This window comes from Balaenoptera acutorostrata, chromosome 1 (assembly GCF_949987535.1).
Source record: "Balaenoptera acutorostrata chromosome 1, mBalAcu1.1, whole genome shotgun sequence".
Taxonomy (NCBI): Eukaryota; Metazoa; Chordata; class Mammalia; order Artiodactyla; family Balaenopteridae; genus Balaenoptera; species Balaenoptera acutorostrata.
Window position 1 is genome coordinate 185,520,841 of NC_080064.1, and position 144,179 is coordinate 185,665,019.

At 36.6% G+C, this 144,179-nt stretch overlaps 1 protein-coding gene across 1 annotated transcript; it reads right to left on the reverse strand.

Moving 5' to 3' along the window:
• Positions 1–134,947: 134,947 nt before the first annotated feature.
• Positions 134,948–141,283, reverse strand: LOC130705081 (sesquipedalian-1-like). The gene is given in 4 exon segments (XM_057531614.1): positions 134,948–135,292; positions 135,294–135,560; positions 139,715–139,826; positions 141,006–141,283. Coding segments are annotated over 4 exon segments (1,002 nt in total).
• Between the last annotated feature and the right edge of the window lie 2,896 nt (positions 141,284–144,179).

The following is a 144,179-nucleotide window of genomic DNA, read 5'->3' on the forward strand; positions in this document are numbered from 1 at the left end:
TCCAAATGCTGTCCACTGTAAACAAGTGGGTAGACTATAATGAAGCTAAGTTTTAATTTTTAATACATTATCAGTATCAAGATTTATTTATGAGTGAACTTTATCTAAAGAAATGAAGACACAGAGTAACTTACATATTTTTCCTCAGTGCATGGTAGAATCAAAACTTACTTTAAAATATTTTTAAATATATATAAATATTCATATATATAAATATTCAAATATAATTGTCATATGTCTATAGTTATAGATAATATAGTGTATTTTAAGAGTTGAAGAAACAATAAAGGACAAAGGTAGGAATTAGAAATACTAACAAGTTAAGAACAATGATTGTCAGGTAACATTCATTTATTGAGCACCACATACAAGGTTTCTGAGCAATACAAAATTATGTTACATCTCTCCTTAAGGATCTGATAACCTAGCCAGGTAAACACACATGTGTGTAACTTACAACGTAAAGCAGTCTTTCCTACCAGCTAGAGTAACAGGGACAAAGATTGCTCTGGAAACACAGAATTAACATGACTAATTCCACTTGGGGAAAACACTCCACGTATGTACACATTAAGGCTCTTGATTCATCCTGTAGATGTTGAAGACCAGGGCAGCAGAGACACAGGTGATGGCATAGAGGTAGAGATAAGAGCATGAATGAATAGTTAATGGTAATTGTGAATATGGAAGTGCCACACAGCCTCACTGAAAGGCATGTGCTGTAGAGATTTAGGGATTTATGCTGGGGAAGAGACGCAGCTGAAAAAATTAATCAGGTTAGTGCCTGCTAGGTCTTGATTTAATTCTGAAATTATGGACATGGCATGATTATGTCTTTATTTTAGGCAGTGAACCAAAGACTAGCAATATTGATATCACTTAGGTGACTGCTGCTATAGATACAGTAAGAATTAACAACAGCCTAATCCAGCCTGCTACAGAGGAGAACAACTTGTTTGTTATAATGTTCTTATATTCTGTACCATGTAACCATTTTGTAATTATTTTCTATGTTCTTATATTACATAAAAAAGATATAAAATAATTGTATTGCTTTTTAGAAACCTAAAATATAATTGATCCTCATTATTTGTAGATTTGTGAATTTGCCTACTCACTGAAATGTATCTGTAACCCCTAAATCAACACTTGTGATGCTTTCCTCGTCATTTGCGGACACGTGCAGAGCAGCACAAAATTGGAGTGGCCCAATGCACGTTCCTAAAATATAATTGATCCTCATTATTTGTAGATTTGTGAATTTACCTACTCACTGAAATGTATCTGTAACCCCTAAATCAACACTTGTGATGCTTTCCTTGTCATTTGCGGACACGTGCAGAGGAGCACAAAATTGGAGTGGCCCAATACACACGTTCCCAGCTGAGGTTGAACAAGGTGGCTCTCAGCCTTCTTGTTTCAGTCCTCGTACTGTAAACAAGTGACTTCATGATTTACTTAGTGCCATGTTTTCCACATTTTTGTGCTTCTTCTTGGTTATTTTGCTGTTTAAAATGGCCTCCAAGCATAGTGCTGAAGTGCTGCATAGTGTTCCTAACTATAAGAAGGCTGTGATGTACATTACAGAGAAAAACCATGCATTAGGTAAACCTCTTTCCCTTATGAGTTGTGGTGTTGCTGACCATGAGTTCAATGTTAATAACTCAACATTATATATTATATCAGGTGTCTTTAAACAGACACACATAAGACAAGGCTATGTATTGACTAGTTGTCCACAAGGTGACCAGAGGCTTGCAGGAACCTAACCCTGTTTTTCCCCCATAAGCAATGGTTCAGTATTTGCTAATTCAGTGTTTGTGATGAATTTATAGAACATAGATACCCAGAAAAATGAGAATTGACTGTATTTACTGATGAAGTGATGGAGCGATCTGGAGTTTGCTTAAAAATAAGTCACAGAAGCACAGGGAATTGGGTTGGGGCATAGATGAAATACACTGATGAGTTGAAAATTGCTGAAGCTGCAACTAGCTGCTCGCTAAACTATTTTCTCTATTTTTGTAAATGTTTGGCGCTTCCATAATAAAAAGTTGTTTTCAAAATCCAAAAAAAAAAAGAAACCTATACAATATAATTAAACCTGAAGCAAGTAGCATTCAACATTATATGTAATTACCATTTTTTCCAGTGTATTTAGGGATTAACAATCTAACTCCCCAATTAGTACTCATTATAAGATAATTAGAAACATTTGGAGTTTTGATAGTCAAACATATGTTGTCAATCATGGTTGTCTAAAAATAATAGAAAAATAAATATCAAATTAAAAAACTATAGATCGTAAGCATTGTATCTGGTTTGAGGAATAATTACCGTGTTCTGTCATTTAAAAAAAGGAGCTCCAAAAAGTATTATTACTTGTTTTTCAAAGCAGCATCAAAACATTTCTGCCAAAATAAAGCATAGTACCCATTTAACTAATTTAAGTGACTAAAGCAAGTTAACAGGCTGATACTAAAGCAAAACTAATTAACTAATTTCCCTAAAAATATCAAGTTATAATTGCAGTATGCTACTAAGCTCAATATAACCTTTGTCTTTTTTCATAAAAATATTTTTGTGACAAAAATATATTCAATGATAAATCTTACACTCTCTCTTCTTACCAAAAGAGATCAGCTGCTTTCCACCCTCATTCCTTGCTCTTGGCCTTGATCTGATCTAAGAACTGTACTTCAGAATTTGGTAATGGGAAGAGAAGAGTACTTGAGGAGACGCAGAGTGTTAAAACACAGAGATAGGGAAGACAATCAAGAGATTAAATAGTCATACATAATAAAATGTTTAAATTATGCTTTGGGGCATTAGCTAAGAATGTTTTTTATTACGTATTATATAGGTAGATATTATATGTTTCTACATATACATTGTAATAAAAACTTTTCTTTAAAGTTTAAATAACATATGCATTATAAAGAGCCTCCCTGGATTGAATAGAATCAACGCAGTTTGGATAAAAAAAGAATTCAAAAGTGAAACAATGAAAACAATATTTTCTCTCTCTTATTTTCTTCATTTATGTAAAGCATGTTCCAAACTAGAGTTAATAATATTTACATAGAATTATATGATTATAGCATTGTATGAGAGAATCTAAAACATTCTATTGAAGAAAAGAATGTGAAAAAATATTATTGGCTTTTTGAATATTGCCAATTTTTCTTCTCTGTCCATACCTATTATATGAATGTTATCAATCTCCCCACACTGACTCTACTTTTTTTTTTTTTTTTTTTAACTTTATTTACCTTACTCTATTTTTTTTTTTTTACAAATACATTTATTTTATAGCTACTTTATTTATTTATTTTTGGCTGTGTTGGGTCTTCGGTTCATGCGAGGGCTTTCTCTAGTTGCGGCAAGCGGGGGCCACTCTTCATCGCGGTGCGGGGACCGCTCTTCATCGCGGTGCGCGGGCCTTTCACTATCGCGGCCCCTCCCGTTGCGGGGCACAGGCTCCAGACACGCAGGCTCAGTAGTTGTGGCTCACGGGCCCAGCTGCTCCGTGGCATGTGGGATCTTCCCAGACCAGGGCTCGAACCCGTGTCCCCTGCATTAGCAGGCAGATTCTCAACCACTGCGCCACCAGGGAAGCCCCTGACTCTACTTTTAATCTTCATATAAATGAAGATTATTTTAAAAGTGAAATAAGAATCGAGTATATTGAAATCCAATGGAGAAGCTTTTTTCTAAGAAATTATTCCAAATATGTAGGTATATATAAGAACAAAAGGCAGAACCAATAGCTTGTTAAGATACTCATGTCCACATTGAAGATTTGCTTGTGGAAGTATTTACTAAACTTTTTATTGACAAACTCATCACATTATTAAAAATTACTGCAAACAATTGTCATATGGATATAGATAAGCCTAGTCTAGATAAGCTACTGGTAACACCAAGGTAGTTAATTGTCTTGGTGCTTGAATTAATATGACATGTAGCCAATCTGATGGGCTGCAAAAGATGTAGTCGTTACAATGCACAGCTCCCCTCCCCAAGGGGTTACCACTGGGAAGTCAGTTCACCAGTTCTGTGTACATTCAGCCTGTGTCTCTTTACTTTCTATATAAAACATGACTTAATTAAAAAGCTGCATTTGAAAAAGTAATCTTCAGAGTATCTGGTGACATTTAAAGTAGAAGTTATGGCTCAAAATACTGCTGGACGGCAGTTTCAATAATGCATGCAGAAAAGCTGCCAAGATGGCGGAGTAGAAGGACGTGCTCTCACTCCCTCTTGCGAGAGCACCAGAATCACAACTGGCTGCTGGACAATCATTGACAGGAAGACCCTGGACTTCACCAAGGAGGATACCCCACGTCTAAGGACAGAGGAGAAGCCACAGTGAGACGGTAGGAGGGGCGCAATCAGAGTAAAATCAAATCCCATAACTGCTGGGTGGGTGACTCACAGACTGGCGAACACTTATACCACAGAAGTCCACCCACTGGAGTGAAGGTTCTGAGCCCCACCTCAGGCTTCCCAACCTGGGGGTCCGGCAAAGGGAGGAGGAATTCCTAGAGAATCAGACTTTGAAGTCTAGTGGGAATTGATTGCAGGACTGTGACAGGACTGGGGGAAACAGAGACCCCACTCTTGGAGGGCACACACAAAGTAACATGTGCATTGGGACCCAGGGGAAGGAGCAGTGACCCTGGGGGAGACTGAAGCAGACGTACTTGCTGGTGTTGGGGGGTCTCCTGCAGAGGCGAGTGGTGGCTCTGTTTCACCGTGGGGATAAGGACACTGGCAGCAGAGGTCCTGGGAAGTTCTCCTTGGCGTGAGCCCTCCCAGAGTCTGCCATTAACCCCACCAAAGAGCACCGGTAGGCTCCAGTGTTGGGTTGCCTCAGGCAAAACAACCAACAGGGAGGGAACCCAGCCCCACCCATCAACAGTCAAGTGGATTAAGGTTTTACTGAGCTCTGATCGCCACAGCAACAGGGAGGGAACCCAGCCCCACCCATCAACAGTCAAGTGGATTAAGGTTTTACTGAGCTCTGACCGCCACAGCAACAGTCAGCTCTACCCACCACCAGAGCCTCCCATCAAGCCTCTTAGATAGCCTCAACCACCAGAGGGCAGACAACAGAAGCAAGAAAAACTACAATCCTGCAGCCTGTGGACCAAAAACCACAGTTACAGAAAGAGAAGATGAAAAGGCAGAGGGCTATGTACCAGATGAAGGAACAAGAAAAAACCCCAGAAAAACAACTAAATGAAGTGGAGATAGGCAACCTTCCAGAAAAAGAATTCAGAATAATGATAGTGAAGATGATCCAGGACCTCGGAATAAGAATGGAGGCAAAGATTGAGAAGATGCAAGAAATGATTAACAAAGACCTAGAAGAATTAAAGAACAAACAAACAGAGATGACCAATACAATAACTGAAATGAAAACTACACTAGAAGGAATCAATAGCAGAATAACTGAGGCAGAAGAACGGATAAGTGACCTGGAAGACAGAATGGTGGAATTCACTGCTGCGGAACAGACTAAAGAAAAAAGAATGAAAAGAAATGAAGACAGCATAAGAGACCTCTGGGACAACATTAAATGCAACAACATTCGCATTATAGGGGTCCCAGAAGGAGAAGAGAGAAAGAAAGGACCAGAGAAAATATTTGAAGAGATTATAGTCGAAAACTTCCCTAACATGGGAAAGGAAATAGCCACCCAAGTCCAGGAAGCGCAGAGAGTCCCATACAGAATAAACCCAAGGAGAAACACGCCGAGACACATAGTAATCAAAGTGGCAAAAATTAAAGACAAAGAAAAATTACTGAAAGCAGCAAGGGAAAAACGACAAATAACATACAAGGGAACTCCCATAAGGTTAACAGCTGATTTCTCAGCAGAAACTCTGCAAGCCAGAAGGGAGTGGCATGAAATACTTAAAGTGATGAAAGGGAAGAACCTACAACCAAGATTACTCTACCCAGCAAGGATCTCATTTAGATTTGATGGAGAAATCAAAAGCTTTACAGACAAGCAAAAGCTAAGAGAATTCAGCACCACCAAACCAGCTCTACAACAAATGCTAAAGGAACTTCTCTAAGTGGGAAACACAAGAGAAGAAAAGGACCTACAAAAACAAACCCAAGACAATTAAGAAAATGGTCATAGGAACATATATAGCGATAATTACCTTAAACATGAATGGATTAAATGCCCCAACCAAAAGACATAGACTGGCTGAATGGATACAAAAACAAGACCCATATATATGCTGTCTACAAGAGACCCACTTCAGACCTAGGGACACATACAGACTGAAAGTGAGGGGATGGAAAAAGATATTCCATGCAAATGGAAATCAAAAGAAAGCTGGAGTAGCTATACTCATATCAGATAAAATAGACTTTAAAATAAAGAATGTTACAAGAGACAAGGAAGGACACTACATAATGATCCAGGGATCAATCCAAGAAGAAGATATAACAATTATAAATATATATGCACCCAACATAGGAGCACCTCAATACATAAGGCAACTGCTAACAGCTATAAAAGAGGAAATCGACAGTAACACAATAATAGTGGGGGACTTTAACACCTCACTTACACCAATGGACAGATCATCCAAAATGAAAATAAATAAGGAAACACAAGCTTTAAATGACACAATAGACCAGATAGATTTAATTGATATATATAGGACATTCCATCCAAAAACGGCAGATTACACGTTCTTCTCAAGTGCGCACGGAACATTCTCCAGGATAGATCACATCTTGGGTCACAAATCAAGCCTCAGTAAATTTAAGAAAATTGAAATCATATCAAGCATCTTTTCTGACCACAACGCTATGAGATTAGAAATGAATTACAGGGAAAAAAACGTAAAAAAGACAAACACATGGAGGCTAAACAATACGTTATTAAATAACCAAGAGATCACTGAAGAAATCAAACAGGAAATAAAAAAATACCTAGAGACAAATGACAATGAAAACACGACGACCCAAAACCTATGGGATGCAGCAAAAGCGGTTCTAAGAGGGAAGTTTATAGCTATACAAGCCTACCTAAAGAAACAAGAAAAATCTCAAGTAAACAATCTAACATTACACCTAAAGAAACTAGAGAAAGAAGAACAAACAAAACCCAAAGTTAGCAGAAGGAAAGAAATCATAAAGATCAGAGCAGAAATAAATGAAATAGAAACAAAGAAAACAATAGCAAAGATCAATAAAACTAAAAGTTGGTTCTTTGAGAAGATAAACAAAATTGATAAGCCATTAGCCAGACTCATCAAGAAAAAGAGGGAGAGGACTCAAATCAATAAAATCAGAAATGAAAAAGGAGAAGTTACAACAGACACCGCAGAAATACAAAACATCCTAAGAGACTACTACAAGCAACTTTATGCCAATAAAATGGACAACCTGGAAGAAATGGACAAATTCTTAGAAAGGTATAACCTTCCAAGACTGAATCAGGAAGAAACAGAAAATATCAACAGACCAATCACAAGTAATGAAATTGAAACTGTGATTAAAAATCTTCCAACAAACAAAAGTCCAGGACCAGATGGCTTCACAGGTGAATTCTATCAAACATTTAGAGAAGAGCTAACACCCATCCTTCTCAAACTCTTCCAAAAAATTGCAGAGGAAGGAACTCTCCCAAACTCATTCTATGAGGCCACCATCACCCTGATACCAAAACCAGACAAAGACACTACACAAAAAGAAAATTACAGACCAATATCACTGATGAATATAGATGCAAAAATCCTCAACAAAATACTAGCAAACAGAATCCAACAACACATTAAAAGGATCATACACCACGATCAAGTGGGATTTATCCCAGGGATGCAAGGATTCTTCAATATACGCAAATCAATCAATGTGATACACCATATTAACAAATTGAAGAAGAAAAACCATATGATCATCTCAATAGATGCAGAAAAAGCTTTTGACAAAATTCAACACCCATTTCTGATAAAAACTCTCCAGAAAGTGGGCATAGAGGGAACCTACCTCAACATAATAAAGGCCATATATGACAAACCCACAGCAAACATCATTCTCAATGGTGAAAAACTGAAAGCATTTCCTCTAAGATCAGGAACGAGACAAGGATGTCCACTCTCACCACTATTATTCAACATAGTTCTGGAAGTCCTAGCCACGGCAATCAGAGAAGAAAAAGAAATAAAAGGAATACAAATTGGAAAAGAAGAAGTAAAACTGTCACTGTTTGCGGATGACATGATACTATACATAGAGAATCCTAAAACTGCCACCAGAAAACTGCTAGAGCTGATTAATGAATATGGTAAAGTTGCAGGTTACAAAATTAATGCACAGAAATCTCTTGCATTCCTATACACTAATGATGAAAAATCTGAAAGAGAAATTATGGAAACACTCCCATTTACCATTGCAACAAAAAGAATAAAATACCTAGGAATAAACCTACCTAGGGAGACAAAAGACCTGTATGCAGAAAACTATAAGACACTGATGAAAGAAATTAAAGATGATACCAACAGATGGAGAGATATACCATGTTCTTGGATTGGAAGAATCAACATTGTGAAAATGAGTATACTACCCAAAGCAATCTACAGATTCAATGCAATCCCTATCAAATTACCAATGGCATTTTTTACGGAGCTAGAACAAATCATCTTAAAATTTGTATGGAGACACAAAAGACCCCGAATAGCCAAAGCAGTCTTGAGGCAAAAAAATGGAGCTGGAGGAATCAGACTCCCTGACTTCAGACTATACTACAAAGCTACAGTAATCAAGACAATATGGTACTGGCACAAAAACAGAAACATAGATCAATGGAACAAGATAGAAAGCCCAGAGATTAACCCACGCACCTATGGTCAACTAATCTATGACAAAGGAGGCAAAGATATACAATGGAGAAAAGACAGTCTCTTCAATAAGTGGTGCTGGGAAAACTGGACAGCCACATGTAAAAGAATGAAATTAGAATACTCCCTAACACCATACACAAAAATAAACTCAAAATGGATTAGAGACCTAAATATAAGACTGGCCACTATAAAACTCTTAGAGGAAAACATAGGAAGAACACTCTTTGACATAAATCACAGCAAGATCTTTTTCGATTCACCTCCTAGAGTAATGGAAATAAAAACAAAAATAAACAAGTGGGACCTAATGAAACTTCAAAGCTTTTGCACAGCAAAGGAAACCATAAACAAGACGAAAAGACAACCCTCAGAATGGGAGAAAATATTTGCAAATGAATCAACGGACAAAGGATTAATCTCCAAAATATATAAACAGCTCATTCAGCTCAATATCAAAGAAACAAACACCCCAATCCAAAAATGGGCAGAAGACCTAAATAGACATTTCTCCAAAGAAGACATACAGACGGCCACGAAGCACATGAAAAGATGCTCAACATCACTAATTATTAGAGAAATGCAAATCAAAACTACAATGAGGTATCACCTCACTCCTGTTAGAATGGGCATCATCAGAAAATCTACAAACAACAAATGCTGGAGAGGGTGTGGAGAAAAGGGAACCCTCTTGCACTGTTGGTGGGAATGTAAATTGATACAGCCACTATGGAGAACAATATGGAGGTTCCTTAAAAAACTAAAAATAGAATTACCATATGACCCAGCAATCCCACTACTGGGCATATACCCAGAGAAAACCGTAATTCAAAAAGACACGTGCACCCGAATGTTCATTGCAGCACTATTTACAATAGCCAGGTCATGGAAGCAACCTAAATGCCCATCAACAGACGAATGGATAAAGAAGTTGTGGTACATATATACGATGGAATATTACTCAGCCATAAAAAGGAACGAAATTGAGTCATTTGTTGAGAAGTGGATGGATCTAGAGACTGTCATACAGAGTGAAGTAAGTCAGAAAGAGAAAAACAAATATCGTATATTAATGCATGTATGTGGAACCTAGAAAAATGGTATAGATGAGCCAGTTTGCAGGGCAGAAGTTGAGACACAGATGTAGAGAATGGACATATGGACACCAAGGGGGGAAAACTGCGATGAGGTGGGGATGGTGGTGTGCTGATTTGGGCGATTGGGATTGACATGTATACACTGATGTGTATAAAACTGATGCCTAATAAGAACCTGCAGTATAAAAAAACAAACAAAACAACTAATACTAAACTTTCATTGGGTTATTTGTATGGAAATATATTAATATAAATGTTTCAGACATTACATGAAATTTCTAAAAATCTTATATTTGTATTTGTATGGAAATATGTATGGAAATATGTTAATATAAATGTTTCAGACATTACATGAAATTTCTAAAAATCTTATATTTGTATTTGTATGGAAATATGTATGGAAATATGTTAATATAAATGTTTCAGACATTACATGAAATTTCTAAAAATCTTATATTTGTAGTTGTATGGAAATATGTATGGAAATATGTTAATATAAATGTTTCAGACATTACATGAAATTTCTAAAAATCTTATATTTGTATTTGTATGGAAATATGTATGGAAATATGTTAATATAAATGTTTCAGACATTACATGAATTTTCTAAAAATCTTATATTTGTATTTGTATGGAAATATGTATGGAAATATGTTAATATAAATGTTTCAGACATTACAGGAAACGTCTAAAAATCTTATATGTTCTGGTATAATGTTATAAGTAATAATCCTAGTTATTACTTTAAAATGTATATCTCAGAAATAACTAATTTTCTTGTCAACTGCGTTATTATGAACTTTCATCAAATCTTTAACCATGGTCATTTTTAAGTCTTTTGTCATTTACAGACAGTTCTGGGTGTACTCTGATGATTTTGCAAATATGTTCCTATAAAAGGGTTTCATCTTCAAGAAATTCATGGAAAAGACTCTGACAAGTACAGGTTTCTGGTAACTGACTGTACTGCTGAACTGAATGAACAAGCATTTTCAGAACTCTAATGAAAAACTGATGAACTCATAAAAGTGCTAACAAAAGATCAAGATGAAAAAAAAGAAATTAATTACATGGGACTGAGTGAACTGATGAGGATGAGTATAATTTTTGTGACTTTCTGTCTGAATTAAAAAAAAAAAAATCCCACAAGGACTCAGAGGAAAAGAATATACAAATCAATTTTCACTGCAAAGTAAAGGAGCTGTTACAGTGGAGGATTACTGGACTGAATGTCAATATTATGACATAGTATAAGTGTGTTTCATGTTTGGTAATTGCAATCATTGTTGCTTTTGTTGTGGTCATCCATGTACAATGCTTGGTGTCAGTCTATTTATCTCTTGTAAAAATAAAATACACTGTGTGTGTGTGGAAAAAAAAAAAAAATAATAATGCATGCAATATTCCTATGGTTTGTGATGATTTTTACCATGCTGTAATAGGAAAGCTCTAGTTCGGTTAGCACTTATAAATCTGTTGGTTATTTTTATCAATCTTGGGCCTACAATTAACAAAGAGTGCAATGTGTTTGGTGATATAACCTTAACAGTAGAATATATAATTCCATGCAGACAGTCAGATATATCTTGAAGTAGAAAATTAAAGTTTGGAAGCAACATATTTATTTATGGAAAGGAAATTTGGTAAATACATGGCCCATCTTTCTGTATTCAGGTTTTATCAGACAGTTTGAGCTTAGGAAAACCTCCATCTGTTTTGTTATTTTTGTTGCTGTTTCCATTCTTTGTACAAGGAATAAATATAGTCCTGAAGTATACTGGGAAAAAGCTTCAGTAATGGGAAATAATCTCTAGTTACTGCTTCGTTGTTAATTAGCATGTGACCTTGGGCAATCACTTCATCTATTTATACTTCAGTTTCCATACCTTTCTTAACAGGAGGTGATATTACATAATTTATAAAGTTTTCTCCAGTTTTGAATTGCTAGGAATGTATTTTTACACTGATTCTATGATTCTATTTGATACCCTAAACTTTGGGCTGGAAAACAGATTATCATAGACCTGTGAAGGGCAAATAGAAGAGACACGTCAAATTGATTCCTATTTTACCTACTAATGGAAAATTTACTGATTTTGAGTTAATGGGTCCAATCATTAAAATACAGCATAACGCTGTCTCTCAAATGCTAATAGTTAGAAGGATTTTCCATGAGTCCTTTATGATCTCAAATATCTATTGTCTAATGACCCTGTCAAAGCTGTGTAGCAAATACATTAACCAGTAGAGGTGATAATTAGTGATTCAGGACTCCAGAGGAGAGGACCCAAAAGGGTCTTTGATTCCTCCTGAATGTTATGATTCAGTACTGCATTTGCCAATTGTGGGACATAAATTCTGTGAATTCTGGATGGTCTTAGGTAACACATGGATAGATCATTAAAAATTATTGAAAAAAGAGAAAGACATAAGAAAGAGACCTAAGGAGAAAGATACTCCTTTATCAATTCCATTAATTCTTTTCTGATGAACTCAAATATAAAAGTCCCATCTGGAGCTGATACGTTTTTAACATTTCTCTATCACTTGTTAATCTCTATTTTTAACAAAGATTCTCTTGGGCTCCAAACATTTGGCAGCCAGCATTATTTTCTTGTCATTAAATTTATTGTTACAATTACAGTCTATTTATATAAGAGGATATTTTTTCAGTTTATGAGAATGATAACATTTCATTTCAAAATAAATTGATTTAATTAAAATACTAAAATACAGTAGTAAATAGAACAAGGTATGTACAGAAATAGTAAATAATATAGTTCATAAGTGGATAAGACAAAAACAATTTGGATGGCATTATATAAAAGATGTAACTTTATGAACCACAAATTTTATGGAAAAACCACAAACTTTGAAATGAAAGAGACTAAAGGTAAATCACCCCTTCTCCTCCTAATGCAGATAACTTTGAACACTTTGTTGAAACTTTCTAAGCCTCAGTTTCCTCACTTATTTAAAGACAATGTTATCAGTTTTTGAGTTGTTGTGAGGATAAAAGTAGATGTAAGGTAAAGCATCTGCATATTGAAGGTGCTGAAATACGTCAGTTTTCTCTCCCATATTAGACAGGAATGGATGTGCTTTCCTTGGTTCACTAAGATGAACCAATACAGAGTTAAACAATTTAAATAGCAGGAGAACTAGATAAAGCCCAAAGAAATTAAAACATTAATTTATCCTTCCTTTGACTTCTTGATTATTTAGTAGTAAGTAAGAAAATAAGTATACGGATGAAGAAGAAAGGGTAAACATAAGAAAGCAGTGCATATTTAATAAGAATATATTAGCAGATTCCTACCTCATAAGGCATTTGAACAGCAGAGAAAATCAAGAATATTTGTGCATAGAACTTAAATTTCACACTGACATCTTATTGTCAGTGACAAATGTAAGTGTAAAAATGCCAAAGTAAAAATGAACATAACAAACACACTGCTGTAGTATAAAGTTAATACTGTAAGGAGAACAATGAAAATAACAGGTTATATGACTAGGGGAGAGAGGGAAGATTAGGCATATATAGCAAAACATTAAATAAGAGAGTTTTGACTTTTGGTCAACAAATTTAAAATATTTACCTGGATTACTAAACACGGAAATCTGTCTTCCAAATGTTCAGTCTTAGAATAGTAGGTGGTAGATAATCTAAATGGTTGATCACCGTTGACCACCACATTTTCCCCTGATACTAATATTTTAGTGATTTCATTTGTCCTCAACATTTCTATTAAAGACAGACAAGAGGAAGACAAGAGGATGAGCTTTCATGAGGTTTGCAGATAACCTTTGGATTGCCTTCATTCATCCTACTGGCTGCATATTATTAGAGCTAACATGTTAAATATATTGTTTTCTCTGTGAGAATGGATTTTTCATAATTTTGTCTTCATAATTATTCTTCTTTGAATATATTTTTATTGTAAATTTTTTTTAATTAATTTATTTATTTTTGGCTGTGTTGGGTCTTCGTTTCTGTGCGAGGGCTTTCTCTAGTTGTGGCAAGCGGGGACCACTCTTCATCGCGGTGCGCGGGCCTCTCACTGTTGCGGCCTCTCTTATTGCGGAGCACAGGCTCCAGATGCGCAGGCTCAGTAGTTATGGCTCACGGGCCTAGTTGCTCCGCGGCATGTGGGATCTTCCCAGACCAGGGCTTGAACCAGTGTCCCCTGCATTAGTAGGCAGATTCTCAACCACTGCGCCACCGTTGTAAATTTTTTTTAATCTAAGTTTAAAAGTCTCAATTAGTTTTCTATTTTCTTCTCTGTTGTTAATACAGATGTTCAAAAATAAAAACAATAAATTGGTCCCGTAATGGGCAACTAGGGTGTGCTGCTCACCTTTGTATATTCAGAAGCTCATTTCTATCAGTTTTTATAATGTTGATCAGTCTCTGGGGGACTGAGAAACACTAGTCAAATCCATAAGAGTGTGATTGACAAACCAGAAGCCAACTCACTAACTTTATTTTTTTAATTGAAGTATAGTTGATTTACAGTGTTGTGTTAATTTCTCCTGTACAACAAAGTGATTCAGTTATATATATATATGTGTGTGTGTGTGTGTGCGTGTGTATATATTATATATATACATTCATTTTTATATTATTTTCCATTATATATTCCAGTATTCCAAGGATACTGAATATAGTTCCCTGTGCTATACAGTAGGGCCTTGTTGTTTATCCTTTCTATATATACTAGTTTGCATCTGCTAATCCCAAACTCCAACTCCATCCCTTCCCCACCCCCTCACCCTTGGCAACCACAAGTCTGTTCTCTATGTCTGTGAGTCTGTTTTGGTTTTGTAGATAACCAACTTATTAACTTTAAATAAAAGCTACCTTTACATCAATCTACCCCTGGGAATTGTTAAGGACACTCCTTTTAATTATCAGCGTACCAGTACCTCAGAGTACATTAGAATTCACCAGTTGCTTTAGTAAGTAAAAAATGTAGCAAAGGATATTTAATGTATCAAAGAATACTTTACCCAAGGTATGAAAATGTCTGATTAGCTCATTGCTTCCTCAGAGAAGGGACTACAACTCTAGCAGCCAAAATGATATAAAATCCATCAAATATAGTCTCCTTTTTCCTCTTTGACTGTGTTACAAAAACTTGCCAAATTCTCCTAATGATATTCTTTTACAATTCACAAAATTGAATTTATCACTCATGCCCAAATTATTACAAAAATATCTGAAGTTACGGCACACCCTACAATATTGATTTGAAATAATATAATGCTCCCAAGAGCAATATATTTTTTAATTATTTCAAAAATAAACCACTTATACATATAGCTCACCTCAAGCATTGTGAACCAATATTTACCTTTTCTTTAAGTTTTTAAAAGACTTTATTATTTTCAGAGCAGTTTTAGGTTTACAATAGAAAGTTGAGAGGAATGTACAGAGATTTCTTATATATCCCTTACTCCCAAGTCTTCTTCATCATCAACATCACTCACCAGAACTCTACATTTTTACCAAGGATGAACCTACACTAACACATCATAGTCACCCAAAGTCCATAGTTTACCTAAGGCTTCTTTGCGTTGCACATTCAATGGGTTTGAACAAATGTAGAATGACGTATATACCATTATAGTATCACATAGACTATTTTTACTGCCCTAAAAATCCTCTGCATTCTGCCTATTCATCTCCCCCACCACCTCTGGCAATCCCTGATCTTTTTACTCTCTCCATAGTTTTGCCTTTTCCAGAATGTCGTATAGTTGGAATTGTACAGTATGTAGCCTTCTCAGATTAGCCTCTTTCACTTAGTAATATGTATTTAAGATTCGGCCATAACTTTTCTTTTTTTAGCTCTGACTAATACCCCATTGTCTGAATGTACCACAGTTTATCTGTTCACCTACTGAAGAACATCTTAGTTGCTTCCAAGTTTTCATAATTATGAATAAAGTTGTTAATAATATGTGTGCAGGTTTTCAAGTGGACATGTTTTCATTTCCTTTGGGTAAATACCAAGGAGCACAATGTCTGGAACATATGGTAGGAGTATGTTTAGTTTTATAAGAAGCCTCCAAATTTTCTTCCAAAGTGTTTGTACCATTCTGTACCCACCCACAATGAATGAGAGTTCCTGTTGCTCCACATCCTCACCAGCATTTGATGCTGTCAGTGTTCTGGATTTTGGTCATTCTAATAGGTGTGTAGTGGTATCTCTTTGTAGTTTTAATTTGCCTGTCTCTGATGACATATGATGTGGAACATATTTTCATATATGCTTTAATTTTTTAAAATGATCTTATCGCAATCTTATTCTTATTGGAGGAGGTCATCAAGAGGACATAACTGCCGGTTGACCTGATGACTGTACCTGGGTGATGAGAGGATCCTCATCTCTTCCCGTGTCCTTGGTATGTACAGTCCGTTTACAGTTCCCACAGTGGGAGCTGTTCCAAGGACACAGCCTTGAGAGAGGAATGTGTTGGTGAGACCACCTGGATGGTATATGTTACTAAACCCAGTTAAGGTCACTACATAAACTTTTAAGATTTGGTGGGCAGGTGTGAAGACCTACTTGTCTTGCAGTGCCCAAGACAAGCCTTCTAAGTAAGTCCCCTTGCTTATTAAACCTGCCACCTACCAATCTGGAGTGGTCTACCTCTTTCTTCAGTCTCTCCCTGTTCTTCATGTAGGAGGGGTGGTTTCATATTACACCCTGGAAGCTCCGGAGCTTGATTGATGAGCCAGCCAGGAGACCAAAGAAATGGACCTTGGGAAAGAGGCATCCCTGGGAGAAATCTCAAGCTGGCCATGGACTTCTGTGTAAGGAGAGATGGCCCATAGGTTAGATGCTTGAGTACAGGGATGCCCCGAAAGTGCTGGCTGCTTTGATGCCTTTGTTTGAGCACCTCCACATAGTGCACTGCAGCAAAGAAGGAAAACGCATGGCCATGAAGTGGGCGGGCCTCTACTGTGGGCATTTCGCTGGACACTGAGGCCCAACTAGGCTGAAGCTCTGGTTAGAGAGTTGGAAGAAAAGCTGAGGTTAAAGAAGGACATGCAGTTGTCCACTACTCTGCTAGCTGTGGGGTCAGCAGACAAGGTGGGAGAGCAGGACGATAAGTTGGTGACCTTAGCGTGCCATTTTGCAAAGCTAGGAGGGCACAAGCTGCCATGAATTAAGGTCCGAGCATTTATGACAAAGCCTGATTGGGACCGTAAGAGGCAGATTCCCTGGGAAAGTCAGGAGAGTGAAGAGGTGGATGCTGTGATTGATGAGGAAGCAAACTAAATGTCCTATGCCTAGTAAGAAGAAAAGGAAAAGCACGGCAACAGCAACCCCAGCCAGTGGGGCAGCCCATTCAGGAAATGTTCATGATGAGAGAATACACTCCCAATGAGGTTATTGGTATTGGTGCCGAGGTCCAACAAAAGGCCAGGTAAAGTATCGAGGAATGGTTAGTGTGGCTACAGGATGTGGGAGGTGATGGCATTTCTCTGACTGGGGAGGAGAGAATGTGCAACATCATCACACACTCTGCCCTCTGGCAGCACTGCTTGGCGCTCCAGGGGTTCAAGGTACTCACTCCCTTAGACACTGGATTATTCTAGCCTGCAGGGAGGATTGACCCAATGAGGGGGACCTCCCTGGGCATATGGGACCCTGGAAGTCTATAGAGGAGGTACAACAAATTCTTTGGGATCAATCTATACCCCTGTTTGTGAAGGCCCTGATTGGGCCACGTCCACTGCAGGAATGAAAGTCACTCCCAGCACCTGGTATGGGCCACTGATATCCATGCTAAGTCCAGTTGTGGAACAAGACATTTATGATGTTGGGCAATTCATTGCTGATGGGAAAACTGACAAATCCTGGGAATGGGTACAGTCTCTGGGAAAGACCCAAGATAGAGGGAGAGCTCAGAAGGACTGCAAGTTGACCTGAGAACCAGACCTGGGTAATGGAAGGCTCCTCACCCCTCCCCATCCTTGGAATGTACACTCTGCCCACCGTTCACACAGTGGGAGCTGTTCCAAGAACACAGCCTTCAGAGAGTAAGGTGTTGCTAAGACCATCTGGATAATGTACATGATTGAACCCAGTTAAGGCCTTTTAAGATTCTAGTGGACAGATACAGAGATTTATTAGACTTGTGGCCACTCAAGACAAGCCTTGTAAGTAAGTTCCCTTGCTTATTAAACCTGTCACCTAGAGTCTGGAGTTACCACCTCTGTCCTCCATCTTTTCCTGCCTTCCATGTATGGGGACTAGTTTGGAACCAACAATTCTTTTTTTTCTTTGAAGTATAGTTCAATTGAAGTAGAGTTGATTAACAATGTTGTGTTAATTACTGCTGTACAGCAAAGTGATTCAGTTATACATATATATATATACACACATATATTCTTTTTAAAATATTCTTTTCCATTATGGTTTATCACAGGATATTGAATATAGTTCTCTGTGCTATGCAGTAGGACCTTGTTGTTTATCCATCCTATAGATAATAGCTTACATCTGCTAACCCCAACCTCCCACTTCCACTCCCTCTCCCAGCCCCCTCCCCCTTGGCAGCCACCAGTCTGTTCTCTATTTCTGTAATTCTGTTTCGTTTCATAAATAGGTTCATTTGTGTCATATTTTCGATTCCACATATAAGTGATATCATATGGTATTTGTCTTTCCCTTTCTGACTAAATTCACTTGGTATGATGATCTCTAGGTCCATCCATGTTGCTGCAAATGGCATTATTTCGTTCTTTTTTATGGCTGAGTAGTATTCCATTGTATATAGGCACCACATCTTCTTTATCCATTCATCTGTCAATGGACATTTAAGTTGTTTCCATGTCTTGGCTATTGTGAATAGTGCTGCTATGAACATAGGGGTGCATGTATTTTTTGAATTATAGTTTTGTCTGGATATATGCCCAGGAGTGGGATTGCTGGATCATATGGTAATTCTGTTTTTAGTTTTCTGAGGAAGCTGCATACTGTTTTCCACAGTGGCTGCACCAACTTACATTCCCACCAACAGTGTAGGAGGATTCCCTTTTCTCTGTACCCTCTCCAGCATTTATTGTTTGTAGACATTTTAATGATGGCCATTCTGACTGGTGTGAGGTGATACCTCATTTAGTTTTGATTTGCATTTCTCTAATAATTAGTGATGTTGAGCATCTTTTCATGTACCTATTGGCTCTCTATATTTCTTCTTTGGAGAAATGCCTATTTAGGTCTTCTGCCCTTTTTTGGATTGGTTTGTTTGTTTTTGTTGTTGAGTTGTATGAGCTTTTTGTATATTTTGGAAATTAAGCCCTTGTCAGTCATATCGTTTGAAAATATTTTCTCCCACTCTGTAGGTTGTCTTTTCATTTTGTTTATGATTTTCTTTGCTGTGCAAAAACTTATAAGTTTGATAAGGTCCCATTTGTTTATTTATTTATTTTTATTTCTATTTCCTTGGGAGACTGACCTAAGAAAACATTGGTATGATTTATGTCAGAGAATGTTTTGCCTACATTCTCTTCTAGGAGTTTTATGGTGTCATGTCTTATGTTTTAGTCTTGAAACCATTTTGAGTTTATTTTTGTGTATGGTGAGAGGGTGTGTTCTAACTTCATTGATTTACATTTGGCTGTCCAACTTTCCCAGTGCCACTTGCTGAAGAGACTATCTTTTCCCCATTGTATAGTCTTGCCTCCTTTGTTGAAGATTAATTGACTGTAGGTGTGTGGGTTTATTTCTGGACTCTCTATTCTGTTCCATTGATCCATATGTCTATTTTTGTGCCAATACCATGCTGTTTTGATTACTGTAGCTTTGTAGTATTGTCTGAAGCCTAGCAGGTTATGCTTCCTGCTTTGTTCTTTTTCCTCAGGATTGCTTTGGCAATTCTGGGTCTTTTATGGTTACATATAAATTTTAGGATTATTTGTTCTAGTTCTGTGAAAAATGTGGGTAATTTGATAGTGATCACATTAAACCTGTAGATTGCTTTGGGTAGTATGGCCATTTTAAAAATATTAATTTTTCCAATCCAATAGCATGGGATATCTTTCCATTTCTTTGAATCATCTTCAGTTTCCTTTATTAAAGTTTTATAGTTATCAGCGTGTAAGCCTTTCACCTCCTTGGTGAGGTTTATTCCTAAGTATTTTATTTTGGGGGTTGTGATTTTAAAAGGTATTGTTTTATTACATTCCATTTCTGATATTTCATTATTAGTATAAAGAAATACAACTGATTTCTGTTTGTTAATCTTGTATCCTGCTGCCTTGCTGAATTCACTTATCATGGAACCAACAATTCTTGAAACCTGGAGAAATAACCTATGTGGAAACTACGCAAACCTAAATATGACCTATATTTAATAAGTGTGCAGATGACTATTTCAAATTGAATTTTATTATTGATTATGCTTTTGGAGTATTACAGATTCAGAGTATTTATGTCTATTCAGTAAAATGATAGATGAGTAACACCATGTGAAACCTAAATCTTATAAAAATAAATAAAAAGCCTACAATATATGTCTGTGGTATTAAAACCAAAGCCCATGTGAAACTATGTTACCTAAGTGCAATGATTTTTATTGTAAACAATGTTCCATATTCAGAGTTCTTGAATTCTCCAATGTCTGGTCAGTTATAAACTGGAGCTCCTATTGACAGAGAGTTTCTATACAGGTATTGGGTTGTAACTTCCAAAATCCTAGATATCTAATAAACACAATTGAAAGTCCAAATACCAATTGTCCACAAGTAAATGAATGTCACTGTTGCTCCATCTACAAAGCCTGTTTGTGACAGAACCAGTTATGCACGTGGACTGGGGAAAGAAATCATGGGAGAGAGAGAGAGAGAGGGAGAGAGGAAAGATTAAAAAAGTCTACAGCATAATTAGGATACCATATGTTTTCTTGCTGCCCTATTTTTTCTTGCACTTTAAAATATTCTCCTGAGTTCAATTATCCTAACCTACGCTCACAGCAGGTTGAATTTGAAGAACATTTATAAAAAGAGAATGAGCTTCATCCAATCTCATAGCACAGAAAGGTGAAAAAAAGTTAGCCAAGAAATATTGATATCATTGGGGAAATATCAAAACAGAAATATGATTTTGTTTTATTAAATAAATACATTATTTGTAAATTTTATTATAATGCAGATTCAAGGCATTATTTTTATAAGAATAAACATTAATATACAGTTTTTCAGCACTAATTTTTATCCATAAACTCTAATAGCTTCACTACATGTAAAATGTTGGAGTTACGGTAACTACAATTTGATAAAATGTGTAGGTTTTCTCTATACAAGGGAGGTCATATAAAGTTAACACTACAGTGAAACCTCCAGAACACTGCTAACAACAAAAATAACTTGACATGAAACAAATATATTTGGAACCATTCCAAAACTGATTTGTAATTTAAACAAATATAAATACTATTCACTTTGAGAGATGATTCTTTATTTTTCCAATATCCATCTTTGCTAATTACTGTAAATTTAATAGCTTCAAATATCATCTTTCAATAGAATGCCAGTCCTGTATTTCCAATTACCTATTAATATTTCCACTCAAATGCTTGGTTGAGTCCTCAGACTTCAGACATTCAATACTAATGTGATCTTTCATTTCAACAAGTTCTCTTATCACACAACACCGTAATTTTCATTAATATTATCCACATTTCCCGGTGCTGGAGATTTCTTCTCCTTATTCCACATATCTAATTGTCATGAAGTCTTATTAAATAAATATCCATTAGGGTCCCTCAAAAATCATATTTCTTCAACTTTAATTACACTCGTGTAAGCTATTACAATGTCTTACCTACAAGACCAACTTCATAGTACTTCCATTTTCTTCAGTGTTCCTCACGTTTGGGGGTATTTTTTGTTTTAGTAAGTTAAAAACTGTGTTATAATTCAATTCTCCAATCCATCATTTATAGACCTCTATAATGTACCTACATGCTAGCATAAAATATTTATCTCACTGTCTCATATGAGCCTTATACCTGAGCAAGTATTTTCTCTTTACTACCCCCCTGTCTTCCACCCTCAAGAGCACCCCTGCCCCATCTCCTTCACCCACTTTTCATTCTATCCCCACACTCATCATCATGAAAGCCATCGCCCATGCTACTCCTCTCCCTTTTTTCATACTCTTCAGCTACAAAAATTACATCCATTCTCCAAAGCCAGATCAGATTCCATTTCTTTTTAAAGAGTTTCCTATTCCATTCATTCACTCATACATTCGTTTGTTTAGGCAGTCAGCACATACTAATTGAGCGCCAAACTCTGGTGACTCAGACTGATCTGCTGCTGTCATGAGTGTGCTGACCATTGAAGATTAAAATCTTCCCTTTCCAACTTCCTTTGCCCACACTGATTTCTCTCTGCTGCACACTATTCACTGTACATATTCATTGTACATATTCTATAGTTTAGGGTTAAAGCTCTTCTATAAGCTTGGAATCTAGGTGCTGGAAGAGGCCATGTGACTTACATCTTCTGTATGCACCAAATTGCCCAGAGCCTAGTATACTGCTAATACACGGTAGTGTCACAAATACTTCCTAATTAATTACTGGATTAGAGTGCAAAAAAAAATGTTTAATAACTTTGCCTGTATGTTTTAATGAATCATAAGGACAGCAGTCTAGTGTATCTTTGATGTGTTAGTTCAAATATTAGTACCTCTACTTTTTATGAGTTTAATATATCAGAGAAAAACAATGACCATCATTTAAAACAGCAATGCAATATAGCTATGACAGTAAAATTCCAACTCTGGCAAGATAATTTTCTTCTCCAGTTTTCTTTAATGCCCACCTCCTCCAGTTTTAAATTCAAAAAGCCAAAAGCATTATTAGAGTAAATTTCCTTAAGTATCAAGTAATATGTATTTTGCAAAAGTGATTATTGCAGAGAGGGAAAGGGAAAAAAAAAATATTTCAGCCATCAAAGTCTCTCCAGGGACAGGTTAGAGAAACTGAAGATCATAACAGATGTTTTCAGCTATCTAGTTAGCTAGGGCTATGATGCAAATAATTGTTACTGCCATTATCTTTGAAACCAGATGTCTGATGTCCCTATGAGAGACAACAAAATAATAATAATAATGGTATAGATAATTTTCAAGCCTTTTGCTGAGTTACAACTTAATATTGATTTTTGCCTGTATAACTGCTGACAGGCACATGAAAATGTTAACACCAGAAACTCTTTTTTTCTAATTTTCACGACAACATCATTTACAATTAAGACCTAATTTATTATTAGTAATGACTTTTACTGTCACAATATGCTAATAAGATTACAGAAACAGGAATAGGGAAACAAAGATCTCTCCAGTAATTCTCTGTCAACTGATTTGAGCTTGAGAAACTGTTAAATTAATTGCATGGCATGTTTATCCAGAATTTCCTCTGTGGAGGCAGCTTAGTGCCTGGCAGCATTTTAGTTACCCTGATTTTGCTGCTGGGCTCAGAAGAAGAATAAGGCATTTTAGTGGGGTTTCTTCCAGGGCTCAATTCATTTTGAACTTGGCACACTGCCTTCTAACCAGCAAGTTAACTGGCCAGAATTGAACAGAGCAGGGTTACCTGCCAAAGGACAAAGGGTTCCAATAGCATAAAGGCATTTGGAAATGCTTGACCCAAAATATTATCAAATGAAGTCAATCCAGAAGACAAATCTGAATGTCAAAGTTTGCAAGCAATATGTTGGTTTGCTTTACATGACATATTTAATTATAATCTACATATGCAGATTAGTTCTTGTTTGTTTTAAAAGTTGATTCTATTTTAAATACAGTAACCCTTAAAGGAAAACAATAAAGTGAAACAGTCACCAATCTCTATATGTAAGACTACATTTTTGTGTTGCTTTTGTTTATTTTACGCATGCTTGTAAAGGCACAGAATTTCCAAAATTATTTTTAAATTCATTAAGCATAAAGGATATATGAAAACAAAATTGGTACAATATCAAAAGTGGTATAGCAAATGAGGTATGACTTATGTAGGTTTTATTTGTTAGACATGGGAAGTGCAACCTGGGAAAACTCAGATATATGTCAAGATAGAAATTCAGAATTTGAAGGAAATCTATAAATCATCTAATGCAAACTTCAGATAATTTATGACTTTAAAAGACAAGGTATTGGCAAGCAGTATTTCTGTCGCTACTTGAACTCCTTCACTGATAGGGAACTCATTGCCTTAGTGAACCCACTCTATCTTCAGACTTCAATTTTTGGAAAAGCTTTTTTAATGTGTATTATTTATCACTTTCCCCCCCCATTTCTCAGACAATTTCTCTACCTGAAAAACAGTAACTCTTCTTATAGTCATTCTTGTGTACCAATTTTCAGATTTCATCTAGTGAGTATTAAAAATATCAGAATAAGAGTAAAATAAGTCCCTGAAAGAATGGATGGTTTAAAAAAAATTGAATTAGTTTACCAAAAGCTTATGAGTCTCACTTAGAACCTGGGATGCTTTACCACATTTTGCAGATGAGAATGGGCTCCATCACTAAGTATGTGTGCAAATAAGTAAGCATCCGTCCCTGCAGTGTTCTAGAGTGGCTACAATGCAGCAGGAAAAGCATCACCTTGGTGCTCGAGAAACTGGGCTTTAGTTCTATTTCTGCCATTAGTTCTGTCATTAGTTCTAATATAAGTTATTAACTAATAATATGATTTTGGACAAATAACTTCATTTCTTTGAAACTTGGTTTTCTTACTTGAAAAGACTTCATAACCAATAAGATTTTTTTATGGCAGCAATATTATGCTATTCAGAAAAAAACAATGCCTAATGATACTACCACAAAGCATTTGAAACTGGATATACCTGTTTTGCTAAATCACAGAATTCACTCTAAGGTGAAACTTTACAGCAAGCTTCATGAATACATTTTTTTTTTAATCTATCTGTATGCTGGTACCACACTATTGATCACTGTAGCTTTGTAATAGGCATGTCGTCATGACCTGAGTCCTCCAACTTTGTTCTGGCTTGTTTTGGCTGTATCTGTCTTTTTTTTTTTTTTTTTTTTAAATGAAAGCTTATTTATTTATTTATTTATTTATTTATTTATTTATTTATTTATTTTTGGCTGTGTTGGGTCTTCGTTTCTGTGCGTGGGCTTTCTCTAGTTGCGGCGAGCGGGGACCACTCTTCATCGCGGTGCACGGGCCTCTCACTGTTGTGGCCTCTCTTGTTGCGGAGCACAAGCTCCAGACGCGCAGGCTCCGTAGTTGTGGCTCACGGGCCTAGTTGCTCCGCGGCATGTGGGATCTTCCCAGACCAGGGCTCGAACCCGTGTGCCCTGCATTGGCAGGCAGATTCTCAACGACTGCGCCACCAGGGAAGCCCCATGAATACATTTTTTTAAAGGAGCCTCAGGTCAATATTATAATTAGGACCCAGTAATAGAAAAATATTCTCTAAATATTTTAGAAGCATATTTGATATTAGTATCTGCGTTCATAGTAAAGATTCACTAAGATTGAAGAACAAATATAACTGAGTATTCAGCACAATGCAGTAGTCAAAATACACTATGTGAAAGTCAGAAGATCTTCCCTCAGATTTTCCTGTTATCAGTGAAATACCCTGGGTCTATTAAACTTAGGTCCTATGAATGGAAGAGTTAGAAAATCTTGAAAGGAAAGTGTGGATATTCAGTTTATAATAAAGTGTTACATAATGGATTATTTCAAAGAATCCAAGGGAATTTCCTTTTATGAGAACTGCTTGAAATAACCTTACCTTCCAGTTTATAGTAGCAAACATTCAATACCTGATTTTAATGTATATATAAAATGTGTATGTGTATATATATATATATATACACACACACACACACACTCCCATACCTTATATATGTGTGTGTCTATATGTATATGTATATATATACATAATTACTCAAATGTATATGTCTCGCTTTACATATTACATTGTTGTAATACATATACATGTAACTTTCTCCATTAATATATTCAAATTAAATAATCTAAATAATGAAAGATATATAATTATGAAACAATTCACTTTACTAATACTATTTTAATGAAAGTGTATGGAATAATTATCATAGATGATGAAAGTTAGGCTCAATGCAAGAAAATCCTGGAAGGATGGAAAGTGAAAACAATTAGTTACATACCTGGCTGGATGAGGAGGCATCTGTGTATTTAGAATGAGGCATTAGTTGGATCTATATCTGATGCTTATTGCTCAGTCATGCTATCACTTCTCCAAAACATGCACACATTGCCCCAAGCTACATAAAGTATTATGATTACTTGTCTTTAATGTATTTAAGACAAAAAAACCCACAAACTTGTGGCAGCTGTTGTCATGCTGGTGTGAAATTCCTCAGGAGTCTTCAAGAAATTAAGTAGTTAATTTGATAAAAATCTGTTCAGAGGGTATCTGTATAAATATATTTATACAGCCTAATTTAATTCCCAGACCACACACAATGAAACCCCAGTACTTTTTCCCATAGGACAAGAACATAGAAGATTTTAAAAGATATAGTAATGTGATAGCTTCTTCTAATAAATGTTAGAAGAGAAAAGCTTCGCCGGTTGGATATTTTCCAAACTCATTTATACTCAATTAAGAACTTTATTTTTAATCTACAGAACCATTCAAATCAGTAATTAGAAAGCATGCTTGAACAAAAACAACAAAAGCCCACTTGCATATTGCTGTGAGACTAACAAGGAAGGAAGGAAGCATTCTTTTCTCTAGCTGGATACCATCTCTTTCTGCCTGCATTAGAACATGTTGAACAGAAATGCATCATAAGGATCTGCTAATACCTATCCCATCAAAACACTTCCAGTAAGAAAAAACACTGTGGTTGTTTAGCACTGTGAAGCAATAAGGAAAATGTGTTATACAAAGAAGGATATACAAATGTTGCTTCTTAGGAAGACTCTTTTCTTTTTTTGTGTGTGTGTGTTTTTATTTATTTATATATTTATTTATTTTAACATTTTTATTGGAGTATAATTGCTTTACAATGGTGTGTTAGTTTCTGCTTTATAACAAAGTGAATCAGTTATACATATACATATATCCCCGTATCTCTTCCCTGTTACATCTCCCTCCCTCCCACCCTCCCTATCCCACCCCTCTAGGTGGTCACAAAGCACAGAGCTTATCTCCCTGTGCTATGCAGCTGCTTCCCACTAGCTATCTATTTTACATTTGGTAGTGTATATATGTCCATGCCACTCTCTCACTTTGTGCCAGTTTACCCTTCCCCCTCCCCATATCCTTAAGTCCATTCTCTAGTAGGTCTGCATCTTTATTCCCATCTTGCTCCTAGGTTCTTCATGACAATTTTTTTTTTTTTTAGATTCCATATATATGTGTTAACATACGGTATTTGTTTTTCTCTTTCTGACTTACTTCACTCTGTATGACAGACTCTAGGTCCATCCACCTCACTACAAATAACTCAATTTCATTTCTTTTTTATGGCTGAGTAATATTCCATTGTGTATATGTGCCACATCTTCTTTATCCATTCATCTGTTGATGGACACTTAGGTTGCTTCCACGCCCTGGCTACTGTAAATAGAGCTGCAGTGAACACTGGGCTACATGACTCTTTTTGAATTATGGTTTTCTCAGGGTATATGCCCAGTAGTGGAATTGCTGGGTCATATGGTAGTTCTATTTTTAGTTTTTTAAGGAATCTGCATACTGTTCTCCATAGTGGCTGTATCAATTTACATTCCCACCAACAGTGCAAGAGGGTTCCCTTTTCTCCACACCCTCTCCAGCATTTATTGTTTGTAGATTTTTTGATGATGGCCATTCTGACCAGTGTGAGATGATATCTCATTGTAGTTTTGATTTGCATTTCTCTAATGATTAATGATATTGAGCATTCTTTCATGTGTTTGTTGGCAATCTGTATATCTTCTTTGGAGAAATGTCTATTTAGGTTTTCTGCCCATTTTTGGATTGGGTTGTTTGTTTTTTTTTCATATTGAGCTGCTTGTATGTTTTGGAGATTAATCCCTTCTCAGTTGCTTCATTTGTAAAATATTTTCTCCCATTCTGAGGGTTGTCTTTTTGTCTTATTTATGGTTTCCTTTGCTGTGCAAAAGCTTTTAAGTTTCATTAGGTCCCATTTGTTTATTTGTGTTTTTATTTCCATTTCTCTAGGAGCTGGGTCAAAAAGGATCTTGCTGTGATTTATGTCATAGAGTGTTCTGCCTATGTTTTCCTCTAAGAGTTTGATAGTGTCTGGCCTTACATTTAGGTCTTTAATCCATTTTGCGTTTATTTTTGTGTATGCTGTTAGGAATGTTCTAATTTCATTCTTTTACATGTAGCTGTCCAGTTTTCCCAGCACCACTTATTGAAGAGGCTGTCTTTTCTCCACTGTATATTCTTGACTCCTTTATCAAAGATAAGGTGACCATATGGGTGTGGGTTTATCTCTAGGCTTTCTATCCTGTTCCATTGATCTATATTTCTGTTTTTGTGCCAGTACCATACTGTCTTGATTACTGTAGCTTTGTAGCATAGTCTGAAGTCAGGGAGCCTGATTCCTCCAGCTCCGTTTTTCTTTCTCAAGATTGCTTTGACTATTCGGGGTCTTTTGTGTTTCCATACAAATTGTGAAATTTTTTGTTCTAGTTCTGTGAAAAATGCCAGTGGTAGTTTGATAGGGATTGCATTGAATCTGTAGGTTGCTTTGGGCAGTATAGTCATTTTCACAATGTTGATTCTTCCAATCCAAGAACATGGTATATCTCTCCATCTGTTGGTATCATCTTTAATTTCTTTCATCAGTGTCTTATAATATTCTTCATACAGGTCTTTTGTCTCCTTAGGTAGGTTTATTCCTAGATATTTTAATCTTTTTGTTGCAATGGTAAATGGGAGTGTTTTCTTAATTTCACTTTTAGATTTTTCATCATTAGTGTATATGAATGCAAGAGATTTCTGTGCATTAATTTTGTATCCTGCAACTTTACCAAATTCATTGATTAGCTCTAGTAGTTTTCTGGTAACATCTTTAGGATTCTCTATGTATAGTATCATCTCATCTGCAACAGTGACAGCTTTACTTCTTCTTTTCCAATTTGGATTCCTTTTATTTCTTTTTCTTCTCTGATTGCTGTGGCTAAAACTTCCAAAACTATGTTGAATAATAGTGATAAGAGTGGGCAACCTTGTCTTGTTCCTGATCTTAGTGGAAATGGTTTCAGTTTTTCACCATTGAGGACAATGTTAGCTGTGGGTTTGTCACCTATGGCCTTTATTATGTTGAGGTAAGTTCCCTCTATGCCTACTTTCTGGAGGGTTTTTATCGTAAATGGGTATTGAATTTTGTTGAAAGCTTTCTCTGCATCTATTGAGATGATCTTATGGTTTTTGTCCTTCAATTTGTTAATAAGGTGTATCACATTGATTTGCGTATATGGAAGAATCCTTGCATTCCTGGGATAACCCCACTTGAACATGGTGTATGATCCTTTTAATGTGCTGTTGGATTCTGTTTGCTAGTATTTTGTTGAGGATATTTCCATCTATGTTCATCAGTGATATTGGCCTGTAGTTTTCTTTCTTTGTGACATCTTTGTCTGGTTTTGGTGTCAGGGTGATGGTGGCCTCGTAGAATGAGTTTGGGAGTGTTCCTCCCTCTGCTATATTTTGGAAGAGTTTGAGAAGGATAGGTGTTAGCTCTTCTCTAAATGTTTGATAGAATTCGCCTGTGAAGCCATCTGTTCCTAGGCTTTTGTTTGTTGGAAGATTTTTAATCACAATTTCAATTTCAGTGCTTGTGATTGGTCTGTTCATACTTTCTATTTCTTCCTGGTTCAGTCTGAGAAGGTTGTGCATTTCTAATAATTTGTCCATTTCTTCCAGGTTGTCCATTTTATTGGCATAGAGTTGCTTGTGGTAATGTCTCATGATCCTTTGTATTTCTGCAGTGTCAGTTGTTACTTCTCCTTTTTCATTTCTAATTCTATTGATTTGAGTCTTCTCCTTTTTTTTCTTGATAAGTCTAGCTAATGTTTTATCAATTTTGTTTATCTTCTCAAAGAACCAGCTTTTAGTTTTATTGATCTTTGCTATTGTTTGCTTCATTTCTTTTTCATTTATTTCTGATATGAGCTTTATGATTTCTTTCCTTCTGCTAACTTTCAGGTTTTTTTGTTCTTCTTTCTCTAATTGCTTTAAGTGTAAGATTAGGTTGTTTATTTGAGATTTTTCTTGTTTCTTAAGGTAGGATTGTATTGCTATAAACTTCCCTCTTAGAACTGTTTTTGCTGCATCCCATAGGTTTTGGGTCGTCGTGATTTCATTGTCATTTGTTTCTAGGTATTTTTTGATTTCCTCTTTGATTTCTTCAGTGATCTCTTGGTTATTTAGTAGTGTATTGTTTAGCCTCCATGTGTTTGTATTTTTTACAGATTTTTTCCTATAATTGATATGTAGTCTCATAGCGTTGTGGTCGGAAAAGATACTTGATACGATTTCCATTTTCTTAAATTTACCAAGGCTTGATTTGTGACCCAGATATGATCTATCCTGGAGAATGTTCCATGAGCACTTGAGAAGAACGTGTATTTTGTTGTTTTAGGATGGAATGTCCTATACATATCAATGAAGTCCATCTTGTTTAATGTATCCTTAAAGCTTGTGTTTCCTTATTTATTTTCATTTTGGATGACCTGTCCATTGGTGAAAGTGGGGTGTTAAGGTCCTCTACTATGATTGTGTTACTGTCAATTTCGCCTTTATGGCTGTTAGTATTTGCCTTATGTGTTGAGGTGCTCCTATGTTAGGTGCATAAATATTTACAATTTTTATATCTTCTTCTTGGATTGATCCCTTAATCATTATGTAGTGCCCTTCTTTGTCTCTTTTAATAGTCTTTGTTTTAAAGTCTAGTTGTCTGATATGAGAATTGATACTCCAGCTTTCTTTTGATTTCCATTTGCATGGAATATCTTTTTCCATTCCCTCACTTTCGGTCTGTATGTGACCCTAGGTCTGAAGTGGGTCTCTTGTAGATAGCATATATATGGGTCTTGTTTTTGTATCCATTCATCCAGTCTGTCTTTTGGTTGGAGCATTTAATCCATTTACATTTAAGGTAGTTATCAATATGTATGTTCCTACTACCATTTTCTTAATTGTTTTGGGTTTGTTATTGTAGGTCTTTTCATTTTCTTGTGTTTCTTGCCTAGAGAAGTTCCTTTAGCATTTGTTGTAAAGGTGGTTTGGTGGTGCTGAATTCTCTTAGCTTTTGCTTGTCTGTAAAGTTTTTAATTTCTCTGTCAAATCTGAATGAGATCCTTGCTAGGTAGAGTAATCTTGGTTGTAGGTTTTTCCCCTTCATCACTTTAAATATGTCCTGCCACTCCCTTCTGGCTCACAGAGTTTCTGCTGAAAGATCAGCTGTTAACCTTATGGGGATTCCCTTGTGTGTTATTTGTTGTTTTTCTCTTGCTGCTTTTAATATCATTTCTTTGTATTTAAGTTTTGATAGTTTGATTAATATGTGTTTTGGCATGTTTCTCCTTGGATTTATCCTGTATGGGACTCCTTGTGCTTCCTGGACTTGATTAACTATTTCCTTTCCCATATTAGGGAAGTTTTCAACTATAATCTCTTCAAATATTTTCTCAGTCCCTTTCTTTTTCTCTTCGTCCTCTGGGACCCCTATTATTCGAATGTTGGTGCGTTTCATGTTGTCCCAGAGGTCTCTGAGACTGTCCTCAATTCTTTTCATTCTTTTTTATTCTGTTCTGCAGTAGTTATTTCCACTATTTTATCTTCCACGTCACTTATCCTTTCTTTTGCCTCAGTTATTCTGCTATTGATCCTTTCTAGAGAATTTTTAATTTCATTTTTTGTGTTGTTCACTGTTTGTTTGCTCTTTAGTTCTTATAGGTCCTTGTTAAACGTTTCTTGTATTTTCTCCATTCTATTTCCAAGATTTTGGATCATCTTTACTATCATTATTCTGAATTCTCTTTCAGGTAGACTGCGTATTTCCTCTTCATTTGTTAGGTCTGGTGGGTTTTTGCCTTGCTCCTTCATCTGCTGTGTGTTTCTCTGTCATCTCATTTTGCCTAACTTACTGTGTTTGGGGTCTCCTTTTCGCAGGCTGCATGTTCGTAGTTCCCGTTGTTTTTGGTGTCTGCCCCCAGTGGCTAAGGTTGGTTCAGTGGGTTGTGTAGGCTTCCTGGTGGAGGGGACTAGTGCCTGTGTTCTGGTGGATGAGGCTGGATCTTGTCTTTCTGGTGTGCAGGTCCACCTCTGGTGGTGTGTTTTGGGGTGTCTGTGGTCTTATTATGATTTTCGGCAGCCTGTCTGGTAATGTATGGGATTGTGTTCCTGCCTTGCTAGTTGTTTGGCATAGGGTGTCCAGCACTGTAGCTTGCTGGTCGTTGAGTGCAGCTGGGTCTTGGCGTTGAGATGGAGATCTCTGGGAGATTTTCGCCATTTGATATTACATGGAGCTGGGAGGTCTCTTGTGGACCAGTGTCCTGAACTTGGCTCTCCCACCTCAGAGGGACAGCTCTGATGCCTGGCTGGAGCACCAAGAGCCTGTCATCCACACAGCTCAGAATAAAAGGGAGAAAAAAAAAGAAAGAAAGAAGATAACACAACATAAAATAAAATAATTAAAATAAAAAATAAAAATAATTATTAAAAAAATTTTAAAAAGTAATAAAAAAAAAGAAGAGAGCAACGAAACCAAAAAACAAATCCACCAATGATAACAAGCACTAAAAAGTATACTAAAAAAAACCCAAAAACCAAAAAACAAACAAAAAAAACCAGACAGACAGAACCCTAGGTGAAATGGTAAAAGCAAAGCTATACAGACAAAATAACACAGAAGCATACGCATACACACTCACAAAAAGAGAAAAACAGAAAAATATATATATATTGTTGCTCCCAAAGTCCACCTCCTCAATTTGGGATGATTCGTTGTCTATTCAGGTATTCCACAGATGCAGGGTACATCAAGTTGATCATGGAGATTTAATCAGCTGCTCCTGAGGCTGCTGGGAGAGATTTCCCTTTCTCTTCTTTGTTCGCACAGCTCCTGGGATTCAGCTTTTGGGGTTGGACCCGCTTGTGCATGTAGGTCGCCTGAGGGCATCTGTTCTTCGCTCAGATGGGATGGGGTTAAAAGAGCAGCTGATTCGGGGGCTCTGGCTCACTCAGGCCGCAGGAAGAGAGGGGTACGGAGTTCGGGGCTAGCCTGCGGCGGCAGAGGCCGGTGTGACGTTGCACCAGCGTGAGGCGCGCCGTGCATTCTCCTGGGGAAGGTGTCCCTGGATCACAGGACCCTGGCAGTGGTGGGCTGCACAGGCTCCCAGGAAGGGAGGTGTGGATAGCGTCCTGTGCTTGCTTCTTGGTGGCTGCAGCAGCAGCCTTAGCGTTTCATGCCCGTCTCTGGGGTCTGCGCTGATAACTGTGGCTCGCGCCCGTCTCTGGAGCTCCTTTAAGCAGCGCTCTTAATCCCTTCTCCTCGCCCACCAGGAAACAAAAAGGCAAGAAAAAGTCTCTTGCCTCTTTGGCAGCTCCAGACTTTTTCCCGGACTCCCTCCTGGCTAGCCATGACACACTAGCCCCCTTCAAGCTGTGTTCACACAGCCAACCCCAGTCCTCTCCCTGGGATCTGACCTCCAAAGCCCGAGCCTCAGCTCCCAGCCCCCACCCGCCCCGGCGGGTGAGCAGACAAGCCTCTCGGGCTGGTGAGTGCTGGTCGGCACCGCTCCTCTGTGTGGGAATCTCTCCACTTTGCCGTCCGCACCCCTGTGGCTGCGCTCTCCTCCATGGCTCCGAAGCTTCCCCCTCCACCACCCACAGTCTCCACCCGCGAAGGGGCTTCCTAGTGTGTGGAAACCTTTCCTCCTTCCCAGCTCCCTCCCACTGGTGCAGGTCCCGTCCCTATTCTTTGTCTCTGTTTTTTCTTTTTTCTTTTGCCCTACCCAGGTACGTGGGGAGTTTCTTGCCTTTTGGGAGGTCTGAGGTCTTCTGCCAGCGTTCAGTAGGTGTTCTGTAGGAGTTGCTCCACACGTAGATGTATTTCCGATGTATTTGTGGGGAGGAAGGTGATCTCCATGCCCTACTCCTCCACAATCTTGAAGCTCCTCCCAGGAAGACTCTTTTCAATCACACTTTACGTATATGGAAAAGAAAGCAAATCTCATATTTAGGACATTTGTTCCCTCAAAAGAAGCCAAATCATTCTTTCACAGTAGAGTAAAAGAATCTCAGTCTTTCAGTTTAGAACTCTCTGAAAGCCATACATCAAGATAGAACTACTGTAATTATTGGAATTTAACTTCAGTGCTATATTCTGAATTTTTTATTCAAACTATCCACATTTTATAGTCTATTTCTCATTTTCTACTGGGATCTCACTATAGAACAGATGCATTAGTAAGAACTGTTGGGTTTTTTGTTTTTTCAAAGCAATAAAAGAGTTGGAAGAATCAAGTGATTGTAGTTGAGAATTCTCTGGTGTCAACCCCCTGATACTTGACTTGGTTTGCTAAGTTGTTAAACAGAGTCAGAAAAAAGTAAGTAGCTTCTCCTTCTGCTAAACATATTTATGTCCTTGTTTGGCTAAGACTCTTAAGAAAAAGAGTCACACAGCAATGGTGTGAAAATTTCATCTTCAATTCTTATCACAACAAATAAACTAGAAGCAAAATAGACCACAAGTACTCTGAAACCATGGATGACATGACAAAGAAGTGTGATCTGTATTCAACAGTGAATTGTGAAGACAAGCTATAAACAAGGTATTTGTGGCTGAGATGTTCAATGAAATAATAGATAAGAATTTTCTCTTTAAAGTCAACCTGTATTTACCAAATGTACTTCACTGCATTAAGCTAAAACTATAATAAATAAATATCAAGTGTGCTACCAACTATGGCACAAATATGCATGAATCTGTGATGGGCAAAAATGTCAAATATTAGGACCTAGTTTTATAAATGTGTGAAATCAATATGATTCTGAGTTTCTTCTGAGTACAAAATTTTTCAAATTTTCTATATAGTTCAGATTTATTATGCTTCTAAAACTTCGTATATAGCTCAGTGCAACATAATTAAGAAAAAAATTTTAATATGATCATGTCCAAAGCAGGTATGACCAGAAATTCTGATTATTCTGATTTACATAATATCCTAGGCCCATCTAAACAAATTATGAAAACAAAATAAAACTTCAGAAGTTTCACAACTGTCCTAGCTCCATCTACTAAAATCCTTTGGATTAAAAATATTTTATTTGATCCAAATGTGCTAATTAATCAAATACAGTTCTTAAATATAGTCTATAAGGCAGATGGCACTGTGGTCTAATCTTAACACTTTTTTTTCATACTCTCTTGATGTCTTCTAGTGTTGTACTGAAGTGATTAACTGGAGTGATCTACACAGATAAAGAGTGTGTGTGTTCTAATAAAAGGATTTTGATTAAAACTTGCTGGCTCCTTCTAATACAGGGAGGGGTTAAATGACAAAAACCTTTTGAACTTGAGAAACCATTTAGCATTTAGTCAACTAAATTATTTTTAGGCTTTGTGCTCCATTATACATTCATAGAATGGATTCCTTTTTTTCCTAGCTGTACTGCGTTGGTAATGACTAAGGAAACAGTAGAGGTGGTTTTTTTTCCTCTTCGATTGGGGTGATTCTGTTTTCATACAGATAAATCAAAACTGTCATCACCTCATCTTGATACCCCAAAGAGTACTGCTTTCAGGTCTATGGAAATGATTTGTTTTCTTGTGGAAAATCCAAATGACCAGAACATAGTAAAGAGGAGGAAATGTAAGAGTTCTATGTTGTGCAGTGAATTCCCTCATGTTTTATAATAATAATTGTAAATATTTATCAAGTGCTTACAATGTTTTAGGTACTAAGTCCTTTGGAATTATTCTATTGTTAAAACTCACAACAATCCTATGATATAAAAAATTATGATCATTTCAAGTTTACTTCAAGGAATTTGAGGCTTAGAGAGAATAAGCAAATTGCCTCTGGTCACGTAGCTAATAAGCACAGTTCCAAGATTCAGAAGCATGCAGTCAAACCTTGGCAGCTATGCTTTTAATCAATACACAGGCTGCCTTCACACTGAATCTGACAGAATGTTCAGCTGAATCCATATGTCCTCAGAGTTGTGTAAGTTAAAAGTAACTGAAAAACTTATATTCTTTTGTTTTCTTTTTCTTTCTTTCTTTCTTTCTTTCTCTTTCTTTCTTTTTTTCTTTCTTTCTTTCTTTCACAGCAGGTTCTTATTAGTTATCTGTTTTGTACATATTAGTGTTTGTATGTCAATCCCAATCTCCCAATTCATCCCACCACCACCCACCATCATCCCCCTTCCACACAGTTTCCCCCTTGGTGTCCATACGTTTGTTCTCTACATGTGTGTCTCTACTTCTACCTTGCAAATCAGTTCAACTGTACCATTTTTCTAGATCCCACATATATGTGTTAATATACGATATTTGGTTTTCTCTTTCTGACTTACTTCACTCTGTATGACAGTCTCTAGGTCCATCCACATCTCTACAAATGACCCAGTTTTGTTCATTTTTATGGCTGAGTAATATTCCATTGTATATATGTACCACATCTTCTTTATCCGTTCATCTGTCGATGGGCATTTAGGTTGCTTCCATGAACTGGCTATTGTAAATAGTGCTGCAATGAACATTGGGGTGCATGTGTCTTTTTGAATTATGGTTTTCTCTGGGTATATGCCCAGTAGTAGGATTGCTGGGTCTAGATTCTTTTAAATTGTAAGGAAAATAATTAAGAATTGAACAGCAGCAAGATTACATTATGGGTGAACTCTGTATAGGTTTATTGAATAATTAAGGCATATATAGCAGTACACAAAACCTTATCTTGCTTGTTCTGTTTCTGCCACATTAAAAGTCTTGTGTTATGAGAGTCCAAGTCTCAGGCTTGAATGAGGTTGTCATTCTTTTCGGTTTCAGGCTTGTGTCAGAGTCCTGTCTGCAGAAGGGTTGGCCTCTGGGGACTCCTTCCACATTTGCTTAAATTGAATCTCTGCCATGAAAAACATTCTGTCCTCTTCACAGATGCCACAGTTATTCTGTTGCCTTTACTTTATATTCTCCTATCTGTCTCTATCTCTTCGCATTTCCATTATATGGATGAATTGTGAAGACCAATTTCTGTTTAGGCAGAAGAACATACACTTTTTCTTTCTACGTATTTGTGTTTTACATAACGTATTGCAATCATCTGTTTGGGCTCAATTTCTCTGAGTTACCTGCCATGCTTTTTACTGTCCTTCCTCGACGCATCAAATTTTATATTGGTTTCTCGAATTGAACTTAGTGGCCTCTGCTTTGCTAAGAAGAGTTCACAGATGTCTTTGACACTGTCTGTTCACATTCCTGGAGGAGGTTTGCTACAAATGCTGGCCTGGTATGGGGGCAATTCACAGGGCCATCATGCTCACCCCTGGGGTTTTGTCCTTTGGGACTCACTCAACTCCAGCTGGCTGCCTGGCTGAGACAGGCCCTGGGCCAGTGTTGACCACACCAGCCTGAGAAGGTCAGAATGTAATACCTATATCTTCTCTCTCAGAAAGACTAAAGAGACCATACTGTTGATGTACATCTCGGTCTTTGGAGCAAGCTCTCTTTGTATTTTCACTTGCTCGAAGGTATCTAAAATTGCTTTTCCTTAGTATTGGAGTAGAAAAATGAAGGCATGTAGATGGATTTAGAAGGAATAGAGTCCAAGCCAACTGTTTATATTTTGAAGTTTGGCTATGCCTTCTTTGACAGAAAAAAAAAATCATTTATGGCTCATTATAGCTCACTCACATTCTACTTTGACAATTGAGAAAAAACTCTAATAATTAAAAAAAAAAAAAAACCTTCACCTTTTGCCCTCCATTTTCATCCCTGATATTTCTCTAAAGGATAACCTGTTTTAGGTGATCTTGCTTTTTTGCCACAATTATGTATGTCATGATATCTGCCATCTACTTGAAAACCCTTGAGCATCAGAACTGCAACATACATGTGTTAGTTAATTTAAACTATGTTAAACTAATTGGTTGCTCTACTAAGGAATGCATGCTCCAGGAATGATCAGAAAGGCTACATTCTGATCTTATCTAAATCTCTGAGTAATGTTACACTTTTGCAAACTATCCTATTGAAGGTCTGAAATGGGTTTCCACTGGTGAAATCTGGGTCTTCTGAACATGATCACTATTAGATTTAAGATATTGGTAGAACTGAGGATATTTAAGATTGTAATTTGGCAAAAACACTTCAGCTGTAATACATACCTGATCCTTAGGTGATCAAGGTAAGAACGGAGGGAACCCTGTAACCTTTATTTTTAAAGATGGCACCTGAGCCCTGATTCCTAAGCAGTCCTGAGTCCAGGCATGTAAGGTAGAATTTCTGGTTGCCAGATGCAGCTATAAGGATGAACAAATATTTTTTCTGGAATACCATGCCGACAGTCTTCAGCGAACCTTATATGCAAAAAAGTGGCTGGTTCATGGAAAAATGCGGAAAGCTGAGACACCACCAAATTTATAGAACCAGTTGAATAAAGTGTTTTAAATTTGCTAGGTAATAAATATTTATTTAATAGATGTTGTATACATGGTAGAATTTGGACTGAGACTTGGTTTTATGATAAGCTGGTAGTGAAGCTATGGAAAAATAGCTAAATCTCATTCCACTCTAAGATTTCAGAGTCTGTCATTATTACCAAAAAGAATCAGTTATGTGTAATCAAATTGGCATGGGTCAGATAGCAATTTTTGTCTATATTCCGTTTTATCCTAAGTTTTTCATCCACAAATTATCTTCAGCTCTCCTTATACTTTCTACTTCTCTCTTCACTGTTTTAATTCTGATTATTTTAAATGTATTTTTTCTAAGACATTAACAAAAAGAATTATTTCTCTAGTTACTGAAAAGCCTGCCTTCCCTTCCTTCCCAGCAGCAATTTGTAAGACTTTTCACTTAATCTTTGCACTTCCTTATCTCCATTTCACTTTGCATCTTAATGTCTCTGATACTTCCCAAATCAGATCGCCACATGCCTCTTTGTTAATTAAGCCAATGAGCACTTTTCACTTTGTCTCTCATTTGGCCTCCTGGCAGCATTTCACACAACTGGCCTCTCTCTAGACTTCAAGGCACTACTCTCGCCTCATTCAGTCTTTTCATTCTGACGATAATTCTGGGCTCATTTTCTTCTGTCCAGCCCTTAAATATTTATATCCCCGAGTAAACAATAAACCAAACATTGTGTTTACTGCAACATGTTCATGCTCTTCTCCAGCACTAATGAGATGCATGCTGTGTGGTGTTTGCCCACCTGCAGCCCTCTGTTGGCTGTGTATCTGCAGAGGAGTTTAAGTTCTGCACTGCCGGGGTCCTGTGAAGCCATCACTTCCTCTCATTTCAGTTGAAAACTAAAAGGTTTTTTTTTCCTCTGATTATTTCTAAACTGTTTAAAAAATAAGTACAGGGAAAGGGACTGTAGAAGTCTTAGCAATCACTGCAATCGAAGTCTATGACTGCTTTGAAGACAAGGCTGAAGCTGACCTTCCTCATCAAAACAACAGCAAAATCTTATAATTTAGCACTAGAGAGATTTAGGGGCTTCCCTCTCAGAAAGCTGAGGGTCACTCTGAGGAGTGGGTGGAAAGGAATATGAAAGGATTGACAAGTATTTTAACTTCTAATTTGAGAGACTACCAAATGATTCCTGTGAACTGCATGTCCTAGATGAAGTAGTAATGACATTGCAAGCATGATTCTCTGAGAGATAGGAACAGGGAAGGAGTAATTATAGTTTGCAAAACATCATCAGCTGATTCTAATTTACTGGTTTTCCATACTGTCTGTGAAACTGAGAAATCAAAGAGGGCATTTTGTTCAGTGACAAACTGATGACATATAGGTTTTGTTTTCACATTTGGAAAATGAAAACTGAGCTAACAAAGGCACAATAATAATATGTTATTTGAAATATTATAACATCTTGACTGCCAAAGGTAAAGCATTTTGAGTAAGGTTTTTTCCTAATCATGTGATTATATCTATAATTTGGATAATGTGTGTAGAATGTATTCCAAAATATTAAATATTATTAAAACATTTATTAAATTAATAATTATGTTTTATTAATTATTAAAACATAATTTTAAATGACAAAAATTTGTTATTAGATTTTGGCTATTTTTATTTAAACCTAATTTGGAAGTATTTTATAATTTCCCATACCTATTTCTATCATCATTATTAATGGAGAAATGATTACCTATACAGACAACTCAAAAATGTATCTTTCCAACTCAAATATCTCTATTAGTCAATCACCTAATAAAAATTTCCCCAAAGGTATCCTCCGCAATCAGAAAATCCCCATGAATAACACAAATTCATCCTCTTCCCTAACACACTGTTAACTTGTCTGTTTTCTACACTGAGGAAATGGCAAATTCCAAAGCTGGAAACTTGGAAGTCATATGTTATTTCCCTTCTTGGGAAGCAGTTAAGGGGACTAATAATGTGAAGTCTCTGGAATAAGAGCATCTGATCTTGGCTCTACCACTTATTAGCTCTGTGGCCTTGACAAGTTAACTACTTAACCTCTCCAAGTCTTGGCTCACTTCTTCATAAAATAAGAATCATCATAGTACCTACCTCATAAAATTAATGTGAGCATTAAATGAGGTAATGAATGAAAGACACTTAGCATAGTGTCATTCCCATAGTAAGGTCTCAATAACAGCTGGCTGTTATTATTATTATTACCCAATTCAAATCTGTATGGTTTCCCTGAGCTTTTAAGATAAACTACAATATCATTTCTAGGAAATATGATACATGCTCTCAGATTATATCTTCATCTTTATTTATTTGCCTTTTTTTTTTGCCAGAAATTCTCTAATTTTCCCTTGAGTGAGTCATACTGATCCGTTTGTAATTCTTTACATGCCCTAGCCTGACCTCTAGACTTCAGGACATAACCTTCCTCTGCATTAAGCACTCTTCCCTCCTTCTCCGGTAGGTGGCACCAGCTTAAACATCGTTCAAGATACAGGAGTTTTCCAAGTAACCTTTCAAGACTTCCCCTTCTTACTTAGGATAGGTTCTTTCCCCTCCCAAGACTCTGATAGCAGCCATGCTTATCTCTTACAGGGCATGAATTATATTACACGATAAGTTCCTCTTCTGACGTCTACTCTGTATGAACATAATGGCCATCCTGTATGGTTTTGTTTGTTTTTCTTTTCTTAGTTTTGTCTTTAAACATTGGGACTTAGAAAAATAATAGGTACTGTAAATAAATATTCCAAATGGACAAATTTGCCTCCCCCCTTTTAAAAATCTATATATTTCTTACCTTCATAAACAAATAGCCACACTAGCCTATTTAGCCTCCTATTAAATACAGAGCTGAACTTATATCTTTTTACCCTGCTCTGGATCCCATAACTAATAACATTATGAACATAAATTTGTTGTTGGTTTTGTCCCTTTCAATGCAAATCTAGGAGGTGGAGTTTTTAAAATCTCTTCTAATGAGCTAATGTAGATATTCAGAATAATTCTGTTGAAGCAGGAGAGTCCTTTTCAGCCCTTCAAAATATTTTAATTCTTTGCTGTCCCTCTAACCTATGTTACACTTATTTTATAGTAAACTACTAACTTTAATTGGGTTTTCTGACTATTATTTTACTACAAAGAGTGTGTGATTATACAAAAACAGACCTCTCATTTCTTCTACTTTTAAAAAATGAGGATCATAAAAATGATTTAAAGCTATGCAAATTTCAGAGTAGAAATTCGTTTTTACACCATCACGAACTTAGTAGTTTTTACTTTCCTGGGTACTCATATTTTTGCTTCCATTGAGTTGCTGATTGAGCTGCTGTTGTATTTTGTTATTCACAGGTAGATGTTAGGTGAAGCTATAGGTAAGATTGCAAGTCCCTATACATAGCCAGTATAAACTGAGTCAGCTAAAAATCACTGAACATTCTTAGTTAGGGAGTTCAATACAGGATCAAAGCATAGAGTGGAGAAAAGTGACCTCAAATCGAACCATCTTGCACTGCTGTTTGTCAACAGTAAATTACATCTGATTTTAAACAAGAGAAGGAAAAACTGCTGGCGACCTGTGATTGTGCTTCATATAAGGATCAATACAAAGGAGAACAGCCTTTTTAGCTTTTTCCAAGTTCTGTGACTTCCTGGAGCAAATTGGCAGTACCTTTTGATCATTCTCAATTAATAGCACTCTCTGCCTAAGCCAGGGAGCCTATAGTCCTGTGGGACAATGGGGCGCTGGGGGCTTCCCAAATAATGGGAGTGGTAGAGGCTGAAGATTGCTTTGAGTTAAAAAAAAAAAAAAAGAAAAAAGCAATTGATTTTTACCTTCTATAAATGGAATTAGGAACTCAGAACTATGTGCCAGGAAAAGGAGCCAGGTAGAATTTTGTGTATTTTGCAAGCCTTATTTTGAAGTGTACAAACCAGTGATTTCTGGAGCAATTTCATGTCAAAAAGACACTAAACTTGAACTCTTTTCACCAAATTGTTGAACATGTTTCATACAGATTTTTTTTTCTTTCCATGATGGTGAAAACAAACTATAATCCTACTCTATCCCTGAATGCAGATGTTTCATTTTTATAAATTTTTCAGCAAGTCTTCTGAATTATGAAGAAACACTGACACATGAATAACTTGAGCGTGTCTCAACATTTGATTTAGAGAATGGCTTAAAATTAATCCTTTTCAGCTTATCCTAAAACCCTTGGCAAAACAAAACAAACAAACAAAATGGGTGAAAGGTTCCAAATCACTTAAGTTATTACCATTCCTGCTGCCAAAGTGAAACACAGTTTATTGTGTTGAGAAGAGAAGGGAGGAAAAAACCAGGAAAAAGGAAATGGGAGGAAAAGTACAGCAGAATAGAAAGGCAAAAAGAAAAACGAAAGAAATGCATCTGTTAAGTAAAAGTAAAGTGTGGTTAGGAAGGTGGGCATTGGGACAAGATAGGCCTATGTTTTCATCCAAATTTTGATCACATTTATGTATGTAATTTTAGTTTCACCTTTTTGGAATAATAATAAAGGACATAGTAAAGCACTCAATAAATATTAGCTATTCATCATAAAATATCATTCAGAAGCCTGAATTCCAATAGGCTCCTAACCTTCTTTTTAGGTAACAGAAATTATATCCTATATTGATATGTTATAAATTTGCATGGTGACCATTCACAGAATAGTACTTGAGTGTAAATCAATTTGCAGAATTGTTTGTGGCAAATCGGTTGGGGAGGAAACGGCCATATTGAATCTTCCTTATGAAATTTAGTTGTATCTTGAAATTATTATATTGTTCCCTTTAATACATTGAATGGAATTAATGGCTACAAATAAGATTGAACAAATGCAGTGAAATAAAATGTATCAAATAAAAAAATAAAAATAAGATAATTTAAGAAAGTTGTGGGCTTCCCTGGTGGCGCAGTGGTTGAGAGTCTGCCTGCCAATGCAGGGGACACGGGTTCGCGCCCTGGTCTGGGAGGATCCCTCATGCCGTGGAGCGACTGGGCCCGTGAGCCACAATTACTGAGCCTGCGCATCTGGAGCCTGTGCTCCGCAACAAGAGAGGCCGCGATAGTGAGAGGCCCGCACACCGCGATGAAGAATGGCCCCCACTTGCCGCAACTGGAGAAAGCCCTCGCACAGAAACGAAAACCCAACACAGCTATAAATAAATAAATAAATAAAATATTTTTTTAAAAAAAGAAAAGAGCAACAGAAGAAACCATAGGGTAAATATTTAAAAAAAAAAAAAAAAAGAAAGTTGTGCTTATATTAATGGACAGATCATTAAAGAAAACCTAGAAAATCCTAATAGAAATACAATATTTATTTACTTAAAAAAGATTAAGTGCCTCTCTGTAACAGGTTTTGTGTGTGTGCCTATATATAACCTGGTCTATACACAGACACCATTACTATTCTTATGGAACTCATTACTTAGTGAGGGCTACAGTCAACAATCAAGTAAATAAGCAAGTACGTAATTACAAAATGAATTTATACTATGTTTATAAAATAAACACACATGAGAGAATAGTAGGAAGTAGCTACTTACATGAAGGTAGTCAGGGAAATCATATCTGAGTTAGTAAAATTTAAGCTGAAACTTGAAAGATAAGACATACCAGTTATCAATAGAGGTAGGGAGTAGGATGATCCAGACAGAGGGATGCCATGTATAACTGCTGAACAGCAGGAGAGGAGATGCAACTTGACTGAGGAGAGTGTGTGAGGGTAACTGACATAAAATGAAGTTCAAAGTGAATGATGCTTGGATTGGATTTATGTTAAAAAAAAAAAAAGACTCTTGGTAGATGCCTGGCTGTTGGACTATAAGAAGTTGGAGGAAGATGGAAATAGGCTATGTCCTTTGCTATTCAAAGTGTATGGTATGTGAACCAGCAGGGTCAACATTACTTGGGAGCTGCTTAAAAATGCAGAATCCCGGAGCCCACTCCAGGCTTAGGGAAATTTAATCTGCATTTTAACAAGATCTCAAAATGATTCATATGCACATTATTACGGTTTGAGAATCCCTGGTCTAGGTGATTACTGAAGGTGACTTGGATGTGATGGGGAATGGTTTGGATGGAAAGAATTGTATTGATTCAAGATATATTTTGTATATTATTTAACGAGGTAATGTAATGAAGTAAGTATTTTTTTAACTCTTCCATCAACCTACTCCTGAACGATTGGGAGAAATAAACATGTTCTGTGCTGCCAGGCTTGAGTTCTGTCACCCAAGCTGAAAAACACATTTAGTCTCTTGCTTTATTAAACAAACAACAACAACAACAAAAACATGTGTAACATGTCAATTTTACTCCATAGCATATTTTTATTGCATTATAAAATTATAGATCATTAATTAAAACTATGATTTAAAATTTGGTATATTTAGTATGTGGCTTTATGTAACTTTATGCACCTTGAATATACCAATAACAGATCTAAAAAGTTACTAAAGCATAGAATGTATTTAATACTATGACAAAGATTAAAACTTTGAAGGCATTGGGATTTGGACATCTATTAAAAATAAATATGCTAATATCTCTTCAGTTAACATTAAATAAACGTTTCTCTGTGCTGATTATGTGCCAGGCTATGCCCTGTGATGGTGTGAATTAGAGAAACTGTCATCTAGAGGAAAAAAAGCTTGCCCTGGAATTGAACAATGGGAGAAAAATAGGGTAAAGACTCTCATGTTTTCCTAATTTGAATTGTCCACCTTTTAGGTAAATGTGCATTCATTAAATATATTCAAACAGCTTAGTAATTCAGAATGTGATTAGCTCAAAAGCAACACTAATCTACTTGCAAATCCCATTCTCTGGGAAATGAGGAAAGATGGAAAGGCTATTTGAAATGGTAACATCTGACCTATTACAAGCCCTGGTGAAAAAAAGGAAATACTAAGACTGCTGCAACAAAACAAACCCATAAAAGCACAAAAGGGGAGTGCAAGCCATTTGCCTTTACAACAGCTGCATGATGCAGATGAATCAAAGCACTGCCAGCAATAAACGAATCTGGTCAATGTCAATTTTCCCCAGGCATCTGCTATTGTCGCTAGTGATTTTACTGAAGATTACCCATCAGTTAGTGCAGATTTGTTTTTTTAATTGGCCCTCACCACACCTGCCACGTTTTTCTTGTTCTCGGTCCCAGAAGCTTTTGCAGAGAAGAAGAAGGTGGCTACCTGGAGAATATATTCTTAAAGCACACCGTGAAGGACATTCATGAGAACAATTAAGTTTTTAATACCAGAGGGAAAAAAAGCATCCTAGTTTAATGTAAGAAAAAAGGAATATAGGGCAATCATTAGTAAATTAGGAAGAAGTAGCCAAGGCATCTTCATTATTATAATCTCAGCCTTGGAAGGTGATCATTTTCACAGTATTTTTTAAGCATTTCATATAATAGTCAAGTATGACATGCTGGAAGTAAATTATGAACAGGTGGGCAGGGTGTCTGGCGGGCAACACCACTCATCAGGTTGACAAAGCAGCAAGACAGATCACAGGATAATCAGCAGGTGGGTAGGGAAGCAGCAGGCAGAATGATTTGCTACATAATATTTGGCATTAATTACAACTGTTGAAATGCTGGGGCTGGTTTTATTTTAACGTAAAGAAAATGAATATGTTTTTCAATTTCATTTTACCTTAGTGGTTTCTATATTTTGGAATTATTGCATATTACAATTTTATTATGATCTACAGATATTGTACATTGGCATAATGTATTTCAGATCATATTTACAAATTCACAAGTATGTTTTTTTGAGTTTCTCCTAGCTATGCACTATATGTTCCAGAAATGAATATAGAATTATAGAATATAGAATTATGAAGATGTGAAAAATATCATAATTGTTTTTTACCTTATTGGTTCATATGAGTAAGTTAAAACATCACTAAGGGCTTCTCTGGTGGCACAGTGGTGGAGAGTCTGCCTGCCAATGCAGGGGACAGGGGTTCGCGCCCTGGTCTGGGAGGATCCCACATGCCGCGGAGCAACTAAGCCCGTGAGCCACAGCTACTGAGCCTGCGCGTCTGGAGCCTGTGCTCTGCAACGGGAGAGGCCGCAGCAGTGAGAGGCCCGTGCACCGCGATGAAGAGTGGCCCCTGCTCGCCGCAGCTGGAGAGAGCCCTCGCACAGAGGCGAAGACCCAACGCAGCCAAAAATAAATAAATAAATAAATAAATGTATATAAAAAAAAAAAATCACTAAAATGAAAACAGTGTATAAATGCCATTGGAAGTTTAAACTTTGGACCAATATACAATACTAAACAAGTATAATAATACTAAAAGTAGCAACAGATTCAAAGGTCAGTTTTTTTGAGAATCTGTACACTACTGTAAAGAAGAAATACATTATTACTAATGAGATTAACCCATTTTAGGACCTCAGCTCTTTTTAGGGTCTATTAAGCTTAAAAATATATTTTTGTGAAGGAATTTGGCTTTTTTTAGGGGCTAAATTCAGTAAGTAAATGATTAGATAAGAGTATTTTCCTGAAAAAAGATTGTAAAAAGGAAGAGAAGGGCTAGGGAAATAAAACATAAGAGCACTGGATTCTACATGAGAGTAGGAATAGGAGTGAGTTGAGAGACAATGCTGAAAAACCTCAAAATGTTGCCCCAAAGGAGTGTTGCCGTTGGGTTTTGGCTTGTTAATATAAGGGAATATAAAATACTTATACATGGATACTAACTGTTATGGACTGAATGCGTCTCCCCAAAGTTCATATTTTGAAATCTTAACCCACCATGTGACGTTATTAGGAGTCGGGGCTTTTGGGAAATAATTAGACCATGAGGGTGGAGCCCTCAAAATAGGATTAGTGCCCTTTTAATAAGAGACATGAGATCTTCCTATCTCACTGCTCTGCACCATGTGAGGATACCAAAAGAATTTATCCATCTGCAAACCAGGAAGCCAGCTCTCACCAGACACTGGATCTGCTGGCACCTTGATCTTAGACTTCCCAGCCTCCAGAACTGTGGGAAATAAATGTTAGTTGTTTAAGCCACTCAGTCTATGATAGCTTGTTATAACAGCCCAAACTAAGACACTATTTTAAGGGTTTTAAGAGAATAGAAGGAGAGAGATAAAGGAAATATAATAATTGGTTGTGAAATTTTACTATATTTCATTATGAATCATTGACCCATACAGAGAAGTTTTTCATGTTCTTCAAATGTCATTTAAGTCTCAGCAAGAAACACTCATTTAAAATTCATCCCTTTCTGGGGACTTCCCCAGCAGTCCAGTGGTTAAGACTCCATGCTTCCACTGCAGGGGCCGTGGGTTCGATCTCTGGTCAGGGAACTAAGATCCCACATGCCGTGTAGCGTGGCCAAAAAAATAAAAATAAAAAATAAAATAAGTAAAATTAAAATGTTTAAAATTCATCCATTTCCCATTAAGCTAGAGTTCAGCATACTTAATTGAAAGAAGGAAGTTTGCAAGTTTTACAAATATTAAAAATAAAAAGAAAGGATTAGTAACTCCCTCATTAACTGCTTTATAAAATGACTTATTTTCTTTCTATATTTAAGAATTTATTTTTTTGCTTTATGCCTAATTTAAATTAGTAAAATCATATGTATACCTTACATTCTTGAAGGTGACTCCACTGTCCATATCCCAGGCTACAGGTGCCTAATGGAAGTGTCATTGTTGATGAATAAAAGGGATGAATAACTATTCCTTTGTACAGTGGCTACTTTTCAGTCCCTCCAGAAGGAGCTTTTCCCACTGTACTTGAGAAGTAGATGGAAAATATCCATGATTGAATATGAGTTTATATACCTCCTATATCTAGGGGACAATGGGTTTAGTATAAAAGTGTGAACAACTCTGCACTGATAGAGGGAAATTGACCTCATCCTCACATTCAAAGGTAGTTTGGGAAGTATTTTTCCTATATAGTGAATTCATAAATGTAAAGCACTTAGAATGGAGCCTGGTTTGTATTCACTATATATGTGCTAATTGCAATTCTTATATCACTGATTGATTGATTGATGTAGTAATTGTGCTTTGATGACCATCTTAAAGGTGCCTAGGAGTCAACAGGACTTCTATTTTGGTATTATGCAACTCTTTTTAGCAGAAAATGTGGTTTCTCACTAAATATTTACCGTGGTAAACCAAAAAAAAATACCTCCCAAAAATATATCCATGTTTTAATCCCTAGAACCTGTGAATGTTACTTTATATGGCAAAAGAAAGAAAGGGAGAGAGAGAAAGAGAAAGAAAGAAAGAAAGAGAAAAGAGAGAGAGAGAGAAAGAAAGAAAGAAAGAAAGAAAGAAAGAAAGAAAGAAAGAAAGAAAGAAAGAAAAAGAAAGAAAGGAAGGAAGGAAGGAAGGAAGGAAGAAAGAAGGAAAGAAGGGAGGGAGGAAGGAAGAAAGAAAAACAGGCTCTTTGCACCTTTGATCGAATTATGGATTTTGAGATGAGGTGATTATCTTGAATTAGCTAAATGCAGTAACATGATAACATGTATCCTTATAAGAGAGAGGCAGAGGGAGATTCTATCCACACAGAGGAGGTGACATGAAGACTGAGTGGAGTTGTTTGAAGAGGTTGGTCTTTTTTTTTTTTTTTTTTTTAATTTATTTTTGGCTGTGTTGGGTCTTCGTTGCTGCACGCAGGCTCTCTAGTTGTGGTGAGCAGGGGCTATTCTTCGTTGTGGTGTGCAGGCTTCTCATTGTAGTGGCTTCTCTTGTTGTGGAGCATGGGCTCTAGACGTATGGGCTTCAGTAGTTGCAGCACATGGGCTCAGTAGTTGTGGCTCACGGGCTCTAGAGGGCAGACTCGGTAGTTGTGGCGCACGGGCTTAGTTGCACCGCGGCTTGTGGGATCTTCCTGGACCAGGGCTCGAACCCGTGTCCCCTGCATTGGCAGGTGGATTCTTAACCACTGCGCCACCAGGGGAGCCCGAGGAGGCTGGTCTTGATGACTGGAGTGACGTAGCCACAAACCAAGAGAAGTTGCCAGCCACCAAGAACTGGAAGAGGCGAGAAACAGATTCTCCCTTACAGACTCCAAAGGAGCCCTGCTGACACCTTGCTGTTGACCCTGTGATACTGATTTCAGGCTTCTAGCCTCAGGGGGAACAGTGAGAGAATACATTTCTGTTGTTTTAAGCCACTAGTTCTGTTATAATTTGTTATAGCAGCCACAGGAAGCTAATATGTTAACCAAAATAATCAAGTGCAGTCTGTCCACCTATAACCAGTGTTTATACTGACCACAATCTACCCTCCCCCCAAGTTCCTGTTTTAAATCACTGGATATAGTTGCCCTGAGGAAAGTGCTGGTCCTTTGATACCTACTGAGTTCATTTGTGCTAGAGTGCTGTTACATCAGTTTAGAAATACTGGTGTATCCAAACACAGATTCTGCTTCTTACACCCATGAATCCTGAGTTACTGGTAACTGCAAATTTACAACTGCTTTTCTCTCTTGGGAGGGAGAAAGAAACTAATATCTGTTGCTGCATTCCTACTATATTCTAGGAGTATCATAGATCTCCAATGCTGCTGTCCTCAATTCCCAGGTGACTCAAATATGAGCAAACAGCTATTAACATTACAAAAGAGATGCATCTAAGGTCAAAGACATAGTAGGAGATTATCCATACCTATATCTATGCAGACTCCTGGTAGATTGTACAGGAGATGTGTGCTATCTTAACTTTAGGAATTAAGAGGAAAGAACAGATTTTTCGTAGAATAATAGAATAATCATCTGATCTATTGATCAATACTGAGAGTTCCCTGAATTGGAATTGAGACAAGAATTCTAGCCTCCATATGCAAGTAGCTGGTGATGTGAGTTAAAACTCTTGTATTAAACAATGGTAAACCTCCTAACTGGGTTTCTTTATTTTAAAAGGTTTTATCATTCACCAAATCAATATGTAGAATGTATATATTTTCCAGCTATTTGTATGATCTCTTCATTTGGGACATTGGCAAACGGGTCAAAGGGAAATATAGCACAGGTCACAAGAGAGTGTGCACTCATGAAAAGATGTGAGGGAAGCTTCCATAAATATGTCTGAATTCTGATGAAAGGCTACAATGAAATCCTCATATTCTAGAATAGAATTTGATTTGCTGCTAGGAAAATACTAAAAGTGTGAAAAAATGGGGAATAGAAAAAAGTTTATTTTGTTGTTTATTTATTGTTTTAATTGCCTAGAATCCATTTCAAATGGAAATAGAATGTCCTTATGGAAGTAGGGTAGAAAACACTTGCCTTACTTCTATGTCCAATCAGATATCACAATATCAAAAACTCTATGAGCCAGTCAAATTTTTAACTTTTTTTTCTGTTTTTCTATTGTTATCTTTTTTCTTGTTTTTCTGTTGTTATCCTAAGACTTAAAGGGCCATGGCTCCAGAAAAGAGACCTAGGACAGAATTCATTTCTATGGAAGAATAATAATAATTACAATAATAATGACAGTACTTCATTAGGAGTTTATTATGTTTTAAATACATTATAAACATATTTTAATATACATGTGTAAAATGTGTATAAGTATATATATAGACATACACACATACATATATAAAATCTGAAGTGTGTAATACACATAACAAGCAGTGGTATTGGTGAGAATAGAGTATTTAAGAGACTGGATTTTAGAATCAGAATGCCTAGCTTGAAAAGCTGCTCTACAATTTATTGACTCTGTCACTTTTCAGAATCCCCTCAACTTCCCTGCATCCCGGTGTCCTTACCTGTAAAATGATAAGGTTAAGAGGATCCTCCTCGCTGCTTTGTTGGAAGAATTGATGAGATGTGCACACAGAGCAATTGGAACTGTTCTTGCTCATGTTAAGTTTTTAATAAATTATAATTAACTCCTACCAATCTTCATCACAACCTTCTGCAGTTCATATTTTTAATCCCATTTTATATGGCAGGAAACTGATGGTGTTTCCATAAATTTACCAAGTATGTATAACTAGGAAGTGCAGCTGCTGGTGTATGAGCCCAAATTTCTCTCTCTCTCTGTATCTCTGTCTCTCTCTCTAGCTTGAGATACAATTACATTTCCTCACTATTAGTACAGTTGGTAGTGCTTATCAGGTGTTACACATATCTGCTTTATTTATTTATTTATTTATTTTTAGTGCTATTTTTTATTAATCTCAATATTAGCTCAAACTTCAGTGTGACAGATTTGGGATTGAATTCTTTTTTTTTTTTTTTTAAACATCTTTATTGAAGTATAATTGCTTTACAATGGTGTGTTAGTTTCTGCTTTATAACAAAATGAATCAGTTATACATATGTTCCCATCTCTTCCCTCTTGCATCTCCCTCCCTCCCACCCTCCCTATCCCACCCCTCTAGGTGGTCACAAAGCACCGAGCTGATCTCCCTGTGCTATGCGGCTGCTTCCCACCAGCTATCTATTTTACATTTGGTAGTGTATATATGTCCATGACACTCTCTCACCCTGTCACATCTCACTCCTCCCCCTCCCCATATCCTCAAGTCCTATTTTTTCTAATTTAAAAAAATAAAGAAAATTATAGCACCTGGCATACAATAAGCACACAAGAAATATTAGCTCATTTTTTTTTTTTAGGATTGTTAAACTTGTTTGCCCTTCATTGTTAAAGACCTTATCTTCCTAGTCACTGTTTTCTCAGCATTTATTACCACAATTAAATCATAAAGAACTTCTACATGACAGTTTTGTAACAGAGAAATTTATACATAGTTTATGGGGGAAAACATGTTTAGTTATTAAATGGACTTAATAATAAACTTTTGGAACCCAGTCTCCATATGGCTTGGAATGTGAATATCATTGTGTACATCTTCCCAAATTGCAATAATTATCAATTGTTTTTGGTTTTGAACTCTTGGCCTTAATCCCAGACCTTAATTACTATTCTTTCTCAATCTACTCTGAATTTCACTGTAGAGACACTTCTGCTGGGTTTTTGCTGCAGCTACACACATCAGGCACCTTGACATAAGAAGTGTGTCTCTGTGTCTGTGGTATTCTCACATCGTCCACTTCTCTCATTGCCTTGTCTAACCATCAGGACAAGAGCAGCATTTTAAATTCTTTCTCTCCTAACTCTCCTTCTTTTACTTGATGTCAGGTTACCTAATTTCTCCACCCTGAAGAATTAACTTTTAAATTCCTCACAATAATGAAAAATCAACCTCTCCCATACATTTCTGTTGTAGCTAATGCTATCTAAAATCATTTCTAGAACATCATAAATTGCTTAAGCAACACGAGGATTTAATAAGTTACTTAAGAAAAACTGCTCTAGAAGTCTGTTTTTTAAAAAAGCCAGAATACCTTAGACAAATACGATTTTGCTCTTAAAAATTTTGTCTTTACAAATCTTAACAGTCTTATAAATATGCTCAGCTCAAGATCAGTAACTTGCATATTTGCAGCTATAGATACAAAATAAGTACATTTGACCCTTGAATGAGATGGGTTTGAACCACAGGTCCACTTACACATGAATTTTTTTCAATAAATAGGTATAACAGTATTACAAGATCCACGGTTCCAATCCATGGATGCAGAACTGTGTATAGGGATTCCTGACTATAAAGTTAAATGCAGATTTTTGACTTCAAGGAAGGTCAGTTTCCCTACCCCCCGAGTTATTCAAGGGTTACCTGTATTCTACCAAGCCTGGAAATCTGATGTTCTGATTGCTCAATATAAAATTTACCAAAGTCAAAGTGTTGATGCCAATCATTTCAAGACTCACGTCAAACCTAGAAAACCATGAATTACATTACTGGAAATTAGAAGAACTTTAACAATTAATACAACCATTAAGAATTATAATAACATTAATAATAGTTAAAATTTTTAAGTACGCATACTCCACATATTGTTCCATATTTTATGTAATAACTTATCTGTACATAAAGTATAACCTGTCCTTGAGATTAGTATTAATATGCCCCATTTTACACATACAACCTCATGTGTATAGAAGTTAACTGTTTTGCCTAAGGTCACATGAGTTGCATGCAGCTCAGCTGAGGTTTAAATTCAGATCTGTTGCATCCCAAGATCTGAGCTTGTGAGCGTCTATCTAGATCCTGTGTCTCCTTGAGCTAATGCCCCATTTTTTCCTTTCCTTCGTAAGCAATCACTTTTAAAGAATAGGAGTTGCTGTCTCTACTTCATCATCTGACAGTCTTGCAGTGAAGTGACCCCAATTCAGCCACAGCTGTCATGGGTATGTAAAACCTGTTCAGGACAAGACTTTGTCACTTGGAAGCATTTGCATAAAGAAAATACCCTATGAATTCCTGTCTCTCACCTCCTCACCCCTCCCTCACACCCATGCAATCTGATCTATGTCCATGGATTTATTTCTACTGCAGAACGTTTCAGGGGGCCTTTAAGAAATGGCTGACTGAGGTTGTGGTTTGGCCTGGGTCTTTAAAAATTTAATGAATTTCTGAATATGAAACCTACAAACTTGGCCTCATTTTGCACCATCCATTACCCAAAAGTGTTTCTAGCAGAAATTTGACTCCAAGTATCTAATACTGTAAATAGTGGAAAATGTCTAATTCAAAGTTCTTCCAGAAGGGTAATGGGTTTGCAATTTCTTCTCAGATATTTAAAAGTCTGCACTTTCATATTCTGAGCAGAGCACTAGACAAATCTGCAAAGCCCTTTTAATAATTTCTCCCTGTGGATTGCACACAGTGTTTGCATCAGGGGGTTGTGATTACACGAAACCACTGAGAATAAGATGGTTAATTCCTCAGACACATGAACAGAATGAAAGGGAAAATCTTCACTGAAAAGATGATTAAAGACTTAAAGGGAAATGTATTCAAAAGTGAAAATTAAAGGAAGTAAAATGCCAAGAAGCATGTGTAGTTGGATATGTTTTCATTTCCCCAAATACACAAGTAAAATTAATATTCACTCAATCTAATACAGCAATGACTCAGTGACCCTGTCCAGCCAGGGAATGGGGTAATCTTGAAAAACAAGGCATCTAACTAACTGATTACCTTAGATTTTATCTATTCACACTTAAAAAAAAAAAATCCTTTAAAATAGTTTATATTTTTTATTCCATTAATATGTAACACTAATATAAAACAAGCTTTTGTATGTGATTCAATTAGTGTTAAAAAATGAATAATGAGCATTCGATATCCCTATGTTTAAGTTGTAGCCAATACGTACTTCCATGCATTATATATTAACATTCTTTTTTTTTTTTTCCACACACACTATTAACGTTCTTAACACTGCCTTTTTTATGACTAAATGAGATTTCTGAATATAAACTTCCAAACAAGCATGTTGTTCCAAAGAATCCTTTCAATGCTCTCCAGACTGCAGTTCTGCAGTTTATTCTCCTCCCCACTCTTCCCAGCCCCTGGCAACCACCAATTTGTGTTTTTGTCTCTGTGGATTTATTTGGAATGTTTCACATAAATGGAATCATACAATAATGTGACCGTCTATGACTGGGTTCTTTCACTTACAGTGTTTTTGAGATTGATCTATATTGTAGCATGTCAGTACTTCATTCTCCTTTATGGCTACATAATATTCCATTGCCTGCATATATCACAATCTGGTTTACACATTCATTTGTTGATGGACGTTTGGGATGTTTCTAACATCCCACTACTGTGAATAGTGTTGCTAAGAATTGTATGTATTTGAATATCTGTTTTCAGTTCTTTGGGGCATACATCTAGGAATGGAATTGCAGGGTAATATGGTAATTCTATATTTAACTTTTTGAGGAGTCACTAAATTGTTTTCCACATCAGCTGAAACATTTTAGAATCCAAGTAGCAAGCGTTCCAATTTCTCTGTATCCTTTCCAACACTTAAAAAAAAAATTTGTAGCCATCCTAGTGGGTGTGGCCTGGTACTCATTATAGTTTTGATTTGCATTTTTCTAATGACTGGTGATGCTGAACATCTTTTCATGTGCTTGTTAGTCATTTGTATACAGTATTTGAAGAAATGTCTATTCAAGTCCTTCAGCCATATTTTATTGGATGGTTTGTCTTTTTGTTGTTGAGTTGTAAGAGTTGTTTACCAGTGCCTGATAAATATCTCCTGCTTAATAAATGTATTGATTCTGAATCTGAAACTATCCTAGATTCCTCTTCACCCTCATTGTGGTGGCTTCTCTTGTTGCAGAGCACAGACTCTAGGCTCACGGGCTTCAGTAGTTGTGGCACACCGGCTTCAGTAGTTGTGGCTCGTGGGCTCTAGAGCACAGGCTCAGTAGTTGTGGTGCACGGGCTTAGTTGCTCCACGGCATGTGGGATCTTCCCGGACCAGGCTCGAACCCGTGTCCCCTGCATTGGCAGGCGAATTCTTAACCACGGCGCCACCAGGGAAACCCTGTTTCTGATTTATACATTCAAGTACCATAATATTTTTTTTCCAGGACTGTGTATTTCTTCCCCTCTGAGGCCACACTACTCACCTTCAACTCAGGGGAAGAAGATATGAAACGTTCTTATGAGTGAGACACAGCCCCTGCCCCAGGCTATATAAATTGAAAGAAGTTATGCCTTTATCATAATCATTTTTATTATAATTTACAAAATCATGACAAGAGATGTTATTTTATTTGTTTAATATAAGTCAAATTTATTATCTCCTTCCTGTATTTTACTTCCAGAAACAAAGAATTTTAAAAATGACTTCAAATTTTCATTATTGAAAAAAAAGGGAAAAAAATGCATGTTCTCTAGTAAAGACAATAAACTCGATGCCTTAAAAAAAATCTTTTCAGTTCCTGATCTTTTTTCCTATGTGCAAATTCATCATACATGTTCATCATAAATATTTCCCTATTAGAAATTTTCTTTAGCTATATTCTCTCTGTTCCAGAGCTTTCTATTTTGGAATATAATTATGCCACTGACTAAGCAATGTGAGATTTTGCTTTTATTAAAAGGGATCGGGGCTTCCCTGGTGGCACAGTGGTTGAGAATCTGCCTGCCGATGCAGGGGACACAGTTTCGAGCCCTGGTCTGGGAAGATTCCACATGCCGCGAAGCAACTGGGCCCGTGAGCCACAACTACTGAGCCTGCGCGTCTGGAGCCTGTGCTCCGCAACAAGAGAGGCCGCGACAGTGAGAGGCCCGCACACCGCGATGAAGAGTGGCCCCCGCTTGCCGCAACTGGAGAAAGCCCTCGCACAGAAACGAAGACCCAACATAGCCAAAAATAAATAAATAAGTAAATAAATAATAATTAAAAATGAATATCTGCTTTAAAAAAAGGGGGGGATCTAACTACTTACTTTACATGTCAACAAAATCATTTTTGCACACAAAGAGGAGCTCAAGAAACTGTAGGAGCCACTTTCAAAAATGTCCCCTGAGAATGTGAGTGAATATTCTGATATTGGTTAATTCAATGTGAAGTACTGGATTTTAGGAAGATGATTATTCCTCATTACTTTATTACAATGAAAGCATGTATGAGGACCACATACAATTTAATATTCTTGGCTCCTATGGATGATTCTACATGGTTTTTATTTCCGTGATGAATTAACTTATGAAACTGCTAGTATTTTTCCTGTTGAAGCCAAGCCTATTATCCATGCCCATATGTCTGTAGTAAGAGCGATTGGGAATACAGAAACCATGCATCTGGAAGGAGTTAGCTTTGCTTCCTCTGTAATGGTTTCCAATCATTCTTTCTAAAAATCCCAGTCTTACAGAAAAAGACTAGACTTTCATGTAAAACTCTGTTAAATTAACAGTTCATCATTTTAGAGTACACTCTAATAGAACTTGTGTTCAGTCATGTGCTCTTGTTCACACTCCTGAAATCTCATTACAGAGCCAGTCTTAGACGTACGGCTGAGTCTATAGCTACTTAATTCTCAAAAGAGGACTGAAATTTGTCTCTCCTTACCTCATCTATCAAATATGCAAGCACAAGGTGGTCTTGTATGACAATTTCATTTTTCTCTCCCTTTCTTTCTTCCTTCCTTCCCTTTCTTCCTTCTTTTCCTTCTTCCTTTCTTTCTTCCTTCCTTCCTTCCTTCCTTCCTTTCTTTCTTTCTTTTTCTTTCTTTCTTTCTTTCTTTTTTTCTTTCTTTCTTTCTTTTTCTTTCTTTCTTTCTTTTTCTCTCTCTTTCTCCCTCCCTTCTTTCCTCTTTTTTTTTCTTTTCTGGTAGATTCCATTTCTTCCAAACATACCTGACTTCTTTCCTTCTTTCTTGGACATGAGTTCTCATATCCAGGAGCTGTAAATACCACATGAAAATTTCAAACAATAGACTTTACATCTTTCTACACATTTCCCAACACTCATATATACATATGTAGGTATTGTAAACATACAACAGCTTTGTGGAGTCTTGGATAGTCTCATTTGTAAATGAAACAAGTTTGCTATCCCATAATACATTGTATACAAATAGGGACAATGTGGTATTTGAAGTTCATAAACATTTTCATATGTATTGCTTCATTTGATCATCATCATAATTTGGGGACGGGATAGAGTAAAACTATTATATTTAAAAATAGAAAAAGAAATTCAGGTTATCTTTAAAAATGATAATACCAGGAAAATTTATCATGGTGATTGGCAAATATTAATTGTTCAACCACGAGAGCTGTTTTTATTAATGATAATGACAAATAACATGTCCAATCTTTCAAAACGGAGTAAGCTATGGATTTAGATCCTAACCCTATGACTTTGTTTTTTAAACTAGTATCTCCATGCAGGAAGAAGTTACAGCTCCCACAGGCAATGATTCCATTTTGCTTTTCTAGAAGATAGATTAGCTTTATTCAATTCAAAGATTCCTAATCTGTCTGGTTTGCAATTGAAGGGAGTTTGAGGAATTTTGAGGCTGATCAAGGAGAAAGATATGACCAAGACATGGCAGTAGTACACAGCCTTTACTTGGGCACCACTAGGACAGGTTTGCACGCAGGGTGGGGAAATGGGGGAAGGCAAATGATCTGAGATGGGACTTAGGTGGTTAGGTTATTCAGCAGCAAGGTGGGAATTCTCTGGGTCAGAGAGCTCCAAAGGGCAGCAGCCACTTAGGGGTTTTTATGGCTAACAAATACTTATCTTAAGGCTAGCAGATATTGGGTGCAGCTTTGCAGGTTATCCTTAGCAGGCAAACTCTATTTGGCTTAAAGGCGGCTTCTGGAGGCTGTATTCATAAAACAACTTGATATGTAAAAATGTGAGTTTAATATCAGAGGGCTTTTGAGCCATTGGGTCTCAGCCCACTATAAAAAGTAAGCAACCTAGGGGCCATTATACCAAAACCATCATTTGCTCACTTGTATAACAATCCATCCCCTTGCCCCAAGTTGTATTAGTCTTAAGCTGTATGTTTTTTCCTAATGCCTGGATTTGGATGCAAGAATAAAGCATCTTCAAGACCCAGAATTCTACGAGGGCAAAAACTAGGATTTCAAAGCCTATTTGCAGCCAAGTCTGCCCACTTGGAGGAGGCAGGATGGGGGAAATCCAGGAAAATAGATCAAACAAGAAGAATATTTTAATTTTTTTAATGTGTTTAATCAGTAGAGTAATATTATGTGCCCCTGGCTATCTTTGTAACAATCAGTGAGTGTTACCCACCCACATGCAGCAAGACATGTTAGCAAGACATGTTAACAAGCAAGACATGTTAACAAGCAAGACGTGTTACCACAGACCTCTCATTTCCCAGCCAGGAAATAACTAGGGATATGAAATTATCTAATACCATGGCCTTTAAAGTATGGTGAGATTTGGCAGAGAGTTTCAGTTGGGGCCATTTGTTTAATTTGTGTGGATCATTCCTTAGATATGGCTATCTATAATTCATTTAAATGTTATGTGGTGTCCACATATATGCAATTCTTAATGCTCCCATAATTAGCGATCCTAAGGTGGTTTGTATGAGGGGGGCTATTGGAAAGGCTCATTTGTGTCACTGGAGGTGAGCTAGTATGGTTTGTGAGGGCAAGCACTTGGGGGTTCCACTGTTGAGTAAAAATCTTGAATTTTGAGCCAAACCCAATACAGGAAATATTGTACAGGATTGAATGAGGAGAAGCTAGTGATAAGGGAAGTCATTTAATTCCCTTACAAGTCCACCAGGCTCCCTCTGCTGTCTGTATATTCTCTTCATTACTTTAAAGGTAAGTGTGTGTGGCTTAGGGCAATTCTGGTGTTAATAGGAGCATATGATGTTAGAGTCAAATAGGCTTGTGTGGTATCCACCTTTCATTCAGCCCCTGGATGAATTAAATTGGTTACAGGTTCCACATATTTTGTGAAATTGGCCTCTGGATATTGTTGTTGGAAGTCCATGGGTTGGAGAACAGGCTCATTTTGATAAATGAGGTTTGAGAAGTAGCTTGGCCAGAGAAGAGGTATTATGTTATATGCACTAAAATCAGATTGTTGGAAACATGCCCAGTAAGCAGGCTTTTGTCCAATTATTAAATTTGCCATTTATGTCCTGCGTGGCTAAGGCTATATGCAGGCTCAGTTTGGTGGACAATAGGATATTTCTTCTTGTTTGGATTAATGGGCATTGGTTCTTGAGTTTCCTGTCAATTTCCAATAGTAAATAACACTGGTGTGTTTCCACGAGCATGGGATGCTATTGCGGTTTTTAAAAAAAAAGTCATTACTTTAGCTGTGCACTAAATTAGACCCTGAACTATGGGACAGTCATATATGGGATTCTCCCAGATGGGTCAAGTTATTTCAAAAGTAGATATCAATTGTGTTACACATTTGGCCCATTTCTTTCCTGTGTATTGTTATGTTGCTGTCTGTCAGTGGGATACCACTTATTCCACTGCTTCCATTCTAGGGGAAACTTTTCTAAAGCAGCCATTTGTGTTGCTTTAACAGTCTCAGGGTGGCCTCTTGGGTGGGGGCAGTATGACTACACTAATACATTTATTCTCAGGTTGGCTTTACTACAGAGATTCTCATTATTGTTTCTATCTCCTATAAGGTGGGTTGTGTACGTTTTTTAAGGATCCCCTAGAAAAGTAACATTGGAAGACAATTTCCCTCAAATATTTCCCAAATCCTTATTAATGGTAATCTTGGTAGCCTGGCAAATTTTTTTTTTTTTTTAAGACACCAATTGTACTTGAACATTTGTTATTTTATTTTTATTTTATTTTATTTTTAATTAATTTATTTATTTTTGGCTGTGTTGGGTCTTCGTTTCTGTGCAAGGGCTTTCTCTAGTTGTGGCAAGCGGGGGCCACTCTTCATCACGGTGCGCGGGCCTCTCACTATCGCAGCCTCTTGTTGCGGAGCACAGGCTCCAGACGCTCAGGCTCAGAAGTTGTGGCTCATGGGCCTAGTTGCTCCGCGGCATGTGGGATCTTCCCAGACCAGGGCTCAAACCTGCGTCCCCTGCATTAGCAGGCAGATTCTCAACCACTGCGCCACCAGGGAAGCCCCCCTGGCAAATTTTTAACAGCCTTGGTAGGCTCAGTAAATTTTGTAAGTAAGTAGTTGTTAATTTGGGTAGAGAAACTTCCAGTTGGATATCTCCATGGGATTTAATGTCTTGCATAAGAATTGCCTTTGCTGTGTTGTTTGTGGTGGGCAGCCAGCATTGCAATTGTTGTAGAACTCACTTCCGCTGAGCATTATGTAAAACTGCCATCTGGTATTATTAGGTAAGGGTAGAGAAGAATGTGCATGCTGATTGTAGTTCAGACATTTTGTACTTACCTTGGCTAAGGTACTTACATGTTTTATACTTTGCCTACCTTGCTTCTGTTGATTAGCAGCCAGGAAGGGTGTCCATGGTGCACCAAGGTGGGCAATTTTCCTCCCATCTCTTTACCCCAAATATCTTGGCTTGACCTTTATTTTCCAACCCTAATTTTCCAGAGTTCTAAGTAGTTAGCTCATTAGCCACAGGCCAAGAGTCAGTAAAAATATGACCTCAGGAAACTGTCAAGGGCATCCTCTATTGCTAGAAATATTGCATGCAGATCAGCTTATTGGACACTTTGGTCTGTCCCCAGTATGGAAACTGGACTGTTCGAATTGGGGTGATAGGCGCTGGCTGTGCATTATCTGGCTCCCTTACACCCTGATGCTCACTCCTGCAGTAAAGAAAGACCATCACATTTCTTGTTTTGAGATTGGTGACCATCCTCCTTCTAGTGCCTACCGAGCAAGAGATGAAGGCATTTCTGGAGGTTTTGTCCAGTTAACCTCGGTGGCAGAGTCTGTGGGTATTTCCTCATTTCCTCCAATAGTTCAATCATGTAGGTGCAATTTTCACTTTAATAAGCAAGCCTCTGTTGCTGATCCAGTTTTTACAAGGAGCTTTTTCCATTACCCAGGGCATAATAGGAATCTCAGTCCATCCAGTAATTGGCTCTGCGCCTGGCAAAGCTTCGGTTGTGTCAAGTGTGCTACCGGGAGTTGCCTCGTTAGTAGTTGGTGCCTTTGGGCTGAATGTGGGACCACTTATACCAGAGTCTGTGGGTTGGCATTTCCCTGTCCATTTGGCCCAGAAGCTCCAGGAAAGAAACGTGGGGGTGGCTCAAACGTATAACTGTAAGTTCTGCCTTCAAGGCTCTGGGGGGAGAACCACAGTGATAACCTCTTTTATTGGTAGTGCATCTAGTGCCATCCTTCCTCAGGTCTCAGGGAGATGTGGGAGACTGAGGGTGAGTCCGTGAATGAGGCCAAGAAACACTGGGGTGAGGAACGTGTTGACACCAGGACCCAAACCTTTCTACTAAATCTTGGGTCTCCTTTACTGACGTAGGAGATTGGAGCTCTAGGAGGTTACCTTTCACCAGTTTGGGAATGGGGTTTCTACTGAGTTCCAAAGCAGCTCCCAAGTTTAACAGACTGGGAGGGCCCACATACCTCATGTGGAGCAATTGCCCGTCCCGCTCAGGGAGGTGTCCACTCACAGCTGTGATGACCTGTCAGATAGGGTCTTGTCAGATCTGTGAGGAGGATGTCATGATACAACACCCAAGCTGAGCTTCTGGTGGGAGTGAGGAGCAGGCATCCGGGTCCTATGGTGAAGCTGTACATAACCAGGAAGACGTGTACTGTCGACCCTCAAAGGTGAAGGTAAATTGTGATCGACTCTCCTGTGAGATTTTTACTGACTAGAACATATTAGTCAAGTCTGCAACATCAACCATCTACGCATGTTATTTTGAATGTCATCCATTAGAGCACAGATATCTGGTGGAGGTGCTTTTGTAAAGGAAACAGCCTTAACTCTCTATAGTCGATAGTTAGTCTCCACTCACTAGTAGTGATTTTCAGCACAGGGCAGACCAAGGAGATGAAAGGAGAGATGGTAAGAACCAGTGCTCTTTTAACTCCATCAGCTAGGACAGGTCATAACCCTTCAGAGCCTTGCCTTACCTTGGTTGGTTCTGCAGCACATTTATCACCCACACTCATAGTGGAAGGTTAACTGTTTCTTTCCAGGTTGTACCCATCAATATCCTAAAAGCCAGTGGGAAAGGGGACAATCTCAGAAAGGGGATGTGAGGGGTGACAATCAAGACAGAAGCACCTTTCAACAAAACTGGGCCAGGGCCTTCCCTGGTGGCGCAGTGGTTGAGAATCTGCCTGCTAATGCAGGGGACACGGGTTCGAGCCCTGGTCTGGGAAGATCCCACATGCCACGGAGCAACTAGGCCCGTGAGCCACAGTTACTGAGCCTGCGCGTCTGGAGCCTGTGCTCCGCAACAAGAGAGGCCGCGATAGTGAGAGGCCTGCGCACCGCGATTAAGAGTGGCCCCTACTTGCTGCAACTAGAGAAAGCCCTCTCACAGAAACCAAGACTCACTGCAACCAAAAATAAAAATAAAATAAAAATTAAAAAAAAAACTGGGCCAATTTTAATAGTTAAATTAATTAACTTTAATTAATCCTCTCTAGTTGGTCATCTGGGGCAGCTGGTTGGGGGGGGAATGTCCCTTTAAAGCATGGGTGCTTCCAAGGATTAGGGAGATTTGAGCACCAGTGTCCAACAGAGCCAGGCAGTGCGTTTTTTGTTTGTTTGGCTTTTTGTTTTGGCGGGGTTTTCCGGAGCCCAAACTATAGTTAATGTTGTAAAGGAGTGATTGCTGGAAGGGAACAGCTTTAAAGACAGATACCCGTGTGGGGGCGTGTCTGTACCACTAGCTGAGATTGGAGCAGGCGGGGAAGGTGAGGCTGTTTCCAAGGGAGTCACCTGTCATCAATTGTAGGCTAACTCTACCCAGTATTGTAATTGTTCCACTGATTTACCAGAGATTTTCCAATCTGAGACCCCTTGTGCCTCAGATTCCAAGGTAAGCTCTCCTGTTCATCTCAGATTCATGCTTAAGCAAGGGCCTGGCTCTGGGTGGTTTATTTAATCTAGGAGGGTTTGGCCTCCTCTTTGATAGTAATTTAGATTAAGTCCAGGTGGGGATTGTTTGTAGCATTAGCAGACAACACTTGACTCAGTTTGTCTTCCATGAGTTCCTGCTAAATCCAGGGCAGCTGTGTCTTCTTGAATTTTTTTAAGTATTTGCCACAATTTCCAGTAAAGAGGACTTATATTTGTCAGGAGATCCACTGAGAAACACCTGGATGGAGTCAGGATTCAGTTCAGTCTTCTCCAGACTCGCCAAGTCACCAGGCCATCGCCTGATAGGCCCACTCCCACATCGCCGGCTGAGGATCTTTGGCCTCAGCTAACGTTTTCCATTGATAGTTGGCCTGTCCACGCAGCCCAAATGCAGGGTGGGTAGCCTCCATGCTTTAGAAATCCACACTGACAAGGTATATATGGATGGGGATCCAAAGCGTATTCTGGGGGTCACTCCCACCTTCCGCACCAATTGTGGGGGGGTCCTTTGATTAAGACACCATTTTCTCATCCTTACTTTGGCAGCCATTGTTTAATTTCAGCCTCCCGTAGGTGGCGCTCACCTCCTGCCTGACACACTAAATATAAAGACCAGCAGCCCCTTCTCCTTTAGCTAGATCCTTAAGGAGAGTCTGAGCCTCAGGGCAAGAGAGGGGACAACTTCCCTCTTCCCAAGGACAACCGTCGTTGTCCTTCTTGACACTCCTCCTTTGTCTTTTCTGTCTTCTTTATTAGTTTGTAAGTGGTTACTGGCAAAGCAGAGTAAATTATCTGCGTCACTAATGTGGCGTATTGTGCTGCCTTCCCTGCTAGAGGGCAATCCTCTCCCCTAGGGTCCTCCCTCTGTCTGGTCTTCCTCCAGGAATTTATGTACCTACTTTCTCTCCACGTGGCATTCTGATGAAAGCAGCTGTGAGCATCTCGTGGTTTGAAACACCTGTTCAGTAGGACATCCACCACATTTGGAATCCTGAAGGGGGCAGGAATATAAACCTCCTTGCCCTTAGTCACTTGAAGTGATGCTTTAGCCAGCTCAGCCCAAGGGTTGAGCTCGCTATTACTAGGGAGAGGAGCTAGAATGACACCAAACACAACTAATCCCAGTGTGACAGCTGTAGAGGTATTGCCAGCTGTTTACAAAGGCATCTCCCTCACTGCACTTAAGAGACCAGCCTTGCACTGACATCTCTGGCATATCAGCTTATTTACCTGCCATAATGGTCCCCAAGTTCCTCTTGCAGCAGAGTACCCCAAACCACCAGTCTGGCCCCAGGGACCTCCCTGTGCTATAGCCAGTTCTGGGGTGATGGGTAGTGCACCCTCGGTACAGAGGCCCACAGGTACAGGACGCACAGCTCCTGCCTGGTGGGGACCCAGGCTTGTGTGCTGACCTACTTCCCTGGGCAGCTCTGCACCTCTGATCCCAAGTCAGTTCCAATGGCCTGGTTCAGTCAAGTATTAATACTGGTTGGCCAATTCGATAAGGCACGGGGAAGATGACACTATACAGGGAGTATAATACAACAGAGCAATGCCTTAGCTAATGACCCCAGGTGCTCCAGTTTTGAGCCCCAACCCCTTAAGACCATCCAGGATCATTTAGCAACTGGTCATCCTGTTGACTGGGTAGACCCCATTATCTATATCCTGATCAACTCCAGAAATCCTCCCCTTTTCCTTGTTACCACTTTTAAGAGGTTTGAGGGATTTGGAGTCTGGTCAAGGTAAAAGATACAACCACAAGGTGGACTTGGAAAATATTTGAAGAAGTAATGACGATAGATTTCAAAAACTGTAGACAGACATCAAGGAGTCTACAAATTCGAGGAGTCCTATAAGTATTCAAGCAAAATAAATGCAGACAAACACCACATGTACACACATCACAGTTAAACTCCTGAAAACAAATGACAAAAACATTTCTAGGAGCAGCCAAAGGAGGAAGAATGACATATTACCCACATGGAAGCAAAAAAAGACCATTAATTGATTTCCTGTATTAATTTCTTAGGACTGCTCCAACAAATTACTGCAAACTTGATTGTTTAAAATAAGAGAAATTAATTCTCTTACACCTCATGAAGCAGGAGGCCCAAACTCAGGGTGCAAACAGGATGCTCTATAGGAAAATTGTTCATTGCCTTTTCCAGCTTCTGGTGGCTCCAGGTGTTCCTTGGCTTACGTCAGTGTAACTCTAATATCTGCCTCCATCTTCATGTGGCTACCTTCTCCATGTCTCTCTATTGGTTTATTCCTCCTCTTATGAAGAGACCAGTCAATGGATTTAGGGCCCCCTTTGAATCCAGAATTATTTCATCTTGAGATCCTTAACTAATTATATCTGCAAGACCCTATTTCCAAATGAAGTCATATTATGAGATTCTAGGTGAATGTGAATTTTGGGGGGACAATGTTCAATCCAATACATTTACCCTAAGAAATGATGGGAACTATAATACAATGGGTCTTCAAGATTAAAAGTAAAAAAAATGCCACCATTGATTTTTATAACCAACTAAAAGTATCTTATAATAACAAAGGCAAATTTAAACAAAAATGATAAAACTTTGGCCAGAGTCATCAAGAAAAAAAGGGAGAGGACTCAAATCAATAAAATTAGAAATGAAAAAGGAGAAGTTAAGCTGACACCACAGAAATACACAGGATCATAAGAGACTACTTACTAGCAACTCTATGCCAATAAGATGGACAACCTAGAAGAAATGGACAAATTCTTAGAAAGGTACAATCTCCCAAAACTGAACTAGGAAGAAATAGAAAATATGAACAGACCAATCACAAGTAATGAAATTGAAACTATTATTAAAAAACTCCCAGCAAACAAAAGTCCAGGACCAGATGGCTTCATAGACTAATTTAAATTCAAATTTAAAATACAGTTATAGAAATAAACACTGAAAGAATTCGTTAAAATCTACATACACCAAAGAAAATAAGAAAATGAATCCTGTAGGCAGAGAAAACTATTTCCAGATTGAAGTAAGTAGACGAAAGAAGGAAGACCAAGAAGGAGCACAGATATGTGGGCAAATCTAAAGGAATATCACTGAATAGAATATCTGTGAGGATATAGCAAAGAAAAAAGAGTGATAAATTGCTTTAAAGTGTTTGTTTTTGGTTTTTAAAATTTATTTATTTTGCTGTGCTGGGTCTTATTTGCGGCACGTGGGATCTTTGTTGCCACGTGCGGGATCTTTAGTTGCAGTATGTGGGATCTAGTTCCCTGACCAGGGATGGAACCTGGACCCCCTGCATTGGGAGCACAGAGTCTTAGCCGCTGGACCACCAGGGAAGTCCCACTTTAAAGTGTTTTAAAATTCCTGTACATTCCCCGGAAAGTGGTAAACATAACAATCTTTATTCAGATTAAGTATGTTAAGAATGCTTTTGATAATAAGAAGAGTAACTTCATAATATAGTTAGTTTCATACTAACATATACAGACAGCAGCGTATGAATTAAAATAGTGAACTGGAGACAAATGGGAGTGGCTAATCAGAGATTAATTAAATAAAATGGGGGGAGGCATTGGATGAGCAAACCATGTGGCAAACTGAGGATATTGAGGCATCCTAAGAAGCATGGTTAGTTTAGAGCTTGACTCCTAGGGTCTGGTGGGCAGAATTATACAGTGACCCTCAATGACTGATATGCCTATATAATCTCATCCCTTGAATGTGGGCAGGAGTTTTGAATATGATGAGAGATCAGTCTTTTGATTCTACCATGTTATATGACAAAAGGAATTTTGCAGATGCAAATAAAAGAAAATTACATTAGCCTCACCTAATCAGATAATCCCTCTTAAGAAGGCCTGGGGCCCTCCATGAGGTCAGAGAGATTCCCACGCAGCTGCCCTTGAACAAGTAAACTCTCCTGTTGTGAGTAGCTCTATAGAGGAAGTGACATGGCAAGGACCTGAGGTCAGTCCTAGCAGGTAAAAGTAGTCCTTACAATATAGCTTCCAAGAAAACAGGACTTTAGTCTTACAACCACAAAGAATCGGATTATGCCAATGTCCATGTGAGCCTGGAAGAGGATCCAGAGCTCCAGGACTGAATGAACACAGCCCAGCTGATATCATTGATCGCTGCCTTGTGAGACCCTGAGCAGAGGACCCAGAGAGGCTGTGTTCAGACTCCTAACCTATGGAAACTGAGATGATAAATGTGGTCGTCTTAAGCCTCTGAGTTTGTGACAACTTGTTACACATCTATAGATAACTAATACAAGGAGCAAAAGAGAAACAGAAAAATACTTCTACTCTTGAGGTCAAAAGTAAAAAGAAAAATGAAAGAAAGATAGAAGGAAAGTAAAGCTCTCATGCTTTATTAGTGTTATTTTTTAGCAGTCGGTTATGTCGGTTTGTCAAGCAGTAGACTAACTTCTAGTAGACTAGACTAACTAGACTAACTTCTAGTAGACTTCTAGTAGACTAACTTCTTTTGCTTTCTTTTATGTCAAGTTATCATCATTTCTTGGTTTGTTCAGGCAGATTTTCACCAGCTGCTGCTCTAGGTGTGTTGGATACCAAAACAAACAAAACCCAAGAGGGAAAGAAATAACATTTTTTTACTTACCATATTGGGGAAAACAAGAAATTACAACAGTTCTTGGTCAGTGTAATTTAAGTGCCTGACATTGAGCTTTTGACTGCTGAGGCATCCATTTCAAAAGACACACATCTTGAATGAACCCCCTGGCAGCTGAATGACAAAGCTACTAGCAAAACAACCAGGAACAGGCTGCCTCCATCTAGGAAGGTCCCTCCTTCAGAAAGCCCTGGGTAACCTAGACAACTGACCATCTGAGTAAGTGCTTCTCCCCTCCTATGCCCTAATTCCTGTTTGCATGCTTTAAACTAGCCAATAAAGAGTAAACACACAAAACTCTAGGCACCCGACCCTCAACCCTAATGGAGGCATAGCCCCAGGTCCTCTCTCTTGCTCTCCCCACCCCTGCACCCCCAGCCTCACTGTATGGCCCTCAAGCTTGCTTTGTACCCTCCAGGACTTGTGAGTAATAATAAATCTTGTTCCTCAAAATTCCCTGATGGATTTTGCTGAAGTACATCCTGCAATCATAATAAGAACCACAAAGGCTGGTCAAGACACAACATTGGCCCCACTGGGGGAATTCTCAGGGGGCTCGAAAGGAGTGATATGCACCCAGGTGAGTGCTTCTGGCATCCCTAGCCCATAGCATCACTATGAATAGGCTGGGACCAACACTGCTTTATGTTTATAATAGGCAAAAGCTTAATAAGAATAACATGCTATGGTGTCCTTTGAAACCTGTGTTCATACTGAAATCACCTTCCTGATTTATTTTTAGATCCCTCTTGCTCTGTCTGGCTATGTTAGTCTCTTTTCATCTTCGATAAACTGAACATTGTCAAAGTTGTAGCAGATGAATTCCATTTTTTTAATCTTCTGGAATGCAAAGAAAGACTTACTTAAATTCTGTCCTCTAGTGAGACGTACAAGTTGAGTTTATAGCACTGAGATCATCAACCTCATTAGGAACAAAAAGCTAAACCTTCCTGAAAATTAATTAGAGCACATTTCCTAGAGGTTATGTTTCCTAACAAAGGGTGAATCGCAGTTCTTTATGACTGCCTCTGAAAGGTTTCTTATACACCTTTTTTGTTTTGACAAATCTTGGGATAGTTTGTACTGAAGCATATGAAAAAGCTAGGCTAATTAAAATTATATACATTTATTAAATAAATGTATTTATTCTGGAAATGCCAGAAGAAAATATAATCATTCAAACTGTAATTAGTATTTGAGCAATAATGTGTATCATTTGCATTTTCACTTTTCCAATTTACTGCTCATACATAATTACTAATTTTAATATTTAATTATCACCTTTAAAGCATAAGGTAGTCGCTATTAAAAGGAAATTGCTTTGTTGTTTTGAAACCTAATGGTGAAGCTCTGTATGAGAATCCATTTTCTTTCTTTTCTCTGGGCTCTCAGGAAGAATTTTATTTCCCAGGCCCTTGCAGTCAGGTCGTATGACTGATCTTTGGCCAGTGGAATATGGGTAAAAATGATACACATGAACTCCAGACATGACTATAAATCCTCTCGGGAGAACTTCCATTTTATTTATTCCCCTTTTGCAGTGACCAAAGAAGTCATATCTTGAAGCTGGTAGCATCAAAATATGGAAGAAGTTTGAGTATTTAAATGAAGGCATTTAACAGAGCCCTCACTGAGTGCATTAGACAAAAACACAAGAAGCAATAAAATGTTATTGCATTAAAGCCACTGCTATTTGGGGTTTATTTTACTGCAGCACAGCTTACTCTACTCTAATACAATCATCAGTGTAGTTTTATTTGCCTTCTAAAGTAGCATTTGTAAATTTGACATGGGGTTATATTATGTTCGGTCAGCAGAATTTTTAAAAATTGACTTTCTATGCCTTTACGTGCAGAATATACTATTTCATCACTATTCCTTGTTATTACATCCCTTCTTCATTAATTTATTTACATGACATGCCCTGGAATCCATTTGGGTTTGCAGACCACTGCTATACATGAGTCTTATTTAATGGTATCTAATGCTGAGCAAACAAATGCTAGCTTTTGCATACTCTTCTGTATATTTGAGTTATTAGATGCTTCTCAAAGACACAACAGTAACAGTTGGATACATTTTAAAAGCTGACATTTTCAAAAGATACTGGACGTGGTTTAAGAAAAAATATAAAAACATAGCCTGAAATATGGAACTATTCCATCTAGGTAGAAGCTAGGTTTAAAAGTCAGTATTAAATATGCAATGTGCCTTCCAAAAATTTATGTAACTATTAACAAAAATGATAAATAGATAAACCCAGACCATCTTGCAATATTTATCAGTGTGGGATTAAGGCTTCTCAGAATCAAAACTATGTCCTAGGCATATAAAGTTTATGGGATTTAATTAAAGTGGGCTATGGTTCCAGGCAGGAATATGCTACTAGATTCAAGCTCATCCTGAGGGTCTGTAAATATTTCACTTGCTCAAGCAGTGCTAAAATTTCATCACAAAACCTTTTTGAAGTAGTCATAATTTTGTTTTCATAGATAAATTTTATAAATGGGGAATAGATCAGAGACAGGATACAATATTCAACCAGCCCTAATGGATAAATTCTAGATATCGTTCTTAATCCCAGGTCAGTATCTGATTCTTTCTTTCTTATTGGTTTTCCAGAATTATTTTGAAGAATATACTTTCTATCACTTTACGACTGGTCCTTTTATTATAAGGACTTTAATAGTAACTGCTGCAGTGAAACAGACAAAGAATATCTAAAATCAACACTGGATAAGTGAAAAATCTTACAGAATCATTGTCTCAGATCAATAACATTGACACTTTTTGTAAATGGTCCTAGAGAAACTCTTCCACATACTGCTGAGGTGATCTTATTAAATAAAATATAAGCATATAATGCTACTTTTCATGAGATTCTAATTCTTTAACATACTTCCTTAGATATGCTTCAAATGTACACAATTTACACTACACATTTTTTTTTTTGGCAGCCTTTCTATTCTTCCTCTATCAAGTCGTCTCTTCTGTATAGAGCACAAATAATTCCTCTGTACTGCTTCCAGCTCTCTTATACCAATGGTTTGCATGATTTATTCCTCATTTCTATTTTTTAATCTCAATTTTTTACAGAGCATCAATGTAAGCAAGAGGCGAGAGCATAATGTCTTCAAGTCTTTCTTGATCATACACACAACCCTATGCATGGGAGCAGCCTTCTAGATTTCCAGAAAAATGTTGGCGTTCTTCAAATCCCCTATGGATATTTCATTCATCAGTTTTTCTTTTAAGGTCTTGGTTAGTCTGTTGTTTGTCCCAAGTTTTATCCATTAACTCAGACAGCTACAGTGCTAAAATATTGACTAGAAATGTTTTCTAAAACTTCCTGTGGGTAGAGACTTTTAGCACAGTGTGTAGGTCAAGTAAAGATAAGACACTTGAGTGTGGTCTTCCAGGGAACCACCAAACAGGTGAAATAGTGACAATTTATTGGCCATGTTGGTTTGAAAGAACTCCAGCTTCATTCTGCTCCCTTTAATCTGATCCCAGGAATGTGGACTATTATTTTTCCAAGACTACTGCTTTAATTGAGACATAGGAAATGTGTTTAAGGCAAGTCAAACTGCCACAAACTCACTGTTCTTAGAGATATTCAATCATTTTCTTGGACACTCTCAAGGTTGCTACAAGCCTTGGTTAGTTTTCAGAGTTCGTAAAATGGTGATTCTTCCAATTTTTGCCTTTTTTTTTCATTGCTTTCACGGAGGGGTGAATTTTTGGAAGTCTTTTTTATGCTGCCGGTATCACCATTATCACCAAATTATACTCTAAAATGTTAGTTCTATTAAAATATTTGCTTTTCTTCTTCAGGTATTCCTGTTACACATGTGTTCAATATTCTTTGAATGTCTTCTATATCTATTTCCTTCTCTCTTATCGCTTCATTTTTTAAAAAAATTTATTTTACCCTCTCTCTTACTTACTCATCTTTCACTTGTGTGTCTTCTTTCTTGAGACAATTTGTTTTTTATTCTTTACTTTTGAGATAATTTTGGAATGATTTTGTCTTCTTCTTCAACTCCTTTCCTGAGTTCTCTAAGTCCTCATTTGATATCTTCCTGCTGTTTGTCTATTTCTATTCTGAATATGTGAATTGTAATTTATGAAGTGAAAATATTTACTTCAGGTATTGTGTTATAAATGCCCTCAATTTTTTGTCTGTAATATTTCTGCATGTTCTTGAATGTTGAAAGGTTTACATTAAGTTTTGTTAGAACTTTTTTTCTAGGAGTGCTTTTGCTCTTTCCTTATATTATTGTTTACATGCATTTTAGTTTTCCAGAAACAGCACTATCAGGTCATAAAAATTGTGATGTCGGTAGGTCAAGGACTGTGCTCAACAACCTTCTGAATAGGTGAATTTGTAGACCTCATTTTACAGAAAAGAAAACAAAGCCCAGGGTAGGGAGTTTACTTCCTCAGTTAGAGAGACCAGTCAATCATAAGATTACTCAGGCAATCTGTAGTCCAGAGACTATGATCCCACCACCATCCTACAATGCTTTTTTCTCTCATAGGTCTGTGACACAGCATGTCTCCTGGTCGTTGTCAACATATCACAAAACCAGTGCTGTCAATTACTGCAGTAACTATTTTTATTGTTAGTTCAGATATGCTAAAGTTGAAAACAACTTCCAAAATAAATATTAGCAGCATCAGGCTAGTGTATTTAAACTAGCAAATTATCTATAGTCAATATTTTAGTTTAAGAGTTAGAATAAGGAACGGTCTTAGAATATTTAACCAATAATATTCTCTTTTCTTTACATGCCTTACACAAACATTTATAATGAAAGGAAAATAACTTAAATATAAAGGGTAAATAACAGTAATGTGTGTATAATGCATAGATCAAACTGTCTACTAGGTGTATATATCATCTCTGAAAAGTATCATTAACAAAGTGTCAAAATTAGGGTTGTGGCAGTCATACACAGGGACTGAAACGAAATACTATAATTCAAATTGTGTTTTATTTTATATGCTACTTATTGATAAATATCACCACATGCTTAAAACAAAATTTCATTGCGTGGGCAATTTTGTGAGAATGTAATCATAAATACGTTAACACTCTGTAGATATAAAAAGAAATTCTTAGAAATTGGGAAGAGAAAAGATCCAAGGGATTTCTAACCTAATTATGTCTTCTAATAATCAAAACACAAATAAGATTGATTGGCAAAGTTAGTATATGTAAGTTGGTATAACCAATTCAAACATGACCAGCAGAATTCATAAACGTAAATACAATGATGATCTATATTGAAAGGGGTACTATATTTACAATTTCTAAATGGCTTAAATTTCATTTCTTGGGGAAAACAAATGCCCATCAAAGCACCAAAAATATTTCTGCACCAGTGACCCAACGAACCTCCTTGTCCATACATCCCATATCTATCCTCTATTCAATTCATCATCCATAATGCAGACCAAGTAATTTTTCAGAAATGTCGATTCCTTGATAGCTCCCTCTGGCTTTCTCACTAATATCCAGACCATTTAGCTCAAGTGATGGGTACAACATTTCCTATCATATGTATCTGTGAGTCTCAGGTTTGCACTAATTGATATCTACCAGATATCAATCTGTTATCTTACTCTGAATCCCCTCTGTGGCAAATTCAGTCCATTCTGCATTTTACTTGTCCGTCTGATGGTCTTTCTGATCAACTAAGTATTGAAAAATCAGTCAGATCCAATTGCAGTTTTATTTTAGGCTTACGTTCCTCTACTTTCTACTTGACTCTTAGAAAGTCTCTTGGCCAGGACCTTCATGTTTATGGAATTTTCCTCTCCAGTCTGTAAGGAAAACATAGCCCTTGTTTTTGGGGGGTTGGTTCTCTACTGGCCTCTGCTGTTTACTTAGTCTCACATCATTGTGTGTGTGTGATTGTGTGTGTGTGTGTGTGTGTGTGTGTGTGTGTGTGTGTGTGTGGAAGGGGGCGGAGAGGAGTGACTTCCTCAATATCCAAACTGGTCCTCTCAGCACAGGTGATGTCTGTTCCTAGCTCAGATAGGAAAAGACTTGCAGTCCTATTTGCGGAGATGAATGTCCATAAGCATTCTTTTATCCATAATTCTAGTCTCCTAAAGATTCAGTCAGGACTCCCCTGGTGGCACACTGGTTAAGAATCCACCTGCCAATGCAGGGGACGTGGGTTCGAGCCACCCTGGTCCAGAAAGATCCCACATGCCGCAGAGCAGCTAAGCCCGTATGCCACGAACACAGAGCCTGCACTGTAGAGCCCGCAAGCCACAACTACTGAGCCCACGTGCTACAACTACTGGAAGCCCGTGTGCCTAGAGCCCACGCACCACAACAAAGAGTAGCCCCCACTCACAACTAGAGAAAGCCCGCAGGTAGTAACGAAGACCCAATGCACCCCAAAATTAATTAATTAATTCTAAAAATTAAAAAAAATAGATTCAGTCAACCTTCAACCTCACTTCCTATATATGAATAACCAACTCCAACTTGGGAGTTGGTTCCTTGACCAACCATTTGGCCCCTTGAGGGAGGAGCATAGGCTCACTTACCCATTAAATTATGTGCTGTGCTCTGAGATCAAAGATTTATGGGTCCCCGTCATGCTATTTTCAGACCCACAGAACCTTGGGCCCTTCTTTGGGACACAAGGAATTTCTTAACTTTAGTCTTATTTTCTTCATCAGTACCTCCCATCTCCTCACAGATTAAAGATGTTTTAAAAGAATACCCATGAGGCAACAGAGAGAAATGATCCTGCCAGGTACATCTTCTTCAAAATCTCCTCTGTAGGACCCCAGTCCTCCACATCTCACCACAGAATTCCAAAATCTGCCCAATTTTGTCACCACTGCATGTTCCCTGCCCACTTTTCCTTGCTGGAAATGAATACCTCTTGCCTCATGTTCTCAATGTCCGCAGTGTTTATTTGTTAAAAGAGCAGAACATTGTAAGCTGTTTGATACCTAAAGTTCATAATCTGCTATAAAATGAGTATTTAATATTAATATTGAAGCTTTTAGGAGATGGCTTCCTTCATCAGGAATCACAGATACCACTTTCTTATGCACAAGGTAATGTACATAAAACAATGCAACTAGTCTAAGTTCCTCCCTCATCCTCCCAATTAGCCCTTGAGCCATGTCGAATACTTGCAGTTCCCTAAAAGCACTGAGGTATCTTCACCTGTCTTTCACTTAGATATATTACTCCTTTGTCTGGAGTGCTCTTGCATTTCTTTTCTGGTAGGTTAATTTACTCTTTTTCAGATTCTGTCTAGAAATTCACTCGCCTGGGTAGACTTCCATAACCTCCCTCCATCTCTCCATCACTGGGTTACTTACAGTATATTTCAGTAGTCTGTTTACTTGTGTGTCTCACCCATTAGGGCCATCATGTAGTTCTGTTATAACCTCTTCTCCATTAGCCCAAAGGCTGTCAATTTCACAGCTAGTGGCTATTACTTAAGCCAGGTCACAAAGTGAAGAAGACATGCAATGACTTTCAATGGGCATGCCAACTGAATGAGAATTAAATTTGTTGTTATAAGCCATTTAAATTTTAAAATAGGTTGCTGCTGCAATATATCTTAGCCTAAGATGACTGCTGTAGCAATAAATATTCTGAATTAGTTGACTTAGAAAACAATTTAAGAATGTATCTTTATTTAAATACAATAGTGTGCAATATCCAAATATGTTAATATTATTACATAATGATTTGCTATGTCATGTAAACAATTATGTAAATAAAGCTCTACATTTAATATTAACAAGGTTTTTGAGGGCTGCTGTAGACTCAGGAGAGAGAGACAGAGACACAGAGAGAGAGAGAGAGAGAGAAGAGGGAGAAAGAGAGAGATGAGAGAGAGAACACACTTAAGAACACTAAGGCAATTTCTAGGAACAAAGTACTAATTTAAAAGAAGAATTATAACCTGTGACTGCTAAGAAGAGCCTAAAAAACAGGAAAACTAAATGTAATATGGTTTACTGGAGGGGATCCTGGAACAGAAAAATAACATTAGGTAAAAACTATGGAAATCTGAATGAATAAATTTGAATAAAGTGTGGAACTTAGTTAATAATAATGTATCAATAGTTGTTCATTAATTTTGAAAAATATATGATACTAATATAAGATGTTAATAATAGGGGAAAATGGATGTAAGATACAAGGAGACTATCTTTATTATTTTTCTGTAATTTTAAATCTATTCTAATATTAAAAACATATTTTAAAAAATGAGACACTAAGTAAAGATTAAAGATTATAGGAGAATATTTAAGTATTTTATGTAATAAATGTTTTGATAAATTATGTAATAATATAATACAGCTAAATGTGTGTTTGGAAAGCACTTGTTAACCTTTAAATTTTAATATTTTTAAAATCTATTCTTGCAAAAGTTCTTTTCAGGCATTATCTAAAATATGAATTCATGGAAAAATATTTTCAAAGGCAAAATTACTTGTGAAAATATCCTGTAGGAAAAAATAAGGAAGAATATTTAATGTTACATTTATATTTTGTATAATTAATATATAAATTTTCTACTGGGAAAATATTTTAATAGTTTTTCTTTAACAATTCCAATTAGTGTAATATTCAGTATTTTTACAACATGAGGGCACTAATCACTTTCATGTTTTGAAATTTTACATCTGCTATGATAATTTTTCATCACACAATATCCCCAAAAGACTAATTAAATGCAAAGTCTAAAAACATTTTCTCTAATATATTCAAAAATATACATATAAATATTTCAGGTAAAGAGAATGGCTTTATAATAACTTGAAGAATTTTTTTTTCTGGAGTAAATATATTTATTGATACCCATTTTATATAGTTCAATGAAATAATCTATAAATATAAAAACATTTTTCTCTTGGATATCACCATGGTCCATGTAAATACTCAACAGTCAGAATCGTCTGCAGGAAGCACTCCAAGTCACACGGTTACGTTTACAGACCTGAATATACATATTTCATTAAATAGTGGCACTTATGTACTCAAGTGGTCCAGTGGCTTTGGAATATATGACTACTGGGCATGTGGAGTAAAAATAACGTGTAAGTTTAAGTCAATGGAAAAGGGTAGCAACATTCAACAAAAAGAAATCATTATGAATTAATATCCTAGGTGAAGAAAGTACCACAGCTGACACTTTGGGTCAGAATACTGAAGACAAAGTATGTTTAACAACACATGTCGTGGTGCCATGTGCTCTCCTCAAGTCCCAGTGGACAGTCGACCAGTGCCTGAGGGTCATTCAGGGTCAACACAACAGCAATTCTTAAGGATCTCAATAGCTTAGAATAAAAGGTATGTGGTGGCTGGTATCAAAGAAAAGTGAGCTAAATAATTCAATGACATAATAAGTTTCCCTCCTAAGAGGAGGAGATTGCAGGGAAAACAATTTTTTTTTTAATTCCCTTTGTTACAGTGATCAGAGTCATTTATCTAATGTATGAGAAAGAACCCAGATAGCTGGTACCCAAAACACAGGTGCAAAAATTTTCTTCTGTTCTAAAGTCTGTTCCTCAACACTTCGGAGGGAACTAATGCAGCGGACTTGCTCTCAACTTAATGCAGCATAAAATTTTCTCACTTCTTCAGAAACAAATACAGGAATGTCCTTTGCTGCAGTCAGACCATGTGTCTTCTGAGTTAGCAAGCAAATGCATTTAGAAGGTCTGAGGTGTGCAAGGTCCAAAATTGAAATCTGAGAGGCAGCGTTAGAACTTAAGCAAGGCAGGATTTTTAGAGACAACTCAAATGAAAATCTAAGCAAAGAATATAAAAATTCAATTCTTTCTATTATTTTCAACTGGTAATTGAAACATTCTCAAATAATCCTTACCAGCAACATTCTCTGGTAAGGATTATTTTTTAATTATAATTTTTATGCTTTATAATGTTAATTGGTTACTTGAGTTATCTCTTGAGTCTGTAAAGTAAAATGTATTGCTATAGATTATATCTTCACTAGTTATTCTTTTTTTCCCCTGTTAACTGTATCCTTTTAGATGAATCAATATATTTTCCTCTAAAATGCACTTTAAGTGAGCCGAAATTTTCCTTATAAAACAGTTTATACATAGCCAAAACACTATTTTTCAGAAGTTCTATATTTTAAATATTTAAGTCTCCTATTTGTTTTTCTCTTTATACCACAGCATGTCGAAAATAGTTACAAATATACCAATTAATAAATACAGTAACATAATAAAATATAAAAGTTCTTTGTAGCTTCTTATGGTTTAAATGGCTACTTGAGAAACTAACCTTTTAGCACAGTGAAAGATAAACCATTTCAGGTAATGAATGGAGGACACCTGATGTGGTAAGATGAAAGGCATGTAGCAATTTTCTTAGTAAAAGTGTTTTTACCACTTAAAAGTAAATAGGACCCCTAAGTGGCTGGGAAAACTGGACAGCTACATGTGAAAGAATGAAATTAGAATACTCCCTAACACCATACACAAAAATAAACTCAAAATGGATTAGAGACCTAAATGTAAGACTGGACACTATAAAACTCTTAGAGGAAAACATAGGAAGAACACTCTTTGACATAAATCACAGCAAGATCTTTTTTGATCCGCCTCCTAGAGTAATGGAAATAAAAGCAAAAATAAACAAGTGGGACCTAATGAAACTTAAAAGCTTTTGCACAGCAAAGGAAACCATAAACAAGACGAAAAGACAACCCTCTGAATGGGAGAAAATATTTACAAACGAATCAACGGACAAAGGATTAATCTCCAAAATATATAAACACCTCATTCAGCTCAATATTAAAGAAACAAACAACCCAATCCAAAAATGGGCAGAAGACCTAAATAGACATTTCTCCAAAGAAGATATACACATGGCCAAGAAGCACATGAAAAGATGCTCAACATCACTAATTATTAGAGAAATGCAAATCAAAACTACAATGAGGTATCACCTCACACCAGTTAGAATGGGCATCATTAGAAAATCTACAAACAACAAATGCTGGAGAGGGTGTGGAGAAAAGGGAACCCTCTTGCACTGTTGGTGGGAATGTACATTGATACAGCCACTATGGAGAACAATATGGAGGTTCCTTAAAAAACTAAAAATAGAATTACCATATGATCCAGCAATCCCACTACTGGGCATATACCCAGAGAAAACCGTAATTCAAAAAGACACATGCAGCCCAATGTTCATTGCAGCATTATTTACAATAGCCAGGTCATGGAAGCAACCTAAATCCCCAATGACAGATGAATGGATAAAGAAGTTGTGGTACATATATACAATGGAATATTACTCAGCCATAAAAAGGAACAAAATTGAGTCATTTGTTGAGACATGGACAGATCTAGAGACTGTCATACAGAGTGAAGTAAGTCAGAAAGAGAAAAACAAATATCATATATTAACGCATGTATGTGGAACCTAGAAAAATGGTACAGATGAACCGGTTTGCAGGGCAGAAATTGAGACACAGATGTAGAGAACAAACGTATGGACACCAAGGGGGGAAGACCACGGTGGGGTGGGGATGGTGGTGTGCTGAATTGGGCGATTGCGATTGACATGTATACACTGATGTGTATAAAATTGATGACTGATTAAAAAAAAAAAGTAAACAGGACCCCTATTATACTTTCTGAACTAAAATGTACTTTTATTTTTTCTGATAATATTTTGACCTAACCCAGTATAAAGTAGAATTTGTGAGCTTTGTATGGAATAAAGTGAATATTGTGCTGAATATCAAGTATTATAGGTCTAATCCTCACCCCAGTGCTATATTACCATCCATTATTGAGTAAGTTACATTTTCATGACATCTCTTTCCATCATAAAATTAAGGTATTGACATATATAAATCATAAGTTATCTATAACTCTACAGAATTTAATATGCTTTTTATTTTCCATTATCAGCTCTATTTGTTTAAAAATCAATTTTATTTTCCAACAGAAATCATCTTTATATTACTAAGTAAATATTTTATGAAATATCAAAAAAGTTATTCACTCACTTTTTCAAGCATCACTTATTGAGTATATGTTAGCTTCTATGCTTTGTTCTGGATCTGGGGATACAAAAAACAAAAAGAAAGATAAAATCCCTTATAGAGGAGTATAATGTGACTGAACATTCAGTCTCAGTTATTTGACATATACACACACTCTTGTAGTTGTTTTGTATTATTTGACATTCATATGCACTTGTATTATTGTTAGTGATATATATGTATATATGTGTGTGTGTGTATGTATATATACACATATATATGTCTCCATACTTATATATGTTTATGTGGACACATATACTTTTATTTATGTGAGTATGTGTGTATATCTTATTAATTAGTGTGTGTATATTTTATGTGTATATATCTTTTTTATAAGTGTATTTCAAGATACACTAAAAATAGACTGTTCTCTAAGTTTACTCTTCTTCACTTCTATTCCAGTAGAAATATATAAATATTATAAACATTTGCTAAAAGATGCAGTTTATAAATCCAAACTGTCTTTCTATGTAATATAATACATAAGAGCTTGCTTTAATCACCGTGGCCAAAGAGGTGTGGCCTGATGATTTCCCCTTTGGCCCAGGCTGGTGATGCCAAGCACCAAGGATAGAGCTGAGGGGCAGGTGTGGGCGCTGCCCTGTTGGGGACACTGGTGGTAGGGAAGTGAGAGTAGTGTGTTATCCCCAACAGTTGTTGAATGGAGTTCAACAGCTGTTTAATAGAGCTGCTTAACTGAAGTGGAGCAAAAGCAGTTGCCCCCTGAAATCAGTCAACGATATCAGCATCTACACCCAGATGAGTTAAAACATATATTTTCTAAGAAATATAAAGTTGAGTCCCTCAGTTGGTGGTTTATTTTAACTTAGTGTTTTATAAGTCAAACTATTGTTTGGCACAAGTCAATCCTCCTATGTTTTCAAATCTGTTACATATATTTTAGTGCCTAGTAATAGGATTTAATCATTATGTATAGAAATGTATCAGATCATCTAAAAAATTCCTTTTTAGAGGACTATCCACGTTCCTACTCATTTATTTTATTTTATCTTATTTTATTTTATTTTTTGGTACAGATACTGCTTAATCTTTTAGGCAGTCTTTCAAATATTTATTGAGTATTTACTATGTTCTGGGCATATAGTACTAGGCACTGGAACCTAAAGTTAAACCAGTAGAGATGGCCCTTTGATCTTGGAGTTTAAAACATAATAAGAAATATTATAGTAATGAATGAATGGGTAAATAAATAACATGATGCAAACCCTCAAGAGCTGTATTGCTAGTTTGTTTATAAGGAAACATGTTTAAGAGGTTAAGCAGCTTGGTCAGGATCATGAAGTCAGAATGTAGGAGAGACAGGATTAAACCAAAGTATGATTTACACCAGAGGAGCAACCATGACAAAAGGAATATTACGCTTGAAATAGCTGAGGTGCCTCACGAATATAGTGACTGTCCTATATCTCTGAGCAATAATGCTTAGTAAGACACTGTTTTATCTCTTCCTTCTCACCGCCTCAATGCTAATTGCCTTTAACCATGAATGTCCAGGGAAAGAGTGGAATTAACACAAACAGTGGACAGTGGGAAAAAAAATAGATACTGTGTAAGTAAGAAATAGAATGAAGAAGATGGGAGTACAATGAAAGTGCCACAAGTACATGTTCATTTTTATTTTTCCAATCAAGCAATTCTGATCCATTCCTTATTAAACCTGACTGCCGTGGCACTAAAGTTCATTTTGAGCACAAAGTTCTTAATTGGGACCAAGATATCAGAGATGACAGACGTTAGTGTACTGGTCAAGAGAGAAAATGGTCACGCTGATTTAGGTGACAAAGCTGCTATGGCAGTGTCACCTTGTGAAGAGAGCGACATTGGTGACAATTAGGGGGGAAACACCTATCTGACAGTGAGGGCAGTGAAAATGAACACCAGCAGGAAGAAATAACATGAAATGAATTAAAAGGAGAGCAAGAAAGAGCTAGTAAAGTGTGGTTTCAGAATCGTTTCTAGGACGAATAAGCCAAAATTTTACCTAAAATGGGCATTGATCCTGCTTAATTGACATAATGAACTCCACTAACAATGACAGTTTGAAGAATAGTAAAGCATCCCATTGTTGCAATTAAACACATGATAGTGATAGTAGTTTTTAGAATCTGGTGTCTGATGGTTTTATCTTTCAATCGTATAAGTAGCATATTCACACTCCCTGTGATACTTTTGAACTGTTCAGGTATCTGTACAAGGTTACGACACAGTATTTTTCTCTACGGCTTTCTTCAACCACAGAATGTCAGTGCTGACACTGCATTTTCACTTGTGCCATTGCTTTTCATTTATAAGTGTCAGTTTAAAAATGCATTTCATGTCTTCTCTAAATGGCAATCCCATTTTTATATCTCTTTTATGTATTTTCTTTGCTTCAATTTATTCCTGCATACTCTCTCCTGTAGGCCTAACAGATTTGGGTGACAAATACAGTTAGATACAAAGCTAGAAGGAAAAATAAAACTGTATATTTGTAGAGGCATTTCCAATTACCATCACTCCTTGATACAAAACCATGAAGAACATAAGACAGAAATTATTATCCCTCTTTTATAAATAAAGATGCAAGTGCTGAAAAAACTGGTATAGCCTATGCGAAGTCACACTGTTACATTTTGCTACATTTAAACACAAAAGTTTAATGGGATCCATAAATGTTTCAGCCTAAATTTTACCAAAGCCCACTCAGAGAACTTTACTGGCCTTCACCCTAATTGTGACCTGCTTTTCTTCTCAGGTGTGCACATGGCAAGGCCAAGCTTCCCTTGACACTCCCTATCAGTAAGTACATTGGTTTTTTTTTTAATGTTTCTTTTATATTGGAGTAGAGTTGATTTATAATGTTGTGTTAGTTTCAGGTGTACAGAAAAGTGATTCAGTTATACAGATACATATATCTATTCTTTTTCAGATTCTTTTCCCATATAGGTTATTACAGAATATTGAGGACAGTTCCCTGTGCTCTACAGTAGGTCCTTGTTGGTTATCTATTTTAAATATAGTAGTGTGTATATGTTAATATGGGCAACCAGATGAAGTGAATACTTGGTGTCATGGACATTCTCTTACCTGGTGGAAGACAAAATTGTTGACTCAAAGACAAATGTGAATGTACACACACCCTTATATTACAAATATACAAATGTATATTTTAATACACCTACACATATATGTAAAATACTTGTTGCTGGATTTTTTTAAAATGTGCCTGCAGATTGAACTTTAAGACTTTACTTCAATAGTGGAAGATAGTTTTATCCTTCAACCACTCTCACTCTTGTTCTCATTCTAACTCTCTCTCTCTCGGTCCTTCTCTGGTATCTAAGCCTAAGTAAAGTTTAATTGTGAGAAATTTCCCTGATAATTTCTGATTTATCAAAATTCATCCAAAATATAATTCCTATACATTAACAGTGTAAATATTCTTGCCTTTAGCCTGAATTAGATAAGTCATTTCTAATATACCAAAGGAAATATGTTTCCCTGGAGAATTTGAAAAGGCCATGGTAAAATTTGGAGAGAAATATATGAAATTTTCATCATACTATTTATACTTCCTTTTCTCTAAAATGTCTTTTTTAGAAGTAATGTATCTATTTCAGTTACATCATAAAATTCCTAACACCCATTGCTGAACTAAATCAAAGCCAATGACCATATGGTTAAATTATTCTCCACGTAATACTGCTTCTTAAAATTCTTTTTTACTTCAGCTGCCACAGTCCCCAGCCAATCCTGATGCATAAAGAATGTCTGACACATTAGCATATTTTATAATTGAGCTGAGAAATGATGTTACTATTAATTTATTTTTGAAATATTATCTTGCTTTTAAAGAAAGTATAATGCATAAATGTCAGAAATATTTATGACAACACATTGTTATATCAGGTGTGCCCTTGAAATTCCCAGCTACATTAACATGAAGATTACTGTGCCTTTGAAGAAAGTTCATATTGTATCAAGGGAAACTGTGGTTTGAATCATGCTATAGAACAGTCCAATATGAGTAAATAAATAATGGCACAGACTCAAAATAATTAACTACTATTATAATAGTAAGAATGATTCAGAGGAATTGTTAAATAGTGAAGTTTATACTAATATTGATTTTCTATGAAACTGTATTACACTTCTGTTTTATACAATGATGCTTAGCATTTAGTTATGCATTGTAACTTTTGTGCTCTAGCAATTTCACATAAATCTTGTTTTCCTCCAAAATTTCAAATTATTCATGGTAAGAAATTAAGCTACTGTCTACACATCCTCATAGCATCTGTGTTTATTCAATGCTTAAACATAATTCTCTTTTATATCACTTAAATAAATTTTGAGTTGACTTAGATAATATCAGTTGATTATCTGAGTATACCCACAAAAAATTGACACCTTAGACATGTTAGATACTGATAAGTAATTGGTCAATTAATATAAGGGTTTATATTTATTATAGGCAAGGCTGTGGACTTAATATATAATGATCATGCTTGATTTATTGGAATAAATACATGAAATATGTGGGCAAATAGTATTTGAAATAACAAGACATTTCATTAATGAGATTTGCTTGAATCCTAATATTTCAGTACCAAAGTCTGGAGAACTTATTATATATTTTTACACATAATACATACACACTTATTTCCAAATCCTTGGTAAAGTCAGAGGAATACTAAGTAAAACTATTTAAGAAGAAAAGTTTATTAAAATAGAATTTTCACATTTGCATTGTAAATACAGGAGGGAGGATTGGGATGAGTGAAGTGTAGGGGAAAGATGGTATCTCTTGTGGTCTCTTACTTTACTAATTTTTAAGAGCTATGGAAGGACTAGTATTTCTCCGGAGCGTATTTTAGGAAATGATGACCTAGAGAATTTCTAGTGCTTCTCTGTCATTTGGAAAAAAACATACTTCTTCTATTTCTTCTGCTCCTTTAATTATATATTTAATGCTTGCCAAAAATAGTTAGAAAGGAGCTTATTGCTATACAACTCAGAATGGCCACCAGATAGATAGATAAATAGGTAGATAGGTAGATAGATAGATAGATAGATAGATAGATAGATAGATAGATAGGCCCTGGGAAATTACATGTCAGCCAGAGACCTTGCCTGGTTTTAGCTATAGTACTTTTTATACGTTTTACTTTTTCCACTCACCAGAGATTATTCTAATGACCCGTCATATGATTAAAGAAAAAAAAGAAAATAACAATTCATGGTCATGTAGAATTAAAAGTGAAATATATTCACTTTATTTCATTTTGCTTTTTCAATCATAAAAACACCATTTATGGACCAGAACATTTTCCCCTCCTCTTTAGAGGCTTACAACACTTTTAGAAAGTATTATAGGTCTCATTAGCCCTTAGGAGGATTTCTGAGGTGCTACAAGTTGTCTTAGTTTGGGTTATTGGGGAAGCCAACCCTGAGATAAGAATTCCAGTGAAAACATTTTAGTTGGGAGTTCAAAAACCAATGGTAGGGAACTGAGGATTCGAAACAAAGAAGGGAAGCAGTCATTCAAAGATGTTTTATTTAGTCAGCATCCACTGTGGGTAACTGGAACTCAAACCCGCGAGGAAACTTCAGGAAATCGCATAAATTATATTGTGTCAGAATTATCCCACTGGATGGAGAAGGTAGATGAACTCTTACATCAACCACTTCCAGTCAATAGTTAAGGAATGATCCCAGGGCTGCTCATTTCCAGGCATTTAAGTCCTGCCATGAGCTGATAGTGGCCTTCTGGAGTTGACAAAAGGCCTGAGGCACAGAGAAAAAGATAATGGCAGTTGGAAATCAGTGGAAGCACATTGAAATTACCCAGGGAGTTGGGTGTGGCACTGTCAACCTCTGATGTGGTCTCCCTCTCATCACTCAGATCCATTTGTGCTCCATATTAAATTCTCTCCATCCTGTTATCACTCCTTCAAGATTAATGGGCAAAAGCCACACTCCTCTCTGATACAATGAGTGGTGAAGTCACCACTGATGCTCAGTGTATCCCTCTTCTACCACCTGTGGTAGAGCCCCTTTTCCTTCAAACAGTGATGGTCCTGGTCTACGTTGCTTGTCAGTGGGGTACCCTCAGTGGTGTGCTGGTAATTGTTTAACCCCTGGCTCCGCAAGTACACTTCCAACCTGAATGTTCGTTGATATGTCTTTTCATGGTGTGCAAACAAATAAGAGCAAAGCGAAACTGCCAAGACATTTGTCAAAACAGCACTAACTTTCGTTGACATAAGCCAATTCTTATCTCAGGTAATAGTTGTTGAAGCTGGAAATATATTTCCTCCATTATTTGTGTTACTCACCATGTAACAGCTACAGACCTGACATATTCTGAAGTCTCATCTCCACCATTAACATCTTCTCTATTACTTTTTAAAAGCTAGACCATGGATCAGCCCATTTTTTTCTGTAAAGGAACAGAGAGTAACACTTTAAGCTTTGTGGGCACATACAATTCCTGTCACATATTTTTTTCTTTTTTTGTTTGTTTTTAATAACCCTTTAAAATATAAACAACAATCTTAGCTTATAGTCTGTTATTTCATTTCATTTCATTTTGTTTGGCCGCACCGTTTGGCTTGTGGAATCTTAGTTCCCCGACCAGGGATTGAACTTGCACCCTCAGCAGTGAAAGCACAGAGTACTAACCACTGGACCTCCAGGGAATACCCGGCTTATAGTCTTTAGAAGAAAAAGGCCAGGAGCTAGCTTATGCCTGTAGGCTATAGATTGTTGGCCTCTGTTCTGGACAATCAACAAAACAATAAACCAACCCTTGATTTGTAGCATTTCTAAATTTCCATGGTTTAAAATTCCCGTCATGGCCAATTTCAAGCTATCCACGTAAGGTTAGGGATTGAGTTGGAGAGAGATGAACAGTAGCACACCATTATATACGATTTCCAAATATATAATAAATAGTATATCTCAGAAGCATAAATATCAGTAATAACAAAATACAGTAAATTAGGAAGTTAAGAGTTTTGAATTACCTTTGGTCTTTATATAATTTATTTAATTACAAGTTTATATAGTTTAACTTTTTAACTATGGCTCTATTTAACAAACGGCTCACAAATTTCTAATATTTTATCAACTGCCTTTTATAAACTGGTCTGAGTAGCTTCAGCACACTCCTGGGGAACCCAGACCTTCATCCCAAGGAGTCTGAGTCCTTGGTTATGTAGCTGCAAATTCCCATTTATGGTTATCTGCTGATATGAAAGCACCAATCACTTTCCCCATGAATCCAAATTCCAGATTCCATTTCCAAATTTTCTCTTCCCTCTCCTATCATATAATAACAACCTATGTCCTTATCATAATCCTTATCAATTACCCAGACAGTAGAGTAACTCCTTCCTTTGCCTATTGGCTTATTGGTGCAAGAACCCCAACATTGCTAGGCAGCAGCCATAATTTTAGATTTAGTAGAATCCTTTCTGTGCCCATTGTAAAACTGTCTCTCCCATTGCAAATAGGACTTCTAGACCAGTTATGATTAAAGTTAAGGTGATGGGAAGAACAAATTCCCCAGGTGAGCCACTGGGATTAATGGTGAGACAAGTTACTTCAACTCCACTTCTTGGTTTTCAGACATGTATTCTACTGTTGAGGATACATATGATGGTTGAAGTGTATACTGTATATTGTAGGACAGCACATCAATCCCACAGGAGATTAACTTTTATCCTTAGGGAGGTGTCTTAGTCTGCTCAGGCTGCTATAACAAAATACTATATATACCCAGTCTATAACTGGGTAGTTGCTATAACAAAATACTATATATACCCAGTCTATAGCTGGGTAGCCTAAACATCAGACATTTATTTCTCATAGTTCTAGAGGCTGGGGAGTCCAAGTTCTAGAGGCAGGATCCCAAGATGATAAATCAGACACTCAAGTAAGCCCTCAGATAATTTTCTCACTGATGTATTATAAGCAAGAGAGGCACACTTACGATCAGAATATGTTTCAATTCCAATAAATACATATACCTTCAAACTCCCTGGTGGAAGGACTATGACATAATCAACCTGTTATCACCTAGCAGGCTGGTACAATATCACAGGCTCAGTCTCTAAATGTTTCCTATAGTTTGGGCATTCAGTAGCACGTGTAGCTAGATATGCTTTTGTGAGAGGAAACTCAAAGTTGTTGGATCCATGAATAGCCTCCTTTCCCACCGTTATGGCTAATCTATTCATAAGCCATTGTGCCATCACTGGGGTATTAGTGTTAGATGACGCCATGTATCCAAAAGCCTTGGAAATATCTGGGAATTCTATTTCCCTCAGTGAATGATTCTCTGATAAATGGCTATAGGTTCCTTTGGGTGAAAGATTGGGCAAATTTCTGCTCTATTCTCTTCCTATAGTATTACAGGGGCTCTTCTTCAAGTTGACCTTGGCTCCACTTAGTTTGAAGAGCTCAGGGTCTGAAACTGGTTTAGGTCTGGAAACAGGCTAAGATGTACTGATTTCCTATTTGGTTGACATTGATTGTAGTTATGTAGGTCAGTCAATATCCTTGTTGACTGCCCATGTCTCTTGACCTTAGGAACACTGTGTTATATTAGCCACAGCCACAAATTCCTGGGAGCTATTATTTTCCATCTACTTTCCATCTTTCCATCTACTTACAACAATATGTCCACCTTCCTTCTAAAAGTAAAATGCTACCACCTGGCCTCTTCTATTGCAGAATCCTATTAGCCCCATTAATTCTAGGGAGATATGTTCTAGAACAACACCCCTACCATCAATTCTGGCTTCTCAGTGGTGCCCATGCCACCATAACATAGCCATTATTATTTGTTTTATTGAAGAGAATGTCTCTAGTGCTTCCTGGACAACATAGTTAGCGATCTGTTCTCTGGTCTTATGTGATGTATTCATATTGACATCTTCATTTCGTTGAGGTTTTTGATCCATTTTCAATACTCTGCCACCTCAATTTTATCATTATCTTATGAATTGTAAGCCATTGATTTTTCCATGCTCCAAGTAGCAAATCCAGCTGTGTATTGGTACTGGCTCCAGGTATATTTATCAATGTATAAAATAATGAGTCACATGAGAGTGTGCTTCATCAAGAAATTCTCTAACCTTTCCCTTTGTCAGAGCCTTGGAGGAGTAATCCCTGAAGAGTCTTGTGAGTACTTTCAAATATCCAATCCCATATAATTGATGCAAAAGAATACAGTTAAGGTGAGAAGACAACTTCCAGAAAGAAAAAATAATAGTAATGCATATATCCAACAAAAGACTCATATTCAGAATATATAAATCAACAAGAAAAAAAAGCAGACCCTTAAATAGAAAACTGGACAAAGGACTTAGGAATTCCTCTTGGTTGATTTCACAATGGCTAATCAAAATTTGTAAAGAGGTGATCCAATTCATTAGACATTAGAAGAAATTCAAAATAAAATAAAAATACATGGAAGTTCAAAATAAAATAAAAATACACCAAAATTGCTTAAATGAAAATTTCAGAGAAGACCAAGTATATATCAAAGATGTGGGGCACCCAGGACTGTCATGCACCGCTGGTGGAAATAACACTGGTTAAAAACAAAATCTCCTTATCTATCATTTCATCCTCCCTCTCATCTAGCTCCCTGAAAATCCATTCCTAGGCATGTTCTGTTGACTCAGGAGACTTACCTGGGATGTGAATTAAACCTTCTCTTCTGTCGCTCTCATAATCAGTCATGGAACTGGTTTTCAGGACAATCTGCCTCCCAGTTGCAGGCGATGAGTCTTTTTATATGTTATCATCAAGGCCTTGTGAGATTCACACGATGCCCTGAGAAGATTGTTGGGTGACTTAGACCTGTCATTTCCTTTTTTCAGTGCATTAGTGATACTTAACAACAACCAGCCAAAAGCTACATGTTCTTATAATTACCACTGCCAGCGTATCCCTTAAATGCTAGATATTTCCTATATCTGTTACATCAACTAATAAGCTATTTAAATTTTCACCATATCATCATATTGCACAACACTGGAGATTCTTATCAACTGTGACGTTATAGAGATTCTATGATCCTAGGATATTTATAAACAGTATTATCCTTTTTGTCATTAGGCTGGTAAATTATTCAATCTTACGCAATGATATGTGTAAGCAATTTATTTGGCGGGTGCAAGAAACATAAGTTGTGCAATGGGCAATTGATAAAGGAATAAAAAACAACCAATTAGAGCCATTAAAGTGTTCATTATTAAGCCAGCTGACTATAAGTGACTGAGTTTATTCCTGTAGGAGACACTGGCAAACAGTTTAAAGCACATGGTTCTAAATTATTATGTATATATCTTTTGGTTGAGGGCTGCTCCCCAGGGGTTGTTAATACCTAGCACTTTAAGTTTGCCGTATGGACAAAAACAACGTGACTTTCCATAGTGTTGGAGAATACAGCAGGCACAGAGATCATATTCTGACAATTGAATGCTCTTACATCTAATGCTAAATAAATTCTTGTGAATTTGTCCACTGCTACTTATAAATGGACTTGCAAGGAAAAATATTTTTCTTTATAAAAAGTGTCATATAAGATATATTTTCTCTTTAAAACATCTATCCTTAAAAATTGTTTCTTGTTGAATATAAGTCATAGATAAATAGATGAATAGATATATTGATCTGTCTCATGGCTTTCATAAGGAATATATACATATGTAATCTCAGAAAGCAATATTAATTTCAACAGTCATTTTTATAAAGGGATATAGATATTTACCTATAAAATTATAGAATTATTACACTTATAACTATGAAATAAAGATTGTTGAATATGATTTCTGAGATTTCTTTTATAAGGCTTTAGAATACACACACACAAATACACATTTAGGGATATTTTGCTCTAATCTTTATTTTTACTGTGGTGAAGTAAAATTAGAATAAACATTTATTCTCATTTTAAAAAATCAGATGCATAAGAAGACTTTGTCATAGCTAAACATAAAGTTAATTTTCTCAAGATTTCTCAGAACTAACTGAAGAGAAAGAATTAAAACTTTTCTAACCTTTGCCATGTGTCAGAAGTCTTCTAATACACTATGACGTTTAAAAACACAGTTTTTAAATCCTGGGCACTTTTTTTCTTTTTTTCCAAATTTCAGTTCTTTAAGATATACTATCTGGAGGTGTTTTGAAGATAAACATGCAGCTAATTGAATTATTGTGACTCCTTTTTACACAGTCAAAACATCCTTTAGGGATTTTATCCTAAAATGCCTTCTTTATTGATATCCTCAAGCATTTCTGTTCTTGTAAGGTTTAGATTCTTATAAAAAAATGAAGAAATGCTGTACTTTGACCTTTAGATTATTCCACTATTATAACTGAGAAGTATCGTTTTTAGAAGCTTTAGTACTTTTTAAAGACAAAAGTGACCTTGGAACAAGTCTTATAAATTTTCACATCTCTACCGTTCATGTTCATCTACCAGGGTTAGCTTCCAAGCAACTCATACAAAAAGAAGTAAATGTGATATGTTACTTTGATATCTTCTACTATAGAGGATTTATATTGCAACTGAATAAAGAAAAATAATTTGTTTGATTCCATTTCTGTATATTGCTTATCATTACATACTTCGGTACTTCCCAACAATGTATGCATGTTTCCTGACAATACAATTATTGGCTTTCTACTTGAAACTTCTGGAGAGTGGAGAATACAAAGTTAAAGGAAAATGAAACAAACATACAAGTTACTACTTTTAAAACTGAGAGATTTCTGTAGAAAAGAAACATTTTGAATCTATAAAGGGAGCACTTGCTATACATTCTAGAGTTAAAGTAATATTGGAGAATTTAATTTTTTCCTTATATAAGGAGTCAAATTTTTATTTATTGTTGAGTTTCCTTGGATAATTATATATTTATATATAATTGCATATATATATTATATAAAACAAATCACTATTATCATCTTGTAAAGATACTGATTCACTAATCAGATGTCTCTGCTCAGACCCATGTCTTTCATGATGTCTAACATGAAGGATCTGACTAGAAAGCACTCATATGAGGTTTGAAAGCAGAAGGAAGGGAAAATCCTACTGGCTGTGGTCAGTTCCAGCGGTGTCCATGATAGCGGCCCCGGTATGAATTTTCATAAGGCCACAGCAATGTTGCCAACAGTGGCAGTGGCTCAAACAGCAGTCATTTTAATTTTATGGGTGTAAGCTAGGGGAAGTAGCAGCTACTTATATTCTGGATAATATCACGTCCCTACTTTTGCCCTTTTGTAACCATTTTGTAATCAAATTCCCCTCTTTTTCCTTGACACTGACTGATACAGGGAGGTTGGGAAAAAAATTTTTTTTGAAAGTATGGTTGATTTACAATGTTGTATCAAACTCTTGCTGTACAGCAAAGTGACTCAGTTGTACATACACATACATTCTTTTTTAATATTCTTTCCCATTATGGTTTATCCCAGGATGTTGAATATAGTTCCCTGTGATGTACAGTAGGACCTTGTTGTTTATCCATTCTAAATGTAATAGTTTGCATCTGCCAGCCCCAAACTCCCAGTCCATCCTTCTCTCTCCCCCCTCCCCCTTAGCAACCATGTCTGTTAATGTTTGATTCTTGTTTTTTAAATAAAGTCTCCTTCCTTCTTTCCTTCCTTGCTTCCTTCCTCCCTTCCTTCTAAATCTGCTGAGGAATATATATACACACACACACATGCTAAGAAACATACTAGCTTTCAAAGAGAAAAAAATGAACAAGATGCTGTGCATTTTTCCAAGTGCATAGTCCATGTTGAGAAACAGTCCCTAATACAAGGGATTTTTACACAGTTATGTAGCAAATATCATAGTAGATATATGTGTACAAAGTGTCAAATGAAAAATGAGGGAACAGATTTATGGGTGAGTGCTCAGAAATAAATCTGGAAGAACAAGTTCAAGTAACAATTAATTGGGCAGTATACTACTGTTATGTTGTTTTTAAGATTTCTGTTCTGCCTAGCAACACAGAAGGCAGGGCATAAAAGAAATATTTTTGTGAGGGTTCACCTTCATAAAATTAACACCAGAGTCAGTCATCTCTATCTTTATGACAAGTTGTGATTGATCGTTGGCATTCTCTAGATATTCTTATTGCCTATTGCCTTCAGTTTTTCCAACAGTTATTTAAATAAAATTTTTGTATGAATACAGTTTTTTACAATAGCATTATATATAACACATACATTATATATAAATCTATATATAAATATATGTTTATGTAGTACATATATATATAATGTGATATATATGTCTGTATGTGTGTATATATATCACATTTTCTTCCCTTTAAAGGTATGTCCTTTTCTGCGCATATTATTGAGATGAAACTTTAAAAATATATTTTTAACATACCTCCTTCAGAATTATTTTACTCAGAACAAAACTTTAAAATAATTATTTTTTTCTTCTAATATTTTCGTTTTAGACAAGTAATTTTTAAAAAAATATCTTTCATCTTAGTTTCTTTTTTTATAAAAGTAATCTATTTTTTAGGTCAGTTTTAGTTAACAGAAAATGTAGTATTTAGGTCAGGAAGAATATTATCCTAGGTTTTGGTCTTCATAATGGCTCAAATCCATTGGGCTATTGCTGTTTTCAAGTACGCTATACAATGCAGAGCAGTGTTCCTCAGGCTTGGCAGTGTTGACCTTTTAGACAGGATCATTCTTTGTTGTAGGAAGCCATCCTGCATTATAGAATGTTTAACAGCATTTCTGGACTCCACCAACTAGATGCAAGTAAGGTACCACCCCCATGACAATAAAATACGTCTTGAGACATTGTCAAATATCCCCTGGGAAACAAAACTACCCCTGGTTGAGAACGACTGATTTAGAAAATTGCAGCAACTTTCAACAGTTTTTAATGAATTCTAAAGCTATAGATTATATACCAGGAAATTCTGGTTTAAGTAAATATAAATACATACATTATTTCTCAAACATATTACCCTCAAGTAAAATATTATTAGTACAAATTATATTTACTGTATAAACAAAGTAGTTTTGCCTTTGGATAATGTATTGTTGCTTCTAGAAAAATGTTCATTCTATTGTTTATGTGTCAATTTGTTTCAAATTCATTAAGATATTCTTTCAAAGGAGAAGTAAAATGCCTGGGATCTCCAATTTGACATCCAAAATGATTTTTTAAGTGTTTGTCTCTAATTGGAACTTACAATAAACCTCAAGCTGTTTTAATAACTGATTGATAAACTCACATACAGTTAAAATACACATCAAATTGTAATGGTTCTCTGACCTTATGTAATTTGGTTAATCAAAATGAGATAGCAAGCAATTTAACAAAATTTCCAGTAAGATAATCTTGCTTGCTCTGCTTTCTCAGATCTTTTTTACTGGATCTAACATTTCTACAGCAATAAACCTCCTCCTCCTACAAGCATGCATACGTCAATGAATAAGTAGACCAAAAATATTCAAAATCATCAGTCATGTACATAATAGATTAAAGGATTCAAATAAATGGATATAGATTAAGAAGTGATAAGAATTCTACACCTTTAAACCTAGACGACCACTCCTACAACTGCTACCAGAGAAAATCCTAGGAGTAATATGTATACAGAGAAAAAAGTTAAGCAAGCATACTGCAAAATGAACTTCAATTATACTCTCAAACTTAAGTGTTGAATCTTAATAAGCAGGGCTGAATGAATGAAAAACCACTGCCTAGGCTAGAGCTTAGCCTTGTGCCTGGAACCAAAGTAAAATCCACCAGTACCCGTCCGTGCTTCTTGGTTGTTTTTGTTCTGCTATTTCATCAGACAGAAAGATCAGGAAAAAAACAAAATTCCAGCCAAAGATAAGTAAGAATATATAAAAATTCAAGATTGATTTTAAATTGCCTTCCCAACACACTAAAAATTCAGTCCTTAAGAAATGTGTCATTATCATTATAACATGTTCCTGATCTTGTCTAGGACCAGTTTTTTCTTTTTAAAATTTAAAGTCCATTTAGTCTCATATTAATGTAGTCATTGCAGGTTTCTTATGGTTGCTACCTGCATGATATGTCCTTTTCCACCCTGGTAACATAAAATTTGCTTGATTAAATTTTTGCTAAGGAGTTAGAGAAAAATTTTAAAAGAGAGAGACCTGAATTTGAGAAAAGAATAATACCCTTAGAGATCTACAGCAGATTAAGTTGCAAAAAGATGCCAGAGATTACAGGTAAGAGGATTACTTTGGAGAGCAAATAGGTGTTAAAAAATAAGGCTTTCTGTCCTGAAGGATAGGAGGTGGTCCCTCAGTCAGCCATAAGTGTAATCTTCTAGCTTACTTAAGAAGAGCCAAAAATGTACATGGTGTGATGTGACCAAAGAAGAAGCCATCCTGATCTGTTCAATCACGTTTCCTGTTTGAAGGGCAGTTCATACACTGGGGAGAGGCACAAATATCGAGAGTGTGTGCTTGGCTGAGCATGGCCGAGACAAAGGCAGCTCTTTCACCAGTGCAGAACTGAGACTGGGCAGTCAGGTTCTGTGGGGATTCAAAGTGCATCAGAGGCAACGCCTTTTCTTGTGTCTTAGATTCACAGTTGAAACTCATGACCTAGATTCCCTGGAGAAGCTGTGATTTCAGTCCAGCTCTTCAAAAGACTTCACCGAGTAGACAAGAGACTTTAGATCCTCTCAGGACTTCCACTTGGCTTGTGTTATTAATACAGTTGCTTCTGATCAGCGCCTTGGGTAAGGATTAGGCAGCTCTGTCGTTTCTCTTTATCTGTCCTTTCTGTATGAGTACTGGTCTTGAAAACAGCACTATTGGCATCTGGTTTGATTTTCTCTTCCTTAAGATGCAAGTGGCTCAGTTGCTTGGGTGGGGATCTCAGCTCATCCATCTCCAGTGCTCAGAAGTAGATGGCCTTGGTTGCAGGGTTGTGGATGGGACCTTCCCCTCGGTGAACCTGACACCCAACACTGCAAGATTAAGGGCTCCAGGAGTCGATGGAAAGCCCTAATGAAGTAACTTTCAACATTAAAATTTTAATAATGCTTGTTATTTCTATTTATAAGTTAATAGACTTTTTTTTTTTTTTTCTTGACTGACTGTAAAAAACTTCCCTCTGAGGTTTTCAAAGGAAAAAAACTGCTAAAAAGTAGCCCCTGTAGGGGACATGTTTTCTAGTCAGGGTCCTGCCTCTTCTCATCTACCTCCCAGGGCCACCTTAGCATCCCTAAGGGAGTAATTAGCACTCTCCCTGCTGACTTGGAATTATGGAAATCTCAACTAAAAAAGATAGAAATTTGAGATCAGATCATATTAGTTTCTAACCTCTCTTTTGAAAAGCTTTATTCTTTAATTTGCACTAGCCTATGAAAAAATTTATCAGTCTCATTTTCAGTGTGCACACATCAATACACAACAGGACCAAAAGAAAATTAAACTCATAAGTATTTTCATTTGGATAGGTGGCATTTGTTGCACAATTTAGCACACTCTGGAACTTTCATGCTTTAACTTAAATACTTGTGTAAATAATAATTAAATATAATATATGTCGTACTAGATTCTGTAATTGTATAAAATCTGTATCAGGTTTTCATTTCAAAGTATCTTGCATACACTTGAAAACATCACATTTATTTCATATATTACATATAAACCCAGAAAAATATAAAATTGCCTTATATTATGAAACCAAAATTGTTTTAAAAAACTATTTGCTTACATGAAATGTATTAACATGTTAGTATACTTTCATTAACTGAATAGGACAGTACTGAGCATATCATTTACTCTTTCAATTAAAATTTTTTTTCCAAGCACTGATCTTGTACAGAAATTTATGCTGGGAGAATAACAAAATTGATCATTTGATTGTCAGTCAGGATTCTGTTCAGCATCTTTCATTGAAATGTCATAGAACATATTTGTATATCTGTTTATTTTTCTAACATTTAATTAATCATTACTGTTTACTTACATATTTATTGCAATATGACATACATTTAATGTTTTTATAAAATATATACCCAAATATATGTTAGGATTTTGATTGTTGTGACATGTAATGATGTAGTTTTTTTTAATTTAGAGTCTTTTCTTCAGCCAGTGTATATGCTAATTTTGTTTCAGTAAAAACCTTAAAGCATGTAGTCTTCATAACAACTAATGAGACACATATTATTATTATCTTCATCCTACAGATGTGGAAATTGATAAATCGATGAACACAAATGCAAAAATACTCATCAAAATATTAGAAAACCAAATTCAACAATACATTAGAAGGATCAAACACCACATTCATGTGAGATTCATTCCAGGGATGTAATGATGGTTTAGCATTCACAAATTAATCAGTCAATCAAGTGATACACCGCATTAACAAAATGGAAGATAAAAGCCATATGATCAGCTCAATAGAAGCAGAAAAAGCATTTGACAAAACACAACATTCATTTACGATAAAAACTCTCAATAAAATGGGTATAGAAATAACATACCTCAACATCATAGAGGCCATATATGATAAACTCACAGATAACATAACACTCAACAGTGAGAAGCTGAAGCTTTTTTTCTAAGATAAGGAACAAGACTAGGATGCCTACTCATGGCAGTTTTCTAAGTACTAACCATAGCAATTAGGCAAGAAAAAGCAATAAAAGGCACCCAAATTGTAAAAGAAGTAAGACTGTCACTATTTGCAGATGACATGATACTATATATAGAAAGCCCTAAAGACGCCACCAAAAAACTATTAGAACTAATAAATAAATTCAGTAAAGTTACAGGATGCAAAATTAATATACAGAAATCTGTTATGTTTCTATACACTAAGAATGAACTATCAGAAAGAGAAATTAAGAAAATAACCCTATTTACAATGACATTAAAAAGAAGAAAATACCTGGGAATAAATCTAACCAAGTGAGTAAAAGACCTGTACTCTAAAAACTGTAAGACATTGATAAAAGAAATTGAAGATGACACAAATAAATGGATAGGTATACTATGCTCATAAATTGGAAAAAAATTAATACTTTTAAAATGTAATACTACCAAAAGAAATCTACAGGTTTAATGGAATTCCTATCACAATACTCATGGCATTTATCACAGAACTAGAACAATAATCTCAAAATGTGTATGGTGCCACAAAGGACCCCAAATAACCAAAGTAATCTAGAGAAACAATAAAGCTGGAGGTATCATGCTCCCTGATTTCAAGCTATACTAAGAGCTATAGTAACTAATACAGTATGATACTGGCACAAACATAGACACATAGATCAATGGATCAGAATAGAGAGACCAGAAATAAATTCATGCTGATAAGCTCAATTAATTTATGACAAAGGAGGCAAGAATATACAATGGGAAAAAGACAGTCTCTTCAATAAATGGTGTTGAGAAAACTGGATAGCTACATGCAAAAACAATCAAACTGGACCACTATCTTACACCATATACAAAAATTAAATCAAAATAGATTAAAAATTTGAATGCAAGACATGAATCGATAAAACTCAGTAGAAAACACAGAGGGTAATTTCCTTGACATTAGTTTCAACAGTATTGTTAGGATCTGGTTCTGCCAGCAAGTGCAACAAAGGCAAAAATAAACAAATGGGACAACATCAAACTAAATGCAAGAAGAACAAAATCATCAACAAAATGAAAAGGCAACTCACTGAATGGGATAAGATATTTGCAAATCATATAATAAAAGGTTAATATCCAGAATATATAAAGAATGCATACATTAATAAAACAAGCAATCCAATTAAAAAATGAGTACACCTGTCAGAATGGCTATTATGGAAAAGACAAAAAAAAAGTAAGATTTGGCAAGGATGTGGAGAAAAGGAACCATCATTCATGGCTAGTGGAAATGTAAATTGGTATAGTCAGAATGGAAAAAAGTACAGAGGCTACTAAAATGTTAAAAATAGAACTACCATATGATCCAGCAATTTCATTTCTGGCTATTTCTCCAAAGAAAATGAAAACACTAATTCAGAAAGATATATGCACCCCTATGATCATTGCAGCATTATTTACAATAGCTAAAATATGAAAGCAACCTAAGTGGCCATCAATAGACGAATGAATAAAGAAGATGTGATACATATATAATACATGTGTGTATATATATATATACACACATATAATGTAATGTTACTCAGCCATAAAAAAGAGTGAATTCTTGCCATTTGTAACAACATGGATCAATCTTGAGGGTATTACACTAAGTGAAATAAGTCAGACAGAGAAGACAAATGCTATATGATTTCACCTTCAGAATCTAGAAAACAAAAAAAACAAACAAATCTAGAAAACCAAACCAAACCAAACCATATTTATAGACACAGAGAATTGACTGGTGATTGCCAGAGAGTCAGGTTTTGGGGTGGGAGAAATGGATGGGGGTTTTGGAAGGTACAAACTTCCAGTTACAAAGTGAATAGGTCATGGGGATATAACACACATCATGGGAAATATAGTCAACAATATGGTACTAACTTTGTATGGTGACAGATGGTAACTAAACTTACTGTGGTGATCATTTTATAATGTATATATAGATTGAATCACTATGTTGCACACCTGAAACTAATATAATACTGTATGTCAATTATACTTCAATAAAAAAAGAAAAACAAAACAAAACACATCATATTAAAACGGTAAGATGCAAATAAATGGTTCAATTTGAAAAAAAAAGAGAGCTAGGAAAGTAATGAATGTAGGCGACACTCTTTTAGATAAAATAAAAAGCAAAGTAAAAGTCCTGAACGTGGAAAAATCACTATTCCTTAAGTATACCTAATAAGTAATGTAAGAATTACTTTATGCCAAATTCAGACATACAGATCTTGTAAGCTACTTTTGGATGATTTGATTTTAGCTTCACAAGCAATGGAGCTTAAAGGGAGGAGACATTTTCTGCTGTCTGGCAGTAGAAAAGGAAATGTGACATAATTACAATTAATTAAAAAAGCAAAATGACTGTGAACAAGGGGCATGTTTGGTAAAATATATCTCAGGTATCCAGGTGTGAGAAGATGGTGGATTTGATCATGGAAATTGCAGTAGAAAAAAGAGAGGAAATAAATGGATGTGAGACATATTGATGAGATGAAATTTAAGGATTGATTATGATGAGTTGGATGTAGGGGGTAAGGGGGAGCAGCAAAGGTGGGAAACTTGGCAGTGAAAGAACAAAGCAGGGGGAACAAGTTGGGATAGTTAGGGAAGTAGTCTATTAAATAGTCTAACTTTATGTTCAATTTGCGGTATCTAGGTTATATTTAACTGAAGAGGTTGAGTATGTAGTTTGGTGTATGAGTGTCTCTCCCTGCATGCATATGTACTACAGGTGAGGTAGTCTACGGTATAGGCTATTTTATGTGAGCTATTGTTATGGTGAAAATTTTAAATAGACATTAAGAACTCATTCTCTGGTTCATTTAGACCTGAGTTCTAATCACATGTAAGTTACTTCGGCAAGTTACTCAAATTCTCATCTATATGATGTTGTTATGTCACAAGTACTTTATAGCATTAAAGGGAGAACTGAAATAGATGCTCTATGTAAAGTGCTTACAGGATTTGGCATGCATTTTACAGTGAATGACAGTGATAATAATGAGGTCCCAGGACAGAAACCTGAAGAAAACCAGAATTTGGGAGATGAGAAGAGAAAAATAAAATTCAAAATAAATTAATGTGTATTCAGATATGCATAAGGAAATCCAGAATCTTCACAGATGAGAGATGAGAGTGTTTAATGAGGAAGGGAAGCGTCATTAGTGTCAAAGGTGACTGAGATGACGAGAAAGATAAGGTTTGAAAAATGTTAATTGGGCTTAAGCAAGGATGTTGATAATTTGGGGGAAAACATTAAAAGAAATTTTAAAACAGGTACAAAACGCTTTCCGAATGATAATACAGTACTTAAAAGCCATGCTATCTATTATTTCAGAAACCACGGTTTTTGTCAAGTAGACAGTCTTTAATTCCAATGGAGAGTGAGCACTTGAAACATGGTTACACCCATGTCCAAGAGCAAGTGCAACAACTATTTTATTCACAAAAGCATTAAAATGCTAATGTTTCATCCTTATTATAAATCTTCTTAATGAAATCCTGAAAATGAAATAACAAGACTTCATTCCAATGATAATGACTGAACCTAGAATGAGACACAGTGATAGCACATTTCTAATTCATGTTTCTACAAATTAGTATTACACTTCTGCAGCCCTCTGCGGGAATTGAGTGCCTTAATTTAATAGACTTCATTGCAACGTGTTGTACGTTTTCAGAACTTCAGGTAACGATTTCACCATCTTTAAACACTATTGTCAAAATACAGAACATTTGTAGAAAGTCCATTTATTAGATTAATTTTCCAGTGCTTCTATAAGGTGAGAGATTGGCATTCTTGGAGACGGAGATTATAATTTATTTACTGAATTTTCACAGCTTTGTTCGTCTTGGTATGTTTCTCTTTGCTTCCTCAAATTGTTATTTGCTCCTCACCCAAAGCTATCATATCTAGCAGAATATCATTGATTCTTCCTCACTAGAAAGTTAAATTCTAGATGAAAATCTGTCCCTGTTTTACAGTCTTCTGGCCGACTATGTTTCAGATATTTCTGTGGATCAGAGTCTGGGACTTTTCTTGTTAGGATCGTTCAGTATAAAGTTTTTCAAAAGATATTTGGCTGACTTTCTTCTGAGCACATCCAGATGCCTACCATTCAAGTGAGGTGCCCATTGTGGGTGGGGTGGGGGGGAAATCTTCACAAAGAGAAAGAAAATAAACCATAACTGGCTATAATGTTAAAAATCTTGTTCATATATAAGTTTACAACGATTACAGTCATGGAAAAAGAAGAGACTTCATATTTCTAAGAAATTTCAAAAGAATTTTGTATTTAGAAAATAAAAAGAAATATCTGTCAAAAGTACTCGGAGAACCATAAATTTAAGTATGTATACTACACATCGGAACAGATTCTTTGCCTATTTTTAGAATTAGGTTGTCTTTTGATTATTGAGTTGTAAAAATTCTTTATATATTTTTAATACAAGACCCTTATCCATATATGATTTGCAAGTACTTTCTTCCATTCTGCAGGTTATCTTTTTACTTTTTTGATTGTATTGTTGTATAAAACTTTTTGGTTTTGATGAGGTTCGAGTTATCCGCTTTTTATTTTGTCTCTTGTGATTTAATTGTCATGTCTAAGAAACTATTGCCTAATCTAAGATCAGGAAGGTTTTCTGCTATATTCTCACTTAGGATTTATATGATTTTAGCTCATGTATTTAGCTCCATAATTCATTTTTTTGTTAATTTTTGTGTATGGTGCATAGCAGAGGTCCAACTTTATTCTTTTGCATAAAGATACACACATATCCCAGAACCATTTGTTTAAAAGATTCTCCTTTCCCCATTGACTTGTTTTGGCAGCCTTGTCAAATAGCAAGTGACCATAAATGTAAGGGTTTATTCTGGACTCTTAATTAATCTATATCTCTGTCTTTATGCCAGAACTACATTGTCTTGATTACTGTAGCTTTATAGTAAATTTTGAAATTTTTGTAGTAAATTTTTATTGTAAATTTTGAAATTAGGAAAGTTCTCTATTTGGTTTTTGTTTTCAAGATGATTTTGGCTATTCTGGGTCTCTTACATTTCCATATCAATTTTAAGATTTGATTGTCAATTTCTGCAAAAATCCAGCTGTGATTTTGATAGCAGTCAAAGCTCACTTTTGAAGTATCTTCACAGTATCCTAACTTACTTTTGAAGTACCATTACAGTAACCAAAATCTTTATTAATAACCATGTTATTAAATTTGCATACATTAACCAGGCATATATTATTCTTAAAGTCAAGATGGAAAAGCACTACTTCCATTTGAAACATCAGAAAATCTAATGGCCAGGTAATAAAATTTAATATTTTCAGGTCTCCAGGCGGGACAAGTCCTGACTTGCTTAAATGTAGATGAATAGAAATGTTAATCAATCTTTATTTTAAAGTAATAGGAGGAGTGCTTCTATCCAATTTTAATATGAAAACATCAGAAAGTTCTTCATCAGTGTTAGGGAAGCCTGGTGTTATACTTGTGAAATCAGTTATTTTATTTCTGTCGTGAGAGATCTAAGAGGAGAAATAATTGTACTGAACTGAGATGAGTTTACTGGTCAAACATAGGAACCCAAAGTCTGTGGATATTTAAGTCATATTTGGATCCATGTGCTTCTTCCCTCTGTTCTTTAGGATATTCCTTTTACAAATTCAGCACACACATCTGTGTTTTCAGCTGTGGTTAAATCAGTGATTCTCCTCTTACATTCCCTGGTCAGCACCAGCAGTGTTAGAACCTAAAGTGAAGCAGAAAATGCAAATTGTTGGGCCCCAGCCCAGGCCTACAAAATTAAAAACTCTGGTGGGTGGTATCCTTCAATCTGTGTATGAACAAGCCCTGCTGGTGGAAGAGTTTGACTCCAGTGGGAGCTAAAATTTGATAACCTCTGGATTTGAAAAATGGATATTCTAAATTCACTATATCTGATGTAACACACTTTGCCTCCTTTTCTCATTTCCACCCCTGGGTTCTGTGTTTATAAAGTCATTTTCTTCTTCTGGTTAGCACCTAGTCTAACATCCCACGTGCCTTTATCTATGGTTAGCATCTTATTTTTGAAGAGCCTTTTTGGGGGAGGATAATTATACCTTGTGGTTATGGCACAGTTAAATAGTTAAAACAATTTTTTGACCTTTAAAAAATTTTATCTGTTATTGTGCAGTTTTTGCTTGTGGTGAGATTTATTTAGTATTTATTATATGCCAAGGATTAAAAACAAGGACTTAACGTACATAGACACAGATGCATATACACACAAACACATGCACACAGAACATTTAATATGTATACGTATGTGTATATTAGACATATATACATATATATATACACATGTACATGTATTAAGCAATTTACATACACACATAGATACATTATTTTAATCCTAATGATCACCTCAGGAGAGAAAATTATTAATATCCCTATTATGTAAATGAAGACACTGAACAACAGAGAACTTGCCCAAAACTGGATCCATTAAGGGTCAGAGGGGATTCAGAACAAGGCAGTCTGACTCCAATTCAAGAGGCATGCAGGCTACATTACACTGAAAAAAGCAGAGTATGTTTACTTTCCCCACAGGGCATGATGTAAAATCTTGGCCCAGAACACACCTGTAGCAAATGAACTTGGATTCACAAATCAACCTGCAACTATGTGGGAATGATTTTCTGCACACTGGCTCCCTCTAAGCAAGTGAGGGTGAATTTTGAAAAGAAAACAATCCTAAATATTCCGTGAATACGCCTTCAGCAAAATATGGCGATGGATATATTTCTTACAGAATAGGATCAAAGTCAGATTAATAGTAACTATATATCCCTCAACCAAGATATACTGTAGGATCTTCAGAAGAAAATTCAAACCCAAGATGATAACATGGTTTTTCATTGCATGTTATAGGAGGAATGATGGTTAGCCATCTCTGAGGGGGAAGAACATCGCCTTAACTGCCACACTCCTCCCTGATCAGAGCAGAGAGAAACCTGGGTAAAGGAAAACCTCCATCTGACTGAAGCCTGAGATGGCCGAGCAGCCAGACGCAAGGAGAACCATAGTACAGGCACATCTTCATTGTAGGAGAGGCTCTGCCGAGGAGGAGGAGTAGGGACAGATGTATGGACTGTTCTTAGGAAGTCCTAAAGCAAGGTTACTGCAAATAAACAAAACTGCATAATAACAGGAAACTTTCTTTAGAAAAAGTCAAAAAAAATCCTATTTTAACTATCTCATTGTGACTGAAGGAGAATTATGGGTTGGTAGGATTGTAGAAGCAAGTCACAGGATCCATTCATCATGACATGTGACAAAGGGATGAATAAGCTAGAGATTGTCTCAGCTGTGCTCCTCTGATTCTTTAATGCTTTGGAACGCTTGCCTAAACCCTGTAATAGAAGCATTTCAACGTGTGTTCTTTCTTGGTCTTGGGAAATGGTTCAAGGATTTCTCTGCTTCTTCTGCATGCCCTCTACTTTTCCAATTTTAGATGGAAAGCACTATGAATATAGGAAGTACCACATTCTTCAACATATAAAACACTAAGGCAAACTCTTTAATTCAAAATTTATTTCCTAAGAATCTATTGCACCAGCAATATATCCATATTTATATATACATATACATGTATATATTTCAGTGAAAAAATTTTGAATGTGAATGGCATTATGCAATTTTCTATATCATACTTTAAGAATTACTATATATGAGCTGCTCTTCTAGGTAATTTTTAGTTCCTGAGAGAAAAAAAAAAAGCTTTGTTACATGGAGAAGAATTTGAATTATAGAATGGGAATTATAGGGCTTACTTTCAATATTCTGAATTCTACTTGGCTGGCCAATTGTTTTCCCCTCTTTATAACTGTCAAAGTAGCTCTGCTTAATGCTGACACATTCAAAATTACTATTAAAAATAAATGTATTTGGAAAACATTATTCACAGATGGATATGCAAAGATGAACATAATAATGAGCAAAACATAGGATCTAGACCTACATTAATACTATTTTTAATTTCTTATCAAAAAATTTCTAATCATGATTTTTCTTTTAGGTGAACAAAATTTTCATGTAAATCTGAGACTAATCTTTTTGCTGTTCTTAGGAATAGCTAATAGCTAATTTGTCTATATTTAAAAAGTAGCTTTTAGGAATTATGTTTGCTACCTACACTTCTTAAACATTTGGCTCTGTATTTTTGGAAATTATTCCTAGTGTTTACTGAGCAGAGTTGGCTTAAAAATGGCTGTGGACCCATGTAAACACTTCCTCTAAGCTGAAACAAAATAAGAAATTTACAGAAATTAAGTAATTATAATACATACCGATGTAATGAACAAATCAAGAAGAACTCACTATTTGAGTGCAAGAATGAGTATTTCATAAATTGAATGTTTTAGACAGGAATGAAGGAAGATTGCTGGTTAAAATAAAGCAAGAAAATTTGATTTTATCAAACATCATAACAGATGCTATGCTTTTTGAACATTCTATATTGGTTGTTTTACATTCGGAAACTTTCTGTGATGTAGGGGTTATTTTTAATTTTTCTCCAAGAAGAAAGTAACACAACTCAAAAACGTGTACCTCTATCTATGATTAATTAACATTTTTTTTTGCTTTACTTTTTGAAAGATATTCAAAGTAATAAAAATAATAAATATTGTACTGAAATTTAAAAGTTCAACTTAATGTGTAACTTGAGGCTTTGGACACAATACTTGGAACTTATTCAAACCTTTCAAGTGATATATAATTTTGGAGGAAAATTATAGTTGATATGCCTTCAAATATACAAAACAAGAAAAGATTTGTTTCTCTCCGCTTTCATTGACTTGCTTTGTCATAATGCACGGTAACTTATGTTTTAAATAAGTTCCTGACTTTAAAGGTAAAGTCGTAGAAGAATTACATACATTAAATGGGTCCTTGCTTGTAAAGTATTATAAAAAGATGGAAAAAAGTCTTCTGCATTTACTTTGGGGAATTGTGTTGATGTCATTAAAAAATGAGACAATTAAGCATGTTAAACACGTATGAAAGGCATTTTTGTTAAACACCTATGAAAGGCATGTTTGTCTAAGTGTCATGTCAATATTTTTATTTCTATTCTAATTAAGAAACTATCACATACTGTGCTATTGTATATCTTTATAAATGAGACCTACCAGAGCCCAGGATGTTCAATCTTAAAAGAGATGAAAAGTGCTGAAAAAGGAAAAGGAAAATTATTGCAGTCGTTATTAAACCTTGGTCTTGCATGTGGAATACTGTGGCTCTGAAATAAAATGTCTTTATTTTCTTTTGCATTTGGCAGAGACCAACTTAGATGGTGATAAAATTTCCTCTTAACAAAAGCAAATAAATCAGTATCTTTTATATTTACACTCTCTCAGAAATTTACATAATTTGTGTTTTTAAATATCACTGAAAAATGTCAATGTACACTGTAGAACAAAAAAAACCTTTCAAGAATAAAGAGAGGTATTACACAATGATAAAGGGATAAATACTCCAAGAAGACATCATCATCTAATGGTGTATGCATCTAAAAGCAGAGTGTCTAAATAGTGAGTCAAAAAGTGACAGAACTAAATAAAGCAATAAACAAATCTATTATTAGGATTGGAGACTTCAACATCCCTTTTATTAACTTATAAATTAGGCAGGCAGAAAATCAGTAAAGATATGGTTTACCTGAATACACTATCAATCAACGTGCTAGACTTGGACACTTAGAGAATATTTTTTTTTGACAGCAGCAAAATACACATTCCTCTCAAGTGGAACATTTATCAATGTAGACAAGATTAGGGGCCATTAAGCACACTTTAACAAATTTAAAGCATGATAATCATATTTTTATTTTATCAGATGACAATTGAATTAAACTAGAACTCAGTGACAGAAATATAGATGAAAAGTCCCACATATATTTAGAAATTAAACAACACATTTCATAATAACATATGAGTCCAAGATGAAGTCTCAAGAAAAATTAAGAAATATTTTGAACAAAATGAAAATAAAACTACAACTTGCCAAAATTTGTGGGATACAGTGAAAGCAATAGTTAGAGGGAAATTTATAGCATTAAATAAATATGTTAGAAAGGAAGAAAGATCTAAAATGAATAACCTAAGTTTCTTTCTTAGGAAACCAGAGGAAAAAAGTGTAATTTAATCCTAATACAAGGAAAAGAAAAGAAATTATAATAAACATAAATTCAAATAACATATATCAATATAATAATGTATAAAATGTATAAAAATAATTTTAAAAACAGGGAAACAATAGGAAAAAATCATCAAAATCAAAAGCTAGTTCTTTGAAAAGAGGAATACAATTGATAAACAGAGAAACAAAGAGAGAGAGAGTAAACACAAATTAAAAATATCAGAAATGACAGTCTCTAGGTCCATCCATGTCTCTGCAAAAGACTGTCATACAGCGTGAAGTAAGTCAGAAAGAGGAAAACAAATATTTTATAATATCACTTACGTGTGGAATCTAGAAAAATGGTACAGATGAACTTACTTTCAAAGCAGAAATAGAGAAACAGACATAGAGAACAAACATATGGATACCCAGGGGGGAAGGAGGGATGGGATGAATTGGGAGATTGGGATTGACATATATACACTATTGATACTATGTATAAAATAGATAACTAATGAGAACCTACTGTATATATAGCACAGGGAACTCTACTCAATGCTCTGTGGTGACCTAAGTGGGAAGGAAATCCAAAAAAAGCTACATATAGCTGATTCACTTTGCTGTACAGCAGAAACTAACACAACATAGTAAAGCAACTATACTCCAATAAAAAATAATAATAAAAACATAATGACAAAAATTTTTTTTAAATCATAAATGAAAAGGAGTCATCACTACTGATTCCATGGGCATTAAAAATATAGTAAAGGAATACTATGAAAAACTCTATGTGCACACATGATAACATACAAAATGAACCAATTCTTTGAAAGACATAAACTACCAAACCCTACGCAAGGAGAAATAGATAACCTGAATAGTCCCACACTTATTAAAGGTATGTAATAAAAAATTAAGAACCTTTCATAAAAGAAAACACCAGGCCCCAATGATTTCACTGGTGAGTTCTATCAAACATTTAAGGAAGAAATGATACCAATTCCATATAATCTTTTCCAGAAAGCAGACAAGGGGGACACTTACCAACTCATTTTATGAGGCCAGCATTACACAAGAAACATGAAATACATAAAACAGATAGAGACTTTCAAGAAAGGGAAAACAAAGACTAATACCTCTCATGAATATAAATGCACAAATCCTCAACAAAATCTTAATAAGCTGAATATAATAATTTATAAAAATAATTATGCACCATGAACAAGAAGGATTAATTCTAGTTATGCAAAGATGTTTCAACAGTGAGAAATTAACAATGTATTCTTCCACATCAGAAAGACAAAGAAGAAAATCACATCATAATATTAAATGATGCAAAAAAGTACTTGGCAAAATCCAACACCCATTCATGATAAAAAGTCTCACCAATTTAAGAATAAGGAGGCACTTTCTCAACTTGATAAAGAACATCTACCAAAACAAAAACCACAAACACACACACAAATACAGCTAACCTTATACTTAATAATGAGAAACTGGACACTTTCCACCTAAGATGAGGAGAAAGTAAGGAAGTTCTCTTTCATCACACTTATTCAGCATTGTACTGGAATTCTTAATTAGTGCACCAAAATAAGAAAGGGAAATAAATGGTATACAGATTGGAAAGGAATAAATATAACTTTTTTATTCCATAGATTATATGATTGTCTATGTAGAAAAGCCCAAAGATTCAAATTTAAAAATTCCTGGAGAAGTAAGTAAATATAGCAAGAACTTAGGATACAAAATTAATATACAAAAGTCAATTCCATTCCATACACCAGCAACAAACAATTGGAATTCGAATTGAAAAATAATTACCATTTATAACTGTACCAAAAAAAATGAACTACTTAGGTGTACATCTAACATATAGACCTACATGTAAGATCTATAGGCAGAAAACTACAAAACACTGATGATAAAAGTCCAAGAAAATAGGAATAACTGGAGAGATACTCCATGTTCAGGAATCGGAAGATGCAATATTGTTAAGATGTCTATTCTACCCACCAACATCTACAGATTCAATACAATTCAAAAAAATTCTAGTGGACAATTTTGTAGATAGTAACAAACTGATTCAAGAATTTATATGGAAAGGCAAACATCTAATATAGGCAACAAAATATTGAAGAAGAACAAAATTGGAGGACACTACATGATGACAATAATCAAGATCAAGAAAAAATATAAAGATAAACAAAACTGAATAGAAAGCCCAGAAATACTTCTACAACTAGACAGTCAACAGATTTTTGACAACAAGCAAAGGCAATCGTGGAGAAATGATAGTCTTTTCAACAACTGGTGCTGGAACAACCGGGCATCCAAATGCAAAAAATAAAGGAAAGAAAAAGAAAGGAAAATGGAGGTCTAGATAGAACCTACCCAGAGAGTTAACATCACAAAAATTAACTCACAATTGATCATATATCTAAAAGTAAAATGCATAATTATAAAACTTCTGGAGAGAAATACAGGAATAAATGAACATTTGGTGATGAGTTTTTACATACAATACGAAAACATATATGAATGAAAAGAACGATAAGTTGGACTTTAATAAAATTTAAAACTTCTGCTGTAGACAGAACCTGTTAAGAAAAGGAAAATTCAAGTCACAGACTAGGAGAAAATATTTGCAAAATACATATCTTCTGTAGAACTCATTTACAAACTATGCAAATAACTATTAAAACTGAATAATAGAAAATATACAACTAATTTAAAAATTGGGCAAAATATCTGGAAAAACACCTTAGCAAAGCAGTTATGCAGATGGTAAATAATCATATGTAAAGGTAATGGACATCATTTGACATTAAGAATTGCAAATTAAAACAGTAATATGATGCCACTACCCACCTATTATAAAGGTTAAAATCCAAAAGGAGTTAAGACCAATAGCTGGCTATACTGTGGAGCAAGAGGAACTTTCATTCTTTGCAGTGGAATTGCAAAATTGTGCAACCACTCTGGAAGACAGTTTAACATTTCCTCACAAAGCTAAATGTAATCTTGTCACACAATTTAGCAATAGTGCTCCTAGGTATTTATCCAAATGATCTGAAACTTACCTCCACATAAAATCCTGCATGAAAATGTTTATGGACGCTTTATTCATAAGAGCCAAAGCCTGAAAGCAACCAAGATGTCCCTCATAAGGGAAGTGGAAAAACAAGACACAGTACATCATACGATGGAATATTATTTTCAGCAATAAGAGAAAATGAGCTATAAAGTCACAAGACGACATGGATGAATCTTGAACGCATATCTCCGAGTTAAAGAAACCAGTCTGAAAAGTCTACATGCCATAAGATTCCACTTATACAACATTTTGGAAAAGGCAAAACTATAGAGACATTACAGTGTTTGTCACAGATATGGGAGGGGGAAAAGATTTAAATATGTGAAGCACAGGGAATATTTTAGGGCTGTGAAACTATTCTAATGATACTGTAATGATGGATACACAAAACTATGTATGGGACAAACCCCATAGGACCTTACAGAACAAATGAGACCCTTAGTATATTAAAATTAAATAAATAGGAGGTCAGGTGATCCCTGGTTGAAATATAAAGTGTGACAAAAGAACCTAACTGTATTACAAATGTATGAAACAATCTTGCTCAAGGGAGTGAGGGAAGTTGCCACCTAAGTAACTTTGGAAATGAATGGAATAAAACTAAAAGTAAAAATAAACAAACAAAAAACTCTGTACCTAAACATTATACTCAGACACATAAAGTTATTGCCCATGGGATTACATGTTAACGATTCGGATACTACTATACATGTATACTGGAAATGAACAATTAAGAAAATCAATAGTGAATAACAGGAGCCTGGTTTCTCACTGATGGAGGTGCCTACAGATAAGCAAGCATAATGGCTAGAATGATCCAAGTGGAAATAATGGTTTGCAGTTGGACATATTAACACCAACGCATGTTTACTTTATTATAAACACAGTTACAAATAGAGCTATGTATAGACATGTGTATATACGATGGTTAGTATATATACATATATATCCCTACTTAGCTGAGAAGATCTAGAGCCAGTACAACCCAGTGGCAATGATCACAACTAGCACTGAGCTCTTGGTTTCTAATATTACTCTTCATGAAAAGAAAGCAAGGCTCCTTGGATAAATAGCTGATTCTAGGACTTGGAGGACAGGAATTGTGCAAAATGAGCCTGGAGCATCCACAAATTAAGAAAGTGCTGAAACATACACACACACACACACACACACAGACTGGAGTAGGTCAAGGGGATAGAGGAGAGTATGTCAAAAGGACAGTTGACAGAGGAGCCAACTGAAAGAGCTCCCAATGGGCAAAACTGGAATAATTTGAACAACAAAATAAAATGATATTAGATTATAACCCAAATTATGAAACAAATCTCATGAGTCCATAGTGATTTAAATAAATAAATAAATGGAAGAGAAGAGACAAATCTCTTGTGAAAAAGAATTCCAAATAATTTATGTTAATACTTCTCCCTCAAGGATGAGAAACATAACTCTACCTCCTTAAGCGTGGACTTTACATAGTGACTTCCTTTGAGACAGATGATATATCGGATAGATGACAGATAGATAGATAAATAGATAGATTTATAGATATAGATTTCTCTCTGTATACATGAATATATATGGGGGGGTAAATTTACAGAAATCTTATAAACACTACTTCAGCCAAGTAATCAAGATTAACATCAACAGTGATGTCATGTTGATATTTTGTACCATTAATATGATATGGTACAATGCCACTTTACCTCTGTGACCTTCCTCCCCAAAACACATAACTCCATTCTTAGGAGAAGGATCAGGAAATTTGACTCTTTTTTTTTTTTTTAATCAGTCATCAACTTTATACACATCAGTGTATACATGTCAATCCCAATCACCCAATTCAGGAGATTTGACTCTTAAATGCAATGTGGTATCTTGGATAGTATTCTGTAACAGAATAACGTATTAGTTAAAAAGGATGGGAACCTGAATAAAATATGGACTTTAGTTAAAAATAATGTATCAATATTCATTCTTTAATTGTTCCAAATATATTAATGTAACACGTTAATAACAGAGGAAACTCTGTGTGGGGTATACAGAATGTCTCTGTACTATCTTGACAATTTTACCATAAATCTAAAACTGTTCTAAAATTCATTAAATGAATTTTTTAAATGGCATCTCTTGTAATATATTCACAGTTCTCTAACTTTGAACATGAACCCCCTTGACATTTTAGCTTTTAGATATTTAAGTTATTATATTTTTGTTGAAGCCTTTCATGCTGCCAAAGCAATTTTTTACACTGAAAATTTATTCTTATGCTAATTTAATCTTTTAATGGGGGTTATTTTAAATAGGATTGATTCGATAATGTTGGTGAAACTTCGCTACTAAGCAGTTTAAATGTATTTTGTACAGAATGAAAATGTAAATCGATGAATAGTTTAGAACTATAGCCTGTTGACTAATACTCAATTTTTTAATCATCTAGAAATTAATAAAATGCGACAAATTACAAGACTGTTGAATCAGCATTTCTAATTTTATTCAATTCAATATCTATTATAAAGTTCCTTTGTTACACTATAGCACATTTTAAAGTGCAATAAATAAAATGAAAGAGCATTTTATGTGAGCTAGACTAAAATAGGAATTCGCCTGAAACCTCATGAAAATATTTGTCTGAGTTTAAAACACATGCATGTAAACTTTTCCACTTTTTAAAGTTATGCTTATTGAGATTTCTGTTTATATTTTTGTTTCTTTTTAATATATGCTGTTTGAGCATTCAGGAAAGCAATTTACACGGAAAATAAACAACTTGTTTACTGCAAGTTGTAGTGCTCAAATAAAATGGCAAGCGCTCTTTGACGCACAGTTCTAGTTTTGTGGTTTACTTAACTGGAAATTGTACAATATAATAAGCACTCTATTATTTTCTATGGTTGCTTTTATGTGCTACCATACATACACACAATTTGCATAATGCGAGCATTTGAAGTTTGATGTTCATGACAAATAAGGCTTTATTTTTTTGCTATTTCCAAGCTGTTTTTGAACACATTTGAACTGTGTATAATAAAGGACACTTAAAAACTATCCAATTACATAGTTTTTTCCCAATATTATTCAGTTAAAAATTCCATAGTTTTTAATATGATTTCCTATTTGACACATGGGTTAAATAAACATAACTTGACACTTGTAATTATGAAAATTTCCTAGTTATGGTTTTATTAACTGCATTATTATCAGATAACATACTATATGATTTTTTCCCATGAAACTTTAATTGCTCACAAAATCATCAATTTCTATAAATGTTTCATGAAAAAAACACAAGGTGTCTTTTATTGTCTAAGATGAAAAAAAATAAGAACTTCAGAATTATTGTGTTGTAATCTTCATTTGTTTCTACCAATACCTTGTGAGTAAACATTAGTAGTCTAGTTTAATTCCATTGTGATTTGAGGGTAGACATAGTATGATTTCTAATCTTTTAAATTTGTTCAGGTGTGTTTTATGGCCTAGAATATGATCTAGGTGAATTATCTATGTGAGCTTGAGAAGAATGTGAGTTCTGCTCTTGTTGGATGAAGGAGTTTATAGATGTCAATAACATCCAGTTGATTGATGGTGTTGCTGAGTTCAACCGTGTTCTTACTGATTTCCAGCCTCTTGGATGGGTCCATTTCCAGGAGAGAGGTGCTGAAGTCTCCAACTACCAGAGTAGTTGAACTTATCTATTCTTCCTTGCAGTTCTATTGGTTTTTGCCTCATGTTGTTGACACTTAGGTGAATACACATTAAGAATTGTTATGTCTTCTTAGAGAATTGACACCTTCATCATCATATAACTCCCTTCTTTATCTCTGATAACTTTCCTTACTTTGAAGTCTACTCAGTCTGAAATTAATATAGCTACTCCGGCTTTTCTTTGATTTGTGTTACTATGGTATATTTTTCTCCATTGATGTACTTTTAATTTATATGTGTCTCTATATTTATAGTGGATTTCTTCTAGACAACATATAGTTGAGTTGTGGATTTTGATCTACTGTGACAATCCCAGTCTTTTAATTGGTACACTATATCACTGACATTCAAAATGATTATTGATGAAGTCAGATAAATAAGTATCATATTCATCACTGTTTTCTATTCGTTTCCCTTGTTTTTCGTTCCTATTTTTTTCTTCCATTCTCTTTCTGCCATTTGTGGTTTAAATTGAGCATTTTATATGACTCCATTTTCTCTCCTTCCTTAGCATATTATGCTTTTTTTCCCCACTTTTTTTCAGTGGTCACCCTTGAGTTTGCAATGTACATTTAAAAATAATCAAAGTCCAATTTCAAATAGCACTTCACCACTTCACTGGCAATGTGAGTACCTTATAATAACAAAATAGTCCTAATTCTTCCCACCTATCCCTTCTATTATTGCTCTCATTCATTTCCCATATATAAGGCATACATAAGATATATCCACAAGCATTACATAATCAAATACATTGTTGCTATTTTAATATGAAAAAAACCTGTTGCCTGTTAAATCAATTAAGAATATGATAAAAGTTTTTATGTCATCTTCACTTACTTCTCCTTCAGTGCTCTTCCTTTCTTCATGTACATCTGTATTTTTGACTTATTTTCCTTCTCACTAAAGAACTTCTATTAGCATTTCTTTCAAGGTAGGTCTATGGGCAACAAATTCCCTAAATTTTTGTCTGAGAAAGTCTTTTTTTTCTCCTTCACTTTTGAAGCATGTATACATACATTTGAGGAAAAAAAATCTATCTAATATATTTAAAAATCTATTGTAATTAATAAGAAAAAATGGTAGAAAATCTAACAGAAAAGTGGAAAATTATTTAACAGGTGTGCCATAAGATATGATCTATAACCAAATGAAAAAGTCAATGCTATTAATCATCAGGGACATGAAATTTAAAAATGTAATATAGTACCAAACCACACCTACTGTAAAGTCTGAAATTAAACAACCAAACAATTTGTAGAGGCTCTGGAGCAATTGAAACACCCTTAAAATGTTGATAAGAGTGTGAATAAATATGGTCATACGTACTCAAACTGAATATATGCATTTTTCACTATTTAGCAGTTGTATTTCTAAGTATATACTCAAAAGAAACATTCAAGAGTGTTCATCAAGAAACATGTAGTTGAATTACATAACACCAGTATTCACAATAGCCCTAAGATGGAAACTTCGTATAAGTTAATTAGAATAGAAAATGAATTATATACACACAGACTAAAAATACAAATAAACTGAAATTCAAGCAACCAGCAATAGTGTAGATAAATCTCACAAATATATTGATGAATGAAAGAAGCCAAGCATAAAATAATATGTATTGCATGATACCACATATATAAAGTTCAAAAATGGGCAAAGTCATTCTAAGGCATAAATTAAAATAGTATTTTTATTAGGTTTCTCCAGAAATACAGAGTGTGTGTGTGTGTGTGTGTGTGTGTGTGTGTGTGAGAGAGAGAGAGAGAGAGAGAGAGACAGAGACAGAGAGAGAGACATAAGGAATCAGCTCACACGATTATGAAAGTTGGAAAGTTCCAAGATATTCAGCAAGCTGCAGACCCAAGGACAGTTGATGGCTTAGTTTCAGTCCAAAGGCTTATAGGTTCAAGACACGGGAAAAGCCAATGTTTCAGTCTGAGTTTGAAGGAAAGAAAAAAACAAATTCAGACAGGAAGAATTCTCGTTACTCAGGAGAGGGTCAGCCTTTAGTTCTATTCAGGATTTCAACTGATTGGATGAGGTACCCATGTTATGGAGGGCAGTCGGCTTAACTCTCAATCTATTGATTTAAATGTTAATCTCATCCAAAAGTCCCTCACAGAAACAAACAGAATAATGTTTGAGCAAATATCTGGGCACCTTGTGGCTTAGTCAAATTGACACGTAAGATTAACCATCACAGTACTTAGATTGGATTAGTGGCTGGAGGTACACAGGTGGGGCTTCTGGGCTGCAGGTAATGCTCTGTTTCCTGAGCTGAGTGCTGGTCACACATGGGTGTTCAGTTCGTGAAAGTTTATCAAACTGCATACTTATGATTTGTGCAACTTCCTACACACACATATGTTGGTAAATGCCTACTTAAAATAACCTGCATGTAACGGAGATTTAAATGATTTACATTTATAAAGCTTGTCCCCTAAGGTAGTTTAGGTTTTCACAAATAGTTTACACAATAAAACATGTCTGTAAACATATCCACAAGGAAGTCTATTAGAATTTTATAATTTCAACTTTAGATGATTTTCGATCTCCTGATTAATTAGATACATATGTCAAAATTACAAAAATAAAGATGATAGTGGAGTCAGCTCCACCCACCACCAGAGCCTCCCATCAAGCCTCTTAGATAGCCTCAACCACCAGAGGGCAGACAACAGAAGCAAGAAAAACTACAATCCTGCAGCCTGTGGACCAAAAACCACAGTTACAGAAAGACAGAGAAGATGAAAAGGCAGAGGGCTATGTACCAGATGAAGGAACAAGAAAAAACCCCAGAAAAACAACTAAATGAAGTGGAGATAGGCAACCTTCCAGAAAAAGAATTCAGAATAATGATAGTGAAGATGATCCAGGACCTCGGAATAAGAATGGAGGCAAAGATTGAGAAGATGCAAGAAATGATTAACAAAGACCTAGAAGAATTAAAGAACAAACAAACAGAGATGACCAATACAATAACTGAAATGAAAACTACACTAGAAGGAATCAATAGCAGAATAACTGAGGCAGAAGAACGGATAAATGACCTGGAAGACAAAATGGTGGAATTCACTGCTGCGGAACAGACTAAAGAAAAAAGAATGAAAAGAAATGAAGACAGCCTAAGAGACCTCTGGGACAACATTAAACGCAACAACATTCACATTATAGGGGTCCCAGAAGGAGAAGAGAGAGAGAAAGGACCAGAGAAAATATTTGAAGAGATTATAGTCAAAAACTTCCCTAACATGGGAAAGGAAATAGCCACCCAAGTCCAGGAAGCGCAGAGAGTCCCATACAGAATAAACCCAAGGAGAAACACGCCGAGACACATAGTAATCAAAGTGGCAAAAATTAAAGACAAAGAAAAATTACTGAAAGCAGCAAGGGAAAAACGACAAATAACATACAAGGGAACTCCCATAAGGTTAACAGCTGATTTCTCAGCAGAAACTCTGCAAGCCAGAAGGGAGTGGCATGATATACTTAAAGTGATGAAAGGGAAGAACCTACAACCAAGATTACTCTACCCAGCAAGGATCTCATTTAGATTTAATGGAGAAATCAAAAGCTTTACAGACAAGCAAAAGCTAAGAGAATTCAGCACCACCAAACCAGCTCTACAACAAATGCTAAAGGAACTTCTCTAAGTGGGAAACACAAGAGAAGAAAAGGACCTACAAAAACAAACCCAAAACAATTAAAAAAATGGTCATAGGAACATACATATCGATAATTACCTTAAACGTGAATGGATTAAATGCCCCAACCAAAAGACACAGACTGGCTGAATGGATACAAAAACAAGACCCATATATATGCTGTCTACAAGAGACCCACTTCAGACCTAGGGACACATACAGACTGAAAGTGAGGGGATGGAAAAAGATATTCCATGCAAATGGAAATCAAAAGAAAGCTGGAGTAGCTATACTCATATCAGATAAAATAGACTTTAAAATAAAGAATGTTACAAGAGACAAGGAAGGACACTACATAATGATCCAGGGATCAATCCAAGAAGAAGATATAACAATTATAAATATATATGCACCCAACATAGGAGCACCTCAATACATAAGGCAACTGCTAACAGCTATAAAAGAGGAAATCGACAGTAACACAATAATAGTGGGGGACTTTAACACCTCACTTACACCAATGGACAGATCATCCAAAATGAAAATAAATAAGGAAACAGAAGCTTTAAATGACACAATAGACCAGATAGATTTAATTGATATATATAGGACATTCCATCCAAAAACAGCAGATTACACGTTCTTCTCAAGTGCGCACGGAACATTCTCCAGGATAGATCACATCTTGGGTCACAAATCAAGCCTCAGTAAATTTAAGAAAATTGAAATCATATCAAGCATCTTTTCTGACCACAACGCTATGAGATTAGAAATGAATTACAGGGAAAAAAACGTAAAAAAGACAAACACATGGAGGCTAAACAATACATTACTAAATAACCAAGAGATCACTGAAGAAATCAAACAGGAAATAAAAAAATACCTAGAGACAAATGACAATGAAAACACGACGACCCAAAACCTATGGGATGCAGCAAAAGCGGTTCTAAGAGGGAAGTTTATAGCTATACAAGCCTACCTAAAGAAACAAGAAAAATCTCAAATAAACAATCTAACCTTACACCTAAAGAAACTAGAGAAAGAAGAACAAACAAAACCCAAAGTTAGTAGAAGGAAAGAAATCATAAAGATCAGAGCAGAAATAAATGAAATAGAAACAAAGAAAACAATAGCAAAGATCAATAAAACTAAAAGTTGGTTAAAAAAAAAAAAAGATGATAGTGTATACCATGTGATAGTATTATAAAATATTAATCATGCATTTAATAAAATTGACCTGGAGTACATATCCAGAGTATGTATAGTTAATTTATAACTTTAAGAAAAAGGCTGTTTTTGACTACTTCTAGAAAATATCTTTTCCTTCCCCTTAGAATGGCAGTCTTGTGTCAAATAACTACGTGTTAATTTTCTTAAAGTGTTAGTACCTAAGAAATAATTAATAATGAATCCCCTATTATATGCTAGTGACGGGACACTATATTCAGTGCTGAAAATATACTTTTCTTAAACTGGGGCAGTTAAAATAAGGCACACTGGTTAATTATTATTTTGCATACTCTACATATATACATACATAAACAGTACATCTGTGGTTTTAGGACATGTTCACCATGGTTCACCTAAAACCATTTAGAGTGTCCACAGACATTTCCTGTGATTATTGCTTATTCTTTGTAAAATGCCAAACATTATTTCTTCCTTCTCACTGACATGACTCACAAGAATCATTTACCATTTCCATATTTTTTTTTGCTTTTGAAGCAACCATGATTATTTTGAATAATTTTAAACAGTGTTTTAATTAAGACTTTCAAATTGTGAGGTCATCAGTATTGTTAGTTTCTGAACCAAATTATCAGAAACATTGGGAGATGAATACTTCTTGCATTAAATTCACATTAAGTAAAATAAAACTAAACAAATTCTCATATTTACCTATGTGGTATCACATTAAATTACACATTTTATTTTCTTTTTAAGTCACTTTCTGTCATTTTATTTTAGAGAATTTTTATACTCGTTTCAAAGTTCTGTCACCAAAATGAGTTATCAGAAACTCTTATAATTACCACAAGTGAGTAAGCTGGGTAGTATTGAGTTCTGTTTTCATGTGAGGAAATTTAAAATTGGAAGTTAAGTAACAAAACTAGTATTAGAAACTATACATCTTTACTCTTAATCAGGATGTCTTTACACAATAACACATGATATTCATGTATGAAATTTTACATTGAAATGAAACATCTTAGAACTTTCAATTCATGTACATTATGAAAAATAAGTGATTAGCAAGCTTGTTTGTCACTATTTCTTGATTCAATTATGACAATAAACTAAATTTAGTATCAACTTGTAGTTCTTTATCCAAGCCCTGAAAGATACCTGAGAAGTGACTTGATATTGCAGAGAAATGTCGAATGCAAAATTCAAAAACAACAAGGTTAGTGAGAAGATTCTGTCACCATAAGTAATTAAAACAGAAAGATCTACTCATCTAAAATTAGTCTTTCAAATTACGAAGCAATACCAAACTAATGCTTTCTTCAAGATCAAGATGTTGAAGAAAAATTGAGTGTACATAATTTTTATATTTATAAAATTTACTATGTACTTATTTATTCTTAAGCACAATAAAGATATTATTCCTTCATTCAATCAAGGTCTATTGACCATCTTCTATTTGTAATTTCATGGTTTGGGTCACTAAAGTGTTTACAATCCAAGATATGTATTTATGCATGCATGTGACTAAGTATTTATACCTAATTTTTTTTTCCAAGACAAGTTTTAACATGGATGAAAGACTACTCTGGAAGTCAGAAAACAAACCCTACTGGGAAAATTCTGAAATCCATATGATACAGCAGTAAAAGTCAGAAGCGGGTTAACAAAATGAATGTGTACAGCCAGCCAGACTAGCCAGAATCTCATCAGCAAAAAGAATACAAAATCAAAATAAATACTGCATCAACTATTCCTAAGTGAGTTAGCAAAAAATGATATATGAGAAAATAAACAATTGAGAAAGAAAATATGGCTTGGAATACTATGCAACCATTAAAATTCTGTGCAACCTTTTGGTATAAAACATTGTTCACAACAAATTAGGTAAAGAGAGAGAGAACAAAGGAGACAGGAATCAAGGAGGTAGGAAACATTTTTAATTGCACAATCTAAATATATAAAAGGTATAGAAAGGCACTACAGTTGGCCCTCCATATCTGTGAGTTCCCCATCTGCCATCCACAAAAAAGTTTTTTTTAATTCCAGAAAGTTCTGAAAAGCAAAACTTGAATTTGCTGCAAAGGCAATTATTTACATAGCATTCACACTGTGTTTACTACTATTTACATAGCATTTATAATATATTAGGTATTATAAGTAACCTAGAGATCATTTAAAAAGTATATGGGAGGATATGCATAAGTGATACAACACACTACATCATTTTATACAAGGGACTTAAGCATCTGCAGATTTTGGTATCCTTGGGGGTCCTGGAACCAATGGCCCTGTGATACTGAGGAATGACTGTACATGCACATAAAAGGTCAAAATCAAAGAATTCTTCATATTTCAAGTGATATAAATAGACTGTTGCCTCCTAAGAAGACCCATATTCTCCATGATCTATTCTTTTTGAAATCCATTACCAGAATGAAGTTAAAAATTAAATATCAACCATATGAAACAGTTGATTTTTGCCCACCTGTTTATAATACATCAGACATGCTTTTATTTGCTAACTGGGCGACAGAAGAAAGGGTATTATGCAAATATGCAAGAAGATAGAGCTGTGACTGATGTTTCTGCATGTAAAATCTGTCTAGACTAAATAAAGTAAAAACTACAGTTGAGTCTGTAATTACACTTTGACAGTCTTCATAATGCTGAAGTTTGAGTCAGTGTTATAGATATGCAAATGGTCCTTAACAATTTATTTTCTATTACCAGAAGCATTCTACATATTACAATATTTTGAATTATTTGCTATATAAGTGATCTGTAGAGACTGAACCTGATTCTTCACTCACATTAAACATGTCCGGTTTTAACACAAAAAAACTCACAATATACAATATATTTTTGTTTCAACTTAAGGTAAAAAAAAAAGAAAACATATTAAAAGTGTAGCCTGACTCAGTATTTGCAAACTGTATTACTTTCTAAGCCCATATATAATTATCACGTTGAAAATACTTTAAGATAACCAATTTTATCAAGACACACAACCTTTCATATTGTCTCAAGTAGAAATAAAAGTATTCTATTCGTTTCTGTTATTTAATTGTTTTAAGAGAGGAAATCACAAACTCCAATTGATTAAAAACAGGCTATTTGCAGATCATGCGTGTTGGCTCCAAGGAATTTGGAGAACTTTCATTGATGGATTTGTTGCCACTGACTGGCTCTTTTCCATGGCTAGATGGTGGTCCTTCTTTTTCTACTGAATCACTCTTCTGTTACCTGTCCCAGATCATTCCTTCAAGCCCAAGTTCTTGTTTGTGCAAGTAATCGAGTTACTCAAGCGTTCATCTTTTATAGTGAAATACATGGTATTTTCGGCATGTACCCTCAGATAAAGAATTTTCACACTATCTTATCATTTTATTTAGACCCAAAATGATTTTCACCACTTTCATAATGCTCATAATTTTTTTTATTCAGAAAAACTTTCCAACATACAATTGGAGCCTGTATACTTCAGCAATATTTCTTGTACTTTGTTATGGCCCCAGAAGGAGCAGAAGACCTGGTTGTAATACCAACTTGCTGAATTGTTGTACAGAACATTCAACAGTCCTGAAAAATGTCTGAGGACATACTCTGGACGTCAGTATAGGGACAACAAGATATTTATGACTTATACATTAAGTAAAGGATGTCTCTCCTGAGTTGTTGGTTGTGATGAAATTCCTGGAAAAAAAATAAACATATTTTATCCTCTAAGCTTATAACCAAATTTAGCCATTCATTATACTACCAAGTAATTGATAAGTTTTAAAATTGCTTTGATAAGGGTATGACTCTATTTCTCATAAGAGCAAAATACCTGCTAGTGTTTAAGATATAAAAGGTAACATCTCTTATACTCACCTTTGTTGACTGGAACTCTCCAGTCAGTAATAAAAATGACCCTAGTTTCATCAGATATAAGTCATGTCTAAAACACTCAATCAGCATAAAAGTACAGCTTGTGCACCACCAGGATCAAAAACCACAACACCACTCTCCCTGTGTTTCCCAAGAGTGCACTGAGCTGGCTGTGGACCGTTTCACATACATTATAAGGTCACTGTAACCCCATTACTCTCTTTGAGATAAAGAACATTCATGAAAAAAAGTGCATTTTGAGGCACAGGCTAGGAATAGAGAGCAGTCAGAGGCAGTAGATGAACTATCAAAACATGGGTAAAGGCAGTGCCTGCCTTTCCTCTGTTGGTTTGTAAAGTCACTTGGTGGTCAAGTCAGTGAAGCAGCCATATTAATTAAGTGCATGGCCCCTTGACCACTTGATCCAAGAGACTATTTGAACAGCATCTTTAATATAAATATGTATATAGTTTGTAATAAATAATTTGTGGTTTGGTAATTGCAATCATTGTTGCTTTTGTTATGGTCATCCATTTACAATGCTTGGTGTCAGTTTATTTATCTCTTGTAAAAATAAAATACAGTGTGTGTGTGTGTGTGTGTGTGAGTTGTGAAAAAAAAAAAGAAAAAGAATTCACTGGTGTAGGTGGGGTGATATTTGCATAATTACTCATGTAGATTTGATTGTATATTTATTTTATTATTTTGATTAAACAATGCTACTGGGTGAGGGGAAATAAATAAATAAATAAATAATTTGTGGTTTTCCTGGTTGCCTCTTTCAATTGGCATCCTTGAATTTCATCTTTTGTCTATCTTGAACCAAAGTCTGAATTCAAACTTTTTATACAAATATAATCATTGCCAGTTGGCTAAAATGAAACATAATACTGAATCTGATCTGGCAGCGATGATCAAGGAACTGAAACCTCCTGCTGCTGCTTCCTCTTCCTTCTACATGTTTTACTTGTAATGAACTATTTGCTGTGGTCTCAGATTTCAGCACCAGGCCCCTGAGCAAAATGTTCATTTGCCTTCCAACTTGAGGTAATCAACAAACTTTAGGTTTTCTCCTTGTCCTCTAATATGAAGAACAGAAAGAACCCTTAAAGGGCTTTAAGGAGGAAAAAAAGAGCATTTTTTTTCTTATGTATCCTAGAATGATGAGCCTTGCTGCCAGGAGGGAAAGGTACATCTGAAGGGAAGGAGGGCTGCTAAGGACAAACATTGGTTCCTCAAATTGCACAAAATCAACATTGTATATTACAGAATGTAAGTCAGTAACATCATGAAGATAAAGTAAGAATAATATATGCTTTAAAAAAGTAGCATCATGCATATTAAGTAATTTGAAATCTTTTGAATATGAAATCAAGTTGCTGAAGATTTGCTATGATCTATAATCTAAAATGTGCCAGTGGCTTTAAGTCCTGATTTGTTAGACTTAATTTAAGCACAAACAAAAACATATACAACAGCTTGTCTAAACAGATCCTGGCTGGAATAATTTCTAAAACAAAAGTAAATGCTATCCAGTTATATATCTATGCCTACAATAAAAATGACGACAGCTTTCTGCATCAGGAAGAAAAAGAAAAACAGCAATAGATTTAAACTGTATAAGGCAGTTCTTTTTTTAATGTAATTCTTTTTTTAAATTTTATTAATTTATTTATTTTTTGGCTGAGTTGGGTTTTCGTTGCTGCGCGTGGGCTTTCTCTAGTTGTGGCTAGCGGAGGTTACTCTTCACTGCGGTGCACGGGCTTCTCATTGCGGTGGCTTCTCTTGTTGCAGAGCACGGGCTCTAGGCACGCCGGCTTCAGTAGTTGTGGCACTCAGACTTAGTAATTGTGGCGCAAGGGCTTAGTTGCTCCATGGCATGAGGGATCTTCCTGGACCAGGGCTCGAACCTGTGTCCCCTGCATTAGAGGTGGATTCTTAACCACTGCACTACCAGGGAAGTCCAAGGCAGTTCTTAAGTGTATTTCACAAATATAAATTTTATGGATCAAATTATGGTCCATAAAAATCAGTATCACTTAAAAGACATTTAAACCTCTGTACTCCTGTGGCCATATTATCAGGCCATGTAAATGAGGGCAAGAAAAATATTCCATAAAATAGTGAGAGCTATATTGAAGCCAAATCTTTTGATATACCTTAAAACTAAATCCACATAAATGGGAATACATTTATAACAGAATTTTCTGAAATCCTATGCTAATTAAAGGCACAGGTAGAAATAGCCAGGGATGATTTCTGTGATATGCTCAAAGTGTTCCAGTGTTTGATTTTATTTACAAAAGGAAATAATAATACATAAAATTTTCAGATGATTCATGGTCCTATTAAAGTCACTTATTGTTGGAAAGTAAAATAAGTAACATTACACAAATCTGAGCTTACAAAAGGCAGAATAATGTAGTGATAAAAACATCGCTAGTGTCTGCTTCCTGGGAAAGATATGGGCTAGCAAAAGGGTCATATGAATTAGCCCCTGAATTAGATATGCACCAAGATATTTCTAGGTACTTTTTTTTGGAGCCCTCAGGAAAGTTAAAGTTTATCCAAAATGAGAAAACCTGGTAAAGAAGAGGACATTTTTGTCTGTGAACTTTTGTATGTAGCTGGTTTACTCATGCATGATTGATAGCACAGAACAAAATAAGTCAGCTACAGGCAAATACTTCTATCTCATTACATTTCACTTGCCTTCTTGTTTTCTATTCATATCCTCCTGGTATTCTGAGCTCTCTTTCCAGCTCTGCTTCTCAAGGTCCACCCAAATCCATCCCGACCTCCTTATTTAGGAGACGTATGGTATGTGAAATACCTTTTAGCTAGAAAATTCCATGTAGAAGCAAGATGAATTATAATCATTTTGGGATGAGATGAGAGACTGGATATTAGAAACTGTTGAAACACAATTTTACATAAATTATATGGTGGAATCCTCACGACAACACTGTGATGTAGGTATTATTTTTATAGACAGCTCAGAAAAGTTACTTTCATGATGTGCATCAAATCTGTCATCAAATTCTCTCTGTTCCATGGTTAGCATGTATCCAGAACCAGAACACTTCTCTATCGTCACCCTCTTGGTCAAACCCACCACAGGTGCTCACCTGGAACATTCCAGTATTCTGCTGCCTCTGCCCCTGCCCCATATTGTCTATTAGAAACATAGCAGAGTATTTTAGAGTAAATTCAGGAATGTCACAAATCAGTTCAAAATCCTCAAGTGGCTTCCCCTTTGACTTAGAGAAAAATACAAAATCTTATTATCGTTTACCAGGCTGCATACGATTCTGACCTTCACTCTATCCCGAGATCATTCTGATCCAGTTTCATTGGCTTATTTACTCTTTCTCAAACAAACCTCTTCAGGCCTGATCTTTGCAAGTGCTTTTCCCTCTGCATGGGAGGGCTTTTCCTCAGATATTCCTGTGGCAAAGCACTTCATTTCTTACAAGACTCTGATCAAAGGTCACCTGGCCAGTCAGACCTTGCCTAACTCTCCTAAACAAATCAGAACCCCCATCCCCATCCCCATCCTCTTCCAGTATCCCCTTTACCATTTTTTTTCTCAGTAGCTTTTATTTGTTATCAGTTGTGTATTGTATGTACTTGTTTATTTACTGTATATCCTTCTGACTAGGATGTAAACTTCATGAGGATTGACACTATTTCATTCACTGCTATGTCCTCGGTGCCTGGCATATGCTCGTACATAGCAGGTATGCAATAAATAGTTGTTGAATTAATCTATGACCCACTCCTTGCCAGGTGTTCAGTCTAAGGTAGTCATGGTAACAGCCTCTCCTAGGAAAGGATTGTTTCAGGAATGGTTTTTCGACATCAATATAGCCAATGTTACATAAAAGGAGGTCTCTGGGGCATTCTGGGAATTTTCTCCTATTCCTCAGATAACAGGACCTCAGAAGAGACCGTCTCCCTTCTGCCTTTACTTTTTCTTTGTAAAAAGTGATGTCTGGAACTGCTGTGGCCATCATGTTATAGGCCTACGAATGCTGTGAATACTGTGGATGTCAGAGATGAGAGGTAGAAAGGATCTGAAAGAAATTTGATGTCATTTTTGAGCTCCCAATTCAATCATTGTGGAGGACACCCTATCTCTGGGCTTCTTTTTTTTTTAAGTATTTGTTTATTTATTTATTTATGGCTGTGTTGGGTCTTCGTTTCTGTGCGAGGGCTTTCTCTAGTTGCGGCGAGCGGGGGCCACTCTTCATCGCGGTGCGCGGGCCCCTCACTATCGCGGCCTCTCTTGTTGCGGAGCACAGGCTCCAGACGCGCAGGTTCAGTAGTTGTGGCTCACGGGCCTAGTTGCTCCATGGCATGTGGGATCTTCCCAGACCAGGGCTCGAACCCGTGTCCCCTGCATTGGCAGGCAGATTCTCAACCACTGTGCCATCAGGGAAGCCCTGGGCTTCTTGATACATGGGATAACAGATTTCCCCACTGTTTAAGCTTGAGTTAGAGGTCCCCTATTTGTGGCCAAAGCATTGTCCCCCTGTCATAAAAGGTAAGTGCAGCCCTTGGAGCACAGCCATGTGACTTGTTTTGGCCAATGAGACATCACATTGTGACCAAAGCAGGAATTTACAAAGCACTGGAGAATTGGGGCTTTCGTGCTTGCTACTTCTGGAACACTGGAACGCCAGTTGTGAACAAACCCAGACTAATCTACTCAATGATGAGAGACACAGGGTGCTGAGAGACACAGTCAGTACCACTGAATCAGCTGACAGCCAACTGCCAAACATGTAAGTAAAGCCGTTGAGCGCTAGCTGACTGCCAATGCATGAGGGAGTCAGGTCAAGCCCAGCAGATGCACTGCTTAGCTGAACTAAGGCCAAACTGCTGACCCACAGAATTGTGAGCTAAACAAGTGGATGTTATTTATAAATATTTGTGTATATATATGATATGTAGATACATCAGCATCTTACCTGATATATACAGTGACAAAAGAGTTTGTTCTCTTATACAACTATTCTTTCTACCTTAGCAGCTGTAATAGTATTCATGGTGTCAGTGCTTTCATATTCCAAACCTAGACATTTAGAAAAAAAGCGAAGTTAAAAATGGGTGGAAGGGTGTATGAAAAAGACAGAAGCAAGCATGTTCTTGTTGGTGATGCGTAGACACCAGTTGCAATACCTCACTGAGAACTCTCTGTCATAAATGCCACAAATAACAGTATGATGAAAACTTAGAAATAATAGAAGAACTTAGAAATAATAGTTCTATTCCCAATTTGTATTTCTACGGCAAATTTCTTTCATTAGAGACACTTATTATGTCAAATTAATCCCAATGGGTCCTGGCCCACAGCTTCTCCATTTCCCTGGTGCATTAGAACTCATTTTTACAGATGAGATGGCATCCTGGAAAAGAGGCCACCTATCTGCCTAAGCATCTTGTCACTTGGGGAACTTGCTGACATGCAACAAAATTACAAAGATAAATCCTGACTACCTGGAATAACGGATGGGTTGTTCAGTGCACGGGTCTTCTTTCTTTAGGGTGGGCCACACGTGTGCTGACGAAGGCCAGCGACAGGCCTGCCTCTGCCACCCCTGTCCCGACTCTCCTCTCCGGCTCGCTCTAGGCACGCTGGTATTCCAGTTTGACTAAACATGTACAACTTTGCTTTATAATTGCTTTGCTCAGATTAAATTTCTGTTCCTAAGGTTTCGTCTTAGGTGTATAATAACTTTTTTTCTCCCACTTCAGAATATGTCATCTAGAATATTTGACTTGGCTCAGAACCTATCAAGGGACCTATGAATATCTAAAGATATTCATTCTGGGGAAATCTGGATATTTTAAAATTTAATTAAACATTACCTATTCTGGACTTCCCAGTAATAAGTATATCATAGCAATAGGTTCTCTAGGATCAATGGAAAATATTTGAGTAAAACAACAAATTAATATACATGTTTGGAGTGAACAGAAATATCAATATAGCAAAAATGGGATCACTGACCTCAGTTTTAGTTCCCGATAGTTTTGTACAGGTTTTATTTTACTTTTATGGAAATTATTTTAATTCTTTAAGTCTCAATTGTCTGATCTATAAAATGGGAATAAAACCAGGTATGAGAATGCTCATCTGAGTGCTATGAGTGAGGGCTGGGCAGTGAATGTGCTCCAAGGAAGAGAAGAAATTCCCACTTTGAGGCATAGCTGTTGCACTTTTGGCAGAGAGTTAGAGCAGGTTTAGGAATCATTCATTCAAGCTGCATATTTTTTCTGTGAAAGAATTCTAACTTGACAAATAAATTTTAGAAGAAAAGTTATTTTGCTGCTGAGAACCAGAGATAAACAAAAAGATCTAAATAAATACACACACACACACACACAGATATCTCCATAAAAATATCCCACAAGCATCTCTACAATTGCTTCTTACTTTCAATGACTAAAAAGAATGTAAAATTTATAAAACAGGAAATGGAACAATGGGACCACATGAAAAAGGAACTAGAAGGCCTGTTAAAAAGAAATAATGAAGCAAAAATTAGCCATAATTAGATAAGAAGTTGAATTAACACTGCATTCAAAAAAATAAATAGAAAAAAATCCTGAAATAAAGGGAGCCAAATTTATAAAACAAAGGACCCTCTAATTCTAGGTTCTGTTATAAAGAAATGAGGGAGGTAGGAACTGCAAAATTAAAATGTTGTGATGAACTTATTGGACTGTTTGATTAAAGACAGAATCCCATAGTATCCTGGACAGTGAACCAAGGCATCAAACAAAATAATACAAACACACATCAAACAAAAAAACAAAACCTGTATGCCTACTATCAAAGTTCTCTTCTAAAATCCTATGTACCAGAAGATAGTGGGGAACAGCCACAAAGTTTTATGAGAAAATAAATATAACCTTAGAATATGTCAAATTGTCTTCATGTATTAGAATATCTCAAGGCATTTGAAAATATACAAACATGACTCAGGTCCATATGCCAATAGCCAAACCTACCTACCAGCATTCTTCTCTATACTGTACACAGTTCTCTGATTTATTGTTTTTGTGTTACATGTTATTCTCTCTGCTCCAACCCCACTGCCATCCCCTGACTTCATTTCTGTTTGGCTTAAAATAGAACTAGTATTTTTCGAGTATATCTTTCCTCTAATAGTTTGCCAAACATAGCCAATAAAACTTAACACACTATGCGTTTATTAAGTTCACAAATTGCCATCTATACAATCACAGGTGATAGTTTTACCAAATGTTTTACAACTATGTAATATAAACTTCGTTCACTCCTGCAATTGCCTCACCATCTCACTACTTGACACCTAAACCATTTCTCCACTTATTCTATGTTTGTGTTATGACCACACTCCCAACTTCTTGTTTCTCAATTTCTGTGTTATTCAGAGTGAGCTCAAGGTCACATTATGACTTTCATGGGTCCTAGGACTTTTGTGGCCTCTTCTTTCAGAAAAACACTTATTACCATATCTCATGACTGCATAGATATAAACATGAATATAATCCAGACTTGATTACATTTTCTTCTGATTTTAAGGAAATTAAAACATTTTTCCAGGTCCCTAAAACATGCGCCTTAGACATTGTACCCACCACGTTTAATAGGTGAGTCAGCTTTGAATGTACTAGATTATAATCTAATAGCAAAAGAAATCTCAAATTACCAGGGACTTAAAACAAGCGAAGTGTACTTCTTGCTGAGGTTACATGTCTGTGTGCACTGGGCTGAGTCTGGATATGTGATGTCCTTGCTGTGGAGCTGCCCTTTTGTAAAATACTTTCTTACCTTTCTGAACTCATCTCACGGCCCTGTCCCCTATTTCAACCCATATACCACCATGTAATGCAGTTCACTGCTCTGAGAACATCCTGTGGTTTTACATGTGGTTGTGCCTTTAACATAAGTTGTTATTCTGCCTGGATTACTTTCCTCTCTTGTTTTCCTGATGAGGTCAAATACCATTTCAAATATTATCTCAATATGAGGACTTTCCAGTGAGTTGTCTGCACTCCTATATAGCTTTATACATACCTCTATTATATAACTTATTAAATTGCTATTAGTGTATATGCTTTTGTGCTTCATTAGGATCACATATAAAACAAGACTGGGAATGCAGAGAGTTCATTTTTGTATTCCAAGTACTGTGTTCAGTGCTTTTCAATTATAGGTGTACAATAACATACGTTGATGCAATCAACCTATACATGTATAGATTGATTGTATACATGTATGACCATATGGAAGGATAAGACAAGGCAAAGAAGAATTGTGTGTGTGTGTGCGTGTGTGTGTGTGTGCGTATTAATTCTGAATATCTGGGAATACTGGGAATATTCCTCTTCTAAAGTGTCCTGTTTAAAAATCTGATCTGAACACGTCAAACCCAAAGTAGAAGAAGGTGTGAAGTGTCACCGATTGATGGAAGAGTAGGTATCAATGAGCTTAGAAGGAAGAAATAATCAATATGAAAATCAGGTTGTTGAAACTGGGGCCAAGAGGGCAATCTGCATCACCCCCCTCTAAGTCACATCTAGTAACTACTATTCCCCCAGCCCTCCGACCCCACCCCAGCAAGGGTAACCATTATTCTCACTTCTAAAACTATAGATTGGTTTTGCCTGTTTTTGAACTTTTATAAATGGAATCATGGAAATCCATCCTCATTGTTTTATTTTTCTAATTCTTTTTTTTTTTTTTTTACTTGATAAACCTTTGTTTATTTTATTTTAGCCTTTATATCCCTCTCCCAGGCTGCCTGATACCTCTCCCCCACCCAACTCCGGAGGCAGCCTGACCACATGTTGTGCTTTGGGGGTGGGTGGGGGGAGATTGTACCTTTAGTGCTTGTAAACCTACACCAGTACTGGGGCCAGCGCCTCACCACACCAGCTAGGTCTGGCCAGGACATGGGCACTGGGCAGGTCCTAACACCCCCTGAGACCCAAAGCCTGTGGACAAGAGCTGCCATCCCCATCCCCACCACTCAGGACTTGGGGAAGAGGGGCATGGAAAGCGAACCAAGACCCCCAGAGCACGGGCAGGAGAGCAGGGCTTGCCAGGGAGAAGGCAAAGAACCAGGTGAAATTCTTGAGGTTCCTTTGTCTCCAGCCAAGGCTCCTTGCCCTCTCCCTGGGGGCAGTGCCAACTATCCCCCGTCCCTCACTGGCCAAACCCAGAACCAGGGCACCCTATCCCTTCCCACCAGCCAACAAGACACAAAAGCAGTGAAAACACCAAGCTTTGTTGCTAGGAAAAAAAACACCCTAAGTATTTAAATTAAAACTGAAGCTCCAGTCAACTGAGCCAGCAGTGAGCTGGTGATTGCAGGCACACAGACAGGCCCCCATTCTTCCCCAAGCCCCAAGGTCTCCAAAGGCAGCAGGAAGGGGCTAAGGGCCGAGTCTGTCACCAAGAGGGAGCCTCTGGGGAAATAAAGATTAGGGCAGGGGTGTCCTCAGGGGGTCCCAATTTGGGGGCACAGGACTGTAAACATGACCCAGCTTGAGGGCCGGGGGTGTCCCAGCCCCCCGAGATTCTCCCTGGATGAAGAATGGCCACTGTAGTGAGTGAAAAACAGAAGTTGGTCTCAAAGCAAAGCGAGACCTGGTCTCCCTCTTGGAATATTGTGGGCGAGAAGGGGGCTGAGTCTGTGAGCTGAGAGGGGCTGCGATGGAGGGAGAGGGTTCTGGAAGCCAAATATGGCTTTGCAGCTGCTTCTTTGCTCCTGTCAGATTGGCACCCGGGCCCTTTCTGGGCTGTGAGTCAGCTCATGGCCCCTCCTCCCTAGGGGAACCTGCTGGAAAGTCAGCTCAGGCCACGGCTGCCCAGTCCAGGCCTGGACAAGGTCAGGCGAGCTCCCGAGAGGCCCCGCCCCAGGCTGGGGGTGGGAGAGCTGGCTTCGGGAAGAGACGGAGGATGTGGTTAAGGAGTGTTGGAAGAGGGTGAGAGTTGCCACAGGAGCACAGGCATGGCCCAAGGCTAGAGGGCTGCTACTGTCCCAGGAGCACCACCTCAAGGCCTGGCTGAGGCCCCGGGGGAAAGTCCTGCCTCGGCCTCACTTCAGGCCGGGAGCCCCGGGGACCAGGCCATCTCACGGTGCTGGGCACACAGGAAAGCCCACGCTTACGGAGGCAGCCGGCGGCCAGCAGCCAGGCAGCTCCTCCGGCGGGCCCTGGAGCCAGAGGGTCAGGCCCAGGTGCGGTGTAGCACAGCCCGGCCTCCTGTCCGCGCGAGGCCTGGTCCGGAGCCTCTGGACCAGCGCTAACTGCGCATGTGCCTTCCAGGCCACAGCTCCTCACAGGTCCCAGCTGCCCCAGTGGAGGCCTGCTGCCAGCAACACGCCTCTGCTAGGTGATTCGGGACAGGCGACCGAGGCACCTGCACGGCTGGGTTGGGGGCTACAGTTCCCACAAAACCCGCCCTCCGGCTGCCTGAGCATCACCCATGGCCTGGATTCTCCTGAGGATCAGGCACGATGGCCTCCTCACGGCTGGGCTTCCTCTGAATGACAGAGGTCCCAAAGCACCCCTCAGAACCCAGCATCTTCTCAGAGCCTGAGTCCCTGAGAGCAGACCAGGCAGGGACCTCCGGGCTCAGCCCGACTGTGACTGCCCTCAGGGCCAGGTCCCCGTGTCTCAGGGCTGGGCCCGTCACAGCAGGGCCTGGGGCTGGAGTGGCACCAGAACCAGGGCCAGTGCTGACCTCAGGGCTGCCCTTGACCTCTTTCCCCTTGGTTCCGGCCCTCAGCCCTATCCTCAGGGCTGGGCCTGGCTGCGGAGCCACTGGATCCTCAGCGCCCTGAGCTCCTGCCCGTACCACTCCTGCAGCTGGGCGAGGGAGGCCGAGTCGAGAGGCCCGTTGGGTGCCGAGGCCCGCCGGCGAGGCGGCAGTGGCGGGGTCTCGGGGCTGGGCCGGGGGCTGGGGGCGGTGGCGTTGGGGGTCTCCGCGCTCCAGATGGCACAGCCGTCCTCCTTGGGCGGGAGTGGGCCGCCTGCGCGCACGGCCGCCAGCCGGTGCCCCAGCTCGCGCACCACCAGCCGCAGGTCGTCGAAGCTGGCCCGCGACAGCGCGTTCACCCAGCCCTCCATGGCGGCCCGGCTCTTCGGCCGCCAGCACGTAGGTGCGGGCCCGGGCCCCAGCGAAGCGCACGGCGAAGGCGAACTCCTCGGCCGCCTCCACCAGCTGCACGGTGCAGCCCTCCACGGGCTCACCGCTGGCCCCGTCCCGGAAGCAGAAGAGCATGGTGCCGCGCGGCACAGACCAGCGGCGGCGGTGGGCCGCATGCCGGCCGCCCTTCTTGTACAGGAAGCCCGCGTTGTGGGCTGCGGCGTCGCAGGTGGCGTGGAAGGCCAGGCTGCGCTGGTTCAGCTTCAGGGCGGCGGGGCCACTGCTCTCAGCCACTGCTCACTTCCCCGCCCTCTGCTCAGTTCTGGGGGGCCGGCGGCGGGCCGGCCCGGCCATGGCCCGGGACCCGCTTGGTGGCAGCGGCGGCGGTGGTTTGTCTCCCGGGCGGCCGAGCCGGCGCAGCCGCGGGAGAGCGCAGATCCGACGGAAGGAGGCAGGGGCAGCTGGCTGTTTTTCTAATTCTTCACTGTTGTTCTATAGTATTCTGTTATCTTAATATAGTATGGTGTATCTATTCTATAATTGATAGATCTTTGGGTCATTTGCAGTTTGGGCTCCTAGAAATAGTGTTCTTAAATATGCCTTGTGGTGAACATAAGTACATATTCTATCAAGTGAAATTGCTAGTGCGAGGGCAGAATCAGAATTGTCATGCATATATAGCAGCGATGCCTAAGGCCCATGTGTCTTATAAGGCTTATTTCCTAAAAAATAACACTTGGAAAGGATACTTTTATGATAACAAGATAATAATTGCTTTCCTGAGTCCTATGAGAGAAGGGGGAGTTTTCTTTTCTGTATCTTAAGATTTCTTCTAGTAATTAGTAGGGCTTACAGTTTTCAAAGCCAAAAGTTGAAATTTCATTCATGACCACCCAAGGTAAAAAGCTGATCTAAGAACTCAATATTTACAATACAAAATGAAAAGGGACAAAATGGGATGACTAACAATTGGATACGTGGTATAGAAAATTACTGATTAGAAACCATACCAGAATCGTAATGTAAAATGGTCAGTGTTAACTGGACACCATTGCTTTGGTATGAATAAGAAAAAAACATGAAGGAAGTCTTACCTTATTAGGTTAATTTGATAGTTATATTCAGGATAAATTAAAGGGGAGAGATAGAAGCAATTAGAAAGCTTCTAAACCATTTAAAATTAATGGTTAACTCAGACCAGAAGTGAAGAATGGGTATAGAATGTGTGCGTGTGTGTCTTTATGTGTGTATTGTGGGCAACTAGAGCTACACATACAATAGACAGTGTGAGGGAAGAATTGACAAGACATGACAACTGACTGTACACTGTAATGAAGAATGCAACAGAAATTACGTTTGATCCTGGGTAATGGCAAAGCACATGAATTGGACGTTCAGGAAAAGTGTTCCATTTCACAGGAAGAGTGAATTGGTTTCAGACACACTGAATTTTGTCTGATCCTGACATCTCAAAATGAAACTGATTAACAACCAAAAGAGAAGCATGGCCTTGACATGGACTGAGATGGCAATGGGAAGAAATAAAAAGAGAATAAATGGGGACTCTCAAGACACCTCTATTTAATTTTAAATAAAATTTAAAATGATTGAAAAATAATTTCACAGATGTTCAAAGAATGTTCTTCCCTTGAGACTGGTATGTAGACTCACTGGTTTAATCACATTACATGTTGAGCTAGTTAATATATAAACAGTATTTGAGAAAGATTTCAAAGCTCTCCTGCTTAAACTTCTGGCAAATAACTGCCAGAACGCAATTAGAGCCCACTCACTTCAACTCTGAAGTCTGAAGCCAGAAATGTATAAATGTGTTTAGTTTAAATTAGCTGTAGGATGTGAGGACTGGGCGGATGATTGAATTTTTTCTAAACTAGCTTAATGTTACATCCATTTTTCTGTATCCTATGCTTATCCTACATGTTTTACATAAACATGTATAAAATGAAACCCTTATTTTTATAGTTTTAACCTTTTATTCTCCTAAATTTTATAACATAGTTCACATACTTATCTTTCTATAGGCTCTAATAATATTTACAATTAAAATCTCATTTCCATATGAATTATTAATATTTGTAGGTTACACATTGATTTATGCAAAGTTTAGTAAATTTACATGAAGAATAGAGAGGAAGAAAATGGACCTAGTTCGTTGATCTTCACAGCTTTGAGAAGGTTATTTGATCCAAATGGCTCAAATTGTTCATAGGTATTAAGAATTTTTAGAGGTTTTGAATGAAATATTATGATGGTAAAAGGGAACTTCAAAATATCTTAATAGAGAAGTAGTATGTTGAGGAAACAATCTTTGAATATTGGAAATATATATAAATACATACTCTTTAAGTCTCTCTAAGTCTCATTCTCTTTGAAAAATAATAACACATTATTAAATAAATAGCTTATATTTATTGAGGGCTTACTATTTGTAAGACCTTGGCATTGTTGTCATGTCACTTTTAAAAAAATTCTTTGAATCTTTCCAACAAGAATATTAAACATACTATAATTATGCCCTTTTACAGTTGAAAAAATAAATCATACCCAACAAGGTCAACTGGAGGCAGTTCTTATATAAGGACCTAAATCTCCCAGACTCTGAGGCTACAGTCTCAACCTCCAGTTGCCACTGCTGACCAAACTGGCATGCATTTACTGAACAGGTAGATTTGCCAGATTTAATAAATAAAAGTACAGGACATCCAGTGAAATTTGAACTTGAGATAAACAATGAATAATGCAATCATTTATAGCAGAAGTGTGTCACATGTAATATTTTAGCACATGCTTATACCCTCCCCCCAAAAGTTGTTTACCTGAAATACAATTTAACTGGGCTGCTTGCATTTTTTCTGACAACCCTACAAACAGGCTGTCTTGTTTTTTAGACAAGGCCTGGAGATCTGATCAGGAACACTTGCACTTAAAAGAGTTCAGAGAAACTAAAGTCTGTGGGAGATCAGAGATCATTTCTCAGCAAGGAGAATTTCAAATGACTTGACCATTTATTGTGTGTCATAAATAAGAAAATACTACACAAAGGAGTTACTGGAAGAGGACATGTTTTTCTTCTACTAGACAGTGTGCTGTTTCTACCGCAGTCCAGCGCCTGGGGAGAACAGTAGTGGCCTGCTATATACCTATGTGTTTAGTCTATGGGAATCTTCTGGTTGCCTGTGTTGAGTAGTTCTGTTTAGTGCTAACTTTTTAACCTCAGGGTGCTAGTCTTTTACTTTAAAAGATTTAGTGTTATGTATTAAAGATCTGAGAGTCAAGTTAAATTATATAGCTATTTAATTAATTTCTCAATGCCATAATTTTCATAATTTTAATGCTTCCAAATAATTTTCATAGTTTTCTCCATTTAGTGAATAAATGAATGCTATCAGTTTCCTCCCTAAAAGATTATGCTCTTACATATGTCTAAGAGTTGTGGAGGGAGGATAATGGTTAATATGCTAAATTGCTTTCTCCTTTGCTTTGTCTCTCTTGAGACTTTTTAATCTACTTTAATATACCTACACACCAACTTCATACTCTACCAATTAACCATTCATTACCTAATTATCTCCTCCAGCTGAGCACTCTACTTCTTTAGAATAATTTCCCCCTCATTATGATTCTTGTAACAGTATTATTTGCACTCTTTAGAAAGTTATTTCTAGTAATTTGAATTGCATTCAAATAATTCAGCTGATTTATAGCAGGCATTTTTCAATTTTCCTTAGATTTTTGCTATTGAAAGAGTTAGACTGTAATTCTTAAGGCCACTTCAGAATTATCAGTCTCTCTTAGAATTTTACAAAATGTACTAAGCCCTCTTTTCAATGCAGTATTATTAAAAAATTCCAGGATACTAAACATATGGTAGACAATTTCATTATCACAAATGATACTCAGGATAAGTAATATTATTTTGTGATTCTGAGTATTTAGAAAAATGAAACAAATATATTTCCATTGTAAAGTAGTTTTTTAAAAGTCTGCATCAAATAGCCATAATGGAGTAATTGGTACCCAGACTAGCCCTTCCATTATAAAGAATGATAAGAGAGGACAGCTGTTTTCAGGTAATGGGCAACAGGCAGTACATAGCTGTGATTCTTACATAAAGGGAAATTCAATTTAGCCCCATAAATTCCCAGCTTCATGCCTGTGGACAATTTCCCAATGAACCACAGCTTGGAGCTGGGGTCCCAACAAAGCACACAATCCCACAAAGCTGAGTAGAAAGTGATTAGAATGAAGTGGCTGGAACCTGTTGGGCAAAGCATCAGGAAGGGCAGTTCTTTGCAGAAGGAATTCCATTGGTCAGGGTGAGACACCTGCCAGTGTACCAGGGCTGGGATATATGTGCACAAAATGGGACCACTCAAGTCTAATGGGATACCAACCTCTACAGGGTTGAGTAGCAATGGAGCAGTGCTGGTCACGGGGAAAGGCACAAAAAAGCAGTGTCTGGTGACATCTGGCCTTGCCATTGGAGAGATCTCCTTAACATGTACGCTGAGATGCCAGAAAGGCCTCAAAATAAGAATGACATCCTGACAAAGCTGAAACCCAAGTCTGAAAAAAATCCTTAGGGAAGACAGGACATGGAATTTGAGTATTGCCAACCTACTGGGGCTGGGAAACACCTTGGGCCTCCCTTGAGTCTACACCAACAGAGTGTAAAACAAGCCTAAATAAATTCAAGGGGACCCAGAAGTAATTAAACTGCCAGCTAAAATTAAAATTTTCAGAAAGAGAATTCTGCATTTTTATAAGATAGTATTCAAAATGTCCAGAATTTAATACAAAACAAAACAAAAACTATCATCAATAAAAGTGCCGAGATGATTCAGTGTGGTTAAGGATAGTCTTTTTCACAAATAATGCTGGGACAACTGGATACCTACACATGAAAGAACAAAGTTAGACTCCTGCCTCACATCAAATACAAGAATTAATTCAAAATGGATCAAAGACCTAAATGTACATTAAAAATATATAATACTTGAGGGAAAACATAGGTGTAAACATTCACGACCTTGCAGTAGGCAATGGTTTCTTAGATATGACACCAAAAGCACAAGTATCACAAGAAAAAAAATAGATCTACTGGACTTAATCAAAATTAAACATTTCTATGCCTCAAAACATCCCATGACGAAAGTGCAAAGACAATCCACTGAATGGAAGAAAATATTAAAAATCATATTTCTGATGAGAAACTTATATCCAGAATATACAAAGAACTCTTGCAACTTAATGAAAAGGCAAAACACTCATTTAAAACATAAGCAAAGGTTCTGAATAGATATTTTTCAAAAAAAAAAAAAAAAAAGAAACATACAAATGGCCAATAAGCACATGAAAAGATGCTCAACATCATTAGCTATCAGGGAAACGCAAACCTAAACTATAGTGAGACAACTTCACACCCACTATAATGGCTATGATCAAAAAGACAGATAGCAAGTGAAGATATGGAGAAATTAAAACTCTTATACATTGCTGGTGGGAATGCAGAATAATGCAGTCTCTCTGAAAAACAGCTTGGCAATTCCTCAAACAACAACAACAACAACAAAAAAACAAAAACAAAAAACCCCCAATCCCCCCCAAAAAACAGTTACCATACAATCTAGCAATATCATTCCTAGGCGTCTACTGGAGAGAAATAACATGTTCACAGAAACTTACACATGGAGGTTCAAGAAAACATTATTCATAACAGTCACGAAGTGGAAACAATCCAAATATCCATAAATCCATGAATAAAGAAAACGTGCAACGGCATATTCATTGTTCTTGTGGCATATTAATGGAGACTGGGACCAGCGCGCCTGCGTGATTAGCGCCTCCGGAATCGCGAGAGCGATCACCCGAGATCTCAGGTGGCGGGAGGACCCGGTTGGTTGGCTGACTCGGTTGTGCGGAAGGAAAGGTCCGGAACCCGAGGGCCGATGTCGAGCCCCCATGACACTGCTTGACCTAAGAAGGTCAGACAAAGGAGGTGTGACGGCGGGATGATGGGAAGAAACGGGGTCGCAGCCCCAGGGAAAAGTCAGATCTTTGATGGAGCTCGTGCAGGTGGTGGGTGACTTTTGCAAGTGTTTCTGCTTCAAAACTGCCTGGAACCCGGTCCCTCCTTCCTGCCTGTAGTGCTACACCTTTCTCCTGGGACTTTTGCTGGGGTCCCTTCCTTGGACATGCCATCCTTATCCTCGGTGCGGCGGACCGGATGAGGTTCACCGTCGTTTCTGTGCTGAAAGAGCCCAGCCAGCAGCTCATCTCAGAGGTAAAAATCCCCCTTCCTTCGCATGTGATTTACCCTCAGCCGCCTGGATTCCAATTCAGCTTTGAGATATCTTGCCCTGGCTGGCGTACCCTTCTCAAGTGTCACCTCTCTTGTGAAGCCTGACCCCAGAACACCCACGTAACCACTGGCTTCTCTGCAGCACATCGTCTTGAACTTCTTATTGCCACCGCAGCCTAGTCCACTGCCTGGAATTAGAAAACGTCAGTAAAGCAGTTCTATTAAAACAAACTAATCCATGTGACTTGAATGATAAAGGACTATAAAATTGAAGGTTTTTTAAAAGCCGTAATGCTGAGCATAATGCCTGGCACATAATGGGTGTTCATATTTTTTTTTGAATGGAGTAATAGGTAAATCATCTGGTCCAACTTGTCTTTTACAGATGAGGAGAGGGGAGCCCCACACTTCTGAACAGCCATAAGGTTTTCCCATGTCACCTAAGTTCCTACAAGGGAAGCAAAAAGTTGCCTTTGTTGGGCTATACCCTTTTTGCTGAAGATATCAGACAAAACAGTAAGTCACCAGAATTTTTTAATGACCCACAGTAAGAAAGAAATGCTGCTTTTCATGTGGCTAAATTTAATCAGTGTATAGCAACCCTTCATTAGGGATTATGTTCTTCTTTTTTGTGTGTGTTAAAATGTCTCAATAAGATTAAGAGTTACATAATAGGAGTTTGGGGGCATTTTTAATGACTATTTGACAAAATAAATATTAATAATATCTTCCTTTTAAGTACTAAAAAAAATGAAGTACTGATACATGCTACAGCATGGATGAATTTTGAACACATCTTGCTAAGTGAAAAAAGCCAGTCACAAAAGACCACATATTTTATGATTTCATTTATATGAAATGTCTAGAGTAAGCAAATCTATAGAGGATAAAAGTAAATCAGTGGAGGAAAACGGGGAGCATGACTGCAAAAGTGTGCATGGTTTCTTTTAGGGGTGATGAAAATGTTCTTAAATTGAGTGTGGTGATGACACAAGTATGTGAATATACTAAGAACCATTGTGTCGTTCAATTTAGATAAATGGTTAAATTATATGGTAAATTTTCTCGGTAAAGCTGTTGTTCACCCCCAAAGCAATGATCATACAAAGAAATAATTATAAATATATAACTATATAATTATATATATGTGTGTACTAACACGTATTACACATAGTCATGAAAAAGCAGTTAGTAGAAACCAAACCTGAAATGACACAAAGGTTATACTAAACAAATACAGATTTAAAGCATCTATTAAAAATATCTTTGAATAGTTAAAGCAAAAAATAGTCTGAATTAATCATAAATGCTAATCTTATCTGATAAATGGAGACAATAATAATGAGAAGTTTAGAACTAACTAAAATTTTAAGATAACTATTTGATGGTCATAGCAGATTACAGGTGACAGAATAAAAAAGTTAGTAAATTGAGGGCAGGTCTGTAGAAATTATCAGTCTGAAGAACAGAGGGACAAAGAACGAAGAAAAATGAGCCAAGTTTCTGGGGACCTGAGTGGAACAATATCAAACAATAAACTAATTGGGACAGAAAAAATTTGAAGAAAAAGACTAAAACCTTTAAAATTATATGAAAATTACATTTAGATTCCAGTAGCTCAGTCAACCACTAACAGCATAAATATAATCAGTAGGCACGTTAAGGAAAGTTAGTCAAATTGTAGAAAACTAAGATAAGAGAAAATCTTGAAAACAACCAGAAGGAAAAAAATTATATACATATGAACAATGGGAAGAATTTTTGCTGATTTCTCATCAATAATGATTTAAGCCCAAAAGAACAAAATATGTCCAGTGCACTGATGGATTTATAACATATGTAGAAGTAAAAGATATGACAACAATCATCAAAGGATGTGAGATGCTAAACAGAGTTATACTGTTTAAGGTAATTATATTTGCAAAGAAGGAAGTGGGAAATTGGATATGAGGCTGTGAAGTGAGAAAGGGGATATAAAGTATTTGCATGAAGATGATGGAGCTGTTACTATTACGGGAGACGCTGTATAATAAGTGCGGACTACATTAGTGAACAAGACAGACTTTGTCCCTATTTTAAGTAGGGACAAAATAATGTGACATAGTGAGTCTTGCAAGGAAGACAAATGAATTACACCAATGTTTATTTGACTTAGGTTGTAAATAAGTAATAAGGAACATTGCAGTGTAGAATTTGATAAAGATGATGTGGAGAGTTATTTGTGATAGTGATACAGCAGCAGGTGGGTATTATATTTTATAACATTAAGCAATTTTTCCCATAATGAAGTTTATATATTGTTTTATTCTCAATTAGTGGTGATCTTCTTTGAGGCTATAACTCTCTTATTCATCTTTGGATCTGTAACTACACTTAGCCCTGTGTCTGACACAGCACAGACTATACCTTCAAAGATCATGAAATTTTCAACAAGAAAAATAAATTCCACAATAAAATAATTCCTATACAGATTATTGCCTTATACCAAGTCCTGAAAAAATAAAGTGTTAGGTAATGGGTTGAGAATAACGTCCAGGTATATTTTCAAGATACCCAGG